Raw genomic sequence first — 140,917 nt, 5'->3', positions numbered from 1 at the left:
GGATCAGGGGCTGAGGGGGAGGGGAGGCAATTGTACCTGAGAGCAAGTGGGAGGGGAGCATGGGAGGGAGGAGAGGGGGAGAGAGAATTAATGCAGGGCTTGGAGCTCACGCTGCTCCACTTAGCACAGAACAAGGAAGCTGTGTCCATGTATGACCTGATATGGTAAGGTTAGTTGGATGCAGATACTGCTCAGCTTCGCACTCGTGGACTGGCCACTAAGACAGACGGCATGGGTGAGGCTTTCAGGATATGCTTTTCTTTGTACCTAAGGTTTACATTTTTTTTACGGTTTTCATGGCTGTCTTGTGGGTTTAATTCTATTTGATACATGTAAAATGCTCTGTACTGTGATGTCTTCACAATTTGTTTTTAGGGAATAACACTTCTAGACTGGGGCAGTACTGTTTTTACTTAGCAAAGAACCACCCCAGCCATCAAATTCCTTTAATAATCAAATTCCTTTAATAACTGCTTCAGTCACTGTGAGCTTTGAAGTCAGCTGAAGGCATATGATTTATGTTTGGGAAAGCTGCCAGGCCTGAACCCCTAATGCACTGTGTCAGGATGCCTTCCCCTTCTCCCTCTCCAATGATATCAGTCCTATTGAAATAGGAAGAGCCTGGCTCTTGATCGGCTACTTTGCTTGTACTTGTCATCTTCTGTTTTGTTTAAAAGTTTGTGTTCCAGAGAAAGAACTGTGTTTCTCTGTTTCTCTGTGTTGTGCACAGAGAAAGAAGACTCTTCATGTTACATAACAAAAATGCTTTCTTGCTGTTAACCTGTCATCTTGCTCGTTTCCCAGTGTTGCATGTTTTCATTTTTCACTTCTTGTTTAGGCGGCATTCAGTTCCTTTTATTCTCTTGTTATTTGTAGGAACAATGCCCCCCGACTTCCTCATGACTCCTGCCTTGTTGTGCTTATTGCTTGTTGTCAGTGGTTTCTAACAGTATTCATGTAACACACCTCATTGTTTATTATTGTGCATCTTCTGTTCCTGGTCCTCCTCTGGCACTTTTCTTTGCATCTACGCTATCTGTATGTGAAGAAATTGTGTTCACTGTGCCTTTTCCACACACACAGGCATCACTCCTACCATATATAATGTCACAACGATGCCTTTGGTGTGTGTGCATGTCACTCTCTTTACCTCAGTATCATATGCAGGTAGAACATGTGTTAATCTGAGGCAGCAATGCTGTCAGACCATGGCTGGGTGCATATGGTTAGCCAAGAAAGACTTCCCTCTGTTCAGCTTCACTTGCATGTTGGTGACTTTGTAGCTGCTGAACTGTCTTAAAAGAGTCACCTCACCTTCTGAAAATATGCTCCTCATTAAAAATTGAGAAGCGGTGAGAAGGCTGCATGGCTTCATTAAGCTGAATGTGATGATAGGGTGGGTGGTATGTGACTAGTTATATTGTGAAGGTTTGGGTCTGTTTGGTTTTTTTTGTTTGTTTGTTTTTTGGTGGAAAAAGCATAGCAACTGCCTTCTGGAAATACAGTCTAAACTGAAAATTCTTTCTATGAACTAGTTACTGTATTCTGTATTGATTCATGCTACACTTTTTTTTTTTCTGCAGAGCAGTATATACAAGGCTTGCTGCTATTATTTTTTTGTTCAAAATACTGAAACAGTTTCATTCATTACAGCATTTTATTTCTGCCTCATAACAGTATCTGCATTGTTCTATATCTCTTTTCGCATTTGTTCTCTGATTGGATAAAACAATCAGCTTTTGCAAAGAGTTCCAACTGGCAAGAATACAGCTGTACACAAAAGATCAAGCTGTGCATGAGACAGTTGCATCCCCAATTAGATGCTAGGCTAGATTAATGAGTTCAGGAAAATGAATCCATTTTACCTCAGGTTTATGAAGAAATAAGCAAACATCAGGTTCTTAAGAGCTTTCTTCAGTTCTTCTTTCTAGTGACATTTAACAGTCATATATATATATCTACATATATATAAGTCAGGAACAAAGCATTTATACTGTACTTGATTCTCCCTGTCTCTTACAGAGAACCAAGCAAGAGTGAGAGAGTCAGATTTGTCAGACACTCTTAGTCCGAGCAAGGAGAAAAGCAGCGACGACACTACAGGTAAACATTGAACTGAAGCCTTGCAAAATCTAAATAGTTTGAATTAAATCACTTAATCATGAGCATTTTTTAAGAGTGGCGAAGGCTTGTGTTATGTATTATGAGACACATACATTTTAAGCAGTATTATCTGCTTTCAAACTTATAAGAAATTGCTGTAAAATGAGAAATATATAAAAGCTTCTTTACTTAAAGAATACAAATATAAAAACTGTCAACAATCTGCCTGTTTTCTTACAGTGTTTTTTTTCCCAGATGCCCAAATGGATGACCAAGATTTGAATGAACCTATTGCTAAAGTAGCTCTTCTGAAAGGTAAATTTATTTTTGTAAGTTTAAATACATGTTCCACATGTAAATACTTAATTTGTATTTATAAGTTAATGTTCCTGTTTTGTTTTTTTTTTAATCAAATGTGTGTTAATATTGAGACTCATGAAATATTTAGGTCGTGTTTGTAAGGAATAATTGAACTTAAATATTAATAATGTTTCCTTTGGGTGGTATAAAAGTGTGCTGCTGAGTGTTAGTATAGGAATAATGTGTGCTTAAAGCTCTACTTACCAATGCTGTTCTATGAACTTATATGTTATAATTTCAAGTACTGTTGAGAAATAGTATTGGCATTTGCTCTAGTTAGGGCTGGTAATCACTGAGAGAAGAGAATGGAGAAGATTCCTCCATTACTGAGAAATGCTTTTGAGCATTGCCAACTTTTACTTCTGTAGCTTCCCTCACTGTCAGAAATGCTCCTGCTAGTTTGACATGGTGGTATAAAAATTCTAAAATCTTTTTTATTGTTAATGCAGTGAAGACTTGAGATCCTCATTTGAACTGTATTGAACCTTGGTATGGTCTTCATACTTCTAAAATGATATTATTTACTGCTGTTTGTACTAAAGCCGTTTGTACTGTAAACTTAATTAGCAAGCTATTTACATGTTCATGGTCTGAATAATGTGGGATATTGTTACATTTAGGGTACTGAAAGTTAACTTGGCTTTATGTACTGTTATATGTTAGAAAATATCTACACAGTGATGCTTACGTTGGTATCACAAGTGAAAAGAAAGTGACAGCTCTTCATATTTTTGAAAGGCAGGAAACCATAGTTCAATTTAGGAGAACTGTAAAAGAGCTTTTTCCTCTATTTGCTTACACTTCCATATTTTCTGATAGAAAGGAATTAAAAGTATATAGTACATGTATATATTTTTTTTCAGACAAGAAACCAAAAATTGAATATGATATTTTCCAGTAAATTTCAGTTCAACATAGCTTAAAATAATTTAAGTGTTCAAGTGACCACTTCCATTTAGGTTTTATGTTAATGTCTCTATGAATAGCAATGAATAATAATGCCTATAACCTTTCTGTAAAGTGTATTTATAAAACAAAAACAGCTCACTATCTTAAACAAATACTGTGGGGAAGAGGACAACAACAAAAGAAAATACATCAGTGGATCTACTGATTTAATGGTATTTCTACCTTTCTGGATTGTAAAAGGAAACAAACAATCTATATAAATATATAGAGAGAGATACATATCTATCTAAATATAAATACGTGTTTTAATCATTGAAAAGGACTGCTCCCATGTAGCCAACTGAAGACTGCTCATGTTTGGCTGGATACCTTATTTGTTCTCTGCTGGCACATTGAAAGTAGGCAGTAGGTAGGCCTACTACTCTTAGGTTGAGAGTCTGTGACTGACTTCTGCCTGAATGCAAATTAAGTCTTCGTAGGCTCTGTCAGGTTGCCTGCAGTAGCCCTAGGATGAGGTGAGGCTGTGAGCGTTCTGTTTCTCAGCGTTGAAGGTTGGCATGTCCTGTCAAGAGTTGGATGTAGTTACACTTGCTCCATCTAGGGAATGTGCCCCAACTCCTGCTAGTTTTATGGTTTTGTTGCCCTCTTATTTTTCTTATGTTTAAATAAAAAATGTGTTTGAAAAACATTTTGTTACAAACATTAGCTATGTTACATATGCAGCCCAAGACTATTCCTCTTCACTCAGTGTGGTCCAGGCAAGCCAAAAGGTTGGACGCCTGTGGTCTAGGGTATGTTAAACTGAGGAGAAAGAGTAACTGAGCTCTTCAAAGACTAAAATTGTCTATAACATGGAAACATTCTTGTGCTCATGTGGATGTTTGGCATTGTTTCATTTGTCTTCATCCAGTTGAAAAATGCCTATTTGCTATTGAATTACATGTTATAATTAACTAGCATAACTCTTCTTCTCTTGAGGCTATTTATGGACATTCCTAGTTTGCTCTCATGAAAACATTTAAAAATATCTGTACAATGAATCATATGCCTGTGTAATTTTTATGAAGAGTCCTTAAGCTCAAAGTTTTATTTGCAGTTTTGTCAGAGCTACTTCATGTGCCTGATTTTGCCCTAAAAAGGATCTTATTTGCTACAGAAAGACTTTCGAGAGGGTTTGTTATGCATTCATATAATTAAGGAAGAGTGAGAACATTTTGGATCTGGCAGCTGTTTGGAATGCGGAAATGGCTGCTGGAGAAGGCAGTGCTCCTTTCTGTTTAACTGCTGGAATGTGGAGCACAAATACACGGAACAAGAAAATGATGAGATGTTAAATTGCTGTAGTTTCCTCCAAGTGTATTTTCCATCAATAAATTCTGAGTGCATTCAGGATTTGTTTCAACTTTATACGAGGCAGAATCTGGCAAAGATGAGGAAGGGGAAAAACTTGCACAGATTAGCAGAGCTGCTTGTTTTTTTCAAGAGGTAAACATCTCTATGGGCCATTTATAAGAGGTCCTTGGACATTTCTATATAGGCTGCCTGTGACTACTTATTACAAAGAAAAATTGCAAAGCTGAAAGCAAGTATATGTTGAACAGATGGTTACAAGCAATAAATGCCATTGGAAGTTCAATGATCTTGTCAACTTCCGTGTGTTTGTCAGTAACTCCAACATTGATCCATGGGATCTTATTATAAATGTTTACTGAATAGTTTAGTTCTCTGAATAGTGTTCTTTTAGTTAATAAACACTGAAAATTAGCAGTGGAAAGCTTAATAACCATTTGTTAATTGTTGCAGTAATAGCCAACTATACGTCTCATGTGTATGACAAATATTCTTAGGTGGCAAAAAAAATCTGATTTAGTACTTAATCTAGCATCTGGCAACCCTGCCTGTGGCAGGGGGGTTGGGACTTGATGGTTCTTGAGGTCCCTTCCACCCCAAGCCATTCAGTATGATAAATTTTCTGTGAATCTTACAAAGCTGAAGATAACTCGTGTTTTTAATTGTCTTACCTGAATCACATGAATGCTCTGAAAATATTCATCTGAGTGACCTCAGGAATCATGTCCTACTCTGAAAGGGAACTGTTGTGAGACTTGGGAGAAATACCAGCCTATTGCTGCCACAGGCTAAGACATGAATGAACATCACAGCCTGTGCGTGCCTCCATAAGCTCTCCTATCAAAACAAAAATAGAAAGACAAACACGCAAACAGAGCTTAGTTAACATCTTCATTCTTGTAAATGTTGATTTAATCTCAGTTTTGCTGGTCTTTTTAACTAAAACCTTATCGGTTCTGAGGTTGCAAAACCCCAGTTTATGTTAGATGGAAAAAATACCTTCAGGCGCTGTCGTAATCTTTAATGATCTGGAAGTAGTTGATTTTCCTCAAAACTGACCTATGGGGTAGAGTTCTTTATGAGGGAGAAAGTGTTGAATGTACTTTGAGAATGATTTGTTACAGACTGCATTAACTATTCTTTTTTATTTTTTTTAATCTACCAGTAGAGGAAAAGTTAAAGATTAACAATCTGGTGTTAAGGAAAACATGAGTGTGTAGGGATAGGCGTGGGAAAAGTGGGGTGACGAATCTCTTACAAGATAGCAAAAAATCTGGTCACAGATGAAAGCTTTCTGTGAGGATGGGTGTTTTTTATTGCTTTTGTTTGTTCATTTGGTGGAGTTTGTTTTTTTCAGTTACCTTAATGGTAGAACTGTGCTTAGATTTCTGAGAACAGTTACTTCGGTATTGAATACATGATGGATTATGTCTAAACCCAATAGTGGTTTTACTGGTTATGAATATAGCAATACCATCAAGATACTGTTTTTCAGATCTCAGTGTTAGCACTGAAGTGATGTTTGCTTTGCACTAGAAGGCATGAAAGAAATTGTCAGTTTGTGAGAGACTGGAAACCTGTTTTTTTTCCCATAGATGTGATTATATTTATTAGCTTTTGGTTTAGAAGCTTGTCAGGTGTATGGAAACTACCCTATTGCATTTGAGTAGGAAGGAGTTCTTACCTTGACATGCTGTCTCTCTGCTAAACTGATTATGCTGTCCCATAAGAATTCTTCATCTCCTTTAAAGCCGTGTTATCTTTCATGATGTGTCCTTTCACTGATTTGAAAATGCTGTCCACTAGGATGTTCATTTAGTGTGCCTATTGTTTGATTCGGGACACTGCTTCTTTATGCTTCTTTAATTTGAATGTAATTTGTCAGCTCCTTCATCCATTTCTTCTGAGCAGTCTCATTAAGGACTGAAAGTCTAATTGCCACAAATCTTTATCCATGAGAAGCTACGAACAAAACATCTCCAGTAAAGAGAAATCTGGGCTAGAAATTATAATAAGCTTATAAAAGAAAGTATTTGGATGAAAAATTGGGTCCTCTTTGTTCTTTCTGCTCACATAATTTTTTCTGAAAAAGCCTAAAAGTGCATGTGTTTCCATATCCCCTTGATCCCTTCAATTCATTACTGTGAGAATGGGAAAGACACAGCCTCTAAGAGGAACACAGTGTGAGAACTTTAGAATAATTTCATTAGTTTCCTTAATGGAGAAAACATAATTTACCTTTTGGGTTTTTGTTCTCTGCAGTCTGACTCCATCTTAAACCTGCAGCAATGGATGTTTATCAACCATAGGGCTGTGTGATGCGTGTACCTTCTTGTTCTGCCTTTCCTGTTTTCCATCATGTCCTGTGAACCGTTTCACTGATTCTCCTCCTTTGCCCTTCTCACCTAGCCTGGGTGCATTAAAAAGATGATGGTCAGCAGGTGAAGGGAAGTGATCCTTCCCCTCTATTTTGCCCTGATGAGACCACATCTGGAGTGCTGTTTCTGGGCTCCTCAGCTCAAGAAAGGCAGAGAACTGCTGGGAGCGTCCAGAGAAGGACCACAGTGAGGGGCATGGAGCATTTCCCTTATGAGGAAAGACTTGAGAGACCTGGGGCTGTTCAGCCTGGAGGAGACTGAAGGGGGATCTTATCAGTGCTTATAAATATCTAAAGAGTAAGAGTCAAATGGATGGGGCCAGCTGCTTTTCAGCAGTGCCCAGAGGTGGAACAAGGGGCTTTGGGCACAAACTGGAACAAGGGAACTTCTGTCTGAACATAAGCAAACCTTTTTTACTTTGAGGGTGACAGTGCACTGGAACTGGCTGCCCAGAGAGGTTGTGGAGACTTTCTTTGGAGATATTCAAGCCCTGTCTGGAAGCCTACCTGTGTGACCTGCTGTAGGGAACATGCTTTAGCAGGGGGTTGGGCTTGACAGTCTCCAAAGGACCCTTCCAACAGCTACGATTCTGTCATTTGTGATATAAAGGTTTATTTCTCTACCTATGTGGTCTATTAGTGCTGCTTATACTTACGACAGATCTTTCTGCACAGGCGCTGCTTAGGGAGAATTTGGTGTGAAAGTGCTTCTTGCCTTCCGTTCCTGATAGTACAGATGCCTGCAGGCTAGGGCGTTGTCTTCCTCTTTATGTTTCCGCATCTAATTCCTAATATGCACCCATTAGATGACAAATACATATTTGTCATCTTCTGTATGATTTAAATTATCCAAAACCTTCAGCTTTAAAAGTATTTGACTTCCATGACTGTACATCATTTCCTGTAATCAATCCCAAGAGGTATTTTGCATGCGTTTTTAATTAATTCAAAGCTTGCAGGGAAGAACATTTTGATGATTTAGTTTCACATGGTTGAATATTTAGATACCTGATTGTATTAAAGATGTGCCTAATAATTTAGTAAAATATTTAAGGGCAAAATCTGGCCCTTAGAGGTCACTGAAGAAAACAAACAGGTCTTCATTGAATCACAGAATCACGAAGGTAGGAGAAGACCCATAGGTCACCAGATTCAACTATCATCTCACACCACAAGTCCACACCAACTCGTGTCACTAAACACCATGTCTGCCTGTCTGAAAGAACACAGGTGGCAATGCCACCACCTACCTGAGCAGCCCATTCCAGTGCACGACTGCACTTTTTGTTAAGTAACTCTTCCTGATACCCAGTTCAAACCCCTGGCACAACTTGAGGCCATGTTCTCATCCTAACCTTTTCTTCATTCTGTTCTAGTGAATTCCCTAAGTTTTCATTTTCTTGTAGCTGAGGTTCACAGAAGGAGAGGAGGGGAGCAAGCAGAGTGGGCTCAGGGGTTGTGTGGCACAGAGTTCTTGCTCAAAGTGTGCTGGGGGAGGAGGTTACAGTAGCTTCCTTCTAAAAGTAGACAAGTAGTTAATGCAGTCAAGGATTGTCTTGCTGACTGTTTCTTCTTTTATGTCAATACAGGCAGCTTTGCTAATCAATACAGTATTTTTAAAAACTCTTGAATTTGTGTGTTCTTTTTATTTTACTGCATGTTTTTATAATTAATATTTTAAAGTATGTATGTTTTCCTCCTTTTAAAATATATTAATATTTTTTCTAATATTTACCTAATCCAATTTTGAGTTTACTTAACTAACTCTGGATTATTTGAATAGAAGATCACCAGACATCACATAATAGTGCAAAATAAACTGTTGTAGAAATGTATGCTTTAAAGGAAATGTTCTTTTGTCAGATGAACTTCAGGGTGCACAATCAGAGACTGAGGCTAAGCAAGAAATTCAGCAGCTGCACAAGGAGCTGATTGAAGCCCAAGAGCTAGCTAGAACAAGTAAACAAAAATGCTTTGAACTTCAAGGTGAGACCCCGATCAACTTGGTTAATAGGGTATCCTTGAAAATTGTATTTATCAGGTAGTCTTAGAAGGGGTTCTGGTTTTGTTGATTGTTAGATTTGGTTCCTAACACTCCCATCTCCAAAAACAGATTCATCTTCAAAACAGAAAGTTTGTTTTGTTTTCTTTTAATATATAATCAGATGGAGCCCCTGACTTTTTCAGTCAAGAATGACCAACTTCTTTTCACAGTACTGAAGTACATGTGAGCTCCATATATTTTATTCTTATCGAACATATTCTAGAATTATTGATTCACCTGTATTTCAGTCAGATAATGCATGTAGTATAATGCATTCAGTGATCATCCTTTTAAATATGGAGCTGCATCTTCGTCATCAACAAAACTGGTTGTTCTTAACAAGTAGTGTAGTCTAGTTTGATTGCACACTGTTCAGTGTTCTAAGAGATATTTACAGCTTTTTTTGCTTCCCACCCCTATGCCAGCTGCCATTTAGCACTCATAGTTTCTGGATCAGACAGATGATTGTATTAGTTTCAAATTAATTGCAATACTACATGATAATGGAATAATATCTCTAATTTGGTGTTTTTGTTAAACTACTTACACAGTTAACTAGCTTTAACCTACTGGAATAATCTGATTGTTTAAATCTTTTTGGATAAGAGGAAGTCATGACTAAAACTAATTACAAAACTGAAATACTTTTTACTTACAAACTTTTGGGCACATTCACTTTCATTTATAGCACTATTGGAAGAAGAGAGAAGAGCATATAGAGTGCAAGTTGAAGAATCTAACAAGCAAATAAATGTTCTGCAAGGTAAGAAATAACTTTTTCACTCCACTTTCCTAGGGAAAATACATAGCTTTAGCTGTTTTCATGTTATTATAAGCACAATTAAGGAAAATGTTAAGTGAATGTGTTTTAATTTTTTTTTTTTTACAATATCTCTGAATTATAGTTTAAAATATTACCTGTCAATTTCTATTTTTAGTTGTAACTTAGAAAATGCAGAAGTTATCTGTAACGTATTCCTCTTCTCCCTCTGTCTTCAGTACTTTTTTGTCAGCTTTGAATGATCCAGGGATTCTTACTATTTTACTATCTTATTTTATACTTTTTATACTGATTACTTAATATTTTATTTTATTTTACAATTCTTAGTGTTTTACCTTCTCCTTAAGCATTCAGAGGCTTTATCCTTTTGTTCTTCTCAGTCTCTTCACTTTATTGATAGAATCCTCTTGAATCATTTTTAATCCCTCCAAATCTCATTTAACCTTAGTATGCTGTACAATTTCTTCAACAGGGACATTGTGCTCTATGAAAAACAGTATGACCACTATCATGCTTCTTTCAGCCCAAAATAATTACACCAGAATTCAAATCCAGATTTATGTAACTCTTATTCATAACACAGAAGCTGTCATTTGCAAACTAGTGAAGCTCTGTATTGACAGAAAGTGTGGAACTAACCAGGTCTGTCTTGATATGGATTTGTTGAATCCCTTAGCTTCTTCTACATCCTTGTGTTGCCTGCTGTTTTAAAAGAATTGTGATAGCTCAAGCTCATTAGTCAACAGGCTGTCATTCCTGCCTTTAAATCAGTAGGGGTTATACTAGGACTCTTCCTTAGAGCAAACAGTAGTGTGAATACCAATTGTGAATTAAGGTGTGGATTGTTAAACGTGTAGAACCTTCATACCTCGTTCAGCTTGAGCAGAATGATGGTTAGAAGACATGAACAGACAGATGTAGTAACACCTATGGTTTTTTTCCACATAGGAAATAAAAATGGTTTGCTAAAGATATTTCAATGTATTGTAGTTTGTTGTGAGATGTGATACTTGATGTATACCAGGTACATTCACTGAGAAGCTTGTGTGATTGCACTATGTCATAGGGATGTCAGCAAAGCATATTTAGTTCTTCTGCTATTGCTCCTCTAAGGAAGAGCTTACATCCCTTCCAACCAGAGAAGTTGTTAGTTTTGAATTTTGTCCTGCTAATAATGAAAATCTTCCAAGAAATGAATGCTGTAGCAGAAGTTAAAAATTACAGTCTGATGGGCAGTTGTATGCAGAGCAAAGAAATATCTATTTATCTATTTAAAACAATTTGTCTCTTAAAAAGAAAAAAAAACCAAATGGTGGAAGCTTGCCAGAGCCACGCTTAACTGTGGCTTTGTCTCTTGGATGCTTTCCAAGTGAGTTTTGCAAGTGTTTTTTGCTCATCTCTCTCCACTGCAGTTTAAGGCATTCTGATGTTAGTCATGGGCTTGCTGCTTCCCAAACTCTCAGGGTGTGGCGTATCTCAAACTTGGGAAAGGTTGCCGTGATGTCATTGCTCTCTCTTGGCAGCCTCTGAACTGTAGTGGAGCAAAAAACCTGGACAGCTTCATACAGTAACATTTCTTGAAGTATTTCCGTGGAATCAGTATTTTAGGTCAGCTACTTGGCTTCTGTGTTCATCATACAGAAGAGAGGGTGCCATAGAAACAACTGAAATCCTGTCTCTACGTGTGGAGCTCCTTAGATGAGCAGATAGGTGAAGCAAGGAACTCCTTGTATCTCAAGTAACTAGCTACTACTTAAAAAAAAAAAAAGTGCAACGTTCAGTTCAGATGAGGTAATGGCTTACATAATTAAGAGACGTAATGGAAGCTTTATTTCTAATCACCCTTCCAAATTACACACAGTGTTTCAGAGACCACTCCAGTATTCTTCCTGTGTAAGGTACTCTTACACCTCATCAAACTTTAGAAACACTTGTATATTTTTGTATGTTTGTTCATGTCCTGCTTGTTTTCATGCCTTACAATTTCAAGGCAGAGATGTTCATAAATAAGACAGAAAGAAGAAAATGAAAATTTCTTTGAAAAACTGCTATTACTGAGGAGCTGGAAGTTGGTTGAGCTTGATAAAGAAGATAATACAAGGAAAATATAGTTGAAAAATCACTCCTTTGCTTTTTGATGGACTCCTGTTATGTTAGCAAGTCTAAATTCTTGGTGCTTTAGAAAAATATTGTTTCCTAGCATAATGGTTTGGGATGTTCAAAGCTTCTAATGAAACAATACGTGGCAAGGCAAAGATTAATGTTCTGCTCTCTTACTGTCAGATTGTTCTCATCTACTAGTTTGATTACTTTTCTATTAGAATAATTGTATAGAAATTGTTTCCAAACTAATGGGATGGTAATAAGCCTCATATTGCTCACATATGCAAAAATGCATTGTGCTGTTGTCTGTTATGGAACAAATGTATTGCTTCACCTGAGACAAGATTGCTGTGAAATCTACTTAGTGTAGTCTGTAATAGCCTGTGTGTATTGCAATAAGTAATAGCTGTCGTGTTTTTTTCCATGCTGTCTTTTCCTTTCAGTTGTTCAGAGATTCTTTAGTTCATCTATGAGATAAGTCTTGATAAAAGCCTTGCTGGAGCCTGTTGAGAGGAGGGGAAAAATGGTTGCCTTTTCTTTACTGTACATCAACTAGCAGCAAAGTTTCTGATTATACCTATATAAAGAATTGTACTTTTATCTCTCTACATTAAATGATGGAAGGACATCAAGCCTCACACATAGCTGTCGTGAAAGTCTCTCTTGAGCAGTTTTTATGCTGTATCAGTTTTCAGCGTGACTCATTTACACTCTGTCATCTTCTATAATGGATTGAAAGAACAAAAATAACTACAAGAAATCTGTGAAAGCTACTCAACCTTGGTTATCTCTCCAGTGCTTTCTGCTGTCCCTGTTTGCCCTTTGCTTCAGAAAACATAACATACAGCTATAGGAATATAATTCTTACCCTCTGGTATTTTGTATTAGGGAAACAAGGAAATTTGATCTCTTCTTCTCAGAGCAGTTCTGAATTAATTTTGGTAATTGCTTTTTCCAATGATTGAAAATCATTGAAATACATACGAACATTGATTGGTGTACTTCAAAAAGATACACAAAAAACACTTGGGAAATTATACTTTTTGCTTCCTTCAGTCAGAGCTTAACTATTTTACCCTTCCTACTGTAAGTATTAAGTATTTGCACAGGATTCTATTCTATTGCATATTTATGAAAAATAGTCATGCTCAGAGGAGATGCTTTTAGTAACCAAACAGTTTTGAATGGGAATAATTTAAAAGGTTTGCTTCATGCTGTTGAGAAATGCTGAATAGCCTAACACTTATGTGACTGCAGCATGTTTACAGCCCGTCATGAACAATAAAGGACCACTTATGGTTCAGTATACTAGGTGCAGCTGTCACTTTTCATCCAAAATTCAGCTTGACCTTTGCAAAATACTTTTTTTGCAAAGAAGTAATTTTAATTCCTTTACTACAAGTTTGGAGAATAAAGCACAAGCTAGACTCTGTGCCTCAAATGTTTAAAGACATCACAAATTAACTCCAACTGCTGAACAGGCAGATGTTTCCAATGTAGCTTTGCGGATCTGTTTGGCTTGTCACAGAAGCTTTCTTTCATTCTGTCTTGTCCCCTAATCCCCTGCATCTTTTTCTATAATCCTTGTTTTGCTTACAACCAAGTTGGATCTAAATCTTGGTTTCAGATTTCAGGAGAGTTGCTTTTATGTTACACAGGAGAACTCTGTCTAAGAATGCTTCGTCTGACCCTAATTCCAGTTTCTTTTAACTCTCTGTCATGCATGACCTCATGTCTTTTTTAAAGGAAAATCATTTGATAAGGTTAACATACTTTTAATTGCATTAGATTTCTTTAGTCCCATTAAATATCAACAAATTGATATTTTCAAAAATATTTTAGTTTTTCTGTAAGCACAGGTTATAAAATCATAACAATGTGTGTTTTCCAGCTCAGCTACGGAGGTTACAAGAAGATATTGAGAATCTTCGTGAGGAGAAGGAGAGTGAAATTTCTAGCACTCGAAATGAACTAGTCAGTGCTCAAAATGAAATACTGTCCCTTCAACAAGTAGCAGAAAAGGCAGCATCAGAACGAGACACAGATATTTCTGCTTTGCAAGATGAACTACAAACTGTGCGAGCAGAATTGGAGCGGTGGCGGAAAGATGCCTCGAATTATGAAAAAGAAATTGTCAGTCTACAAGCCAGTTTTCAGCTTAGATGTCAGCAGTGTGAAGAGCAGCATAAGGAGGAGGCTGCTCATTTGAAAGGTACTTGCTTAATAGGATGTCACAGAACAACACTGACAGCATCATCCTTCCCTTCAATTAGCTTAGATACACCTCTGATGTCAAAAGTAAGCTGAGTATAATGGTGCTTGGTAAACTTGTGCTGTTAGAGGAATTGATACAGCCACAGTTTTCCAAAAGAACTTGCATAAGATTTCCTTTATGAGGAAATATATATAATTTAAGCCTGTAAATGGACAGCTTCTCAACTGTTCTATAGCAAAGCTTCACTTGAGACGGTGCTGTATGGCTCAATAAAATTGTTAATGCAGTCTCCATCTGTGTTACAATACATACAGAATTAAAGTTTTATTCTGGAAGCATGATGTAGAGATACAAAAGCATTTTGTACAGATCTATGAGACTCATTTATTTGTGCTTCACTTTACATGTAGTGCACTCACTAGGACTGGTTGAGAGCCACTCTTCCAGGCCTGTAGCCTCAGGTCTTGAACGATCTGCTAAGGGAGCTGAGGAGCTGAAGCATTGTACACACTGCCAAGAAGCTGGCATATGTAAAATTTGTTTTGAATTCTAGGTCACTCAGTCTTTGTGAAGCTGTCAGAAAAGCTTTTTCCAATTCAGATTATAAAATTGATAATTGATAAAAATCAATTTTGCCATGGATTATTTCAAAGGTCTCATTTTAACCCTTTAGCTATTGTTTTAAATGTTCTGTTCCACATAGCAGAGACATGTATCTCATTATTGTTCATTACTTTCAATTTGTTTCCTATTTTCTGCCAAGAAATGAGCTTCTTCAAATATGCTTTTCTGTCACTTCTTCTAACATACTGGAACAGACCCATAAACGAGACAATTTTCTACTGCTTTGTACCTTAAAGAAGCTCACATTAAGAAGAGCACTAACTTGTATGATGGCACACAAACTATTCCTAACAGCAAGAGATACAGTTGTATGTTTCATAGATCCTTGTGATAGAATTCATGTAATGTGATTATAATCATTTGAGATTTACAGCTAATGGCAGATTTTTCCAACATTTACTAGTGGGTCTGCTTGACATATTAGTGAAATTACTAATTGTTAATTACTTGGATTAAATATTATTAATTACAGGAGAACTTGAAAAGTTGAAGGCAGAGTGGACTGCTCTGGAAGCTGAATGTGTTACGCTAAGGAAGGAAAACACTTCACTTGCATCTGAGCTTCAGCAACAAGAGAAGGAGCTTTCTAGGTAAGGGAACAACAGGCTTGTCCAGGAAAGTATCAGAGAAGCTTAAGAAGATTATTATTCTTTTTTCTTTCCCAAAGTGGTTCTTAAATGTCTGATGGTGTTTGTGCTAAATGGGTTGAAAGTTCCTTAATATCACAATTTTTGGCAGAACGTGCTTTCATATCAATTAGTTATAGCAAGCTTTTTTTTTTCCCCTGCAAATGCTTCTGTATTACTGCTCAGGTATTTTAGAAGGTATCCTGATTTATTTTGCTCTTGTCTTGTGCCACTGAAATAAGCAAAGAAGCATGTGTGCAAGCAACTGAAATGCTTCTAATCACCTTGGATAGGCTTCTTCCTTCAAATCATGAGTTAGTTTCAAAATGCTTTGGAATATATAATAATGAATAATAAAGTAAATAAGAAACTGAAGACATGAGGAAGAAAGTATTTATCATCTGTAATATAACTTAATTTAAACATGCAAAAATAAGTGCATGTGTATTTAAAAGCAAGTCTATGGCCTATCTTTTATAGCAGTACTTTGCGCAGGAAATCAGTGTTGATCTTTTGTTCTGTGACTGCTCCAAGATGATTTCTCCATATCAAATAAAAATAACGTGAAGCTCAGAGAACAAAAACTGTTTTAAACAAATAATTTCTGTTTAAATTGGAGGTAGAAGAGGAACCAATTGAATTTTGTTTTTCAGCTCTCAGAAGCAGAGTTTAGCTCTAACCAGCAATATAAGTGTTCTTGAAATGTCTCGAAAAGAACTTGAAGATCAGATGGGATCTTTGAGAGAAAAACATCAGCAGGACGCAGCCAGTCTAAAAAGCCAGCTCAGTGAAGCTGAGAGTCAAGCAAAGGATGTTCAGAAAGAGGTAACAGAACATTCCTGCTTTGAATTAATCCAGTGCCCTCTGACTTTCCTTTTATTTCAATATAAAACAAGTAAAAACTACAAATTTTTTAGTAATTAAACTTTTTCTTCCTTTAATTGCAAGTACGTTTGTGTTAGCTAACAGTATATAAATTGGGAGTCAGATCTTGAAGGAAGACTTAAAATAAAATGGCTTGTGTATCCATTCTGGGAACTTCCTAAAGTTTACTTTCATGCATCACCTTGGTGAATATACTTATAAGCTGGTCTGTCAGGTGAACCCTTATTCAGAATGTTTCTGATCATCACTGTAATTAAGTCTTGTTATGAGTTATGAGTCAAAATGGATTTTTTTGCCAATGTGATCTTTCTAGTTAGATTTACATTTGATTTCACGACAGACCTTTAAAGAAGCACATTCTTTAGAGGTCTGTTTGTCCTTTCTTCAGAATGGATCATCAGGCTTTTACAGATGATAAAAAGTGCTTAAGGAAAAGCTAGCATTTCAAGCCTGACTTCTGAAAATCATGTCTGGAAGAAGGCTGTCATCTCTATCAATTACTTGTTTATTTTTAGGAGCAGCTTGAGTGAAGTTTCTGCCAGTCACTGCTGTTAGTTTGTGTTTCGCAATCTTTTTCTTTGTTTTGTCATGAACTCATCCCCGTTGCATTCCTTACCATTTTTGGAATTTGAAGGGAGCAGTCTTGCTAATCTTTGTGTTTGCAATCAGATGAGTTTGTAAAGATGCTTATCCTTTCAACTTCTGGTAAATGCCAGTACTGAAGGCCATTGGTTCTGCGCTTTCTAATCCCTATTAACGACAAATACAAATAAACTTGTTTTCAGTAGATAAAATTGAACACAGAGTAAGGTTTTTCTATCTTGCTTTTGTAGAGAGAGTGCATTGATCCAAAGCAAGTTACACTAGGCAGTGTGGGCAGAAAGGAAGCCACACACTAAGCAAATGTAAGCATGTTTTTGGGTGTCCAGAGGTCTGTAGCCTTCTTTCTCTTTGCATTTAGTATGAAAGAACACAGACAGTGCTCTCAGAACTGAAAGCGAAGTATGAGATGGCTGAACAAGAAAAACAGTCAATCACAGAAGAGCTTAAACAGTGTAAAGAGAACCTGAAGCTGCTGCAAGAAAAAGGAAACAACGTAAGTCTGTACAAAGTATTTGGGGAAGTCTGGTTGTGACACTGACAGTTTTCTTGATTAAGAGAACATCTTCAGTATTGAACAGAAAAGGCTGGACTTCAAAAGGAGCTATGTACCATATTGCATGCAAAATTCCATTCTGGTACTACCTATTAAATCTGTAGGTCATTACACGGGTACAATTACATATACCAATTAGATTTGCAGTTGCATGACAGTTTTAAAAACAGCCTTACTGTTGTCTTAGAAAAAAATCTAGCTTAACTACTCATTAAGAACTAGGCAAAACTTCCCAGTTTCAGAGACTGACACATGGGTAGAAGCTGAGAAACCTGGATCCAAATGAGTTAAGCAACTTTCTTCAAGGTGCTTTTATTTTATTAGTGATTATTACGACATGTGTTCCCTCCTCAGTCTTGCTCATGCTTCTTAACAGTGATTATCCCTGGTCAGCTCATGCTTTATACATGCAATTGAACCATCCTTTCTATCCACTCATGGAAGTAATCCTTTTCTGTTACATTTGGATAGGCTGTGTTGTTAGTATTGAGTTTACAGCTAGAGACAACATTTTTTGTTTCTTTTTTAATACTGAGACTTCTGAAATCCTTCAAAAGTTAAGAGTGTGACAAGTGTTATAAAGTAATTACAGCCTTTTTACTACTGGGATGGCTGGTTTCTTCTCTTCCTGTGCTGCTGTTATGAACCCCCCACATGGACAGCACAAAATAAAAGGTTTACAAGTACTGTTCTCTACAGTTATCTGTGTTCTAGGGCACAGAATAAATACTTATTCCATAGCCCACTTATTGAAAGCAAACCTCTGACATAATAGAGTTAACAAAGATGTGAAGAACTCAAAGCCATTCTCATTTTTTTGGCTGTATTTTCATGAATGGGATGTTAATGTTCTCTTGGAACATACTTCTGCTTAGAATTTTCTGTAATGCCTAAATAATGTTGAATTACTGAAATAGGCAGAAGTACAAAAAAAAAAAAAAAAAAAAAAAACTTTCTGAATGGAGAGATCATGCTAAAATAACTGCAGATGTGAGATTTTTCTGCTTTGTTAAAGCATTAATCTCAGTGTTGATTCATGAAAAAGGAGAGCAAGTTGAGGGAAGAAAAACACTGTGGAGGGAATTGGAGAAGCAGGTGAAAACTTGCAAGGTAAGGGAATTTCTAGGAAGAATTTGGGATGATTGTCAAAATGATATAAGGAACCACAGCAGTTGCCAAAACATTTTTAAAGGAAAGGTACAAGATTTGAAGCCTAAAGGTCAGGCTGTGATGCAGAGCATCCAACCATATAAGGACTTGCAGGACGAGCTTGCTATTCAAGCAAGCATTACTCAGTCAGTAATGTGAAATATGTCTGTTTTGTGGAATATTTGAAGCATCTTGAATCCTGGGCTGACTTCCAAGGTCAAATTTTTAAAGTTCTGTTATCCCCTATTTGCTGGAAACCTTATCTGTTACTCTATTTGTGAGGACAGTGTCCTCGAGAGCACAGCTTCCCACTGTGGGATTTATTTATATTTGTGGCCAGTCTCTGAGTTTGCACATCTATGGATTCTAATACCGAACGCATGTTTTTGATGAAGCATCTAATGATGCATTTCTGTGCAATAGGGAGATTTTAAAAATGTATTTTAATAAGCTCATGAGGGGCAAAATATAATCCTTTGAAGGAAACCCCATGAAGTTATCTGGTGGACTAATAAAAACTACAAGAGTGAGGGCTTCTCTGTTCCTTTTAGAACGTCATTAAAATATAAAGTTTTTATGCTTTCCCTGTCAGAAAGATAAAGCTTATTACTCTCCAAAAACCCAACCAAGCAAAAAAGAACCGCAGTTCTGTGTTCTGAATTGCTTAGCAGTGTGGTGTATTGCTTGTGCTTGCATGTTTGTAGTCACTGATTATTTCCTGATGCTCTTTACATGAGGGATTTGTTTATGTGAACAGTTTGAGATCGTGAGCTGCTGTCACGGAGTTGACTGAAGCTTTTGGCGCTTTACTGAACACTGCTGTGATAGTTTCTGCCCATCTGCTTTCTTTGGGGAGATGGCACTGATTTGTGGCACCAATGACAAGAAAAATATGCTGCATGGAAATTAATAGTTGCACATGATTTGTCTGTCTGATATTCACCTTGAGTACAACAAATCTGAATTACTGTAATGGTAAGAATTGAATGGCAAAGATCAGAATACCTACTAAAATAATTCTGAGATTTCTGTGTTCTTAACCATATTGGAGATTCTATGATTGACTTCCTCAAATTCAAAACAGAATGAGATTTTATTTATGGATCACAATATTTTAGGAAGTCTCCAAACATGAATTTATCATGTATTTATTTGGCTGAACAAAATCAAAGTGAGTTCAGCACAAAGAAGTTCTTAAGAAAATATTTAGCATGATTTGAACTTAACCTCTGTGTGTCTGTGTATGTGCACAAAATATATAGGCTAGGATATGGAGAAAGCAGATGTCTTCCTGGGACAGCTTAAAAAGAAATTAGGTCCATTTTTGCTTCTTGTGTATTGTTATGAGGATAAAGGCTCCCTCTCCAGATTGTGAAGCAAAGTAGTTTCCAGTTAATTGAGAAAATGTGCAGATTCTTGTAATGAGGCCATAAGCTAAAGGAACCCCTTCAGTCTTGCTAGCTGGTAGTTTGGCCCAGCTGCATCATTGGATCAGTCTTCAGAACTGCATTTGCTCACAAGGCTGATGCTGTACCAGAGATGCTGATCTTTGTGGTGTCTCTAACAGAAATATACTTCTCTGCTTTATAGTAACTTAGTGCTGATTGTACACTGTGTAATAACCTCACAAAGATCTGAACTACTGGGTTTGCCTGCGGACGTAGTTGTTATTGATTCATTAATGGAGGAAAGAGATTGTTTTTCTTGGAGGCTGATGATGGAAAGTAGGAAAGGCGGAATGAAGAAGCAGCTGAAAAATTCAATCTCTGGTACGAGTCTTTCTGCCTTACGAAATCCAGTTGGGATTTCCAATTACTTGCACTGACAAACTAAAGACAAATAGATATAAAATACAGGCAAATAAGATTCATTTTGTTTCTAAGTGCTAAATTCCAAGTTGAGATGAAGTTTCTTAGAGTATTTTCTTCTTACTTCCCTTTATTTTTGAACGTTCTTGTTCATTTGAGTAGAATGGTGTACTAACTTTGTATACCAGATTAGATAATGCTGTATTATTAGATGTCTTTAATACATTTCAATTAAAACAAAACTCACTGACTTATTTTCCCCTCTCTAAATCATCTTTACCTGATTGATTTATAGCACAAAGTGATTTTTAATATCCCTTCCCTTCTTTAGCCTTCCATATTACAACCCGTCCCAGCCGTATTCATCGGCCTAATCCTGGCTTTCCTGTATTGGTGTTACGGCCCATTGTGGTAGCGAAAGGTACAAGCACTACTGTTCAGTCGATGTATGTTTGTCCCTCTCACCTGTTTGTGCCATTTCTGTATAAAATAGTGCATGGTGAAGTGCTCACAGGTATTTCTTTACCTGAAGCAAACCCTTCATTTAATACGCCATTCTGTTGATACTGACGAGCTGAACGATCAACTAATCATTTAACATCTGTCTGATTCCTTTAATTCTAACAATCAATTTCATTCTAACTGGTTCTGAACGTGCCTCTTCTAACTTGGTCTCAGTTTGTCTTTAGCAAATGGGCTACCTTTTGCACAGTGCTGTGATGCTAGGGCCTGTAAGAAAGCTTATTTGCTTAATTAACTATGAAAAATGAAGAGTTTGCCTCTCAATAACAACAAAAGTCAAGCTTTGGTTCTTATTTATGGACTAAGATATTCCTCTCTGGCTGTAAACACTTTTATTTTTCTCACTTGCTGTGAAGAAGATGGAAAAAAGACGAGAAATAGGTGGTTGGTTTGTATTCTGACCTCTCAGCTTGCATTTTCTCTACCGCCTCCCAGTGTGTTCTTCTCTTACTGTCATCATAAAATGTCGTGACAATCTGCTAGAAATGATTTTGTTAGGATCTGTTATGAACTGATGTCACAGGTCTGGATTTAATCCTTCAAAAGCCAAGTTAAAGATGTCAGTACTGCATAAACCTGTCTGGCAATCTCTGTGCTCAAGTGCTGTTTTAAAGACCTTAAGCCCTCGCAGTTTGAACAGCCAGTTTCTTTGAGGTGCGAATGGTAACGAAGCTGAAATACGGAACTGCCAAAGGTGGTCCTCAGTCATGAGGAGTTCTGTTCTTCCCTGTGTTCACTCCAGGTCAGGGTTAGCCTGTGCTAGGGCTCGTGGGTAACGATGTAGTGATGCCTGTCAACAGGTACTCAGGACTTTGAGGAACCACGGGGTAAAGTGATTAGTATGAATCAGAGCAAATATGATATTGATTTTTTTTTTCTCTCCACACAGAGACAATGGCCTTGGATGCCTGTGATGGCAGCTTTGGTTGCTGTGACAGCCGTGGTGCTGTACCCAGGCCTAACCAGAGCTTCTCCATGAGAACTGTTGTTGAATCCATACACCGTCCTCCCTTTAGAAGCTGGCAACATTCATATACTGAGGGAAAACAGATTAATTCTCTTCCTTTTTTTTTTTTTTTTTTTTTTTTTTTTAACCTCTTAATACAGCACAGCTCTGCGTGAGAACAGCAGTAGGGTCATTTGCTTTAAACTGTATAAAATGTATCTGTCTATAAAGAGGGAATAAAATTGTGATTCATCATACTGTGAGCAATATTTTTGCTTACAATTTCATGCAAGTTTTAAATTAGTTTGTTGGGATTCTGAATACTACAATGGTGGCCTAAAGTAGACTTCTTGGTACCAAATTATTTGTAATGGCTAGGTTTGTGGGCACGTACTTTAGAATCTGATTGCCAGATTTAAAAGGAAAAACACACTTTGGATTTTGGATACCCAAGCCAAGTAACCTTACGGAAGCTTGGCAAACAGATGCAGTGCACTCAGTGCCTTGCAGTGTGATGCTCTTCGAAACCAGTACGCCATTTTACTTGCTGTTAGTCACTGAGCTGTTGGGAACAAGGCTTAAGAAAACTTCCTACTCCTTTTGAAGGAAACATTTTTCTTTGATAAGGATTCTTTTATTAATGATTTTGGGGGGGGGAAAAAACACAATTCATGTCCAGCCTTAAAAGAGATAAATATTGATGGTGGAGACCAGCCTAGAGTATTTAGCGTGCGCGTGTGCGAGTGCAAGCATGTGTGTGTTCCTGAGTGAACTGAGGTATTTCTGGGAGCAAATACTTGGTCATTTGATGGACATAGTGCAGTGATTCAACTTACATTAACTTTACTTTGAATGTAATTTATTAAATTTCATGTATTTAAAGAGGTGCGTTCTTTAAAAGTATGAATACTTTTTCACATATCACATTGTATCATTTTATTTTTTCAGTCATTTGATACTTTCTGACTGAGCTGGGGAAGCTCTTTGAATAAGCTTTTATGATGTAACTTTGTTATGAGAACTGCTACAGTACATCGTGATTAGCTGAAAATATTCTTAAGTTGCATAAAATACTACAAAATTGGAATCATCTCTGGTGACGTATGGGCCAGTTGAAGATGATTTTAATTTGGTAGTAAAACTGTGTGCATCCTCATCACATGGCTGTAAGTATGATGCAGTGGTCCCCATTACAAAGTTTATTTTCCTTATCAAAGTGCTATAACTATTGCTATTTGCTGACTTTTGGTGGGAATCACTGTAGGTAGTGCTGAATTAAACGTAGACTATAGTTACTCTGTTCAGCTCAACAGTTCTGTCAAAAAAGTTTATTAAAGACTTAAACAATATACTGAAGAATGGTAAAGTAAAATGGCTTTGCTAAGGGAAACTTCAAAACAGGGAGGTAATCTCAGCAATTAAATTGGCTTTAAACAATTGTATGGCAATCAACAGGTAGATTAAATATTTAAATAGAAATTTAGTATATAACTTACCTTGTAAGGTTTTGAGGATCATTGTCCTTTAATTAAAGGTTCTGTCTTAAGTTACATGGGATTTTCTATGGGGAGGATTACTAGTATTGGCAAAAATAGTCCACAAGTGACTTGTAGAAAATATTGTCATTTAGTTCATTCATTTCATCACTTTCAGTTGCAGGAAGCCACCCAACCACAGAACACTCGTATGCCAGTGGTACTCAGTACCTCTTGTATATAGGTTATTGCAAATATTGTTCTGAAATGCTTACCTTCAGAATTACATTTTTTTAAAGTAAATAATTGTTTTAAATCTATTTTGTAAAGATATAAAAATACAATAGAATTTCTGGAGTACAGATTAAACTATTTGCACTAACACACGTGATGTGCATGATTTAATAAAATAACTTTACTCTCCCTATGCATGTTTGAGTTGGATCTCATTTGAAAAACAGTAGACTCATGCTAAGTTTATTTTGTGCTAGATACTGCCATAATTACTAGGCACAATGTCTGCAGCATGTTCAGTAATACAAAAAAACTTTTTTTTTTTTTTTACGTTGTGTTTCACATTTGCACTGGTTTAAGTTTTTATCTAACTGATCTCTCTCCTCTCTGTGGCTTTTGGAAAGAGAGGGGGAAGGAGAGGGCCATGAAGAACGTGACTGCTGGGGAGAAACGAACAGTGATTACATCTGAAAGTTGGAGTGTGCCTGAGGCCGAGGTCACGAGCTCGGAGGAGCAGTGGGTTTGGAAAGCCCTTCTAGGGGAGGGGAGCCTGCTGCTGCCTTCTCAGGTCTTAGTACCCCAGCTCCCCGTTGTCCCTCCTGCAGCCACTGTTCCTTTTGCAGCTGGTTCTCTTCCCTCCTCCCTGCTGGTAGCACGTAGACATGGTGTGAGGAGGTGGAGCAGAGGCCAGCAGCACAGCCTGCCGAGCCCTGGGGCTGGTGGTGGGAAGGGCTGTGAGCTCCTTGCGACCAACCTGGGGAGCCCACGGCCGCTGGGTGCCCCACGCTGAGCTGCGCTGCCTGGGACGTAGGATTGAGTTTGTATTAAAGACAAATGCTGCGTTTTGAGAAATCTCTAGTGCATCAGAGAGCTGAAATTTGAGACGTGGATGTATTAAAGGAGAAAGATTTAATTAGGTGCATGTGTGCATATTTATCTTGCATACACAGATGCATAATACACACTGCATGGTGTTCATGCTTATGAGTATTCCTGTGTTGCCCTAATACTGTGCCTTTCCCAGGAGTTATTGACATTTGCATGTTCAAAGTTATCAGGAATCAACTAAAACGCACAGTTCACTCTTTTTGGGAGTCCCTGGATGATGGTTGGAGAACAGGAGGCTCCCATTCTCCAGCGCTTTGACACGGAAGTTCTGTAGGCACTCTGTCCACAGACATCGCAGCTGTTTTTCCTTGTGTTTGTTATGGTAAATATCTGTGCTCTTCGACATTCAGCTTTAGGTTTTCTTTTTAAACTGTGAGGCTGGATGAGCTAAGCCTTGCAGATACTTCAAGAGCAGCTTTTCACAAAGCATTTCAGATGCTCTGAATGTTCTGGTAAAATAAGTGCTCTCAGCTTGCCCTCAGTCTTGAAGTTTTAAGAGCTTTAATAGTAAGAAAGTCTGAGAATTGTTGGTTACTAGCTGAATTTGGAAGATTAATGTAATATCTGAACACTTGTTCTGAAGTCTTGACTGAGGCACTTTTTTTTTTTTCTTTGATTTTCTTTCAATAGAAATTCCACTGACTCTGGGGGACTACTGCAGCAGCAAGCCTCCTATTTATAACGTAAAGAATGCATTGTAACCTTGCTATTCCTTGCAGATGAGCTAAAGATGTTTCCCAAAACCTTGGCCTGATTTTCCTTCCAGTCTGGGTGTTTTGGTGCTAAAAGGAGAATTGTGAACCTGCACAACGCATTGCGAAGTTCTCTTACAAAGCAGCCTTAGTGAGATTTAGTATCAAGTGACTGATGGCTGAGGCAAAAGGAATCATCTGTGCATGCTTTTCTGGGGTATATTCTTAAGTTGTGAGGATTTTTAATCAAGTCTTCCAAAGTAGATTCTGTTCACATTTTCAGCGCACTTTACATAACATCTTGAATGTCTCCTGCCTTAATCTGTGTGGTTCTGCCACTTGCAAGAGCCATTTCTTCAGTTTGAATCTTCTCTGATGAACATGCTGCAGCTGTGCACTGGGGCTGGCCAGATCCCACCTGCGGCCTTTATTCCCTTTGGGCTTTCATGTACCATAGCAACGCATTTCAAGATTTTGAGACTTCATTAATATAGTGATAGGATGTAGGAAGGAATTAGAAGCCATATCCCTCTCTTCTGTCCATGTTCCTCTTCTGTAAGCCTCTGGATTTGTTTGAAAGGCGATTGTTTCCAGCAAACGACTGCACCGAATTCCTCAGTCCAGCTGTTTTACTTCTCCCATTGTGTGTGTGCTTATGGTCACCCAGCTCCTTCCTTCCTCCCGTGGCTGGAATGGGGCTGTGGTGTTTCTGCTCTTCCAGCCTTTCCTGCCTTTTTCCTTTGTGCCAAATACAGATCTGTGAGCAAATGTTTGCCTGCAGAGCCAGGATCTTCTGCTTGGAGAGGGCTGCACCCACTGTTGCTTTAAAAACCAGGTGCTGGCACAATTTGGCCTAAAATGTGGGAGCAAATCAGCAGCTGAAACAAAAGCCTCGGTGGTGGTGGCTCCCTGAGGCTCTGATTGCCATTCATTTGCAAAGGCGGAGGGAACGCGTGTGGCATTTCTGATCTGGGTATCACAGTCATGAAACTTTACTGATTGCTTTTAACATCAGAAAAGCATAATGTTAAATGACAGCGTGTATTTTAGAAGCAAGGAAACCTTTATTTAAGAACTTCAGGAAAAGAACTGTTCGCCTGTCTAGGTAAGTTACCAAGCAGTTACTGGACTCTTGTTTCAAAAATAATAATCATGATTTGCTGATTGAATTCATCTAGTCTTGGCTCCCCTCCATTAGACTGCAGTGCCAATCCTTCTGAAGGATGTCCTGCTACTGCAGGAGTTGCCCCGATCCAGGCATTTTATGCACTGGGATCAAAGTACCTTCTTAATCCTGCTTTATAGGAACGGATTGAGCTGCTTACATTTTTCTTTCATCCCTCTAGCTTTTGCTGACAACTTTCAAATTTTTCTAATTTTGTGAATGTTCTTTTTTGGGAGTGGATGTCAGAACAGAACGTGCTCTTACAGTAGTGACCTTACTGACATCGTGTAAACAACAAGATTTGCGTCCCGCTCTGATGGTCCTGTTTGGCCATCTCACACATCCCCAGGACCTTTCTTGTATTCATGGACTTCCAGCATTTGGATTTTAATCCTGTGAATCAAATCTGCATTCCTCACAGTGGTGTGGCCCTGTGGTATCTGACCTTGAGGTATTGCTCAGCACTTATGGCTGCAGATGGGCAGAACAGGGCAGGAGCCCCATCCCATTATTGCTTATCCCTTCACCCCGTGGGGTTGTTGGTTTTTTTCACCCCTAAGATTTGAACAGCACTGACTGTTGAAGCTTTTCTACATTTTTGATCAAAAACTGTTGAATTTTAGCCAGCCAAAACCAGAACCCTGCAGCACAGACGGGAAAACACTCATAGGATGATTACATTGCTTAAGGCGGTTGTTTTTTTCTTAATGTCTTTCTTAATGGTTTGTTTTTTTTAATGTCAGCTATTTTTAAGTCTGGGTTATTAGCAGCAGTGATAGTGCAGTGATCATTTTGATTGGACTGTGAAATGACTTACAGAAGCTGTGGGACAGGAACACCAACACACTTCTTGAGAAGCTGCCCTTGCCCATTACTGCCACTTTCCTCTCCAAGTCATTTCTAATTCCAAATCAGGTCCCAATTTTTCAGCCCATTGAGTTTTGCTCAACGTTGTTTCCAGTGCTGGAAGTGAAACGTTTCTGCTGCTCAGGTGTGTGTGTGTGTAACTGCTGGTGGAGGCTGTGCTGGTGTGTGCTGGATAGGTGATGGTTGTTTGTAACGGTGAGAAGGAAGGGTAGCTCTGAGATGGGATCATTTGGCTCGTGTTTCTTTCAGTGCCCTTTGTTGGAGATTTCGTCTTTTATGAGCACCACACGTGTACTACGGGTGTTGAAATGGGAGCTTTGGTATGGAATGGAGTTATTTAAATCTTTAAGTTTATATTCTATTTGTATATTTCTTGTTAGGGGTTTTCACTCTGGAAAATACTTCTTTTGGATATGTCATCAGTTTTGATGTGACACAAATACTTGTCTTGAAGGATATAACAGCTCTTATTTAAAATGTTCCAAATATGCAATATGTCTTTTGGGATGAATAAATGGTTAAAAGAATAAATAGACAAGAATAAATCTACAACAGCCCAGCAAGCTGATGTGCATCGTGCATAGTCTTTCATTCAGCCAGACCGCAAAGCGCAGCGCCACGCACTGTCCCAGCCGCGCTGCAGGCCCTGGCTCTGGGGCCGCAGGGAAGGAGCGCTGGGCCCCGCGCTGTCGCCTGGCCCTGGGCCCTGGGCCGTGCTCTGATGCGTCTCCGGGTGACTTCTGCTTATTGAAAGCTAAGCTGAGAGTTAACACTTGCCTGTTGTACCAGGTGTGTTAGTGTTGGCACCACCTGTCCTCGCTGTTCTCACTGCTTGGCCTCCATAAGCGCTCAGCAAGTCAGTGGATGTCTCAGGTGCCACTTGTTCCCACCTGGAAGAATTCGGTTTGACACCTTTCCCACAGATGCTGCAGACTGCTCCTCTGCTGCCCTCTGTCACACAGCAACAGCCTGAAATGACATACTGGTGGGAATGCTCAGCCTCTGCTGCCGTGCCCCTGATATTGTGTGCTAGCACCATAAAACAGGAGGCGCTGCTGTCAGAGCTGCCCTCGGGCACGCAGCAGTGACGGCTGACTGGCACTTTGTGTTGCAGAATGTAACTGTGCAGCTGGGCTTAGCAATAGAAATGCACTGCTCAGGTGTTTCCCCGCTTCGTGGCTTGTTGTACTGGCATGGCAGTGAGTGCAGAGCAGCAGTGCTCACACTCGGTGCACGTGCAGCTCAGGGTGGCCGTGTGCTGCTGCCTTTGCTGCCGTGGCACCGTGTGCTGCAACGGCCCCGAGTCCCTTCTCTGCTTTATCAGACATGTGGGATCTGCACTGCCTGGGCTGTGCTGTGCTGCTGGCTGCCCTTAGCAGGGCACACAGCGTGTGACGGAGCTGCGGTCCGTGTCGGGACGGAGGATGTGGCCACAGTGCCAGCAGAGATCTCTGAGAACCATCTCAATTCTTCTCGTGTAACACGGTGTTAATGTCCTTCATTTAACGTAGATGGGCTCCAGTTGCTATGAAAAACATTTCACACTGAAGATTACTAAAGCATGGTAAGTTCTTGTTCTAACAAATAAAGATTGGTTACTGGGTGGTTAGTTATATTGCAGTTATATTCTGCAATATATGGTTAATGTTGGTTAATGATGGTTAATGTTTCTTCTTTGTTTCACATGCTCCAAGCGGGGCTCAGGGCTGGCTAGATGCTGCTGGCTGGGGTGTTTTGTGGGGAAGCTACTATGCTGGTTTTATTTTTGAGAGTTTGAGCACATGTTGGAAATCTTCTGCCCTTTTGTGGTGCGAAAGTATGAAGTTGCAGCTCTGTAACGGGAAGGTTGCAGTCTGCAGGGCGAACTTGCAGGGCTGCTCATCTTGATGAATAGCAGTGCTGGCGGTGCTGAGCCGTGCCAGCAGCTGTCTCTGATGGGGTGAAAGGGGCCGATGAGTCACGGTGCAGTCACATCCTGTGAACGCTGGTTGGGAACATCACCACCTCACCCTTCCTTCTTCTGAATAACAAAGCTGAAAGAAGGTGAAAAGAGCACTCTTGGAATGTGAAAAACGGAAGTCCAGTCCTTCCACTGTCTGTGGCTGTGCAGAGCGTGCACGCAGGTAGCTCACCCACCCAAAAGCAGCCCAGGCCCAGAGCTCCTGGCAGCCAGAGGAGTGCTTCTCCCTCGGGGCAGCTGTTCCTTCCCCTCCTTTGTGTCACTGCAGCCTGCAGCCATCAAGATGCTGGAGCCTTGCTCGTGTGGCTCGTGCTGCAGGCTGGGGTGAAGTGATGTGCTGCTGGGTCGGAGAAGTGGGAACTGAGGTTGGTTCAGCAAATGCAATGATGCCTGCTCCAGACTATCCAGGTGTGCAGGGTGGGATATCTGAACCTCAGCAGTGAGCTGCCATCATGCTTTGAACATCAGCACATTGATGAAAAGCACAGTTTTACATCCTGCAGTTGGATTTTGGGGTGGGCTTCTGGCAGAGCTCAAGCTATGTGTATGGACACAGCTCCTGGCCTCCAGGAATGCATCTGGGCACATAAGTTGTGTATTCACATGGCTTTTTGAATCGGGTGTGCAGCGTAGCAGCAGCAGCTTGGTGCAGCAGAGCATTGCATGAAATACCCGGGCAGTTGGTCAGAACGAAGCTCTGCTTCTCCATGCTGTTTTAACAGGATGGGTTCAGGCAAAACTAAAAGCATGTCAAGCTTTAATAGTTCCATATGTCGGGAGAGGGATGCTGCAGCTGTGCTGATCTTGGCTAAGGCACCTCTTTGTTTGCAGGGGGCAGCTCAGAGAACATCCCCAAATATATTGGTTGCCTCTCCTCAGTAAGTTTTTCACCAGTACTGAAGCTGGAAAGGATGCTTTTCCTTCTTCTGTTTAGGTGCTGCCCTGCCCATTGTGTGTAAAACTGACTGTTCTGCAAGGAGCTCTCACTGACAGCTTGGGCTGTCAAACGCTGACTTCAAATATGTTTCATCACACATTTCATTGTGGAAAATCCTTCCCCTGCAGCTTTCTGGAGAATCCCTGCCAGATGCTGCTGCTTCTGTTTTTCCTTAAGTGCGTGGGGCTGGTTTTGCTGAACTAAGCTACCTGTCATTGCAGCTCTCTAAAGCCCTCCATGGCTGTGTTGTCTCTGACTGTATCGGCCTGGCAGCCCTGTGCTGTTGGTGTGGTGGTTCCAGAGCTGCAGAGGCTGAGCTGAGGGCCTGGGAACACAGCTTGGCCTCGGTCGCTGCTGGGGCAGCAGATTGCTATAGGAGGAAGCTCCAGGTGTCCTGAGAGAAAGGAAAGGGGAGAGAAACTTCATTTGGGGGAATTCCCACAGAATGCCTGGAGGAGAGGCTTCTGGAAGGGCAGGGTTTGGTGCAGAGGTGGGGATGCTCCTGGGCTTTGCTCCGGAGGAAAGAAGCGCTGTGCAGGGCTCCCAGGAACACTCCTGTTTCCTCAATCCCGTCCTGCTGTTCCCATCTGCGGTGGCAGTGCCAGGTGATGCAGTGCTGCTGCAGCCCCCTGAGGGATGCTGCCAAGGGATGGTGGTAGGGTGCAGTGATCTCTGGGTGGAGACCATCGGGTGCTGGCCGCATCCTCCTTGCAGCACCGCGTCGGCCAACCGCTGTGTGCAGCCAGTCTGCTGCCTCCTCCTGCGTTGCCTCACCCGTGGGGCTTCCCTTCGTCTGTCCCGCAGTCACGACAGACAGAGATTGTTTTGAAAGCTTCAAAGGATCTTTGTTCTCGTTGTGTTTTGTCTCGTTCTCTGGTATATAACAATGTACAGAATGCGTATGGAAAAAATTATCTTCGCTTAAATGGTTTCTCCTCTGTGCACATGGAAAATGCCTTATGGAGACTTCCTGCAGCCCTACAGACTCAGACGATGCAGTTTACAGGGCTGTTGTAATGTAAATCCAATATAAAATGAAATGAGATGGTTTGTTATTTTTACCAGAATCAGATGTCAAGTACTGCAGTCTTAAAGCAAAACCAAACCAACAAACCAAACCACCCCAAAACAAAAGGACAGAGCTTTGGAAAGGCTGTGGGGCCGTGGTGTGTGGCCTAAGCACATTGGTTGTATGGACCGTGCAGCCCTGCTGTGCTGCTAATTGGGCCCCAATTTTTGCCCTCATTAACCCTTAGGGCTGGGTGCACTGCCCAGGAGGAGCCCCATTGACCCCACTGTGACTTCAGCTGTTACAGCAATCTATCTGTGGGAAGACCCACTCAATTCACACCCCGTAAGTCCAAACTATAAGGTAAAAGTAATCCCTTTCTATTCTCTCCTAAACAGAACTGCTCCTGGAAAGCAGAAACAAACCCTAGTAATTGCTCTATGCCCCGGGAGTCCTTAACAGAGCATCTGCAGACATGACAGGACCACGGCTGCTCCGGGATCACTGCAGTGTTCAGCAATGGCAGAGATCAGTTCATGCATTGCTCTTTCAGTGCTGTGTGTGTGCTCGGTGCCGTGGCATTGCAAAGAAGATGACTTTGTTTTCCTGCTGCAAGGAGGGTGAAATCTTAACATCCCGAACGTACGGAAGGAGAGTTTTCTCTGACTGTCCAAACTGGCATACAATGTAAGCTGGGGGGGAGGGGAGGCTGTGTGCATGCTCGGTGTTAGAGAACAAGCTAGTTGTGCTTCGTATAACGGCAATACTTTCCAGTTGCAGCTCTCCTACGCGGAAGTTTAATCTCCCTCGTATGGACAGAGGGAGAGCAATGAGAACTACATCACTTTCAACGTAGCCAGTTTTCTAGGAATGAGAAAAGTATGTGTTAAGTGTGTGTTTTTGGTCACTTTTGCACTTTTTTTTCCCTTGTGTTTCCATTTATAACCCGCTGAGTTCCTATGCTCCTACCTGGTAAGAAAATTAATGTGGTTGCTAAGCTCTAAGAGGGAAGGGACTGCTTCCTTAGGTCTGATCTGAGCAATATTAACTTTATTAATGTAAATAATGACGTCATCATTGCAGCATGGGAATCTTACACGGTTCTGGGAGAACAAATGTTAAGAAGGACGTCCTCATGAGGCATGTGATTCATCTTCACATGTGCATGTTGGAGAGATGCTGTGTCCCGAGCCAGATCAGCTCTGGTCATCGACTTGTAATTTATTAGCAAAACCATTCCCTTTATTTTTAACTTTTTTATTTTATTATTTTTTTTCCAACCACGTGCAAACTGGTGCTTGCAGCCTGCTGGGAAGTGCTGGGCAAAGCACAGCTCTGTTGTCTTTTTCAGCCTTCTTCCAGAAATCTGTTTTTGCACTCCTCCAGAAGCCTTTTGTAAATGATGCCTGAACCATAAAGCCCCAGTAACCGCTGTCTGCCTGCAGTGATTCAGTGTTAGTCATTCGGAGCAGTGCTGCTCGGGGCTCTGATGAGCTGTTGGGGAAGCACTTGGTTTCCTACTGGAGAAAAGTTTGCTGATGTCTATTAGGAAATATCACTGCATTCAGGTTTAGTCTCTTCTGCATAGCTCAGAGTGTAGGAAATATGCATCCTTTCTGGCCAGAGCTTGAAGAGCAAAATGATACGCTGGCTGTAACTGCTGCCAGGGGTGAACATCTGCTCTACAGCTTGTCATTCAATTTCTAAAGCTCTCCGATCCTTCTGTCTGCTGGAGAGAAAAAGCCCTGTTTTCTCCTCACCTGGATTTCCTGTGCCAGAAGGAACACGTATCTAGTGAATTGTCACAAGAAATGTGGGTAATTCTCATTTCCCAGTGCCTGCCTCTGTGCCTGGATGAGCATCACAGAATCATAGAATGGTTTAAGTTGGAAGGAACCCTTAAAGGCCATCTGGTCCCACTGCCTGCAATGAACAGGGCCACCTACGGCTCCATCAGGCGCTCAGAGCCCATCCAGTCTGACACTGAATCAACAAGCAGCTTCACTTGTCCTGCCTGTGGATGGACAGAACATTGTATTGATGTTGCCACTTCTCTCTGCCTTTAAGCCAGCTCTGGCTCGCTCGCTTTTGGGTTGGATTCTTGATTTCTGTCATCTGGTTGTTGCCTTTTCCTTGCTGCCATCAGCTGAGTGGGGAAATGCTGACAGGCTGACCCATGAGCCTGGCACCTGGCCCTGCCGAGGGTTGGGAGCAGGACACAGATTTGCTTTTTATCATTTCTGCCATGTTTCCCTGACTCTGATATCCAAGTTTTAGGCTGAAATCTGAGGAACAACATATGTAAGGAGATTTTGACTAGTTTTGGAGGGCCTGGCCTCATTGTCTTAATGTTTTGGGTGCCACCTTTGTGCAAAGGTGCTCAGAAGCACCTTGAGATGCCATTTACCTAGAAAACTTGCTGTGCCTGTAGCGTTAGGGACGCACGCTTCTCTGCTCTTCCAGAGATCCTGGTTAGCCATCTGGAAATCTCATCCTGTGATTGCTCCAGAATCTGGAAGACCTTTTTTAACTACTAATCCCAGAAACAGATTTTCCCTTCATCCTGTCTGTCAACACAGCCTTTAACTTATTTTTATGGGCTTCAGCACATGTTTGATGCATCACTGCCTTAGGATATGGGCTACGTGTTCCGGACCCCTTCAGTGGTCATTATATCTACATATAGCACTTTCTGGAGAAGCTCTAATTGAGTGGGCATTTAGTAGGATCTTCTGTGTGCCCTTCAAAACACATCTTTTTGCACACCTAGAACAGGAATCAGCGTTGTTTTGAGTATTATGAGTGTGAAATCCTAGGAAATTTTTTTTTGCATTGCATTTTGTTTTGCTTCTGCAGAACTGAGCGATGTTTTCATTGTGATATGATGATAATTGTATTAAAATGTACAGGAGTGTGTCTTGCATTACCAGCTCCTTCCACCTATCATCGCACGCTTGAAGAGCATCACATACAGACACCCTCTGCCAGCTAGGAGCAAAACGAGGAGAAAGCTGCTGCCTGCTCTTTCTTCTTAAGGAAGAAGTCAGATGTAGCAGCATTTCTTGAAAGCTCTAAATATATGCTTATGGGCCCTGCAAGGCCCAGCAGGATACAAAGCCACCAGTTCCAGTTCTCATTTTTGCCAGAACTTCAAAGCGTTTCCTTTTATGCAGTAATCTTAGAAGAAGTCCAAGGAAACACGCACACGATTACTTAGATATTCCAGTTATGCCACCAACATGGAAACCTAGATGATGATATTTTCCACAGGCAAAGCTTCCCTTGTAAGTTCAAGGCAGTAATCTTCTGCCTGCTTGTAGGGAAGATGCAGCCACCATGGTCTGAGCAGTGGCTGCTGCGTCCGTGTTGGTGAGCCGAGAGCGATGGCTGCGATGCACTGAGCAGCGGGGCCACGGCACAGCCACCAAAGTGCTTTTCTGTTTAGGGTCTAAATGGTTTTTAATCATAGTCGGAACCTTCTGAGAGAGAAGCTTTGTATTGACTCCCTGTTTGAGTTGGAAAGGACCCTTAAAGGCCATCTGGCCCAACGCCCCTGCAGTGAACAGAGACACCCACAGCTCCATCAGCGGCTCAGAGCTGGTCCAGCCTGACCTTGCTGTCTCCAGAGATCCTCACTAGGCAGCCTGTGCCGGTGCCTCACCACCTGATTTTAAACTTCCTCCTTATTTCCAGTCTTTCTTGTATCCAGTCTCCCCTCTGTTAGCTTGAATCTGTTTCCCCTTGTCCTCTAACAACAGACCCTGCTAAAGAGTCTGTCCCTTCTTTCTTACAGCTCCCTCTAGTTTCTGACAGGCTGCTCTCAGGTCTCTCTGGAGCCTTCTCTCTGGGCAGAACAGCCCCAGCTCTCAGCCTGTCCTTGTAGGGAGGTGTTCATCCCTTGGAGCATTTCTGTGGCCCTTTTCTGGACGTGCTCCAACAGATCCATGTCTCTCCTGTACCGAGGACTCCAAATGTTAACTAAAAGCTCATGTAATAACTAAGAAAAATTAGTTTGGGCAAGGCATGTTTCCATCCCAGAGACTTAATCTCTTCTTGAAAACGTTCAAAGCTGTAGTTCATCAACTTCTGCCAATATGGCTACGTCATTCAGCAATGAGTTTATTTGGTTTGCAAGGCTATTGCACAGGCTTGTTTTGTGCTTGCTCACTGGGCCGTGGCTGCTCTGCTCCAGAGATTAGAACTATATCATACAAAGGTACAACGAGATGGGCATGTTATGTTTATTACTATTACGGTGTTGTTTGGGTAAGTGCAGCTAAGCAGGCCGAGCCTGAGGTCCTTTTCTGCTGGAATAACCTCATGGTAGCACTTGACCCGGCAGCCCAGGCCAGGTGGGTTTGTCCCGTGGTGCTGCAGCAGATGCTGCAGGTCCTGGTCAGAAGGAATTCCTGGAACGCTGAACAGCAGCCACAAGGGTCAGCAGAGACACATCATCCCATCGTGCTTGAAGTGTGTTCAAGGACTACAGGAAGCGTGGTCAGAAATGAGGAGATCATTCAAGGATCGTTTAGATGTAGAGAATTCCTCCTGGTTAAGCAAATATCCTGCTGAGTTTCTCCTGGAACAGAATTCCATGTCTAACTTTGTATACTTTCCAGATTATTAGGGATGGGATACTAGAGAAACTTCTATTTCTCCAAGCTGAGTCTGTGCTGGGGCCTAAACTCCTTTCCTGGTTGGAAAATTTGCAGTTAAGAAAACGAAATAGGTTTTTATGAGCAGTGTTTAGTTCAAGCGTTTGGCTGATTCTGCTGCTGCAAGCTTTAAGGTCAAAGTTTGATTCGTTGACATGTGGTAGCTTGAGAACTGGAGTGAAAGGGATGGAGGGGAAGTAGTCCCAAAGGTCTCTATTTTCTTGTCCACCAATACTTTTTTCCTACCCATCAAATGTATGTTTGACCTATGTTTCTAAATCAAGTGATACAGAGAGAAACATATTCCTGCAGGTTTTCCTGCCCTCTTTTTCTGCCCATTGTCATCCGTTCTGCCATGGGTGTGTTCGCTTCTGCTCTTTCAGGAAGAGAACCCGATCTTTCCATATTTGGAGACGTGTTCTGTGCACGGCGCTGTGGTGCAGATGCCGTGAACTTATACATGTATTCCGTTAGCTTAGAGAATGGAAAATGGGTGTTTTGTTATTCTTATTACTCATTAGAAATAATTCTAAAGCAAGCGCCCAGCTCCCCATGGGATGTTGTGCAGTGAGGCAGGCGTCGCGGGAAGCCGTAGCCGATACCCTCCTTTAGTTGCTGTGTGTCGGAGTGTTTGCATAGGTGTGTGTTTGTCCAGGGTTCCCACTGGGGTTACTTTAGGGATCCATCTGTAATCTTTTCTCCCCCTCGCTCTGTCTCTCCTCGTTATCTCCCCACTGCTGTGTGATCCTCCAAAAAGCCCTGCCCTCCCCCATGTTGGTGCTTCCACTGCTATTTCCTAGAGACACACTCATGGAATCATTGAATCATTTGAGATGGAAAGGAGCCCTGGCTGCCATCCTGGTCCCACTGCCCTACAATGCACAGGGACACCCACAGCTCCATCAGGTGCTCAGAGCATAACCAGCCTGACCTTGGCTGTCTGCAGGGACTGGGCACCCACCACCTCTCTGGGCAACATGCAGTCATTAATCCATTGCTTACAGCACCTCATAATATCTTGGGTGATGATTCTGAGCACTTCTCCTAGCTGTGTTCACAAAGCAGCTGCAAAACAAGAGGCCAGCAGAGGAGGCAGGTCCATGTCCCGCCCTAGCTCTGCTACTGCAGAGCTGTGATTGATTTACTGCTTCCATAAACGTGGCACTGCCAAACCCAGTGATTTACCTGGGGCCACCCATGGTTACACACACACACACACACAAAAAAAGAAAAAAAAGGAAAAAAAGCTCCTCCTTGGAGGAAAGGATGAGTTGTCTTCTTTTTATCTTTTGGTGTGCGGTAGTTTGGGAGTAATTGTGATGCTCAAAAGACAGCTGCTCTTTCCTGCTTGTGAAAAATGGAGATGAGAATAATGGGAGCTGAGTGCAGGCAGCCCCTGCTGCCCAGTGAGGAGGGGAAGGTGTTTGGTGTCCGCCTTGGGGCAGGATGTTGGCAGCTGGAGTTCTCAGGTGGGCTGAGTAGGGAGACAAATATTTTCTGCAGGGAAAACAGTGGGCTTGGCCACACAGAGCACCTCATCATTTTCCTCCCGGTTTTTACCATGTACTTCATGCTTTGCTCTGTAAAGCACTGTGATATAGTTTGTATACATTCTGTAAAATAAGTTGTATTCTATTCTATTGCAGAAATATGGATATAAAATAAAGTCAAAGGATGGAGTAAAGTAGCTGTGTGGTAACTGGACACCCTGTTCCCGGTCGCGCCGGTTGTCCCATTCCCCAAATCCATCCCCGGCCATCAGCTCTCTGACGCCACGGCCAGCAGGAAAAGCCCCAAATCCCTGCGGCCCTGCAGCACATCCGGGCCATCGGCACAGGGGTTGCTGCACGGCCCCTTCTGCTCTGTGAGAAATTCCCCCGCTGGCAGCTGCTTAACCAGGAGATTGATGGAGCGGGGCCGTGGAAAGGGCCGGCCGTGGGCTCGTCACCCCCAGCCGGCACCCGGTGAGTCACGGCCCCACTTCCCATGCTGACGTCGTGCTTGGAGCTCGCCCAGCACACGGCCCGGCCCCAGCCTGGGAACTTGCAAGGAGATCACCCCATGCTGCGGCTGCGGGCTGGTAACGCCATAAAGTAGGAGCTAATTTAGATTAATTGCACTGCACGTGATGTTCAGCTGTAACCCCGCTCTTGGGCCTCCCTTCAGCACCACTCCCCATGGGGTTCTGTGCCCTCGGCTCTCCTTGGGCTTCTCCAGTTCTTCTGAGGGGTGGGAGGAAGGAGCCCTCGCCCCACGTGGAGCCCAAATTCAGCCACACTCCTTCCCCAGCAGCCGGGCGTTGTGTCAAAGCCGTCGGCTCCCTCCATCCAAACAATGGTGCTCATGAGCTGGGTGAGCACCACTGCTGCTCTGCTCCTGGTGGTGGCACTCAGCGGTGGTAAATGTGTTGTTGCTGTAAGAATCACAGAATCGCAGAATCCTTTGAGTTGGAAGGGACCCTCAAATACCATCTGATCCACCCCCTGCTATGAACAGGCACACCACAGCTCCATCAGGTGCTCAGAGCCCATCCAGCCTGACCTTGCTGTCTGCAGGGATGGACACCACTAGCTCTCTGGGCAGCCTGTGCCAGCACCTCACTATACCTACCGTAAACAACATCTTCTTTATATCCAATCTAAATCTCTGTCTTTTAGTACGAAACCATTTCCCCTTGTCCTGTCACAACAGACCCTTTTAAAGAGCCTGTCCCCTTCTCTCTTATAGACCCCCTTCAGAAACTGAACGGAACCTAAAAGATTTCAGCTGGGTGTGGGATACAGTCTGGCTCCTGTCTGGAGCATGTGGCTGTGTTCCCGCTGAGTGGGAGAAGCTCTGAGCCCCAACGCCTGGAGCTGATGAATGGCCGAGAGCTCTGGGATCAGGACAAAATGAGCTGTGCTTGTTTACCTGTGAGTGCCATCAGGTCCTTGGGAGGACCCTTGTGCCACACACCCACACAGAGTTGTTGTGCTTTGATGTGATGCCAATGGGGCGGCTGTGGTGGGGTCAGGGTGATGTGTCCCACGGCCCGCACAGAGCAGCGGTGGTTACAGGCACCTCCCAAAGAGCTCTGAGCTCTTTCCTGCCATGGCCATCCAGCAGCTGTTTGTCCATGTGGTGGCCATCGCCGCATTGCCATGGTGGGATGAGCCACCATTGCATTTCTCTCTTTTTCATTCCTTTTTATTTCTAAACAGCTCAACCTTACAACTTTCAAAGGGCAATTTATCAGCACAGATCACGTTTCCAGGACGAAGCACCTCGCTCACTTTGCAGTGTTACAAACCAGAGCCCATCCTGCAGCCCCGCAGCATCCCCAGCTGGGATGCAGCCCCACCAGAGGCACAGCTCCGCCTTGGGCAGTGCTGGCAGCCGGCTCCCTGCGAGCCCTCAGCCCAGCATACAAAGAGCAGCATGGAATGGAAGCACTGCACGCGTACGTATGTTGTGTTTTTACTTCAAACAAAACAGAGCAGGCAAATATTTATTTCTGCCTCCACTGCCCCGAACCAAACTTTCCCACCACTCCGGATGGACATAATCTGTTTTTTAGCTGCGATGGTGAGTTTGTGGTGCCAAGCTTTCAGTTAGAGTGTTGCAGAATTTCCTGATGGGTTCTCACGCAATTATTGTGATTAACAAGAAGGTTTTCAGACCGACTTGAAAGGGTCTGCGAGGCTTAGGGGCCCAGCCCTGCTACTTGCTGGCCGTACTTTCTGCAGCTCTCTCACTTTTGAAATAAATTCTTTGGGAATCAAAGAAAATGGCATCTCAGAAATCTGTCCTATCTCTGCCCCTTCTGTGAGGAGTTTCTTTGAGCTGCTGGTTGGGTGGGAAGTCAGAAACATGCCTGTTCCCATATCAAAACAAGAAAAACTTAGGGCTGTAATAAGAGAGAAAAAATGACAGATCTTTTTTAAAATAAAAAAGTGTGTTCTTAACAAAAAATGGGGTGCTTTAGTTGGCTATTCCTGCAAAATGCCAACATGTGAGAGCAGGGTCCGTGAGCCCAAGTGAGAGGCGGGTCAGTGAGATACAGTCCTTGGAGCTGTGCTGCGTCCACCCAGGCTCCAAATTGGCTGCGGCTGCCCCTGTGTGAGTGGAGCTGCTTCGTCTGGGTACAAAGCTGCACAGCCCATATTGGGCAGTGGGCCCCCCAGGGCCAGAACGGGGTTCTGGGTTCTGACCATCATGAACAGAGCTGCCTGCTTGTAGCCAACCAGCAGCGGGTTTTCCTTGGCCCTGCAGGATCTGGGTGCTCCATCCCCGCAGACAGCCCAGGTCAGCCCTGAGCACGTGATGGAGCTGTGGGTGCCCCTGTTCATTGCAGGGAGGTCGGACCAGATGGCCTTTAAGAGTTCAAACGATTCTGTGATTCTGTGTTTTGGAGCTCCCCTCGCAGAGTGGGGTCCCTCCTCTGCCAGGAGCAAATTCCAGCCTTGAAAGACAAAATAAAAACAACGAAAAGTGCTGTAAGAGGTTTTCCTCTGCCTCCCCAGGCATAAGGGGCGGGGAAGGTCTGCCAGTCCCAGAAACGGTGGGAGAACAGCAGGCTGCCCGAAGCACAACCTCCGCGCTCCGCAGCCCCAGGCGCAGCCCGGCCCCCCGAAGGGCGCCCCGGGAGGGGCTGAGCCCGCCCCGCTGCCGGCGTGCGGATCGGCTGTGCTGGGCGGCGGCGGGAGCGAGAGGAGCGGCGGAAGCGGAGCTGCTCGGTAGGTGCGGGGCGGGCAGCGGGGCTCCCCGGGACGGGGCCGCTCCTGGGGCTCGGGGGTCGCGTTGCGGTGCGGTGCGGTGGGAGAATCCGTCGGAGACGGCGAGGGGGGAGGAGCGGGGTTCCTTGGTGCTTTGGAGGAAGGGGAGCTGGATGGGGACTTGAATCTTCCTCGTGTGACGGCCGGCGGTGCACCGGGGAACGGGAAAGGCGCGGGACGTTCGAGCGCGGTTTCTAAACAATGGAAGAACTCCGTAAGAACGGAAGGTGACTTTTGGGGCTGGAATCACACGGTCGGGCTGCGCTGTGCGGGGCTGTGCCGTGGCCGTGGTTCATTGAATGGAGGCAGCGCTGCTGGCTCGGAGACGCGGGGCTGTGGGTTGGACCCCATTTGTTCTGCAGTAGTAAAGCAGTGATGTCTTGCCAAAGGTTTTTGCTTAAACATTCACTGTATCATTTGCACTGTGAAATGCAACGACTGTATAGAATCACAGAACCGTTTGATTTGGAAGGGACCCTTACAGACCATCTGGTCCAGCTGCCCTGTGATGAGCAGGGACACCTACAGCTCCGTCAGGTGCTTAGAGCCCGTCCCAGTAGCAGTTCCTGTCGCTCAGAACTCGGGGCTGAATCAGGGTGGTTATTTCTGCTGAAGAAACAAGCACTGCCCTCAGCCCAAGCAATGCAAGTAGCTCTGCATCCCAGCGGAATTAAACCAGCATATTGTTCCCCCCCACCCTGAAGAGTGTCCTCCAGCTTCTCACCACTGTGTGTTTTTCCTTAAAAAGAAACCAGAAAAATATTTCCCTAAAGTCTGAGCCTCACGGTTTTCATTTTCACAGTGACAGCACTGTCGCTTTGGTGCCTGAAGCCAGGCAGGGCTGCTCAGAGGTAGGTTCTGTGCAGGGTGCAAGGGATTGCAGTCACCACAGTTTGGTCAGAAGAGCTCTGTCTGCCCTTGGCTGGCCTGCAGCTGCCAGACCCCAAAGCCCACACAGTGATTTTTATTATCTTCCTGCTCACAGCCACAGGAACGCGTCTGCAGCGGAGGCACCGCGTCCTCCTGCCTGAGGGCAAAGACCCCAAAACCCAGTGTGCGATGCGGGGTCAGGATGGGGAGGGGAGAGGATGCTGGCTGAGCTGGGAGAAGCCATTGCAGCTTGACATAGGGACACAGGGACCTGAGGGCACCCCAGGACATGGGTTGGGGGAGCCTCTGGTCTGGGTGGCATCATGTGGTCCTAGAGCTCAGCGCCTTGGGGCAGCCGAGCAGGGATGCGGGTGGGCGTGCTGGGTGCTGGGTGTGGGATGGGATCGCTGGGTGCACAGGCTTTGCCATGCGGCCACTGGGCTCGAGGCCATCCCACAGCAGTGGGGTTCACCCTGCAGACATCCCCATCTGCCCCCTGTTGTCTATAAGCCAGGAGAAAGTCCTGCTGTGTGTTTGTAGGCGCTTTGTCCAAGGGGAGCGGAGCCTGCCGAGGGTTTGCTTATCAGGGACTTTACATTGCTCCCATTCAGGAGGATAATAAAACTCCCCCTGATGGTTTCCATTTCCCTATGGCTTTCTATAGCCTCTCAATGAGCCCTGGAATGTGCCCTGAGTGCGGGGGGCTGCGGGGCAGAGGACTCTCCTGCATCCTGTTTTTGCAGAGGGCTTTTCCTCTTAGCACTTGTAGTGAAAACAAACACGTGGGAGAACAATGGGATTTTTTTTTCTCTTTTCCTCTACATTTTAAACACAACAGAAAGGCCTATTAATATTAAATAAAGCGTTTTAACAACAACAAAAAAGGGGATACCTACAGCTCCACGTGCTGGGATCTGGCTCTGGTTCATAGCGACGCTCAATTTGAAGACTCTTCTGAACTGGACCCAACCTTTTTGCTGTTCTGATTATGAAAAGCTGGAGGCTGAAGTGATTATGCTTAGAAAGAGCACTTAGCATAAACACTGAGTGTGTGCTAAATAAACCATGCTCAGCCATCCCACGGCGTTGCTGGTGACAGCTCACACGGCTGTGCCCTGCCCCGTCACACAGCACACATCCCATGGACGTGGCTGGGAAAAGCATCGCTGTCACCGAGCCCAGCTGCTGTCAGCAACACGTGGTGGGAATATGGATCTGGAAGCAAACAGATCATTAGAGGGTGAGTTAAGGTTTTCTGATTTAATTCTAAACATGCTGAGTGAGGGACCCAGAGATGTGTACTTCCAGGAAAGTGGCACCACGAGGCCTTTCTCCTCCAAGGAGCACTGGAATTTATACCGAACACAAAGTGCTTGGGGTGACAAAGACAGTTCATGTGGAAAACATGAAGTTCCATTTCTTCTGGGGGGTTGGGAAGGCCGTTTGATGAGAAGTAACACAGCACTGATGCAAGTTGTACATTATTTCCTTTCTGGGAATCACCCAACAATTAACAACTTCATTAAAAAGTACGACCACGTTCCAATGGGGAAATGGCATGGGGAGACGAGATGGAGCCAAGTTCTGCCTGCACTTGGCCCTTCCTGGTAGCAGGACTGGAACAGAATGCACAGCCTGCAGGGCTGGCAATGGGTCTGGGGCTTGAGGAGGAGAACTGGGTGTGAAATGCTGCACCCACGTGCTGCAGTCAGGCTCCTGCGGCCAGGCCTGTACCTCTGCAGGGTTTTTGCACCAGCTTCTCCCCCTACATCTGTGGACGTGGATGCAGGAAGGATGTCCTGCGCTGCCCTGGCTCTGCAGGGACAGCTATGAGGCAGTGTGTCCCTGGTTATTTTGGCATGGCGGAGCTTCGTGCTCCCAGCAAAATGCTCTTTTGGTTTCTCTCCTCACAGCAGCTACTGTCCCGGCCCCGTGGCCGTGGGATGGTGGTCTGGCCTGCTCAGCTGTGCCGAAGGGGAGTGAGGCAGGGTCTGGTGGCAGCAGGACATCACCCATGGGGACATGGAGGCCTTCAAGGGCCACTCCAGGAAAGCTGGAAGCCCCAGGCGAGAAGCAGGAGGGGTCCAAAGCCGGGCAGCTCTTTCACCCCACCAGGTCTGGGTGCTCACCCTTCCCTGTGCATCACGGCCCTGCTGGGCTGTGGCCCCATGTTCAGCCTCCAAAGCAGACAGCGATGGTATCGCATTCACTTCTCATTTCAGCATGGGCACGGTGCCCATGTAGTTACAGCACAGCTGACTCTGATTTTCGTATAGTTCATTGTTTACTTATGACTTACTATAAAGTTGAGCTCGTCTTATTTATGAGCAGCCATGAAGAGATGGGATTTCATCCACTGGGTGATGACTCATTCATTGGGTTGGACTCTCTAGCTCCTAATACGTGACATATTTTGGACTATTGGATGAACAGGATTTCTCTAAGAGCCCAAATTAAATGAGGTGAATGGAAATAATTATTTGTTTTTAAGGCTGTGTTGTCGTGGGGTCTGTGCTGGGCCGGCTCCCTGCTTGTCCCCCCGTAAATGTGTTTGGGGTCAGCGTTGGGGCTGATGGCCCCGTTCCTGCTGCACAGGGGAGGCCTCAGCAGCACAGCAGCATTCGGTACTTTCTATGAACTTTAATGACTGCAGCATTACTTGTGCTGCTGCAAACAATTTGAGAAGCTAATTTGTAAAATTGCTCATAAAAATCTCATGTGCTTTCTGTAATCATAAAGCTCCTCTGCTAGAAAAGGAGCTACAAATCTCCTGAAACAGCCGCTCCGTGGGAGAGCTGCTCTGCCCTGGCTCTGCTTTGCCTCCCGTGGACGTATTGCTGCCAGGGAACATAGCGGGCAGGGCTCACTCGGACACAGGTATCACTCCCAGCCGTGGCCCTATGGCATGCGGTGGCCGTTCGTTGGGATTTACACCCCGAGCCCCGCCATCAGGATGCTCCCCAGCCCCGGCGCGCTGGCGGATTGCCGCGAGGCAGTGGCAGGGCGTGTGGGGGACTCGCCATGACATAACCGCATTCCTGCGGCATTAGGAGATATTCCCAGGCGCAGCAGGGGCAGCACATCCCCTTCCCTGCCTCCTGCCGAGCCGCTGCCTTTCTCAAGGCATGGGGAGAGCAGCCCAGCTCCCCTCCTGCCTCGGGCTGAGAGCGTTCCCGCTGCGCTGTGCGGGATTTCCACCGAGCCGAGCTGTGTGCGGGTTCCGCCGGGCCTTGCTCGTCCCGTGCTGCAAGGAGCAGCCGTAGGGAGCTTTGGTGTGAGCCCTGCAATGGCCCGGCGGTGCCCGCAGGCGTCCCCGGCCCAGGGCACAGTGGCAGTAGATGGCAGCATTGCAGAATATTTCGCTGGGGGTTTGCGACTCCTGGGGCACCGGCAGGGTGCTGGCCCCTTGCTTCCCACCCAAGCCTCAAGCCGTGCCTGGGCCCCTTTGCACTTTGTTCTTGCTACCTCCGGGTTAGCAGGACCACAAGGGTGATTTCCCTTCCACCAGCTGCTCTGCTGGGGTTTTAGCCAGCAGGGAGCAAGAGAACACACGGTTTATTAAGCAAACATTCCTTGCTGGGAGCACTGTGCCAGATGTCTGCCGAGCAGGACTGTGCCCATTACCCCAGTAAGGCTGAATTGCCCTTTGAGATGCACAGGAGTTTGATTGAAAGGGATCTATTTTTATATTTGGGTCCCTTTCAATCCAACAGCATGTGATCAGGCTCGTTGTTGCCATCATCTCCCCTTTCAGCTCTGCAGGCACAGGAGCAGGAGGCACAGCTGCTGCCTCCACCAGCAGCACCGCCCTGATGCTGCCGTCCCCCAGGAGCTTGCATTGTTCTAAGCTGGTGCCCTTGGAGTTGCTTTGCAAAAGCCAGGCAGCCTCATTATCCCCATTTTACAGCAGGAACCTGAAAGTCATGAGCTTTGCCCTGTGACTGTCCTCCTATCGCAGGGTGCTGCGGGGCAGAGCTGAGCCACAGGACATTGCTGTGATACTGACATTAACATTAACATGGATGGATTACGTGATCTTAGCAGTCTCTTCCAACCTTAATGATTCAATGATTAACACTGGCAGTCACATGGAGGGGGTGCTGGCTTGAGGCTGGCCACTGCACAATCATGTTTTAAAGGTTTGTTCCCTTCTGAGCCGAGCAATGCCCCCAGATACATGGCCTCCCATACATAGAGCCATTTGTGCAGGAAGTCAAACACGCTAATTGCTGGGCTGGATGGAGCCCAGGTGCCAGCACCTCATGGCTGAGCAGCAGAACAATGTGCTGCCATTGTGTCCCCGCACTCCAGCAGAGCCTTATCGGCCCTCTAAGGGGCTCATAAAGCAGCTCACACAGCAGCCAGTGGCTTTCAGGCTTCTTGTTTCTGTCTCAGAAAATGTTTTGTGAGAAATATTAAAAAAAAAAAAAAAGTGACGTCAGCCTTTTGCAGAAAGCAAAACCATTTAAAGTATTCTTTGGGTTGATTATTCATCGTCAGGAGAGCAGCACAGGGATCACTGAATGACCCCCTGCTTTATGCTACACAGAAGGGCTTTGGATTGCTTAGAGATACATTCCCCTGGAAAGCATTCCTCCCTATGCTTCACCCGGCTGAGAATGGCCAAAGGCAGTGTTCATCATGGTCTAGAGCAGTCACAGGCATGGGTCAGAGGTTGGAACAGATGATCTTAGTGGTCTTTCCAGCCTTAATGATTCTATGATTCATCTCTATCCAGGTTAAAGCAACCTGTGGGCCTGGCAGGGGTGAGATGTGTTCTGATTTCACACCGCCCTTCTTAGGAACTCCAACTGATGGAGTGAAAGCACAAGGAGAGCTCAAACTCCAAAAAACATGCATGCCATCTTAGCAAGAGAGCTGTGGTTAATCTGAATGCAAACAGGAGTAGTAGGTAAAGCTGGAGGTAACCACAGCGTCTACAGCAATCTGATAGGGGCAGGAAGCCACGATTAGATGCACACTGGGCCATTGTGCTTCTTGTATCAGCTGTGGCTTCACAGCCCGTGAAATAAGACCCTGAGCTATTTTAAAAATGAGTTACTATTTGAAATTGTTTGTTGACTTGTCGAGGGCTGCTGAGCTGAGGGGGCTGCGCTGTGCTGTGAGTCCAGGAGGGGCCTGGGGGGCTGAAGTGGGCACCTCAGAGGCTCTGCAAAGAGAGGGATGCCCACCCATGGCTCAGGGAGCACATTTCTCACTTCAAACCACAATCACAGAGTAGAAGCAAATGAAACACACTCTTCTTCAGAAGTTAGTTTCCCCTCTGCTCCTTATGCACCCAGAAAAAGGGATGGTCTTGGCAGCACTGCCATAGGGACCGGGAGTGAGCAGGTTTGGGGTAAGAGATGAGGTGAATTCCCGAAGGAGACACACTCCTCAGGAATGCCCATCCCTCCTCGTCCAGCACATGTCAGACGGGTCCCAGTGCGGCTGCCTCCCTGATTTCAGCTGCCACAGGACAGGAAAAAGCAGGAGCAGACTTGCTTTAGGGCCACTTCCAGCCCATGTCAGAAGCGGCCTTAAATCCCAGCTGCGAGGCTCCCTGGGATGCAGCACTGTGAGTTCTGGCACAGCCCCGTGTTTGCCAGATGGATGGCTGCTCCTGGCACCATTTCCAGCTTCTGGATACATACATAATGCAGCGAGACCTCTACATACAGAAGAAAAATCATGTTCTTCCAGGCACGGGGAGATGAAAAAGTGCCCCACACACAACTGCTACTGCAAGCAGCCATTGCCTAAGTAGGCAAATGATAGATTTCCAGGGTAAAGTCTTGCACTTCCCAGCATATTTCTAGAGATCTCTCTTTGATAGACATCCCTGTGCCCCATTTGGATTGAACTGTTGCTGCGTGCTCCCACATTGCTGTCTTCACAATCCCGGATAACAAAGGGAGGAGGAAAAAAAAAAAGCTGGAAAACCTCAGAACAAGTCGTATCAGATGTCCTACCAATATTTGTATAACGCAGAACTTTGCTGCTGAACAAGGAAATGCAGCCCATGACGCAACCCATCGAATTCATGCTTTGACTTGAACGACGTGCCTCGGCTTCGCTCTGCTTAGTAGAGCTCGAGGTAACGAAAGAAGAGGCCTAATGACTGCTTCATCAATAGAGAGAAGTAACGATTCTGTTGTCTTCTGAAACTCAGCAAATAGTGCATGGGGAGGAGGAAAGGTACGGTGCGCCTGGGAAGCTTGGGGTGGGAGGCCAAAGCCCCTGTGGCAGCTGGGTGATGCTGTGGCCACACTGGGGCTCTGGGGTTGTGCTGGTTGTGCTGCCTCAGAAGGAGTTAATTCTGACCCTTGTCCTCCTACCACCAAAGTAAGCTGTTGCTGAGTAAGGCGTGGAGCAGGGGACATGCCCAGTGTCCGAGATGGAGGATATCTCATGGGGAGTTCCATCTCAGAGGAGGCAGCAGCACATTGTCACAAGGCCAGGATGTGCTTGGTTGCTGGGGAGCAGACCCCGTTAGTCACCATGCTCTGTGTCAGCACAGCCATGCCGCCGCTCCCACACCCTTCTGCTTTTGCAAGGGAGGTGCAGAAAGTCCCGTCCTGCACGCACAGCCAGCAGTCAGAGCTGCTGCATCCGCTGCCAGCGTGCTCCAGCAGCACGGTGGGTCCCACGGCACACTGCAGGGCACTGAAACTGCGGATCAGCAGTGAGTGCTGAGGTTCGATGTCCACAAAGGGCTGTCATTGATTCTCCGAGAGCACCAGCAGCCCTGTGAAGGCTGGCCAGATTTTATGCACCTCTCAAGCTTTACTGATGTTCCTGTGAATCCCACTGCCTGCTGCCATGCTCTTTTGGGACAGTCTGCCATTTCTTTTTGCAAAAAGTGAAGACACAAAAAGTGCCACTGCAACTCCTTCTGTTTGTCAGTGCTGCATTTGCAGAATATTCTGAGCAGCCCTCTGGCAGAACAGTAGATACAGAGCAGTGGAGGACCTCTGTTGTTGAACAAATAGGGTCTTTTAAAGCCTATTCTTGCAGTAAATTATCTTAAAGAGGGAGGAAAATATTTTTAAAGCACTGCTGCTTTCCTGAAACCGCTGACGGAGAGCTGAACAAGCCATGACAGTGTTCTTCCTTCCTTATATCTGCATCTAATGAGCAAAGGAAGAGCCGGGATGGAAAGTTCCTTGTCAGACAGGGCAAGAAAAAAGCATTCATTGCAGTGCCTGGTCTTGAAATCACCTCCCCTCTTTCTGCGCACATATGTGCCATCACACAAACATTTGTCTGTACAAATACGCATTCTGCAGGGCATATATTAGTTCATTTGTAAAAATACACAGTGCTGGGATGGTATTCCAGCAAGGACAGATCCACAGGGTAGCTTGTTTTCACTTCTCTGGCTCCTGATAAAACTCAAAACATGTGTTCACTTACGTGAAAATGTTTAATTTCAAACTAAAGCTGGTTTCCAGGCCAGATGTGACCCCAGAACAGCCTGACCTGGCCTCTCCTATGGGCTGCAGAGGACCCAGCTTGCAGCAAGGCCCGGGCACAATGTCATTAGAGTGCATTGCTGGGTGCTGGAGGGGAAAGGAGCTAAAATTAAAGTGCTACAAGCAATCTGCTAGTCCGGATGTGGGGTGGTTGCTAATAGTCCCAGCCCAGGCCAAAGTCAATATGCAATTAGCATCTATCAAGAAACGAAGTGGAGAACAGCCCTTGCAGGAGGCTCACCACCGCTCCCAGCCTGCACCAGCTGGGTTGGACCAGCACTGTGCTGCCATGGGATGTGCCTCGGTGCAGTACATCGGGTCTCTGGTTCTGAGATGTTCCTAGAGCAGGAGGCGGTGCAGCCCGTTGGCTGGGAGCGACGGGAGCTCAGGTGTGCCTCCCACTTCACCCAGCCTTCATCTTCATTCCTTCCCTACGTATCATGATCAGATCTATCAAGTAGAGCTTAGAGTCTGCACAGCGAAACCACAGTGCTGCAGGGTAACAAAGACATTAGAACAGAACTCTCGGGTAGAATAATTGGAAACGTGTCTTCTAATTTTAGTGGAGGGTGGCTACGGTCATTTAATTTAATTAGATTTATTGATTGCATGTTAATGGGTTTGCTCCTCTGGCAGGCTCCCATCCCTCGGAGTGTGAGCGGGGACACGCAGACACCGCGCTCGGAGCCGGCAGAGCTGTGCCAGGAGCAGCCGTAAGTGTGAGGGGTGGGCACGGGGCCGTGGGACACGCGGGGACACCTCCCTGATGGCAGCACCGAGCGGCTCGGGGTCACGGGACGTCCCGGCAGCTCCTGCGGAGTCAGCGCGAAGCACGCAGATGGGATGGTTCTGTTGACTTTTTGCTGTCATCAATGAGTCAGCGGCAAGTCCCAGTCTGTATGTCGGCAGGGAGGGGCAAGCCAGGAAATCAGTCACAAAAATGGAAAAAAAAAAAAAGAGAAACCCCCGAGAATTCGAGCCTTACTTGGTTGCTTTTTGAAGTTTACATTTTGTTTGAGCGGTTGATAAGAGCGCGTTAGTCAGCGCGGGGCGTGCTGCTCCTCGGCGTGCCCGCCCTGCGCCAGCACGGCTCCGCACCGCTGCGACCGGCCCCCCGAAACCCCGCAGCGCTGAGCGCTGCTCCCGCCGGCATCCTCACGAAGGGTCCGCCGTGTGAGGGGCACCGCGCTGCGGGAAACGCCTGGACACCACGGGGCACTGGTGGCCGTGCTGCGGGGTGCCGTGTGCGTGCCCCGAGCCGTAGGGGCTGCACCCCCAGGAACGCAGCGGTGCCACGGGGCCGCGCCCCGGCCATCCCTCAGTACCTTGGGGCCGTACCCCGGCTGTGCATCACCGCCACGGGGGCTGCGCACATGGCCATGCGTTACCGCTATGGGGGCTGCGCCCCTGGCTGCGCGTTAGCGCCGTAGGGCCCGCACCCCCGGGCCTCCATTAGCGCCACAGGGACTGCGCCCCCGGCCATCCGTTCAGTGACACGGGGCCGCACCCCTGGCTCTGCCTCACTATCGTGAGGGCTGCACCGCCCGGCCACGCAGCAGTGCCTGGGGGGCTGCATCCCGGCCCCGCGTTACCGCCCCGGGGTTATTCCGGACTCCCCGCGCACACCAGGTACGGCCCCCCGAAGCCCCGCCACGCCGCAGCCCGGCCCGGCCCGGCCCATCCCAGCCGCGCACAGCCCCTCCGCCCGGCCCGGCGGGGCGCGGGGGGTGATGCAGCCGAGGGCGTGCCGCTCCCGCCGGATAAAGGCCGGGCGGCGGCGCGGGGCCCGCGCAGTGCCGGGCGGGCGGCGGCAGAGAGCGGAGCAGCGCAACACAGCGCAGCGCGACACATTTGGGGCAGGGCAGAGCAGCGGGGCGGCGGCACCGAAAGGCGCGAGGCGGCCGCTGAGCGCCGCGCTCTCCCCGCTCTCCCTCTCTCTGCCCGCAGGCGGCGGGCGGCGCGCAGCCGGGCGGGACCGGGGCGGAGCGGCGGCGGCGGCGGGGGCGGAGCGGGGCAGCGCCATGAGCACGCAGGCGCGGGGCCAGAGCGGGCGCAGAGCGGCCGATCCCGACGGTGAGATGCCGGCCACCGAGAAGGACCTGGCGGAGGATGCGCCCTGGAAGCGAATCCAGCAGAACACCTTCACCCGTTGGTGCAACGAGCACCTGCGCTGCGTCAACAAGCGCATCGGCAACCTGCAGCACGACCTCAGCGACGGGCTGCGGCTGATCGCGCTGCTCGAGGTGCTCAGCCAGAAGCGCATGTACCGCAAGTACCACCAGCGGCCCACCTTCCGCCAGATGCAGCTGGAGAACGTCTCCGTCGCCCTCGAGTTCCTGGAGCGGGAGAGCATCAAGCTGGTCTCCATCGGTGAGTGCCTCCCAGCTCGCTCCGCTCGTTGCTTTTCCTTTAATTTGTTCTCCTTGCGCCGGACCTTTGCCCCTCGGGCCGTGCACACGGGCGCTGTGCGGAGCTGCTGCAGAGCCGTGCGGTGCTGTCCCGCTGCCAGGGCCGCAGCATCGCCCTCCTGCTGTATTCTAAACTGTACTGTTTCTCATGAGACGAGTCCGTGCTTTCTGTAGCTTGCACTCCCGAGGAGCCGCGGCGTGTTCCTTCTGTGCGGCTTTCCCTAATGACCCCCAGGTGCCTCGCAGGGACACCACGCCCCCCAGCCCATCTGCGGTCAGGTTCTAGCGCAGCACTGTGCTGCTGTAGAAGTTGGAGGAACGGAGTGGCTTTTGTTGCTCGCTGGAGCCCAGCAGATGATGCCAGTGCTCAGACTGGTGCAGATTGTCCATGTGCCGCTTTCCGGCGGGGCTGTGCTTAATCCCCGTGCTACGTAGGTTGTGGGTAACAAACATTACCGGAGCTCTGCTGGCTCCCGGGGTGGGTGGTTGGTGCTTGTGGCGCTGGGTCCCTCTGTCTGTACCATGCCACAGCGTGAACCCCTGCGGAACTGCAGTCTCTTCTGGGGGCATGGAGGCTGCCTGAATGCAGTGTCCCTCAGGAATGTGCGGTGGCTGATCGGGGTGGCTCAGGTGTGGCCACAGCATGCTCTGTACAGCCATAATCTGAATGCCTGAGAGGCCTGTGGGAAGGAATGTGAGTGCCTTGTAGTTCTCTCTGCCAGATAACTCTAACTGCTGGCTGCTGATGAGTCTGGCCTCAATGAGTTACACAGCTGAGTTTGGGTGAGTTCAGCTCTGCTCGTGTCCCTGAAACTCTTGGCCAAGGTGAAAGCTGTTTCACTTGAGAGGCTTTAGTAACATTGGTAAGAAAACGTGGACTTGTCTGGGATGGGAACCCTTCTGGAAGCCCATGCCTGGTGCAGGAGGTGGACGCTTGGCAGCTCCTTACACTGGGGCCATTTGGGTGCCCTGCAGCAGCCCTCAGAGGGACAGCAGTTGATGCACTGGGAGCAGGGCTGGTGCTAGTGACTTGCTACACGTGTGCCCTTGACCTGCAGCTGCCCAGCTCCTTGGCTGAGCTCTTCCCTCCTGCTGCATTGTTTGCCCTAGGAAAGTGTAGCTGCTCCAGCTGCTTTCCTATTCCTCTGCAAGGCTTCCTGACAGACTCCAGAGATCAAGGTTGCTCCGTTGGGTCTGGCTCTGCATGGCTTCCTTCCGTAAGGCGCTGCTGTAGCAGCACTGCACTGCCACATAAGGTTTAGCTGTGAGGTGTCTGTAACCACTGAAGGCATTTAGCTGTTTTGTAGATTATTTACGCTATATTGCTTCTTAAAAAACCAGCTCGTAGCTGGAGCTTTGGAGAATGAGGTGACTGTGGCTCTGCATGAAGGGGTTTGCAGCCCATCCATTCTGTGTGGGTGGAGCAGGAGCCAGGTGGTGGGGCAGGCTCTGACTGTGCATATGGCCCTGGATAAACTGTGCTGCTCCTGAAAAAACATCCTGGCTTTCCAGAAATGACATTCCAAACAAACCCTGTGGCATTCTTCTCGATGAGCTGAAGCCCACGCTGCCTCTTCTGCAAGCTGCAAAGTGCTGCTTGCCTGAAGTGCTTGTCTCCCTGTGGCTGTGCATGCTACGGAACTTGGGACTTCATCTTTGGTTTTCAGTCTCTTTTGTGCTGCTGAGCAAACATGAGCTCATGCTGGGGTCTGGAGCTATGTACAAATAAGGGCTTTTAGGTGAAGAACTTTTATGACCAGGTTGGCCTTTGGGGCTTGGGGTGTTTAGGGCCAGCTCTGAGCCAAATCAGCTGGGGAGTCCAGACGGCTGCAGCTGCTGGATTTCTAGCATTAATAATGCCATCAAATCTTTGCTAAATGGATGCAGTGCATGTTCCAGTTATTATTTAACTTCCAGGAATGCTTTGGAAGCCATGCGGTATGACTTAGCTACTGCTGCTGTACTACAACCCACACCTCTGAAACCTTGCTACTGAAGAAGTTTGGTATTCCAACTTTGTCTTATTGATCTGATTATATTCGAAGGAACCAATCGAACTTATGTTTGACCACAGCTTTTAATTCAGTTTGGAGCAGGAGTTAGGTTCAGCCTCTCCTACCCCTTGTTTAGCCAAGTCCACAGGCAGTTCTGAGATGCTTCTCCTTAAGGCACAAGGTGCCCTCGCTACAGTGCAGATCTGTGACTTGTCTGTGTGATCTGTAGTTTAAAAAAAAAAAAAAAAAAAAAAAAAAAACTGTAAAGCAATGCTCTGTGCTGTGCTATCCAGTGACAGTGGGATGGAAGGCCTTAAACTTGTTAGGGCAGGTGATCTGAACATGAGGAGTCTTCGGCTTTGTGCAGGGTAGCACTGAAGTGTTAACAAGCGCTAAGTCTGGCTTTTTTTCTCTGCCAGGCTGAGGATAATTGCAGATTCCTGGGTGCTGAGTGGTGTGCAGGCGCATTGTGGAGTAGGATGCCAGGAATGCAGCGCACAAGGGCTTTGCTCTTGGCCTAAGGAGCTGATCGGCTCTGGAGATTACTTTGTATGGGAACCACACTGTGCCTTGGTAGAAGCCACACGCAGAAAATTGCCGGGAGGAGGTTAAGGTTTAGTTTGGCCCCAAGCTTGCTCCCAGAAACCCTGTTATCAGGTGGTAGGAGTCAACTGATTTTAGCTTAGGAGCAGAGGTTTTCAAGGTCTGGAGCCTGGCAGGCAGTTTCTGTCACCTGCTCTGCTCTCACCCAGTGCTCGCCTGCAGCGTGGTGTCTCCTGCAGCAGCAGGGTGGGTGCTGAGCAGCTGCTTGTTTTTGGTACAACGTAGAGGTGGTAATCCTAGACTGCAGCACTCTGATTGATCAAACCAAAAAACATGTGGTTTCTCTTCTCTGGGTTGCGCTTTCATCAGGTAAGTGAGCTGATCTGACTTGCCTTCCAGCTGCAGGATGCTGGGCAGTAACCCGAGAAAACGGGGGGGAGAGGTTGCGGGGGTTGTGTGACAGTGCTGCTGCCTGCTCCCGTGTCACTGGGATCTAATGTTAGCTGCAATTGAGCATTTGGCTTTAATGTTTGCCTTTGGTTGTTGGTGAACTACAGGATGACAAAACCAGTTGTGAATTCCTAGATTTCTTCTAAAACTTGTTGAATGTATTATCCTGTAATACTCAGAGCTAGGTGCTTGACAGCTGAAAAAAGGAAAATGTATTTTCAGCCTGTATACACTTTGGGTCTCTCTCTGTCTCTCTCTGGTTGCTATTAACACATCATAAGAAGGTAGTCAAAACACACTTGCATTTTGTCTGCCACTTACCTGTGACTTCCCTGGAGGCTGTTTTCTGGAAAACATCCAATGTTTCTTGGAAGCAGGTTTCTGCTTCTTGGAAATGTGACACTTAATCCTTCCACTCTAAAATTATTTTTGATAGACTGATGGTGGACCTTGCTGCTGGAAAGGCCCTGCTTTCTAATAACCACCTGGTTGGGCTCCTCAGGACTCTGTGTTCCAACAATTTGAACTGTTGGTCTAAAGTGTATAAAATCATAGCACATCCTCAGTTGGAAGGGTTCCATAAGAGTCATTGAGTCCAGCACCCGGCCCCATGCAGGAATAAGTGGCTTTACATGAATTGTTTACTCCAAGTTAGTGTAAGGTACCTTAGGTGGACTGTTCTAGTATTCTACATCTGAAAGTAAGCTTACAAAGTGATCAGGCTCTTCTGTAAAGTAATTTGGGACCGGTAAGGGTAATGTGCTAAACATCTTTTTTGTTTAAGGCACTGGAAAACTATACCCTCCACTCAAGAAGGACTGAAGTCTTGACTGTTCTGTAGTCTAATGCTATGCTCTGTATTGGCTTACATGGAGATGTTTAAATCTAAGTGGGGCAGGATAACTATTTTCCTAGCCTACAGTGTAATCTAAGAATGTGGTTAACCTTGTGTGTGGCCATGCTTCTGAATTCCCAGTATTGTTCTGCCCGCTCCTTATAGAGCTGAGTGAAACAATGAATCCCTCAAGCTTTGGAGGAATTTTGTTTTCTCTTTGCCCCTTGGAAATAGACTCTGTGGGACCTGAACAAGAGCCTGTAGGGTTTAGGTTAGAAACAGATGCTGACAAGGACATCAGAGAGAAATGGTATGTTGCAGGTGATGCTGGTGTAAATGGATCTCTACTTCACTATAATGTTCTCTGCCACCAGCATCAGGTGTACCTGTGTGTGGACTTGTCATCCTTCACTGCCCGCTGTGATACACAGCTCACAAGCATGGTATCTGGCCTGTAACTCCTTGCAGTAATGAAGGGAGAATGCAGAGCTCAGAGACATGGGTTTGTCTCTCTTTGAGCTTGGTGCCAGTGTGTGTGAAGAGCCTGGCCCACCAGTTGCTGCTTGCAAAGCATCAAACCTGTCTTTGGCTCTTGAAGAGGCAGCCAAGCTTTCTGTAGAGAAACCTTTAGGCTCCTGAGAAATTTTCTTGCATGTGTGTGTGCCTGCAGTAGTGCTGTGGCTCTGTTCCAGGGCAACTGCCTGTGAGATGGGCTATTCTCTCACAAAGGCAGTGATGGAGGCATATGGCAGGTAGAGGTGGGTGAGGATTTGTCACTGCTGTCTGCTTGGACTTGGCAAGAAAAGCATAAGACTTTCCAAAAGCACCTGTGCTAGAGGAAGGAAACATTGTGTGGCTGGGTGTTAACTGCCGGGGAAAGAATCCTAAACAATCTGTAAAAAATGCTAAGGGAAGGCACTGCTCATCCCTGTAAGGAGATCTGTGTAGTCCTTGTTACAAGCTTCACAGTACTGTACTATTCGCATGGCTGAATTTTTGCTAACAGTAGAGAGGAACAAATACATGTCCTCTCTTATGGTGTTTTGGGAAATGAGTAGCAGTTTTCATGAGAAAAGTACATGTGAAGCCTGCGGTAGATGCTATTTTTTTTTTTCTTGCCTGCTGCAGTTGTGGTAGCAGTGGTAAGGACCCAACCCTGTAACGGTTGCCTGGGTGGGGTGTGTTGGGGTGAGCTGCTCTCGCTCCTCCCAGGACGTTGATGGTGGGTTCAGAGTTGGGTCAACTGAGGTTATAGCTTCAGTGGGCTGAGCAAGTTCTGCCTGTTCATGGGGATTAATGCAATGAAGCTCCAGAGGAATTTCTTCCCCACGTCTTGCTTTTGCTTGGTACAGATTTTATTATTCTCTACCCACAAGGCCAAAAAAAAAAAAAAAAAAAAAAGCCTGTAGTTCACACTCCTGCCTGTTCACATTCCTCCTGAGTATCCTGTAACTTAATAGGGAAGACACTTCCTTCTGCATTGTTAGGAGCTAAATCCAAGATCCTGTAGTTGAAGGCCTTACAGTGAGTTTGTTTTATCATGACCAGATGGTTCTCTGGACTATAATGCTGTCTCTGAGCTTTCTTCAGCTTTGTCACTCTCTACAACTAACCTTGAGTGTCCACATAACATCTGGTACATCATAGTAAGGAATGAATCTGCTGTAGTGGGCTTAATGGCTTACAGTTCCTAATGCAAAACACTGTTGTGCTGTAAGTTGGAAGTTTAACATCTGTAGTATGATGCTAGCAAAGTAGAAGCAAGACACTGCATGTGTGTTTCAGTGGTAGTACTCATGGCCCTTGCAATGTTTTTTTCCTAACAAAGAAATAGCCAAGCGAGGCCACTTCAAACAGCAGCCAGATGTGGTCTTGCCTAAGTTCCTGGGGAAGCCTTGTGCTGACTGATGCAGCAGCAGATGTTCTCCTGCCCTGGAGCTGCCTGGGGTGGGCAGGGGCTGGAGCAGCAGAATCCAGTCCCTGCTGGTGTGGTGGAGTAGAGTAGCTTGGGCTTCCTGCTAGTGCTGCCATTGGAACAAAGCAGCCATAGCTCTTTAGCAAACCAAACCCTCTGAGGAGAATGGTCTTTCGTAACTGTACAGTTCTTGTTGATGGTGTGCTTCCTCTAAATTTGTTGAGTAGCATTCCCTACAGCTTAAGGAAGCAGATAGTGCCACCCCACTAGGTGAGCTAGTCCATGCTGAAGTCAAACTCTTACTTTAAAGCATAAGTTGTTCCGATATATCACTGGCCTACAGAAAATAACTCTGAAGTACAGCAGACTGTGGCAGTTGGCCTGCAGGTTGGTTGTGATGTGGCTTTGAATGCCCAGGCAGGGAGCACTCCTGCAGAGGGACGAACGGTTTCTCCTAACAGCAGTGAGAGGCTGTGCAAGCTCCCCTGACAATACAACTGAATAACAGCATGAAAATGGCTGCAAGCTGTGGTGACATCATGAGTCACCTGCTCCTTTTGCCTTGCTGCATGGCACTGGGCAAACTATGACTTATTTCGTTGTTGGAGCACTGGTGAGCTGGATTGTGCTCCATGGTTGTGCAGCATGGCTCCCAAGGGCTGGCACCTCTGAGGGCTAAGTGGACATGGATGACCCCCAGATCTGATCTCCTCTTGACCCCAGCCTTATGCTCTGCTGGGAGGAGAGCAGCCCACAGTGGCTGACGTGAGACAGTAGGAAACAGAGCAGCTCTGATGCTTAGCACTGGTTTTACTGAAGCGCTTCTGGAACCAGATCTCTTCCACTCAGGCCTTCAGCTCAGGCAAGCTGGGTCAGTGCAGGCACACGCCGCCTTCTGCAGCAATCCTGGGTGTGGTGGAAGCGTTTCTGTGCCTGCAGAGCAGTAACCAAAAGCTGTGAGGCCGCCCTTCCTGCTGGCTCATGGCCGGGCCGTTTCCACTCGCCTCCTGCACTGAGGCCTGCAGGGCGGCTGCATGGCCTGCGCCTGGGGCAGCTGTGACCTGTTCTTGCCTGTGGCCCTGTTGGCCAACCCAGCTGCTCGTGGCTGCTTGCTGTTCTTGATTAGTCTACAGCTGCCCTTGCAAGGTGACAAAAGCAGTGTGTATGCGTTCCTGAGGATGTATGAAAAGGCACTGGTGTGGTTGGTGGGCTTGAAGCACGCTGTAGGTGGCAGCCCATGAAGTGCCGTGTAAATAAGCTTTGAAATGTCTCCTCCTGGGCACAGTGCAAGAAGCTGTGGGAGCAGACTTGCACGCTGAACAAACATCCATGATATGTGAATCTGAAGGTTATTCAAACACAGAAGAGGAAATACTGTTCCCTGTGGCTAGATGCTAACACGCCCTGCTATCCTTCTTTTATTTGGTGTAATTAATTGCTTTACGTTGCCTTTTCAAACAAAAATCTTCTAGCAGTCACTGCAGCATAACTTTGGTGGACTTCTGAGACCAGTCCTTGTGCGTCTGAGAGCCAAAACCCTGCTGTGCACCTTGGAACATATCTTTGGTGCAGCCTTCCCTTTGTCACAAGGCATGTGTGTGGCAGGTCCCTGGGCTCAGGCAGCGTGAGCAAAGTATCCAAGCTGCAGCTACCCCGTCCTGTCCTGCATGTGGCTGTGGTGCATCACCCTGGCTGGGAAGGGGCCTGATGACAAACGTGCCTTGCAGATAGAAGGTAAAAATCTTGTGTTAACTGGACTTATGACCCTTTCTGTGAAATGGGGAACATTGACTTGTTGAACAGCGTTGGTGCCAAACTGTCATCTTGATGGTGCAAGAAGCTGTGAAGTGAAGTAACACTCAGTCTGCAGATCTTTGCAGGGTTTCCTTCTTTGTAAGGCTCTGTAACTGAGTTTATAGATTTCCCACGTAATCTGTGGCACTTGAGGCTGAGTCTGCTCTAAAACACTGAATTAAATGATCTTTGCATTGATCTGAGTTGTTCCAGAAATACTGAAAAGCAAGCTTCTGGACTGCTGTTGGATGTTCAACACAGGTAAACTGTGACTTGAGTGGGCCTGTTTCAACACCTGGATACTTCTGCAAAGGTGCTGCTTGTTGCAGTACCTGTTAGTCACAGTGGTTCTCTGTCACTCTCACAGACATCATTTGTTTTAAAATTTCCCTGTGGGGGGAAGTGTTGGTGTCTGAGCAGACCTAACATACCGACTGTGGGAAGACCGGGATGCTAATTGCATTGTTTCGCCTCTAATCTGGCTGTTGAATAACTGTGGCTGCATGCAAAATGTCTGATAGCTTATGTAACTGCTTGAACAAAATCAATGATCTAATTGAAAGTCAAATAAAAGCAAGTTTGGTTGTATCTGAAGATTACTTCTTTTAGGCTTGTGGTGAAAATGCAGCTATAAAGAAAAACTAGGCTGTTGACTGCTAGGGAAAGTGTGGTGACTCTTACAGGAGTGTGAACATCCAGTGCCATAGCCTGAGCTCAGTGCCACATGCTGTGGCTTCTGAATGCCAGAAAAAAATGCGTGAAAGCTGTTGGTCTGGATCTCAGGGGCTTTAGTTTCTGTAGTAGTGCAGTCAATGTTCCCAACTCATGAGCGGTTGATCTTCTCAGTGTGGGTGTGCAGGCTACCACCAGAATTATATGAAGCTTGCTGGCCATGGACTTGTTGGCTTCTGTAATCTGAGAACTTCTAAAACCTGCCTTGTGGGGATTCTGCTATGCAGAAGTAGCTCAAACTGCCTGGATTAGTTTGGAGGTCTCTGCTGAATGGTTAAAATGGGTCATTTTAAAATGGATGAATCTTGCTGTAGTACTTATAGCCTTGATGAGTGGATGGAGAAGTGACATTCTGTTCCTTATGAGAATCAGGCTAGGTAATGGGAACTATCTGTGCTGCATCTTGCTCTCGGTCAAAACCTGGGTAAGGATAACTGGAGAGCCTGTGACTGGTCTGTGCTGTGCTCGTATTGATGTACGATCCCAAAAGACCAACATGAGCGTCCAAGGATAACTGTACATCTGAGAAAGTGTGCCTGTGTCATCTCTCAAGAATGCAGAGAACTTTTCCCTTCCTACAGACAGAAAACAAAGCCTGGATGTGAAAAGGAAATTGGTGAGAGCTAATGTTGTGCTGGGTATGGGAACCCCTAGCCACTTGTGGGGGTGTGAGCTTTGTGGTCATTGTGCAGCCCTGTGGTGTCTAGTGCTGTTAGAAATGAATAATTAGGCACTCTTAGCTGAGTACACAGTGTGCATGCTGGACAACTGAATGGCTGCGTCAGTTAGGAGTGGTGAAAGAGAAGTCCTACTGCTCATCAGTACAGCTGCTACCCCAGAAGATCCCAGCTGGCACAGGTTGTGTTGCTGACCTTACCTAGCAGTAAGGAAGGGTGAGGATTCCAGTTCAATCCAGCTGCTGAAAGCTGAGTGAGATCTCTGTGGTGGACTACAAAACCAGGCTGTTGAGGATTGCTGTGGTCTTGGCTGCTGTGTGCCCTAGTGCTTCCCAAAGCTGTACAGAAGCAGCACAGCTAACAGCTTGCCGGTAAGAGTTTTTTCCACCCAAAAAGAAGCAGGAAAGGTCTGAGACTTTCATCCAGTGGCCCAGATTCTCCTCTGGTACGTAGGGGTTTAAAAAAAAAAAAAAAAAAAGGCACCTTTTAAGTTTTTCACTCAGCTCACTGCCGCTTTAGAGGCTGGATGGCACAGCCCTGACCTTGGTGCTGTCACAGCCAGATGATTAGTGGCTGCTCAGTGAGCATTAGTGAACAAGCTAACGACTTGCAGACATTTACAGAGACAGGAGCATGTGGGACTCCTGAGGAAGGCTGTTGCAGAGACCTTGTCCCAAAGAATTAACCCTGTCGCTACCAGCATCCTCGCTTTCTGTGAGCTTTGGCATGCAAGGAGTCTGTCGCAAAGAGATGTATGTGTACATATAAACAAAGGCTGTATTCCTAGACTTTTCCCACTGTGTGGCATGTTAACAAAATGCATGGCACTTGTATTTTATAAAATAATAGTTCCCTATCCCTCAATACCTGTGGGATACGATGCCAGGAGGCAGGATGGTGGTGCCCTACTCTGTTAGGGTGAAGGGTGTTTGGCTGCCATGGCTAAGCATCCCCTGGATGCAGCTGTGACATTGCCACTCCCAGTTGAGGGGTTTCTGGATCCCCCACTGCACTGCAGGAGTTGATGGAAACTTAAAAATGACAGTCCTCCAGAAATGAGGATTAGCCTAGAAAGAGCTTTGTGTGAGGAGGTGGTTTGGAGCATCCTGTGAGGTCCCACGGGTGGCTCACTCTGCAATGCAGACAGGCACCAGAGCCCCAGACTTGGTCCTTGTGCCATCCCACAGTTATTTTCTTGCTCTGGAACCAGAGATGTGCCACCTTGAGCTCCTGGCTGCCGAGTCTGCAAGAATGCATGACCCAGGATCAGGGCACAACATGGGGTAAGCTTCTGCGGGACAGACCTTCCCTGCAAGGTGCTTGTGTAAAGCAGTGATAAGCTGTGGCACTGAGGCTTGCCTTATTCTTTGGTGCTGCTGAACAGGTAAAACACCAGTTTGGCAGCTGAGGCTGCAGCACCAGGGGCAGCAAACATGAGTGAGATGCTGCTGGCTCTATCCCAGGGAGCAGCTGAGGTGTGTGGATTTCCGAGTAAAGCTCTGCCCAGCACCTGTGGCTGAGCCAGGGAACCCCCTGGAACCAGCAACAGAAAAATCTGCCTCAATACATCTGCCTTATACGTTGCTATGGTATCACAGCATAGCATAGTGCTGAACTCAGTATTTAAAAATGAAGTGATACCGTTTCTGATAGAACTAAGTAACTGAAGCTAGGCTATGTACAACTAACAGGTTTTTTTTTTTTAATTAGGAGGGAAAAGTGAACTGCTTGACATAAACTGCTGCAGCTATTGGTTGAAAACGCTGCCTAAGGCAGGGGAAGCTTAAATATTTTAATTAACCAACTTTATTACTTAAACATAGGCTACAGAATATTTCGTGTTCTATCTGTAAAGAAAGAGGACTCCTGAAGCAGAAACCTGGGCAGCAGATGTATTCAATCTCAAGCATCAAAATGAAGTCACAGTCCAGCCCAGTCACAGTCTATAAGAGAAATACCCATGGAATTTTTGCTCCATCTAAAGGGAGGTAACAGTGAGGCATGCTGCTAAATGTTTTTATGGTGTAACTGAGGAACTGGTAAGAAGCAAGGTGGCCTAACATGGCACTGAACCTGGTAGGGGTATGGTCATGGGTACCTATGTCTGTGTCAAAAGCACAGACTGGTCTCATGCAGGCTAGGCTGGACTTGCCTGTTTGAATTAGTGTGCCATTAATCTGTTCTTGGATAACATGGAATTGGTTCCTGGGAACTGACGACTGCTTGAATAGCAAAGCTATGGTGTGCATGTGCAGAAATGCAAATGATACGTAGACTCTGGGGTGGAGATGTGCTGTGGGACATGCAGTGACTGTCTCTGGGCATAAATCTTACTCCTGATTGAGCTTGTCTTTAGTGCTCCTGATAGGTGTGAAATGAGGAGGTGGTACAGAAGGAGGCAGAACAGTGTGGCTGTGACTGTTTTGGCTCTAGTGACATTGCCCCTAAAGCCAGTGCTTCATTTTTCTATATTGTGTTAGGAGTCCAAGATGCAGTTGGCTTGCAAATGTGAACGATGTGAGGCTGCAAGTGGAAGAACTAGATCCCGTGGCTGGGTAACTGGCTGCACCCTGTTCAGTATGTGGCAGAGTGCTGTCCCTGGAGGCCACGCAGAGAGCTTGTGAAGGTTGGAAGAGTTTGTGTGAAGTATTTCGTCAAAAGGCTCCAAGTCCAACTTCCAGAGAGGAAAGGTGGTATCCCTGCATGCTGGCTAGGATGTGCTGTTAGCAGTCAGAGCACGTCGTGCCTGAGGAGCTGCCAATAAAGCTGGGTGATGCTGGCTGTGTCAAAGCAGAGATCCTGCTGCCTGCAGGCTGCGGGTGTGCTGCCTGCAGAGGGGGCAGCAGGATGGTCCTGGGTACAGGGTGGGAAGCAGCGCTGTGATGACTGGCTGCTCAGGGTGATGCTTGTGCATCTGTGTGTCCTAAAACTTGGCTGTGCAGTGAGCACAGACGGTGACGGAGTGCTGGGAAGCGTGGGTGAGAGGGTATGCGCTCTGCACAGGCACGTGTCATGCAGCTGTGGTTAATGTGTGCTGAAGCTGTGCCATTAATCCCATCTGGCCCTTCTTAAGGTGCTTAGAGACCACCCGTGTGACTGTGTCTCTCTCTAGGGCTGCCACAGCCCTCCTGCTTCTGAGTGCTCCTCTCACAGGGATGTTGTCCAATAAGCAGCTGCCACTGCTGGGTGAATTATATGGGCCTGCGCCTTGAGTGAGCAGCTTGTCACCAGAATGTCATAACGTGATATTCTCCTGTGTGGGATGATGAGCACTCTCTATAGTGAGGATGTGATTGTGTTAGAGATGAATTAATCTTTCCTATCACTTTTTGAGGAAATGTTAAGGCATAGACAGCTGACTTCCTGGTAAGTTCTGCAGTAAGCTTATCACAAAGCTGCAGACAGCTATAGAGTATCAGTTACAGGGTTTTTGGGCTTAAATACTTTCAAAAAAAAAATAAATCTCAGAGCTATGCTGTTAGGTGCTCAGTATCAGTGAAAAAGACTTGGACAAACCACAAATCCTTCCAAAAGCTGAAATAACTGGTGGAACTGATGTGTTACCCACTCAGGACCTTAAAGCGTGCTCCAATCTCAAGCTGTTTAGTGCTGCAGCATGGTGCAGAGATTGCAGCTCTGCATGGACCAACCATGAATGAGGATTTCCTTCAAGCACTGTGTCCTTACAGTGATTCTGGTTTCAGATGGAAAAATTGAATCTCAATGTGTATTGTGGCCAAGGAGTTCCCCAGACAGTAATCGTTTTCGATAGTTTTCGACGTGTTGGTTTTGGCTTCAGGAACTCCATCCAGGCAGCCTTCATGCCTGATGTCTGCTGCACAGAAGGCATTAGATGCTCTATCTGAACGGGCTCATTTATCTCTAGAGAGCTTTACACTCTGTTTCTTACAGCCATCTTGACCTACTGAGTGTGAGTAAATTTACTCCTCAATAAAGCAGAGGTCACCCTGGCATCTCAAAGTCTCTGCAGCATATGTGACTGCTTGGCCTTACTGGTCTTGGGGATAGTGCCAGAAGTGCTGGCAGTGTGGTACCCAAGGTGTAGAGTGGGAGAAGCAAGGCGAAATGATGCAGGTGGGGTCAATTCCATTTTTGTCTCCAGCGCACTGATGCCTAATGGTGGAGCTGCTGGCTGATTCCCCCTTACGTTGAGCTTTTTTCTTTTTTAACCCCAGTAATTTAAGACATAAGACAGTGCTAAAGACTTGTCATGTGCCTCTGTGTTGGTCCCTGGAAGGTATTTTCAAGAACTGGTACAGTTTGTAGCCGTGCTTCAACCTGCAGTGAACGGTTGAGGTTTAGGACTACCTTAATCCAGAGATGATTACAGTGCTCTCACCCTTCAGTGCTTTTGTTGTGTTACATTTGCAGAAATCTGACTCCACAGCTGCTTTTATCAGTGCATTCTTGCTGATCAAGGCTTGGTTTTCTAGTTGTGTAGGCACAGGATGTATTGCGAGAAGGCACTTTTTTGTTTGCATGCAGCAACATCCTCCAGTTATCAGACTCCTAGATAAGTATTTTTTGCATTTGACTGAAGTTTTTATGCCTCACTTAGGATAGAACCACATTGCTCCGAATTGGGTAGCAGTGTTGCTGACCTGCTGTGCTGGGAATGCAAAGGCTCTCTGTGCTGCAGCAGCATTGCTGACCTGATGAGGGTCATTCCTCTTCGCCATCCTGTGCCAGAGGGTTGCTTAGTTTCAAAAGCAGAGACAAGCATTTCTCATGGCTTTCTCAGCAGGATGTGGCAGAGGCAAGAGAATGCCTTTCTTCTTGCCCCCCTCCTTTCAGGATTTAGCAGAAGTCTACTTTCCAGCATGCTTGTTCCCAAGGCTCAGGGACTTTCCTCTACATGTAATTCCCAAATGAGTAATTATCTTTTGTGGCTTGCTCTCATCATCCTTCCGGCCTCCTAGTGCTTCCCTGCTGGTGTGGGGACGTGATCCTGTGCTTCCCACGCCTTTCCCGGGCCTTTCTCAGGATTGTAGGGGGTCTCATATGAGTCCCAGATCCTTCAGCCTTTCATCATATGGGAGATGGCTCAGTCCCCTCATTTCTGTGGCCCTCCACTGGACTGTCCCAGCAGTTCCCTGTCTTTCTTGACCTGAGGAGCCCAGAACTGCACGCTGTTCCTGATGTGGCCTTGCAAGGGTAGTGCAGAGAGGAGGATCACCTCCCTCATGCTGTTGGCCATGCTGCTCTTAATGCACCACAGGATGCTGCCAGCCTTCTTGCCCACTATAGCACTCTGCTGGCTGTTCGGGTGCAGGTCTTCAGTGGGCTTGGTGTGACCAGTCACTGTGTGAAGCTGCCCTGTGGCTGGGGCCCGCCATATGCAGCCTCACCACGTGCCGGAACTTCCTCAGTGGAAAAAGCCCTTGGCAGCATGAAGGGCTGCTGCATCTGCAGCTGCACTTTGCTTGTTACTTTACCCCGAAAGCAGAGCTCTTCTGTTGAGGGCACACAGCAGTGCGTCCATGTCCCTGTTGAAGGCGAGTGGGAGCTGCGGTGGCCTGGCTGACACCGGATGAGCTCAGCAGAGGGGAATGCGCTTTGTTTGCGTGTGGGGCTGGTTGTCTGGCGGTTTTGGTGGTGATGTCATGGCCTGCAGCAGGCCCGCTTCCCATTGGCAATCCTGGGAGCTGCGGGGGGCTTGCAGGAGCCGGTGTCATCAGGCAGGGGGCTCGCCAGCCTCGCTGGGGCCTGGGGCACGGAGCATGGTGGTGCAGGGGGCTGGGGCTGGTGTGCTGCCTCATGGGGCTGGCAGCAAACAAAATAGTGCTTGTGGAAGCTCACTGAAGCACAGAGGCTGGACACTCACACTGACTTTTTCCTGAAAAGGAAAATAATTAGCGTGGCGTTCTCGTGCATTGTCTGGTGGCTGGGTATCTGCACCTGTGGTTCTGCAGCTGCAAACCAGGACTTGCTTGGCAGAGGCAGCTGAGTCTTAAGCAGCTGGTGTGAATGGTAGCCCTTACCCTTTGCATTGTATCCTTGCTCTTCCCTGAGGCATGCAGGCTCTCCTTGTGCCTGCTTGTCCTTCCCACTCTGGGACGCTCCTGTGGCAATGCTACTGAGCTCAGGTGTCTCTAATGCCCTCTCCTTCTGCAGGAGCTCCCATGGCAGAGTTGTCCCCAGGGAGCACTTGCTGCAAGAGTCAAAAGGGTGTGCATGAGTTTGAGGAAGAGCCACAGGCAACAGCCGCGTGTCAGATCAGCATGTTTTACTTGTCTGTAGCTTAGTGTATGGCTCTTAAGACCACAGGAGCCCTGTATCAGAGTGAGAGTAGGAAGGAATGTGATCTAACTTTTTTCCTCCGCTCCTGCCCTAGGAGTTCCCAACTCTGAAGTTTCTGACTTCTCCTTCCAGCCACATTGGGTTCCCACTTGCTTTTGGAGTAACTGGGCTAGTGGCTGCCAGCTTAAGCTCCCTTCCTGTTGCACCTTACTCTTCTGCATGTGCATTGCTAAGTAGGTGCCCATTAAGAAGTTGGGCAATACTATTTCAGTGTGTGTTTTGCTCCTCAGAGCTCCGTTGGTTTGATTCTTTTTGCATTAAAGGCTTTTTTTTTTTTTTTTTTTTTTTCCCCAAGCTTTCACTGAAGGGGCTGAATTTGACTTTATTTTTACAGTTGCCTGTTGTACCTCCTGAGAGTTCCTTCTCAGAGGCCCAGTAGGCATGCAGTACAGGGGCATGGATGTGATAGCTGCCTAAGGTCTTTGACTATGTTGGATGGTTTCAAATTGAGTTGAAGTTTAAAACGAACAAACAAAAAAAAAACTATTGAACCCCCTGAATTATAGGGTTTAATCTCCTGATTTCTACAATGTCAGATTCCTCTGAGCGGCTCAAGTTTCTTAAGAACTGATCACACGGGTAGTCAGAGAGGAAAATGGTTTCCATCCTCTTGCAAAAAAAAAAAAAAAAAACCCACTACTTTCCCATCCTGCTTGTGTCCAGATCAGACTGTTCATAGTTCTCCAGTGTGATGCCACCCCTTTCAGAAAAATTCTTGTTAGAAAGCAGTTACGGAACTTTTTACAAAGCTTGGTGGAGCTGATGTGTTCAGCTAAACTTCCTCAAGGTGCAGATGATGCTCTGGGGCTCATTGGCAAAGTTGACCTCTGGCAGCATCTGTGCTGCGACTTAGCACAATACAGAGCCTTGGCTGATATTTAGGTGAACTGGGTGTAGAGAAACACTTCTGTGGGTCACAGCACAAGTTGCAAACATGGCTGAGATGCAGTCTGGAGAGTGTTGCCATTAGAGGCTACCAGGTTATGGCTACGAATCCAGGAACCTGGCTGGAATTCAGCTATCCTGGTGCCAACTACGTGCGGGGAGCACAACTTGTGCTTTCCCTGGGTAAGCTGACAGCATGCGTCCAGATGGCAAGCTGTGTGCTGAGCTGTGAGAAGCTGCAAGGTAGACCTAAGCTTAAGGGCTCATTGAAAGAAACAATTGGAGTATGTTCTGAAAGCACAGAGGAACCCATGTAATTGATTTAAAGACATCCTATCCCTACAGAGGATGTTGCTAATGTCTTTAGCAGGCACGGTGAGCCTGTGAACACATACTGTATGCTTTGGTGAAGAATTTCCTTAGACAGCTTGCTCATCTTAGCTCCATCTCATCTGTATACTACTTCTGTTTGGCATGCACAAGCAATGTGGGAAAGGGTTTTGGAAGAGCTCAGTTCAATGTGAGGTTTAGTTGCAGAATATAAACCCTTAATGAGTGCTTCAATTTTGATTCCCCTACAATTACTGTAACTATTCAATGCTAGATGAAAATAATTAGAAAGAATTCATAAGCTGCAAGATAACAGCACTTAGAATAAGTGATGTGTAACTGAGATGAACTTTGCACTGTATGAGTTCCTTCCGTGAAGCAAGTGCTGTTACTGGACCACACCTTCATTTTTTTAAGGACCATGTATTTCAAGTTTGTCATCTTCTTCCACATAGGCATCACATTAAGTAGTAAATGAGACCAACATGAAGATTGGAGAGAGTGAGTGCTTCTTAGAAGAGCTGGATGTGAAGATTAGTCCAAGCTGTGGGAGCTTTCACATGTGAAGGCTGGAGGCAGAATGTATGAGATGGCTTTGCCCACACCGATCAAGCGGCTGTAGCTAAGAAACAGCTTTAAAAAAAATTCAGCACTCAGAAATGCTTTTTCAGTCCTTCGTTTGTTTCACAAGACTTAGCACAGTCTGTATTACAGCTCAGTTTAGTAAGGAAGCTGTCTGCTGCGGCAGCTTATCTTGTTTCCACTAATTGTCCAACAGAAAATGACTTGCAGTCCTGCTGTGGGGCAGAGTTCAAGGAACCTTGCTTGCCACAGCTAGTGTAGTACTAGTGCTTAATCTCAACCTAAGGCAGACTTGCACATAAGCAAAATATGCTATTTCAAGGCTCGCTTATAACACTAGAACTTTTTTGATTTGTGGAATGATTTCTTTTCAGAGAGGCTGTTGAAGGTGATATTCTCCAAGACAAGTACTTATTAGGTTCAGCTCATTCAGATTGCTCAAGGCAGTGTCCTCTTGAGTTTGGACATACCTGATGATGGAAATGTTACAGCCTCTCTGGGCTTCCGCTCCAGTGTGCGACTGCCCTCACGGAGAAGACTTTTTCCCTTTTTCCTGGAAATCTGCTTGGAATTTTCCGTGTTGTTGTGACTTGGAAATTTTTAAATAGAGGAGTGAGGGGCCTCTTGTGCTGCATGTGGGATGATTTATTGTTTTGATTTATTAACACAATTATTATTATTTTTAACTCTGAAAACCATCTTTCTTCTAGTATAAACCTGACTGAAATAATAAATGTGTGCTGGGCTAGGAAAAACCCTGAGATGGGCAAGGGAGGCTGTTGTGAAAGATGCGTAAGAACACAAGAATTTCACTTGAAGGGCTAACTCCTGAAATGAAGCAATAATTATTTTTATAGCTTAGAAGACAATTGTAATTTGTCCAAGGCACTTAATTTAAAGGCAAAAGATGTAGAATGTTCTTAGTCATGGATATCATGACTTAAAAGACTGAAGACAGCTTTTAGTTAGAGAGCCAAGATAAGGTGGGGAATCTTGGTGTCCTGTTTGCTGTGGTGCACAGCTTCAGGTGAAGTTCAGAGGTCTCCACTGGAGTAGGTGAATTTGCAAGCTTCAGATCAAGGTCGGGTTTCAACTTTGACTCTTTCTGTTGGGACAACTGAAAGTACAAACACAGAGCACCAAGCTTTGCAACCTTGGCTGTTTTCCACATGGGAGCTTGGGCTGTGAAGTGTGTTGTTGCCTAAGGTTTACAAATGGCACGTTTATCTTGAGATGGTTGCATTTGAGGCTCAAACAAGTTATGTTAGTTGCTCTAAACTAGGCAATGTAATGTCTTCCTCTGCACTCTAAAGAGTGCAGTGTTAACGTGTCCAAGTGTAACATATCATATTAATATTTAGTATAGAGCAACAATTATAAATCAGCTCAAGCAGTTAAAACTTGGTTCTGTTTCAAGACTGAAATTGGCGTGTACTGCAGTCCTATGGAATCTCCATAATCCATTTTTTGGGCTGGTTGCCACTTAGTTAATAGGATAATAAAAGGGTCAGAATTACAATCTAGACTCTGAGGTGTGATGGGGGAAGCAAACTAGCTCTGGTTCGGTCTGTTTTCCTCTTTATCCTACCAGGCAGCCACTTAAAACCTGATAGCTGACTAAGAAGCAGGATACTCCTACATAAAACTTAATGTTGTAGTCTATATATAGGCTTTTTTCTTTTCTTTAACAGAAGAGTGAGTGCTTGAGCTGTTCTGCAGAACCAACACCGGCACTGAACAAGCAAGTTGTGCTGGCAGCCATCCCACAGCACTCAGCCTTGCCACCGCGCTGAGTGCAGGGCTGGGCTGTTTGCTGGCTGCTGCAGGCTGGCTTCAGTGTGGCAGTTGCAGCTTAGGCCTAAGCTGTATGCTGCTTGGAGGCCACAGGAAAAACAAATAAAAACCGTGCTATAAGCTACTCCTTTGGGTGCTCTGATGACACTTTTGAATTTGCTTGTCTGTTTGCTGCTGGGCTCAAGTCCTCACAAGTGCAAAAGCAGACATCTCCCACCAGCTCGAGTGAGCAAGCTATTGATGCTGTGCATGAGAATGGCCCTTGCAGACGTTTGCTGAGGATTCTTAATGTGAGTTAAGTGCAGACAGGTCTCCTTACTTCAGGCTGTGGGAACGCACCTCTCCATGCCCTGAATGCGCACTTAGACTCATTTGTTGCAACCAGAGCCTGATGTGAGAGTATAACCTAAACTACTAAGCTGTCATCATTAAGATGGGGAAAGGCCTCCAAAATCACCAAGTCCAACAGTGAACCTGTCCCTACTATGTGCATTTATAGAATCATTAAGACTGGGAAGTACCTCCCAAGATCATCAAGTCCAGCCACAATCCATCTCCACCATGTCCACAAAACCATGGCCCTCAGTGTCACACCTCCATGTTTCTTGAACACTTTCAGAGACAGAGACTCTCCCACTTTCCTTCCAATTCCAGAGCCCTGCCACTCTTTCTGAGAATAATTTTTTTTTTTAATATCCAACCTGAACCTCCCCTGGTGCAACTTAAGACCATTAATTGTTGTCTTATCTCTGCTACCTGAGAGCAGAGACTGACCGATGACCTCGTGAACGTGGTGTAAATCTTCCCATTTTTGTTCATCAGACTTTGCTGATGGTGGAAGTGTGTGCTGCAGGGGCTGGGAGGTTGCATTGTGCCCCTGAAGCAGTGACTGCAGTAAATGTGCATCTCCATGCTGTAGACTTACCACAAGCTTCAGAGGAGTAATCAGAAGAACATGGTTTGAAAGGCTCTGTAAGGCTTCAAAGTGTAGACTGTATGAGAAATAAGTATGACTAAAGTAGCGTTCATGGTAGGAAAGCAGTGCTGCAAGATCTGCTGTTCATATCATCCATTTTCCAGTCTGGTACAGCCAGGAAAAGTGTCTTTAGGCAAACCACGGGATGGGTGAATTCCACTGGAAAACTGGCCAAGCTGTGGTACATGACAGTGCCTGGAGTAATAATTGTTGGTGCTTAAGTGTAACTGGAAACATTTTTTTTCTATGTTCCAATCTTGGATGTTTTACACTGGCAGTGTGTGCTTGGTGGAGGTGGTTGCAGGCTTGGTTGTACTGAGTGGGTTAGTACAGGCCCAGCTGGTCTGCTGGTCTGTGTCTGGTGTCTGCATGTTAACATCAAGAGACCTCCAAGAAGAAAGACACTGTATGGTCTCAGTTCGCTATTTAAAAGAGTTCCATCAAAGCAGAGCCTTTTCTGCTTTGTGGAAAACTCAAAGCACTCCAGCAGAGCTGAGCTCTACACTGCTGGTTGGAAATGAAGCTGCTTTGGGCTAGACTCTGATTTCTTTGTGAACCTCAAAGGGTTCTTTTGAATTCTGAGGGATTTCAGAGCCCAGGCAAGCCAGGGCTGAGCTCTGGTGGAAGCTGGAAGGGATCCCTGTGGGTATTCCATAGGGTGCTGATAAAGTCTGACCTGCCTAGAAGTTCTCCCTCCCTTCTCCCCAACCTAAAGGAGAGCAGACAAGCCCTCCTGCAAGCAGGCTTGGAAAAAATTACATCATGAGATCCCTATGCATGTCAGGAAGTGTGGGGACTGTAAGAGCAAACCGACTTTGCTAACAAAGTACCGCTGCAGGGACAGCATCAGCCTCAGGGAGGAAGAGCTGTCCTGCTCCTGCTGTGACCTCTTCCTGCTGCTGGGGCTGGGGGTTCCTGTGCTGCAGGGGAAGCTTTTGAGCGTGGGCTCTTAACCCTGCTCTTGTGTTGTGCCCTCAGAGGTGGTGGGGCTGGAGGAAGCTGCTTGGCTGCTGCAGTGACCACAGTACATCTGCCTGAGACATATTTATGTGGTATAAATATGGAACAGGCTATTTTTTATCCTAAGTAACATGCGTGTAGCAATGTGCTTGAGGTGACTCTGTCCCGCTGGCTTTTATCCCTGGGAATGCTGGATGGCATTCTGAGACAAATTTATTTGTAGCACACTAAATCATTGCTGCATCCATTCTAGTAAAAATGCTGATGTCAGTATAAATCCGGAGCTAAAGCTTGGAGATGTTTCTGGCATGAGGCTGCAGCAGCCTGCACTGTGTTGTGAGGGCTGGTCCTGCTGTGGGATGGGTGTTGGGGCACTTGGTATGCTTCAGCCTTGGTAACTGCTTGTGCATCTTTGCACTGTGCTGAGCCAGCCAGCAAGGCTTTGGGATGCTCCTGTGCTCAGAGAAGTTGTGGATGCCATATCCCTGGAGATGCTCAAGGCCAGGTTAGAAGGGATCCTGGGCAGCCTGATCTGGTGGGAGGCAAGAGATTTGGAGCTCAGTGATTTTTAAAGTCCCTTCTAACCTAAGCTGTTCTATAATATATGAAATGTAGCTGTGCCTTCTGCTGTGGTGCGAAAGCTGCTCAGCAGTGTTTGTGTGATGCTGTCTTTTTCTTCACAGCCGCTCATTAAAAATCCAGCAGGGTTTACTCACTTTCTGGCTGTCTGTTGTACATCTCAGACTGAATGTGAGATCAGCTATGAGCATTCAAGTCCCAGACACTTAGCATTGTTCTGTGAGATTAGTCAAAACTGATGCTTTAAAAAATGTAAATAAAAGCCAAGCAAAATGAAATGTTAGCTATTGAGAAAGATAGCATGCCACTCAAGGTCTGATGTTAGAGTATTATCTGCTCAGGACATACCGTCCTATTGTGAAACCATGTGAATAGTAACAGCTTCCTGTGAACACTGGGATAAAGGAGATGCACTGTTGCTTGCTTTTTTTGGTAGCTGTCCTGTGTAATCACTTTTTTTTTTGAAAGTCAAGACCTCTGTATGTTGATAATATGCTACTGAAGTACTGCTGTGGTACGTGAGGTGAATAGGGGTGAGCAAAGTGTGCTCCGCGCTTGCTGACTTTACCTATAAGCATCCTGAATTTGAACTGTAGGCCATCAAAGCACTGAACACTTTCTGTTTGCTAGCTAGTGCTCACTAAGATCCTAAGATCCCTGTGCAATTATTCTGGTGGCAGTTGCTGCTCTGAATGATAAGATCAGGTGCAAGGGCATCCTGAAAGGTTGCAGGATAGCCCTGTTTTGGTTGAGATCAAACAAACCAGGGTTGTTGCCTGTGCAAGTGCCTGTGGATGACCTAAGTGCTTCTCGCCTGGATTATCTGGGCTCAAGTGAGGAACTTAAAAATGTGCCTCTTATAGAATAGGAAATAATCAGATGTCTGTCTTTTGTCTTCCAGATAGTAAAGCCATAGTTGATGGAAACTTGAAGTTGATCCTTGGTCTGATATGGACCCTTATCCTCCACTACTCGATTTCCATGCCTGTGTGGGAGGATGAGGGTGACGATGATGCAAAGAAGCAGACCCCCAAGCAAAGGCTGCTGGGCTGGATTCAGAACAAAATCCCTTACCTGCCCATCACAAACTTCAATCAGAACTGGCAGGATGGCAAAGCACTTGGGGCTCTCGTTGACAGCTGTGCTCCAGGTAAGCCTTTGATCAATGTTTCCTTGCCCCCTCTTCTTGGGGCTGCTCTGCTGTTCATAGAGGGGGAGGTTTTCAGAGCTGTACTGAAGGCAGAAGTAAGGCTGTCAGGAAAACTGGAGTCCAAAGAGGCCAGCTGTGGAAAGCAGCACGTTGTAAATGATCTGGCAAAGACAAGTACTGGCCTAAAGCAGAATATGCGTTTGCATTGTTGGAGGTGCTGTATCTAAATCTTGTGTTGGATGCAAGGGACAAAGGCACAAGTGCTGGCTCCCACGTGCAAGACAGACTTCTTCCCACAGCGAGTGCCAACAACCTCTCAGCTTCAGGGTGCAGCAGGAGACTCTGTGTGTCCTCCTGAGAGAGGATTGCACAGGAGTGCAGCTCAGTCAGAAGCGGCACGCTGCCTGCAACTTCAGTGTTTAGCAAGTTACAACTGTGCAGCTTAAGGCAAGCAAAGTGATGAAGTGTGAAAAAGGCAGTTTCCTCACTTTCTCATAATACAGCCTTGCTAATGCAATCTGGGGTAGTGTTGCAGGCAGCTGAAATCCCTTCTTGAAATGTGCTGTAGGAGAACCACCAGAATGTAAAGGATCCTTGGGTGTATTTGTGGTGAATTTAGAGCAGCGTCTTCCACAGTTTAAATGTAAAGCTGTGCTCTGTGTGGCTGACCCAGAAGCTGTATGTCTTTTGTGCTGACAGGCAAGGTGGGTGGGAGGCTTTTGGAACGGGCTGTCTAAGACTGAGTTGGAAGAGCCCCTGGAGATGCTGGTTGTTGTCTGAGAAGCATTTCGGCGAGCAGCATGCGCTTCTCCCATTTGGGTTGCTCTTGCCAGGGTCCAAATGTTTTTATGGCAACATCATTACAAGTGGCTGTGGAGCTTGTACCTGGTTTCGTCAGCTAGGGAAGCTTCTCTGCAGGCAGTGCCTAATGATGAAACTTTCTTGCAGGCCTGTGCCCTGACTGGGAGACCTGGGACCCGAGCAAGCCTGTTGACAACGCTCGTGAGGCCATGCAGCAGGCGGATGACTGGCTGGGCGTGCCGCAGGTAAGGCGGTGTGGGAAGCACTGCGTGAGTTGGTTCTTACAGTGTGCTAAGACTGGGGAAAGCAGGTGAAATTGCTTACGCACTTTTTAAGGTCACAGTTTACTTAAGCAAAATTCCCCGAGAAATGTACCATTGTATTTCAGAGCTCTGGTTATGAGTTTTAGTACAGGAGCTTGTGCTAAAGGTTGCCAGTGTTGCAAGTATGTGGAGTAGGGAGATAGTACACTTCTAGTGATGGCTGAGTGGGTTTGTTTTGCTGCACTGGATGTTAGGAAAAATTTGTTCTCCAAAACAGCAGTGAGGCACTGGCGCAGGCTGCCCAGGGATGTGGTGGAGTCACCATGTCTGGAGGTCTTCCAGAACCGTGGCACTGTGGGACGTGATTGGTGGACATGGTGGGGTTGGCCTGGGGGTTGGCCTGGATGGTCTTAGTGGTCTTTTCCAACTTTAATGATTCTGTGAATTAATTATCTGAGATAAAAACACACTGGACTAAGAAATCACTTCCAAAGGTGACTTTTAAACAGAGGACAGTGTATTTACAGATCAGGTTATTTTCATGCTGATAAAACTGAACTGAAGTGCTGGAGTCTCTGGGGCTTTTGGAGCACCTTGTATCCTGGGAGCAGGAAAAGAATGTCCCAAGTCTTACTCTGTAGGCTTTGCACTTCAAGGCCCTAGGACACAGCATTACGAATCCCTCGTTCTTTGGTTTTGGTTATCCCCATGCTGCTTTTGTGAGTGTGGCTGCACTGTCTTGGCTTGCCACCATTTAGCTTTTTGCAGCCTCATGGCAACCCCCTGATAATCCAAGTGCAGGAACCCCTTGCCTCCCAGACTGCAGTGGGACCATAATGAGCTGCTTGATTTTCTTGCCATGAGATGATAAATGAACTAGTTTTTATCACAGAGAAATGAATGTAAGAAATCACGTTAGAGTGTGGGAGTTCTGGAACACAGGAATGTGTGCCGTAGCTCTGTTTCTCTGTTGGCATGCCGTATCCAAGCACTGATAACAATATATTTAATTGTGCTGTCTTTCAGGTTATTACTCCTGAGGAAATTATCCACCCTGATGTGGATGAGCACTCTGTAATGACTTACCTGTCACAGTTCCCTAAAGCCAAGCTGAAGCCAGGAGCTCCTTTAAAACCCAAACTGAATCCAAAGAAAGCAAGAGCTTATGGCCGAGGTAAGGACTCAGTAAGCTTAAGCTGTGCAGAGTGTTCAACTCTTCAGAAAGCTGGGTGGAGTTTTCTGCTTGTGTTGAACTCCAGGCCTACTGTAACAGACTTCAAAGTTTCACTTGTGTACTCTTGGTGTGGTGCCTAGTTTCAGAAATACATGGATGTAGTCCAAAAGACACTCCTAGTTCTAACATGTAAATTCCCCAAGCTCTGAACCTGTTTTGCAAGCTGTTGGTCTTACAGTCTGCAGATGGAAGAAGAAACTAAATGGGGCTGAAACAGCCTTGGTATGAAAAATACGCTAGCAGTATTGCTGCTGACCGTCACTTATACAGTGCTGAGTGCTTCTGACGGTAAAGTACTTCTTTAAAGAGGAAAAACCTCTTTCCATCTATGTGCATCTCTAAGCAGGTGCTGTGTAGAGGAGCAGAAATCAGTTTCTCTGACCGGTGGCAGATACATACTGGGATACATTTGTCCTAAATGGGTTATTTGAATTGGTCGCTTCGTAAGAGTACCTTGTTTGCACATGCAGAAAGGTGCTTTGGTAACCCTTCAAACGCTAAATAGTGCTGAGCTTTTACTCTAAAGACCACATTTGCTAATTGGAATGACTCATCCATGAACATTTGTGCATTTGTAGATTTACATACACATTAATATTACATTTTACATGTACAATTCCTGTTACTTTTGATGTGGTTCCACTCTAGATTGGAATACAATAACAGCTAAATGAGTGACATACTTCTATCTTGAAAGTTGTTGGGATATAGCAAGATGTCATTTATATGGTGCTCTTTATTCTCCCTTCCATATTGTTCCAGCCTGTTGCTGGTCTGTCAAGGTTCTTAGCATTACTGGATTTCAGAATTGGGTGTATAAGAATGTAGCGGAAAGAAAAAAGACTTTCCTTAGTTTTGTTTCTCTTTCTTGGTGGTTTTTTGAACTTGAAATGTAGGTAATTCAATGGACATGGATGCTGTCTGAGCACTGATGAGTGATTAGTGTAGTCACAAGTGAGTTTCCCTTCTTGGGGGTTTATGTTCTTTGTTGGTGACTTCCTCTGCAAACTAGAGTGCATGGAGACATTTGTCAGACTGTGAACGACTGATCAACCTGCATCAGTCTGCCAGGTCTGGCTCCAGTCACGTTCACACTCTTTCAAAGTCTACTTCAGTGCCCAAGAGCTCTGTAGCCATTGAAATGGAAATTACAGTGAATGAGCAGCTATTGAAAGATGAATGTTTTCCCTCTTCAATGCCAAAATTGAGTCACTAAGTATAAATGACAGTTCTGACTGCTGACACACTTCAGGAGTGGAAGGTGAATCCAGCAGCAAGAGATTGCTGCCAAACTGGGCAGCTTCTTTGGGGCAAATAGGTAGCAGTTCTTCGTGCTTCCAGAATAAGGTAATCATCAAGTGTGAAGTTGCTCAGTCTTAATTTTTATTACATTTTTTCAAGTACTGCAGTAAGTTATTCATCACTTTCCAAAGTGAATCGTAGGTGAAGCACCCTGGATACTGCTAATTTCCTTCTGAGGCAGCTGTCTGCAAGCATAACGTGAAGTGAGCCTGCAGAGGTGTTTTGCAGATTGAGTGATGCATGAAGAGTTCTCATTTAACCAGCCAAAGCAGATCTCTGAGAAGAGGGTGATATTTAGATTAAATGTTGGCCAAGAAAGTGCTACGATTAATGCCATCATGTCTGAAACCATCTTCTGGGGATAAGCTGTCCCTGTCTTTGTGCCTGCAGTAGGAGGGGTACTCAAATACCAAGTCCTAATGCCCGTACAATCAACTGAAGATATGCACAGTGAATTTATAGCTGTTTAAACTAGATGATAATCTAAGGGTTAGTTTGAAAGAATGAATATGTCAATTGTTAACACCTTATCAGAATGCTCAGATTTCCTAGTAAAAACATAATCTTCCTTGCATTGCTCTCAAGTTATTGTTTTCTGAAGATAAACAAGCTCAGGAATTCTGTTGTTCACAACCACTTCCTTTATAATCTATCAGACAGTGCACTTTCCACTAATTGTACTCTGGAGTGCCCACGGTTTTATGAATAAGCTGGGGAGTAATACTCTGGGAAGGAAGGTATATATGTTTGGGCTAGTCTGGAACCAGCAACTTTGGGAAGTTCTTCCCACCCAGTCTGACACTACCATGACAGGTGTAACAACCTGGGGCTAAGTGCAGAGATATGATGAAATCCTGATGGTAAATGCATGCTCTAGCAGGCCCTGTGCTAAGAAATAAAGAAACTGATTAAGTTAGGTGGAAGTGGTGCTGAATTGCAGGATTTTAATGGTGTGAAGAGGTTGCTGCATGCCGTTTCTATAGACTTCATTGGCAAAATTGTTTGAGCAGCTTTCGAAGAATGGTGAGTCTGAGCAGCTGGTGGGTAGTCTGCAAGCTGTCTCTTGGGTGTTGTAGCAAACACGCTGCTCTTCATCTGCCTTGCAGGAATTGAACCTCATGGGAACATGGTGAAGCAGCCTGCCATCTTCACAGTAGACACCATCAGTGCTGGGCAGGGAGACCTGATGGTCTTTGTAGAGGATCCAGAAGGAAACAGGGAAGAGGTACGTATGTTAAATATTTTGTGGGGAGAACATAAAGCTAGTCAAAACACCAGTGATTTTGTAGTAACTGTTGTCTTCCACGAGATAAGTAATCTAGAAAAGTTACAAAATACTGTCTATCAGAAATGCAAACTTCAAGCTTTTCTTCCATAATTGCCTTATTGGATGAGCCTGAAATTTTTTTTGCTGTCTGCAACTAAGCAACACAAGTCAAATGTCCAGTAGTTGTAGTGCTTTAGCTTGACTGGCCAAGTACATTCTGATGGGCGTTTAGATAACACACTGCACTAAATCACTATCTGCCCTTACTCATTCTGCAAGAATGGCTAAAGCAGCTATTTAGAAGCCATGAATCATTTTGAGTTAAAATACTGGTTTTAATGTTTATAGAAATTTCTCATCCAAGTACTCCACTTGATCATATTACGACATTCCAGAGAAATACAGCTGTACATTGGACTTAATGTCTCCTCAGTTTTGGCCTGCCTTAGTAGAGCAATTAGCAGCAAGGAGAGGGCAGGGGAGAAGATAGCTTGCTTCACATCTGAAGACAAATCATTTTTTGGTATGTATTGAGGATGTAGAAAGTATACTTGCTCCCACAGAAACATGACACTGATACTGCTGACTGTTCACAGTATTACATGCCAAACAGGAAAGTCTTAGGCTGTTGTGCATAGGCACAGCTCAAAGACAGCTGTGTTTTCTTTCCTAGGCAAAGATAATGCCATCCAGTGACAAAAACAAGACCTATTCAGTTCAGTACATGCCAAAGGTTACTGGACCTCACAAGGTAGGTTGTGTGTCAAATAACCAGAATTCTCTTGCTTAAGGTGAGCCCATGGGGACTGCATGTTTACTACTGGTGTAATAGCCTTTGGGCATCTTGAAGGATTAGTAATCTGATGTAGCCTTATTTCTCTCTGAGCTATTCCCCTCTCAAGGGGAAGGGTGTGCATGTGTTGGGAGAAAGTGTGTGGGTGTTGAGTGAGGTGGGGGCTTGTAGGCAGTACCACAGCTGGCTTTCTCTCACATGGAGCCACTTCTTGCAGCTCATGAAACCCGTTTTGTGGGTTGTCACTGAGGTGTGGAGGAGAGTAACCAGTTGTTTTTGTGAGGTGTTCCCTTGCTGATCACGCTGTCTGCTGTAGGGCTTTTGCAGGAAGGGTCTCCACCCAGCTCTGTCACTAGGGGTCTGTAGAAGCAGGTTTTTGGTGGGTGATACCATTGCTTAGCATTTGCATGAGTGGCTGGTCCATACGGCCAGCCTGAAAAGATGGGTACAGCTCTCTAGGTTATCTGCTGTGTGGTCTCTCTTGCCTCTGAGATATTCAGAGCCTTGGCCTCGGGGCAGCTGAGCCACGCTTTGCCCTGTTGAATATCAAGCTGATGCTGTCTGTCCCTAGGTTTCAGTCCTATTTGCTGGACAACACATCTCAAAGAGCCCTTTTGAAGTGAATGTTGACAAAGCCCAGGGAGATGCAAGCAAAGTAACAGCGAAGGGACCAGGACTGGAGGCAACAGGAAACATTGCCAACAAGCCTACCTACTTTGACCTCTACACAGCAGGTAAGCAGAATGAATGAATGCTGAAATCCTGCAGCTTTCTCAGATGTGAGGAGAACCTGAGTTTTGGAGGAATGAGGATTTTCAACTCATGGAGTTCAGAAGTGAAATAATAGTCAGGCTACTCTGGAGGCTTCAGCTGTATGTGAAGCATTTGGCATGTTGAGCTAAGTTGGGGTGGGAAGATGTGAAATGTTACCCTGAAATTTGTCATGAGCTTGCCACATGGCAGCAGGCAAATTCTTGGGTGTTTTCTTCCCACTACTCCTTTTGAACAGGGAAGTGAAGTACCTACCTCTGAATGATGAACTGTAAATGGACTGTAAAAGCTTAATGTGTTCTGTATTTAGCATTGCAGAAAGAATCTGATCTGGTGCTACACTGAGTTGATGTTTCACTGACAAACTGGTTGAAACTCTCTCCTAATTATTAGTGGGTTACTATCTTCATTAGAACATCTCCATCGTGTTTGTAGCCTGCTGTTAGGGCAATGCTGTAGCCTAGAGGAGTGACTCAATAAGATGTTGCAAATGCTAATTCATTTAGAACAATGCGAAACTACTTGGGGCTGCTACTTGAAGTACTGAAACGCTGAAATATGCTGAGTATCATATCTTAAATTGCATTCTACCCAAGGGTGCTTAGAAGTGAAATTAAATGTGATTATGATGAGGGGAAGTGCTATATTCAGTCTCTAATTGGTGAGGGTGTGGTCTGAATCATGTACGGGCACATCTGGCCTCTGAAAGTGTCTGAAAAACTGTTTTTGTTGTGTAATGAATTAAATAAAAACCAGTAAGGAGCAGGTGTCCAAGCAGAAGTGAGTACGTATACTCCAGCAGAGAAGGAATCCTTGTTCAGACCAAGGGATATGTGCTGTCCAGTATCTTAATCTAAACTGCTGCAAAACATGAGAGATTTGAATTAACTGGGAAAGTCGTGGGCTAGTCTGTGATTGGCTGTAGCAGTGAGATAACCAGGCTGTATGTGTATCCACTGATGGAATGTAGTTGTGAAGCCTTGTGCAGGGGCTGGCAGAGCCCTGTCGGTTTTATGGCTTCATAGAGTGCCACCATGCTGCCTTGTCCCCAGCTCACTTCAGCCTCCAGTTGCTGTCAGCAGAGGCTGAACGCTTACACTGTACAGGGCATAATAGTGGAGCACAGTTGGCTGAGCCCAGTGCTGGACCTTTTCCTGAACACAACACGCAGCTGTGGGGAAGGCCAGGCTCAGCTCAGCTGGTTTCCTTTGCAGGTGCTGGTGTGGGTGACGTGATCGTGGAAGTGGAGGATCCTCAGGGAAGATGCCTTGCTGAAGTTGCAGTAGAAGACAAAGGCAACCAAGTCTATCGTTGTGTCTACAAACCTGTCCAAGCTGGTCCTCACGTTGTCAAAGTGACTTTTGCGGGGGAGGCAATTCCCAAAACTCCTTGCAGTGTTCTCATTGGAGAGGGTATGCTTTTTCAAAATGCGCCTGAATGTAGGCGGACACTTTTCACCTTGAATGGGATCACAGAATTTGCTTGAATCTTGACTTGGGCATTTTCTTTACCTTTCAACACTTTAGACCTGATTCACTGAGTGTTCACCTGGACAAAACACGTGGCTTTTGGTGCAAGAGTTTCCTTTCTGCCTAGACCTCTGAACATTTAGCTGACCCTTAGATATATCTATATATTTTTTTTTGGAGTGTTTTATGCAGCTGTGCAATGTCTTGCTATTTTCCGCCTTTGCTCCTCAAATGACTATATTTACTGTTTTCCTCCTGAACTGACACTTAACTTGCTTTCTGTTCCATCCTTACGTGCTCCTATGCTTTTAGATCTCTGCTCATCTCTCCTGAGCTACCCTCCATTTGTGGAATTTTGGACTTCACTGCTAATGGCTTCATAGTTGGTAAGAGGTGTGCAGGATGCTCTGTCATGTTTGCTGTTTGTAAGCTTCTAGCCTGCCGCTTGCCCCAGCCAAAAGGGTTTTTGTTGGGGATGGGGAAGAAAGTTGCAAGCAGATTGAAACACTGTGTGACCCAGTCAGTGAAACTTGCTTAACCACAGACTGCCTGGCTTAATTGTGTAAGGGCTCTGAGAGCCTTTCTCACTCCAAGGTAGACTTGCTCATGTATGCACCCACCGAGTTCTCAGAGTTAGCAGATGGCATGCAATGTTTGCTTGTACTGTCCAGCATAGGACGTGTAGTGATGTGGCTGCAAAAGGATTGTAAGCTCTTGAAACACACGAAAACCTAATGAGCAGCTTGGCAGACTTGTGTTCTTGCTGTAAGCACGGTGTATCTGGGGGAAGTGCATGTTGGGATTAAACTACTGGGAAGCTGTGATTTCTGAGTCTTTTCAAACCCTTTAGGTCTCTGGAATTGAAGACCACCTGATAGCTGGGAGCGTGTAACAAGAATTGTTCATAAGTGCACGTTAACTTGTTTATGTAGCAACTCAGCAGGCCTGGAGAAGCACTTGAGTGAAAGGTGTCAAGCATAAGCTTAAGCTTAGCCATATGTAACCTTATGTCCCTACCTATGGCTGCTTCCATCAGTGGAGGACTTTATGGCTCTGCTGCTGTGGGTGTGAACTGTGACACACAGGGGGGTTGAAATGACATGTCTTAAAGAAGCACATGCAGAACTTTGCTCTGGTAATAGCTGCTATTCCAGTCATGCTTCTGAAAGAACAGCACAATAATATTGTTCACTAGGGCTTATCTACAAAGGAAAACTTCACCAGTGCTGCAGCATGCCTATAAACCTGAAAAACATCAAGAAGATTATGCCTAGTACAGCAGATATCTGGGTTTGATAGCCAAGTAAAAGCTTTGATCTGAAAATTGGCATCAAGTTGGAAAGCAACATGGCTTCAGAGTTTGCTTTACTTTAAACAGTGGCTCTTGTAGGGGTTCAGTGTTGCCTGGTTGTACTGAATGCTGCTGTCCAAAAGCAGCAGGACATGGACAATGGCTAGGCAGACTCCACATCTGTTTTCCTTCCTACTATAACATTAAGACTTGTGCTGAAAGCTCAGCTGTGGTTGCCCTGAGTCAACATTTAACTAAAGGCTGTTCCAAGCTGGCTAGGCTGCATGTGTTTTGAGAATCAAAGACTGCATTGATGTCTGAAATTCCCTTGCAGCCTGCAATCCGAATGCTTGTCGTGCCACCGGTAGAGGCCTGCAGCCCAAAGGCGTCCGCATCAGAGAAACAGCCGACTTCAAGGTTGATACGAGAGCAGCAGGCAGCGGAGACCTCGGGGTGACTATAAAAGGACCAAGTACGTGTGTTGGGATGAATTTGTGCTCTGACTGTGTCTTGGAGAAGGGGGCAAAGGAGGGGTTGTGAGAAGGAAGAGTAGTGAAGAGGTGGTAGCCGCTGGAACTGGTTGGATTTGTATCACCGTAGCATAACTGAGGAAATTGGCACTACTGTTTGTCTTGGCCTTATGGGTTTGCATGGCATCTTTGATCTCTGGAAGCAAATCACACTAAAGTGACTCTGGCAAGGTGGAAATCCTGCTCTCAAAATGCTAGGAATGCCTTAGAGCGGCATCCTGAATGCACTGAATGCTCAGCTCATGAGCAGGAGGGCAGAGTGTTGAGGCAGGAGAGACCTTTGTGCCAGATCTAGTCCCTAGCCCCTCCCTCTGCCACGGCCCCAGGACTGTGGCACAGCAGGGCAGTGGGCACGCTGGCCGTGGGCTTGGGTCTGCCCAGCCGTGGTTGGCTGTGCTCTGCTCTCCATGCCCTGCGCCAAGTCTGAGTTCCACAAAGGAACTGGCTTTGTTTGTGTTGTGCTCTGAAGCACTCACCTCCCCCCAGGCTGGGTCTGTATTAAAAGGTGCATTGTATTGCCTTCACCTCCTCCACACACACAGTGTTCTGACTGTGTGGCTTTAATGCGGTTACAGGGGGAGAAAGCAGCAGACGTAGGGATGTAAATTTTAGTGTATTAGGCTTTTCTCCCTAGATCCTTCATCTTGAAGAAAATGAAAAGTAGGCATTCCCTGCATACTTGTGGTTGCAAAGTCTGACAAATGTTAAGCTTTTTTGTTTTAACATATGACATGCATCATACTGCAGACTAAGAAAATAAAACACAAGGGAACCTATTAAGTCTGGTAACTTAAAATACTTTCTGCTGTATTTCTTCTGGAAGTGTTTGCTGTCTTTGTCCTAGAGGGCAACTAGAACTAACTTCCCTTATAACCTGACCTTTTTTTTTTTTTTTCTTTTCTGTTGGAAGATTTTTTTTTTCTTCCAAGCTAAAATAAATACTAGAAAACATGAATGTGCCTGCGTAATTGACGGCAGGATGGAAGCTGTTAAGTTTAATGCTGAACTGATCTTTCAACAGAGGGCTTGGAGGAGCTTGTGAAACAGAAAGGCTTTATGGATGGTGTATATGCATTCGAATATTATCCAGCTACCCCAGGGAAGTACATTGTCACGATTACGTGGGGTGGGCACAACATCCCAAAAAGGTGAGTGAAGAGTAGTTTTGTTTGAGCTTTTTGTGTCCTTTGGGGGTTTGCATGGCTGGCTGGCTTTTTATCTAACAGCGTGTTTTAGGGCTGCAGAGGCTTTGGGAAAACTTGGGAGATTGATTTGCATTAGTCTTACTAAACCCAAAATGATGAGTACGAAAAAAATAATAAACTTTGGTAGCTCATGCAGCTTGGACTTGACTCTGAGTTTTTGAAGAGGTCTGTTGTTTTATTGTCAGGGACTACAGCAAGCAGAGCAAACCAAATATTTGACACTTAGGATCTGTTGTGCAAAGTGTAAGTATGTGATAGGTTAGATGACCTCTTTGCTAGAGGGCCTGCTGGGCGCTGTGCCACCACAAGATAGCATCTGTTAATTTGGGAAGTCCAGTGTAAAGCCTCATTAAAATGCCTGGGGAGAAAAGCATGCAGTCTGTATGTTTCTAATTGTGCTTCTTTTTCTTGTAGCCCCTTTGAAGTTCACATAGGTCATGAAGCAGGCCCTCAGAAAGTACGAGCCTGGGGGCCAGGACTGCATGAAGGGATTGTGGGCAGGTCGGCTGACTTCGTGGTGGAGTCCATTGGCACAGAAGTTGGTTCTCTTGGTATGTTACTTTGCTTAGCTCGCCTGAAATACTTAGATATTGCAGTGCTGGTAACAAACTCCTGAGAAACAACAGCTATCACAGCATGGGATGGGGACTGTGGTTTTGTGGGATGTGGTTTTGTGGGATGAGATACAGAAGGAAGTGATAGATTATTGCACATGGTGCTGAAGAAGAGAGATAGCAAGCATCAGTTATGGATACAGCTTAAAAAAGCAGTTTGTGGGAACAGTGTTAGATTAGCAGCCGTCACAGCTGTAGCACAATTGGTAAGTAAGCATTTCTTTTTCAGGCTTTGCAATAGAAGGTCCTTCTCAGGCTAAAATAGAGTGTGATGACAAGAACGATGGCTCATGTGATGTGAAGTATTGGCCCAAAGAGCCTGGTGAATACGCTGTGCACATCATGTGTGATGATGAAGACATAAAGGACAGCCCCTACATGGCCTTCATCCGACCGGCGTCGGGAGACTTCAACCCGGATAAGGTGGTGTAAACTGCTCACTGGAGCATAATGTGGTTTGGTAGAACTCTTACAGAGGTGCTTCTAAAGGCTGCTGGTAACACGTTTGACTCTTAAGCTGCCTCTATTTAAAGCTCTGTGTTTGTATGCTCCAGCCAGATATTACTCAGCTTTTTCTAATAACACTGCTGTGGTTTCAATTTAATGTAATGCAAACTTGCTGAAGTAGTCAAAATTCTCAGCTTTCACACTAGCCTCTACTTGTATCCCATGCTTTTTGAGGTCTGTAGGAAGAGGAGGTTTGTAGAAATAAATCACTTTACCTCTTTCTGAATTGCAAGCTAAGACTACTGGTTTTGTTTTCAGGTGAGGGCTTATGGTCCAGGCTTGGAGAGAAGTGGCTGCATAGTGAACAATCCTGCTGAGTTCACAGTTGAAACCAAGGATGGTGGGAAAGCACCTCTGAAGATATATGCACAGGTAAAAAGCCAAAGGCAGCTCCAGCAAAAGGGCTTTAATGTCATTGAGAAAAATGCCCTGAGTATTTCTGCTGGATTACACACTGCTTATTTCTGAACATTTGCAATTCTGTTGCAGCTCTGTGCTTTGATCCATATAATGTAGTCAGACAGCAAATCTAACTTGAGACAGGGTGACTTCTCCCCTTGAGTCTGAAGTGTGTGGCTTTGCTTTCGCACTCAGAGCCTCCTCAGAAAGGCAGACTATAATTTTCTCAAGATGTCATTCAAAAGGACCTGAAGTATTTAGGGCTTGTGAATCTCAGGTGAACTTGTTAAAGTGTTGTGAGATGGTGTGAGAAATAAGCCATTTAGATGAAAAAGGCTTACAGGAGTGCAATCTGCATGTTCCTTCAATGTTTCTGAGCTGTACTTCTGAGGAAAGAACAAGATTTTGGAGCAGTCTCTTGAGATGTTTGAATTATACAAATACTTGTAAGATGCCTGAACCTTCTGCTTGTACTCTCTGCCACTTGTGCTCACTGCTGCTTGTACTGATCACTCTTTAGGATGGAGAAGGAAACCCTATTGATATCCAGATGAAGAGCAAGCCTGACGGTGTGTTTGCCTGTTCCTATGTGCCAGTTAAACCAATCAAACATACTATTTCTATTGTCTGGGGAGGAGCCAACGTGCCTAATAGCCCATTTAGGGTAAGTAGAACATTATTGTAACAACTGCTTGTTGTTACAAGGGTGATAAAACCTTTTTGGGAACTTGAAAGCGGTGTGCCCTTCTGCTGTCTTTTATGGGCATGTTTCCTGTTGAAAAGAGCTTTCTGATTTTACAATCTCGCATGCTGGATGTCTTGTATCAGTCCAGCTGCAGCCTGGAGCAATCAGGGCAGTTTGTTCTTAACTTGGTGCTATTTTCATGTAGCTTCTGCCCAAGCAATGCTTCAGTTTGACTGTGATCTTGGGCATGAATCAGGAGTGTAATTCTGACACTTGTGAATCCATTCAGGTCCTGATAGGTCAGGGGAGCCATCCTCAGAAGGTGAAAGTGTTTGGGCCTGGCGTGGAGAGAACTGGCCTGAAAGCGAGTGAGCCAACTCACTTCACTGTTGACTGTACAGATGCTGGAGAAGGTAAAGGCAGATTGGGTTATTGCTGTGGTATCCTGCAGGTTATGCATGGTTGGGTTTTATGTTCTGGTTGTTTTTTTTATGCTTTTTTTTTTTCTTAATAAAAAAACTTTGGGAAGTAGAATGTGAAAATGAGTTGTGATATGATCAATTTTATCAGTTGGTAGGAATGTGCTGGTTATTTGGCTAGCAGCATCTGTACCATCCAGTGAAACTTCTGTTGGCTTTTCCTAGGTGATGTCAGTGTTGGAATTAAGTGTGATGCTCGTGTGGTCAGCGACGAAGAGGAGGACATAGATTTTGACATTATCCACAATGCTAATGATACATTCACAGTGAAGTATGCACCACCTGCTGCAGGACGCTACACTATTAAGGTGCTTTTTGCAGGAGAGGTATGTAATCTTCATTTTACAGGCTGATATTTTCAGAGTCTGTTTATCTGTTCCGCCCCACACACCACCTGCCACTTAATGGTTGAGTGTGGCAGTGTACAGGTGACTCCCTTCACTCCAGCCCACATGCACCTTGTCTGGTTGCTGTTTTTAAAACTCTTCTCTAGTACTTGAATGTACACAAACAAGACAAACGTTGACTATCAGAGTCAAGCCATGTGATGCATTTGGCTGGCATAATCAGTGTGGTATCGGTGCTAGCTTACCTACTGGCTGTAGAGGCAAGGCAATGCTAGTTTCTACATGGTAGAAAACTTAAATTACTATCCAAGGAATAGGCATGAAAATAAGTTGTTAAAGAAATAAGTAGGAAAAGCCCATGCAAGCAGACCAGCTGTTAACTTTGAGTGCTGCCACCAGTAAGGTGGAGCATTTAAGTGAGAGGCTGCTGGAGCCAACTGTTTTAAGATGCTTCTGCTTCAATTTTATCTGTCTAGTTTGAGTAATGAGAAGTGACCTGGTTTTATTTAGAGCTGTATTTCTGTTGCAGGAAATTCCTGCCAGTCCTTTCAGAGTTAAAGTGGACCCCTCTCACGATGCCAGCAAAGTGAAAGCTGAAGGACCTGGGCTGAGCAAAACTGGTGAGATCTAGGTGGAGGTGTTGTCAGCCAATGCTGTGGGCAGCCACTGCGTGACTGGGCACTGCTGGGGTTCAGCAGTGTGGTGCTGGCTGCAGCTGGTAGGGGTGGGAGGCGACTGGAAAGGACTCTGTTCTCTTGGCTTTCTACTTGAGTGGGATTTATAGGTACTGAGTGCTTCTTGGGAAGAGTTTCTGTGTGCGAGCTCTGCATGAATTAACATTTTTCTTCAGGTGTGGAAAATGGCAAGCCAACCCACTTCACTGTGTTCACGAAAGGAGCTGGGAAGGCGCCCCTGGATGTGCAGTTCAGCAGCCCTGTGCCAGGAGAGGTGGTGGCAGATGTGGACATCATTGACAACTACGACTATTCCCACACTGTCCGGTACACTCCAATACAGCAGGTAGGTCTGGGCACTCCAAAATACAAAAGGGAGCAGCTCATGTTGCTGTAGCACTGTGACCTGGTGCTGTGCACAGGAGGACTTCTAGTTAAAACCTGGTGTCCTGTTCCCCTAACACAAAGCCTGTGGGACAGTGGGGATTGGAAAGCAGAGGCACGGATTTCTGGTTTAGTTATTGTCGGCTTGTCACTGTTTTCTTTTCTGGGACCAAGCGAGGTATTGAAGTAGCAGCACGTGGCTCATATTGCCATTGCACAATGGTGGTATCTTTTTGCTGCCTTATCAGTTGAAAGGGAAAGGTGGCAATTCTGGGATCTGAATTGAGGCCAGCTGCTGCATGGCCAGCCTGCGCTGCCACCCCTTGCTTTGCTGGGCTGTGGGGTGTGGCTGTCAGCCTGCTGCTGCTCAGCTGCAGACTGGAGTGTGGTTAAAAAAAAAAAGTACAGTGTTTGAGTAACTTCCAAACAGAGAAGTGAAAGAATTGGGCAGGGAAGTTGGGCCACAGATTAAACAGGCCGGAGTATTTTGCCTGTATTTGAGGTTTGCCCATGGGTTGAAAAAACTTTAGTTGAACTTGTTTTGGTTCAGACAGATACTTCCTAGCAACACCATTAAAGTGGAAGCTGCTAATAACTGGAAATAGTTTTCCTTATGCTATGCTCAATTCATGTGTATTTTTAAAGACTTAGGCACTGTAGTGGTGAGATGAAAGTGTTTTGATGACTATACTCCGCTGAGCAAACAAGTGAGCTACTTAGTCAACCACGCTGACTTCCTTGAATGTAGCTGTGTAAAAATGAACTGACACAGAAGCCTGCAGCACTGTTTGTCTGATAGTGCTGGATTAGCATTCTTGGACACATCACAGAGCTAGCATTTGTTTTTGGATAAAGCAGTTGCATGGTCTGAGGATGTGGTTGGTGTGTCTGTTTGGAGAGGCTTTTGCTTTTTCAGTCAGGGTTGGTGTGCAGAAGAGAGCAACTCTGCGGCTGTGCAAGAGCAGTAAATGCTTCATGCAGAAAGCAAATGCTTCAAGCTACGGCAGGGGAGATTCAGGCTGGACATGAGGAAGTATTACTTTTCAGAAAGGGTGGTCAGGCACTGGAACGGACTGCCCAGGGAGGTGGTGGAGTCACCAACCCTAGGGGTGTTCAAGGAAAGACTGGATGTTGTGTTGAGGGACATGGTTTAGTAGGAGCTATTGGGAATAGGTGAACGGTTGGACTGGGTGATCTTGTAGGTCTTTTCCAACCTTGGTGATTCTATGATTCTATGATTCTATGATTCAAAGGTGAGACAGGGCACGTACCACAACCTGGTATCCCCTGCAGGGGTTGTGCTCAGGATTACTGCACCCCTTTGCCAGATTTAGAAACCCTCTGGCTCATTACCTCTTCAGGAGAGATAGTTTCATTAGTGAATGAGTTTGGATTTCACTAAGCCATGGGCAGGCCTGGCTGCTTTTCATGTCTGTAAGAACAGAGCTTTGGACTGTGGCAGTTTGGATGCTGTAGGGATAGCTCTGCAGTGCTATAGGGGGCATCTCAGCTGGTAGTGTTTGTATAGTGAGTCAGAACAAGTTCCCTGGCTTTGGACTGTGAGCATGTAGCTGTGTGTGCGTGCTGGAATCTCACATCTGAGGGAGCACCTTGGGTCACAGAGGAGCTGTAGCCCTACAGGAGATGCTCACAGGTAGTGGTGGCAGGAGAACAGTGGTTAGTAAAAAGTGAAATTAAGCTGCGTGGTAAATAGTATCCTTGCTTTCCCTCCAGGCTGCAAACACGTAGATCAGTCCTGAACCCTGCCTTCCTAGGGTTTGTCAGCAGGAACTTATCTAAGAGCAGATCGATGAGACTCTGGACTCTATGGAGTGCTTGGAGGCCTGGCTAGGTAGTTAAGTTCCTGAGGGGCCGTGTCAGCAGTGAAGGAACCTTGGTTTAATGCTGTTTGCTCAGGCTTATCTCTCTCACGTGTGATGTTGCTACAGCTACCCGTGTGTGTGTTTTCCAAAAACAGCTAAGAATAATCATGGAAGCTATTCACAAACTTGTGTGAAATATCCGTGATTATTTCACTTGGGAGCTGTACTGGCCAAGAATGAAAAGTAAGCAAACAGTGAGTATAGCTAAAATATGGACTGTGGTAGAAGAGAATAAAAGGAACACACATCTTGGGCTGAAACTTGCCGTAGCTGTGCAGTATTTCAGCCAAAATACACAAGAGCATTAATCTTTCTGACTTGTACAGCTTAAAGCCCTGGTATTTGAAATGCCATAATAAAGCAGCTTCGGCGCAGGCTGGGCTGTGGTGTGGCTGTGGTGCAGTGGGGCAGAATACCTGTCTGCAGCACCCAGCCAAAATGGATTAGGTGATGAAATGGTTATGTATTATGCATCTGTGTGAAGTGAGACACTGAGCTAACTCATCAATTCTCCAACTAGGGACCAATGAAGGTTCTGGTAACGTACGGTGGAGATCCTATCCCTAAAAGCCCTTTCACTGTGGGAGTTGCTGCTCCACTAGACTTGAGCAAAGTTAAAGTTAACGGACTTGAAAACAGTAAGTACAACATGGGCTTGGGAGCCCCATGGCCTACTTCTGAAGTGTTTTCTTGTTCAGTATGTCAGCTGATGTGTACCACTGAAACGTATGGGGGCAAAACACATTTTCTTTAACTTGTTGTATTAAGGGGAAAAACCAGCTGTGTGTACAGTGTGGGCAAGGTTAGTGTTGGGGTAAATTCTCTGGTGATGAATGAGGCTGGACTCCTCACCAGACCAGCAACTTGCTGATATAATTTGGTTTCTCTGGAGCTAGATCACTGTTCAAGGAGATGTAACATCTTAAGTGTGGAATTTCATTCATACAGTCGCGTTTTCTGAAAGCAGAACAAGGGCTGTAAAATGTTGTGTTCGTTACTGTCTGGCCATGCCTTACAGCCTTGTTTAGCACTGTCTCTTTGTTGCTGCTGATTAACCAAGGCATTTTGTTTCTTTTTCTTTTTCATGTGGAAGGATGTAGACTGAGTAGCGTTCTGGCAGTGCTTGCTCCCTTGCTAATATTGCATAAGAGATTTCTTGGAGTGTTGTCAACTACTCGATACTTCGTGTAGTAATATAGGTATTTTTTTCTGTCTTTTTTTCAGGAGTGGAAGTAGGGAAGGATCAAGAATTTGTAATTGACACGAGAGGAGCTGGTGGACAAGGTAAACTGGATGTTAACATTTCCAGTCCTATGAGGAAAGCTGTACCATGTCTGGTGGAGCCAGTTCTGGGTAAGGAGTGCAGTACAGCAAAATACATCCCAAGAGAGGAAGGATTGTATGTGGTGGATGTGAGCTACGATGGCAATCCAATCCCAGGCAGCCCCTATACCGTGGAGGCCACTCTGCCTCCAGATCCCTCCAAGGTAAGTAAATGGTAATGGCTGTAACAACAGCTAGTAACCGAAATGTGAATTGGGCTGTCACATGATGCCCAACTTACATTTGGCCAAACTAGACCCTGGAACATCCTTTCTCAGAGCTTGTTTCATTTCAGTTTCATTCGCAGACTCCATGACTCATGGAAGTCAATTGTTAAGAATTGGAATACTTGGAATAACTTTGAACTAATACTGCAAGCATTCTGCACGGTGTGGCATATGCATGTGTTCTAACTTAATAGAAGTTGGTTTCATGACCAACGTAATACATATCAAATGTATTAATTGAGATGCTTCTTTGCAGAGAAATAAATTTCAAGAGTAGTTCCATACAGCTATCCATTATTCAGCATGCCTACTCCTTACGTTCAGTGTCACATAAAAACAGCTGTGGCAAGGGTATGAATATCTGCCTAGAAACTTCTTTGGAGAAAGAGATACCAGCTTTATGTTAAGACTGGGAGGAGTGGCAAAGGAAACTTTGCTTTATATGTATTTTTAAGAGTTTATTAGTCAAGTCTTACGTATTAACTAGTCTGTCTAAGGTCATCTGTGGTACAGCAGTATGAAAGAATTAGTATCTGAGCTGCATATTCTCTCCTAGGTAAAAGCTCACGGGCCAGGTCTTCGAGGAGGCCTCGTTGGAAAACCAGCTCAATTCACAATAGATACCAAAGGGGCAGGAACTGGAGGTTTGGGTTTAACGGTGGAAGGTCCATGTGAAGCTAAGATTGAATGCTCAGACAATGGTGATGGAACCTGCTCTGTCTCCTATCTGCCTACCAAGCCTGGAGAGTACTTCGTAAACATTCTCTTTGAAGAAGTTCACATTCCTGGCTCGCCGTTCAAAGCAGACATAGAAATGCCGTTTGATGTCTCTAAAGTCATTGCCACAGGACCAGGTCTTGAACGTGGCAAAGTAGGTGAGGCAGGGCTGCTGAATGTTGACTGTACAGAAGCAGGTCCTGGTAACCTGCGGGTGGACATAGTGTCAGATACTGGTTCCAAAGCTGAGATCCAGATCGATGATAACAAGGATGGGACCTACGTTGTGACGTATGTGCCGCTCTCAGCTGGCATGTACACCATCAAGATGAAATATGGAGGAGAGCAAGTGCCTAAATTCCCTGCCCGGGTCAAAGTGGAGCCAGCTGTGGACACAAGCAGAGTTAAAGTGTTTGGGCCGGGAGTGGAAGGGAAAGGTAAGAGCAACCCTGTTCCTGTTACCAGAGTTCGTAGGACTTAAGATCCTTTACCCGGCACCAACAATTCTGAGCAATGCAAGTTGTAATAGCTTTGCATGTTCCCATGGCGACCCTTGAAGGGGATGTTTCATTATGTTCCCAAATGTTGTTTATCTTGCTGGTTCACAGAATGTTCTGCTGTCTGAAATGCGTGTGCTTCTTGAAATGACTCTTCAAAACATTATCCTGCAGATGTCTTCCGAGAAGCTACAACAGAGTTCACTGTGGATGCCCGACCTCTAACGAAAGCTGGTGGTGACCACATCAGGACACAGATCACCAGCCCATCCGGCTCCCCCACAGACTGTCAGATCCAAGACAATGCTGATGGGACGTACGCAGTGGAGTACACACCATTTGAAAAGGGTAACCTCTGTGGTTGTTTGTTGTCCTTTTTTTTTTTAAAAAAAAAAAGAAAACTCAAGAGGGGAAAACCAGCAGCAAGCAACGCTTCTGATACTTTCATTTGGCAAACTGCTGAGGTCTGCCAGTAACTCCTTGGCGTTCTCAGCGGGATTTTTGCAAGTGGGGGAGCTAATTCTGCAGGAAATACCTACTGTTTTAACTTGAAGAAATGACTTACAGTAGCTTATCTTCAAAACAGCACATAGATGGCTTCTCAGTTACGAAACGTTGCTAAGGTCTTGTGAAATGCAGGAGGAAGGTCTTATCTACCTCCTGACATCCAAATCTGTAGAATCATGTAGGAGTGATGCAAACAGAATATTTAGGGAGTTCAGATCATGTTTTCCTCCTCTAACAGGTCCACACACAGTCAGTGTAACATATGATGGCGTGCCTGTGCCAAACAGTCCCTTCAGAGTGAATGTGACAGAGGGCTGCCATCCATCACGTGTTAAGGCACAAGGACCTGGACTCAAAGAAGCTTTCACAAATCAGCCTAATGCCTTTTCGGTTGTCACCAGGTAACCAGGCCAACTTGATCTTTCGAGAATATCTGAGGGAGGGAGGTGCATAGAGGGCTGTGCAGCATAAGATCCTAAAACCAGTACAAATATTTATAAAATAACCAAACTATGTCCTCTTGATTAATGTGTTTGCTATCTGATAGGTTACTGAGCTCTCTGCTCTGCAGAGGTTATGAGCTGATAATGGTTGGGGATACAATTCTGGGAAATGTCAGTGAGGTTATGCTGAACTGCTTTGCATTCCAGAGCACACTAAAGGCAGGGCATCAGAAGTCAGGTTGCTGCTTTTCCAGTAAGGGCAGAAATGTAGCGTGAGTGCTGTGAAGCTGCTGCTGCAAAGGGGTAATTCTAACAATGTGCCTTTCTCATCTGCAGGGGGGCAGGAATCGGTGGCCTTGGAATAACTGTTGAGGGACCTTCAGAGTCTAAAATCAGCTGTAAAGACAACAAGGATGGGAGCTGCAGTGCTGAGTACGTTCCTTATGTTCCAGGAGACTACGATGTCAATATTACATATGGGGGAGAGCATATTCCTGGTAAGAGCACTTGTGCAGTGATTTCCAAAGGAAAGAAAGTGTTGAGTTGGTGCCTTTGCTGTGTCTTATTTTCGCTTGGGGGGTGTTGAGGTTTTGATGTTCTGCTTTTCCTGAAAATAAAGGCAGAAATTGTAGCATCTGGGTGAGAGGAGCAAAGAAGTGCATCCAGATGGGTGGAGTAAGAAAAAGGGATACTAGCTTTGACAGACAACTGATGCAGCCCATTCTGTTGTGTTGGGGCAGGGGATACATGATTTTAGTAATGCGCAACTTGTTGGGTTAAGAAAATAATCCCTTTCATCTGTGTGTCTTCAAGGCTGTTCTGCAGTGAAATAGTCTAATGGAGATTACATTTAAATATTGTCATGGGAACTGACAGTATATTAAGCATATATTGCCAAAGGGATTATATTAAATGCTGCAAGTTTTGATCACTGCAGAAGGCAGTGACTGTTCTGAAAACAAGCATTTGTCTGTGTGTTTGCTGTGGATGTAAAACTGAAGTGGTTTAAGCAGTGTGCCAGATACATCTGGCAGCCAGCAGCTTACAATTAGAAGAAGGATGTTTTTCTCAAGACCAATAATTAATGCTCCTAAATGCCAGGCACGTTTTGCTGCAGTGTGTGCTTACACACTGTCATATAGCATTCATCTAGGTGTCCTTTCCCAGATGTTCAGAGGGAGCTGGTTCTGTCCTGTTGGCCCTCTTTTGTTCATCAACGTATTGAAATGGATAAGATGTGAAGGAAACGAGAGCCTGTGTTTTGATCAGTTGCTTGTGCCCTGGAAACTTTATTCTTTGTTGATTTAGTGCGTAGTGTAGGCTGAGCTGGTGCTGTCTTTTATCTGTCTTTGTCACTTGTCTTTGAGTGCTATGGAAGTGCCTGTGCTATGAAAGAGGCCCGCTCCCAAAGCGATAGCCAACCGTTTGCATTCGTGTGGGCATTTTCCTGAAACTGTTCGATCTGTGTTGTTCAACACCAGCTGTGTTAACTTCCAGGCAGTCCTTTCAAGGTTCCTGTGAAGGATGTTGTGGATCCCAGCAAGGTGAAGATTGCAGGACCAGGACTGGGAACAGCTGTTCGAGCCAAAATCCCACAGTCCTTTACTGTGGACACCAGCAAGGCAGGAGCAGCACCCCTGGAGGTGGTGGTGGCAGGACCCAGAGGTGAGAACCAGAGCGCTCCATCTGGCTGTGCCCGTCTGCATTGGGGTGGGGATGCACTGGGGTCCTGGCCCTGCTCGCAGGGGTGGTCGTGCCACTTGATGACTTTCCCTCTGCCCCTTGCTAGCAGGCAGGAGCCAATTCAATGTCCTAGGGTCAGGTCACCCTGTGTGAGTGCCGTCCAGGTAACAGTTCTTTGATTTTAGTGGATGAGACGGATTCCCAGGGATGGCGCTCTCCACTGAAAAGCATTTCGGATTTTCTTAAGGGTGGTCCAAAGGGTGACACTGTGACAGGTTTGAACTCTCACTAACTAATGGCAGCTTTGGCGCTCAGAAATCTAACTGGCAACAGCAAGAATCACCTGAGGGAAGGAGTGGGAGCAAACTGTGCTTCTTTCATGGCTTTCCATGACAGCTAGATATTTCTTTTGCATTTGCTACACTGCTAATCCTTCCTGTGTTTTCAAGCCAACTTGTAATTGCAGGCTGCTCTGTGTGATCTGTGCTGATATGTCACATAATTCGCAGTAGATTTGGCTTGATGGAAATTGAAATAATTGATCCTGCTTTCTTAGAACTTTGGCAGCTTGCAGGGTTCTCCTGTCTAGGCAGTGAGCCTACCTTTCTTAATACCTGATTGTGAAAGACTCAAATTGGTGAATGCTATGCACTAACTGGCTTTAAGGCTCAACTCTGTGCAGTGAATCTCGGTGTGTAATCTTGTAAATGGCTGTTCAGGCAGTTATAACCATTACCTACTCATTTTCTTTCTGGAAGGACCTTTAATGTATTTTGAGCAATTGCTCTTGACCTGGCTACAGAAAAGCAGATTTTTCTCCAGTATGTTCATGCTAGCTATTGTTCACAATAAGATCAAAATCCAAAGAGCAGTGAATGACAGATCTGTGTTAAACCAATGGCTCTCGAATACAAAATAAGGGAAACTGATCCATGCTGACTGCATTCATTTAATTAAAAAAAAAGAAAAAAAAAAAAACACCCTAGGTTTTTGTAAACTGTAAATCAGCAGAACATCTTGGAGCTTCATACAGCAAATGGCTGATGAGGAACTGAATTTTAGTAGTGCAGCTGAGAAAGTTATCTGTTGCTTTTTTAGGAATCGTGGAGCCTGTTAATGTAGTAGACAATGGAGATGGCACCCACACGGTGGTGTACACCCCTACACAGGAGGGACCGTACATGATCTCTGTCAAATATGCAGACGAAGAGATTCCTCGCAGGTAAGGTGCTAAGGATAAACGTCGGTGATCTGAGGAGTTCCTGACTGATTGTGTTCCAGGGATTGGCTGGGCGAATACTAAAGGCTGGTAAAGCTGGTAGCTGCCAGTGCCTGTCGTGCTGTCCACTGTGTACTGCAGTAATCAGCCTTGGTTTTAGGAGTAGGAAGCAGTAATGGGTTTCTCTTTCAGCCCCTTCAAGGTGAAGGTGCTTCCTACATATGATGCCAGTAAAGTGACAGCGAGTGGACCAGGTCTCAGTTCCTATGGCATACCAGCCAGCCTGCCTGTGGAGTTTGCTGTGGATGCTAAAGATGCCGGGCAGGGACTTCTCACTGTGCAGATAACTGTGAGTAACTGCAAAGCCATGCAGGACACCTCTGCCTTAGTCATCCTCTGTACTATATGTGGCTTACAATTAACCTTACACTCTGCAAATTACCCAAATGAGATAAGTACAGCTTCTTACAAGATCACAGAAATGATGGAATTTGGGATGGAGACAGCCTTCTATCAGTGTGGTTCAGCAAGGCCACACTGTAACTTCCACACTGAGCACTGTGTGCTGAGAAATTAAAAAACAAGTTTCCCTCAAGGTTACCCAAAGTCATAAGCCACTTAAAGAGATACTACAGGAATGTTTTTGCTTGACGTAGTTTTTGCTTTCCCTGAAGTTTCTGGTGCTTGGTCTCTGTGGCCTCTGCAGAAAGGTCTCTGTTTAGTGGGCCATAAAGCATGTTTCTCAGCCCTGGCATGCCTAGGTCATGGCACGGCGGCTGTACTTGCTGTTCTGCATTCTTGCTCCCATGCTATCCCATCTGCTCAGGGTGCTGCCAAGTGATTGGCTTTATTCTGGAATGCAAGTGTGCCTTTGAAGGATCTGTATTACTTATCAGAGCTCCCAGCATGGCTACAGCTTTGAAGATCAAGTTCTACAAGCCCTATGTGGTGGGAATGCATTTGTTTGCTACAATTTCTTGTTCTGAACTGTTGAATGTCAAATGTTTCTCTGGAAAGAGGGAGCTCTTTCACACTGTACATGAAATCTCAAGTCCTTTGCAGCTTGTACTCTACTCTTGTCAGTTAAAGTCATTACAGGAAGGTGTCAACATGTAGCCCTCTGTGTCAACAACTCTGGAGGGCTTTCCAAAGTGCTTCATGCTTTGCAGCTAAATTGCTCTGAAAGCTGGGGGTTCTTCAGAAGCGTTTTGCAGGGTGCTAACTGTGGTTTTAGATAAGAAAGCTCAGTGCTAAAGCACAGATCCTTATATATCCTTATATAGTGTAAAAGTGGTAGTTGAAGGGACTGCGAGGGCCTGTTCTTAAGTGCAGGCCTTGCAAGCTCTCAGGAGCTGAGTTTCTCACTAAGGAGCATTGCTCAGTATCACGTAGAGGACTGTTGCTGATCGCCCTGACTGTTTTACAGTAATCTGACATGTCCTTGCTTCTGGAAGTCCATTCCTAGCGATTCACTTCTGATCCCCTTTGAGACTTCCTAAGTATCACTGTGAACAGGTTTGCTGTCCTGCTGAAGAGAATCCTAACTGACTTCAGAACACCCAATCTTCTGCTTTGCTTTCCTCAGGACCAGGAGGGCAAGCCCAAGAGAGTGGACATTCACGACAACAAGGATGGCACATACACAGTGACCTACGTCCCTGACAAGACGGGCCGCTATACGATTGGTGTGAAGTACGGAGGGGATGACATCCCATCCTCTCCCTACCGAATCCGGGCGTCTCCAGCGGGGGATGCCAGCAAGTGTTTGGCCACAGGTGTGTGCTAGGGTCTACTGCTGTTGTTACCCATCAGAGGGTTGTGCAGTTGGTGTGACAGGCTGCACGTGCTCCCTGTGCACCGTCTAATGAGAGGGAATTCTTAAAAAGTGCTAATTTGAAGGGAGAAAAAGCACAAGGGATTTGCTGTGGTAGAACACATGAGAGTCTTGTGTAATCTGGCTGCTCTTACAAGAGGGGTTTTCATAAAGATAAAGAACCCTCCACCCCATGGGTGAACAGGAATCTCTTGTAGTCTCCAGCAAAATCTTTCAGACTGCCTGGGGTGTTGTTATAAAGAGCCAGATGCAACTGAAGTTTGATGCTTGTTTTGGCCTAGGTAAATTCTGTTGAGAATTGCAGTGAGGTTGATTTAAAAATAACACATCTGCACATGTTCCCTGTGTTCAGGCTCCTTGCACTGCTAGCATTGCAAGAAGCTTTTCATTCTGAACAAAAGCAGAATTAATGCTGGGGGGTGTAAGTAGTTGGCTGTGTGCTTCAAGGCTAGCAATCCTGTTCAAACTAGGTATTACTGATAGTGTTCTTTGCTGCCTTTCCGTCTGATCAAGAGTGAAGGTGGAATTTTGGAAAAGGGGTTTAAAAAAAAAAAGGGGATCTTCAAGGTTAAGAAGTTACTATGCTCAAAAATCAGTGCCTCGACATAAGGGAGGGATTTCAAATTTGTTGCCATTGGAGCTCATTTATAGCTACAGCCCTTACCCATTCTCAGGTCAGATGGTCACCATGCAGCTTTGAGCCACCTCCCAGCCAGCCAGAGACTATGGGGAGGAGCAGGATGGGTAGGAACTAGTTATGGTATCATCACTGAATGTTAGGTCCAGGATTTATAAATAAATTGAGCAAGGCCAGATTGAACAGGGGAAACTTAATCTATGGTTGTAGACGTGTGAGAGTGTCTGAGCATTGTGCTGACCTGAATTGTGCATGAGAGCGTAGCCAGTGTCAGGCCAGCAGCTGGCTGCTCTCAGGCCTGTTTAAACCAGAAATATGTTCCTGCCACAATGGAAAAAACAGAGTGGCAGGTATCCCCTTTGCTTCAAAATTTGTTTAAAAGAGGCCTTAATGGCTCAATCTGATGCTGTTCCAAGTAACTCAAGTTGCTAACTATTCATAATAGCGCTAATGGCAGTTCTTCTTAGATGCCAGTTTAAATTTCCCATTTCCAAGAAGTGCCTTTGACTCTCTGCTGCAAAGCTGAAATGCAATCACTGTAGGAGTGGATGCTGGAATACTGCTCAGGTATTAAAATGACAGGTTTGTTGCCATTTGAAAGCGAGCCATGTACCCGGTAACAAGCGGCGGTCAAAAACACAAGTCTCAAATACACACTGCAAGCACGAGTTAATAGCTCTCATTTAAACACAGCGTTCCTCAGGCTGGATCTGCTCGATTTGGGCATTGTTTCATGATTTTTTTGGATGTGTGGCAAAACAGCGGAAAATGGTTTGCTGGTAACGTAAAAGGAGACGTGGCCCTGGCTGCTACTGTGCCCACTGCGAGTGTCCCTGCAGTACATCTGCTCCCCAGAGCATCTGTGGGGTGCTTGGTGCCAGGCTGCCTGCCTTGAGGCAGCCCTCTGCATGATTTCTGCCCAAAACTTGCCTTGCAGGTCCTGGAATTGCACCCACAGTGAGGACTGGTGAGGAGGTTGGTTTTGTGGTGGACGCCAAATCAGCAGGGAAGGGAAAAGTGACGTGCACCGTCCTGACGCCAGATGGGACAGAAGCTGAGGCAGATGTTGTTGAAAACGAGGACGGGACTTATGATATCTTCTACACGGCTGCCAAACCAGGAACCTACGTGATTTACGTCCGCTTCGGTGGGGTAGACATTCCCAACAGTCCTTTCACTGTGATGGTAAGCCAGCTCTGCTCACAGATACCTCCCACTCAGATTCCTGCTTCCACGTTTTATTCAGTGATAGGTTAAGTCTGCGTGCATGTAAATTTTTGTAGGCATTTATTAGACCAGCAGGAGCTAATGGGTCCTTGTTCCTTGTTATTTGGAGCAGTTAGGTGAGCCATCAGAGGGTGAAAGCTTAGCTGCTCTGGTCAGAATGTTTCATTTCCTGACTACGTAGTTCTTTTTCTAAACGATGTAAGAGTGGTTGTAATCAGCCTCTAAGACCAATTATTTCAGCTCTTGTCAGCTACAGTGCTCTGGCTGTCCGTCTTTCACTCTATAACATTGACCCCAAAGTAAGAAACTGTGCTGACAGATCCCAAGGAAGCGGGCTGTTAGCTCACACTTAAAAATGATTTGCAAATGCTTGCTAAAGTGTTACAGCCAAATTCCCCTCGTAATTATATCCTTTCCCACGTACAATCCTTCAGCATGCTTAGGTTCAAAAAGCAAACAAAACCCCTGTGTGTTGCTGGGAGCAAACTAGGTGCCTCTGAGGACTCACAGAAGCCCTTTGAGCAAAAGCTTGGAAACAAAGTGCAGAAGGGTAGCAGGGGCCATGGCTGAGCATGGGCTGGGTTGTGCACAGAGTCTCAGGCCTTAGCCTTTCACCTCCCTTCCTATGCCAGTCCCATAAAGAAGCATCTCTGAAACTCAGTTCCAACTAAGCATAGGTGCTGCTCTCCAGCTTCCCTCCAAGCCTCCCAGAGGTGGCTTTGTCCCTTGGCTGTATGGGTGACTGTCTCCCGCATCTCCGTGGTGGGTGTGGGTGGTGGGAGGAAGGTGCCCAGCAGCAGGCAGGTCATGTTGTGTGAAACACGAGGAGTGCTGACACAGGAGCGATGCTAACCTGCCTTTACCACCAACCAGGCTGTAGATGCAGATGATGCTGCTGTGCGGTCGCAGGAGACAGTGGGTGCATCCCCCCCCCGGATTCCGCCCTTGGGTACACAATTTTTACTTTTTTTTTGGTTGTTTTCCCCCATCTGTGTTCCATTTCAGATGACAGCCTGCTTCTTGGGACTGCTTGATTCTTTCTGGTCATTGTATTCATTCTTTCTATTTGATCAATTGTTCTCGGAATCCAGACCTGTTTTTTCCATGCTGCTTGAAGGGAGTCTCCAAGTAAACTCTCAGTAACATCCTAAAAACGAAGAGGATCATTACATCTACAGCTTCTACTTCTGCAATGTCTCCTGTTGGCAAAAGCAACCTGACCGCATTGCTCTGTTTTCCCAGTGAAATAGCACCGTGTCTTGAGTCCAGAGTCGCATTGTGAAACTTGTTTCTGTCGTCAATTTTGTGTTGCAATCACTCTGCCACATTCAAATCACTTTCTCTTCCAGGCCTTAAGCAACTAAATCCTTTCCGATGGAGCCACTCTGGGTCTTGTGTGCGCTGCGTTGCCTCCCACGCTCTTGCATTCCATGTTGACCGCTCACTTTTTTCCAGCATGCCTTCCATCCGCACCGTGTTTGATTTGCTCTGCTCTGCGATGTGGTGTTATGGAGGAAAGCTTGACGGGATGCTCTAGTTGGGCCCCAGCCCGTGGCTGCTGACCGCCATAATCACCGCGCCTTGTCCTGCTTCTGCTCACAGCGGAGTGGCTCAGTGCTCAGCTCCCTTGTGCTGCCTTTGGTTGTGATGTGATTGAGCCTTTTGCTTCCCACAGGTCACAGAAGAGGCTTACGTACCAGTTGGCGACATGAACGGCATGGGATTCCGGCCCTTCGATATGGTTATCCCCTTTGCTGTGAGGAAAGGAGAAATAACAGGTACCAAAGGATGTGGAGATTGTTGGGAATGCTTTGCCCTTTGTGAGCGCGTTTGTGCATTTGCAGCTAGCAGTCTGTGTGGTCGAGACCATAGCATGTGGAGGAGAATTGTATTACGCCAGGAACTCAGTTGCTTAATTTCACATCAAGTGGCACCCGTTGGGGTTTGACTGGGATACGCCTGTGATGCTCTGAATTCTTGGTGCTGCTGCAGCCCTCGGGGCTGGGCTGGGAAGTACTGCACTGCAGGACCAGCTGCTGATTTTTACCCTCCAGAGCAACTGTACATTCTTGATTGGCCCCTGCCCCACCATGTCCCTTCTCCAAAACAGTCAAGCCTTCTCAACAGTTGAACTAAAGAACCTTAGTGGTCTTTTCCAACCATAAGGATTCTATGATTCTTCTGCACAAGCATCACTTGGCAGCACCCTCTTGTGCTGAGCTTCATGTGTGGGCTGGGTGCTCTTGCTCTGGCTCAGCCATCCCTCCCCAGGCCATGCTCTGTCCCTGTTTGCAGAGGGAGAGCATCTTGCAGTGAAGCACATCGGTGCCTTTCCTGGGCTCTCCATGCAAATGTCAGAGGCTGCAGCCAGCAGCCCTGCCTGTGGAGTTTGTAAGGTCACAGAACTGCCTTCCAGATGTCTACTGCTGTGCTGTATTCATGTAGCTTTAGTAAAAAACATGTCTGTTTAGTGTTCCCATTAGTCTCCTGTTTGTGCCTGTGGGTAAGTAGTTTAACAATTGCTTGCTTAAAATGGCTAGACAATTCTTTGTGGGTGGGAGAGGGGAAGCAGGCAGTTTCTCCTCCTGTGGCTCACGTGGTGCCTTTTCATAGGTGAAGTACACATGCCCTCCGGAAAGACCGATACACCAGACATTGTGGATAACAAGGATGGCACTGTAACAGTGAGATACGCTCCTACAGAGGTGGGGCTGCATGAGATGCACATAAAATACATGGGAAATCACATCCCAGGTGAGTCTGACGAAGCAGGTGGCTGATGGAGCTGAGCACAGCGTCCTGTTGACACATCATTTCCCTGCTAAGGTTTCTGTAGCCTCATTGTAGCACTGCTGCAAGAGCTGCTTGGGACTTCTTAGCACTCAGCAGTTCATCTGCATGCAGTCCGATGAAAAACTAAAGCAAAGAAGTAAGTGCAGGCACATGTGAGCTTCCATTGTGGTTTCATAGTACCAGCCAGGCTTAAAATGGGTTTTGGTTTTGGAAGCTAGCTTTTGTGGCATTTTACTATGGAGAAGAAACATACAATTTTCTAAATACCATTTTTGGGTGCTTGAAATTTACTGCCTTGTTGCTCTGCAAAACTAATAGTTACAGTACATGTATATCCTTAAAACTGCATTGGCATAAAAGCTACAATCTGTGCAGAGGACCAAGTGGCTAAAACACTATATTTACTCTTTCCATCTCAGTGCAATAAAATAAAGCACACATGCACGCTATGCTGTAATCTTTCTTTCTTCTTGGCTGCTTCTATACAAAAAGAAACCACTGCCTTTCATTCTCTCTTCTCTTCTTTTGTCCTTAGTTCCCCAGCTCCCGCAGCTCCCCACTGGCGCTCTGCCCCCCTGGCAGCTCGGGCTGCCTACAGGCACTGGGGAAACAGGGCAGCTCTGCGGCACGGTGTGCAGATATGGGGCAGAGAACTGCCAGCACTGCCTCGACTGGGTTGCTGGTTCTGCTGGGGCATGGAAACTGGCTGAGGCAAGGAGCTCGTATGACGCGATGCACAGAGCTGCTTCAGTACCGTGTTTGTGTATAGCGCTTCTGAGTTCCAAACTGGCTGACGTACTGGCTCCATGAGACCATTGTCCTGTGCCTGGCCAGGGGGATGCTGTGCCTCAGCACTTCCTTCTTGAAGGCTGTCGTGAATCAAGCTTGCTTCTGTCTCACTGCAGAATCTAGCTTTGGACTTGGAAGCTGTCTGTGCCTTTTTTTGAAACTCTTTCTGGCTGTTGGTGACTGTACTTCTTGTTCTTGCACACCAGCTTTACTAATCTCAGGCTGGCAAATGCGTTTCTGGATACCCTTCAAATTTGCTAGTTCAGGTTCATTGAGTCAGGCAATGTGCAGTGCTTGTTCCTAATTCTGAGCTGCCCAAATTCATGATTAGTATCTGAATTGAAAGACTGCTTCTCTGAGTCATGCTCTGATTTAATGTGCTAAATATAAACTGCTGATGAGTAAGATCCTTTACAGCATCATTTAAGCTTATCTGTGGTAATTGAAGTAGCGTTTTGTCATGACTAAACTGTGGAGCAGTATCTTTTGAAGATGAAAGGAGTGGCATATTCATTTTAAAGTGCACTGGAGTGGGGTAAAGGTTCTTCAAATATCAACTGGAGAGAGTAGCACTGAAGAATGCGGTAGTGAATAAGCATAAGGTCCCACTGGGTTAGAGCAACTTGATGCCTATTTCATTCTTGTAGCCCAGGCCACTAATCCTTGAAGTGATTATTGTTTTCTTTTTCTTTAGAGAGCCCTCTACAGTTCTATGTGAATTATCCAAACAGCGGCAGCGTGTCTGCTTATGGGCCTGGCCTCATTTATGGGGTTGCCAATAAACCAGCGACCTTTACCATTGTCACAGAAGATGCAGAGGAGGGTAAGTCTGTTCTTTAAGCCCACCTTTCTCTCTGCTTTGAACTCCTAAGAAGTGTGATGTGGGTCAGCATTAATTTGAAGCGTAATTTGCGTTTGTTTGTTCAAATATGAATCTGTGGCATGATGTAAACAATGACTTGTGCAAATATAATGCAAAAATGGCCTCCGTCGAGCTGTGTCATATGTGCAGTAAAAACTGTTTTATTACTTCTTCCTGAGAGCAGTACATTCAGATGTGGTATAGAGTGCAAATGATTCACTTGATTAAAAATAAACTGGCCTGAGCTCTTTGCTGCTCTCCTTTGAAAAGGTAAATCTGAGCTGTATTTCCAGCACCATGTTCAAATCTTCCTCTTTAAATATCCTCGGTCTTGGTGTTCATGAAGACTTAGAGAAATGCTGTTCTTTGTGTTTCCTAGGTGGACTGGACTTGGCTATTGAAGGACCTTCCAAAGCGGAGATCAGCTGCATTGATAACAAGGACGGGACGTGCACCGTCACCTACCTGCCCACTCTACCTGGGAACTACAGCATACTGGTCAAGTACAATGACAAGCACATCCCAGGCAGTCCATTCACAGCCAAGATTACAGGTATAAAGTTTAGACTTTTGGGGGAAGCAACTAAGAATGTAAGTTGACCTCTGGTAGCATGGAGGGCCTGGTTTGTGTCAGGAAAGTGAAGTCCTCCAACTTGTTCTGCGTTTAACGTCCTAATTTCTGTTACTCGTTTCTCTGTATTTCCACAGATGATAACAGAAGAAGGTCCCAAGTTAAGCTTGGATCTGCTGCTGAGTTTTTGTTGGATATCAACGAGACTGATCTCAGTCTCCTGACAGCTAGCATTAAAGCCCCATCAGGTCGTGATGAGCCTTGTCTTCTGAAGAGGCTGCCCAACAACCACATTGGTAAGCCCTAACAGCTGTCACCTGAGAGCAGCATAGCAGCCTCTCCTCCAGTTTTCTTTCCTGCTTAAGATGACTTAATGTTTTACCACACTTTCCTGAAGGAGTGTTGTCAAACCAAATGGTGCAGCTGGTGAGGTAGGCTGATCTTTTCTGTTAACATTCCAGGCTGTGGCCAAAGTGCTATTTGCTTATATGAATGGTTCAGTGGCCACTTGAGAACAACACTTTGATATGTGTAGAGTGTTCCTTTAATATTTCATTTCTTGGTGTGATTAAGGCTTTATAATCAAGTGTAACGTGCATAAAAATTGACTAAGCTTGTTGCATTTCTCTGCTTTGTAGGTATCTCATTCATTCCACGGGAAGTAGGAGAACATCTGGTTAGCATCAAGAAGAATGGGAACCATGTACCAAACAGCCCTGTAACAATCATGGTGGTCCAGTCTGAGATAGGAGATGCCAGACGAGCAAGAGTTTATGGACGTGGTTTGGTAGAAGGGCGAACCTTTGAAATGTGTGACTTTATTGTAGACACAAGAGATGCAGGTTAGTTTGATTGCAAAGGAACTCTCTAAAGCACAGTGTTGTCTTCCTCTGCAAGGGATCTCCAGGTCACAGGCTGCAAAGCATTCTGCTTATAATGCACTGTTGTTGTTCTCAGTTATTAACTCTAGGCAATGCTATTAGTTTCTAAAAAGCTTTTCGTTATCTTAGCTAATGTCTTACTTTACAACAACAAGGGCTATCACTAACAAAGGATTTCTTTCATTTGTTGGAGCTGGATCTAGAATCGTTGTGTACAGCAAGAAGGAAATGAGGAACATACAATTTTTTTGTGTTTGTTTAATGTGGAGCCTTGACCAGTCTGAAGTTAACATTTCAGTGTCAGTGAAATAAAAGGGATATGGTCAGAACGTCTTAGGAGCTGAATGTATGCTTAAATATATTCTGGCCTTCTAAAACATCATGCTGTGCCCACATAGTCTTTTTAAAACTAGCTGGCTACTGACTAGCTGCTGTTTTGGATTTCAGTCATATTTATATCACTATGGAAATGTAAGGTTACTTATCTGTGTTGCAGGTTATGGTGGGATCTCGCTGGCAGTTGAAGGACCCAGCAAGGTAGATATCCAAACTGAAGACCTAGAAGATGGAACTTGCAAAGTATCCTATTTTCCAACTGTACCTGGCGTGTACATTGTGTCCACTAAATTTGCAGATGAACATATTCCAGGTAAGTGGGAGTGTTTGGCAACTTAGTTTAATACAGCAGAGGTCTTGCCTAGCTGTCCAGTGCTGGAATTGCAGGTGGGTTGGCTGATCTGGTACAGACCTTAAGTCCCAAAGATTCTAGGAGGCTTTGCCAGTACCCTCCATGCAACAATCCAGAACTATTTTGGTTACATGGTTGTATTTCACCTGGACTTTTCTGTAAACTTGGCTGCAAGACCCTCACTTCGATAAGCTACAAGTTAGAAGATACTTTCACTCTTCTCCTTGATGCAATATATGCAGCATACAGTGAGCAGAGAAGGAATGACTTGCTGTGCTACTTGCAGGCAGCCCATTTACTGTGAAGATAAGTGGTGAGGGAAGAGTTAAGGAGAGCATCACACGAACGAGACGGGCTCCCTCTGTTGCAACAGTTGGAAGCATATGTGATCTGAACCTAAAAATCCCAGGTAAGCAGCATCCTTTTCCCTATAATCATAGCTTACACTTGCATAGTGCAGGTGTACTTGAAGCAGTGGGAATAAGAACTTCCGTGTTGAGTTATCCACATGTTAAGACAGCTCAGGGAAGAAACATTGGTAGTGTGGTCTTTTTGAACTGCTAAAGATAAACATATCCATGATCACTGTACGGAGATAGAAAAACCAGGGAGGCCCTCATCTGTTCTGTGTACAGCAACCTGGAAAAATGGGCTGCACAGCTCAGCCTCTCTCTGGGGTTGGCTCTTAAGTGTTTGTACTGCTGTCTGGCACAGGTGAATCACATAGGGCAGTTCTAGCTGGCTGCACTTATCCAACCTTCTCATCCGCCTCCATAGGACCTGGTGAGCTGTAACTGGTTGGGCTGGCTGCTCTGCTGGGATACGACCTAGCACCTGCCTGCCCCTTCTGTCATCTGTGCTGCGTAATCTGCTGAGCTCCGTTGAAAAAAGAAGTACCCAACCACTCTGTCACTCCTGTTCTTCATTTTGTATTCTTTCCTTGTTAGAAATTGACTGTGGGGACATGACAGCCCAGGTAACTAGTCCCTCTGGAAGAAACTCCGATGCAGAAATAGTGGAAGTCGACAAGAACACCTACTGTGTCCGCTTTGTGCCACAAGAAATGGGGGTCCACACAGTGGATGTCAAATACAGAGGGCAGCCCGTGCCAGGCAGCCCCTTCCAGTTCACTGTGGGGCCGCTCGGCGAGGGAGGAGCCCATAAAGTGAGAGCTGGAGGCCCAGGGCTGGAGCGTGGAGAGACAGGTGTCCCAGGTGAGTCCTGTGCCCTCAACTTCTGCCCACTGCGCACAGATGAAATGATTTCTGTTGGTCCCTATAGGAGCCTCTCTTCAGAGAGCTCGAGTAGAGCTTGATGTAACAGCACAGGGTTACCCCAGTAACCAGGGGTGTTCAGCAGAGAAACACATACAAGGGAATAGCATTGCTGTGTCATGCAGGTGGAGAAACTCATGTTTAGGAAACTGCTCTGCAGGATGTGGCATGATGTACCATTTCTCATACACGTAACTGTGAATGCCGCAGGTCTGTTAAAAAGAAGCTGGAGCCCAGCTGCAGCAAGCTTACACTTGTTTGTTTTCTCATGTGCTTCAACAGCTGAGTTCAGCATATGGACACGGGAGGCTGGAGCTGGAGGACTGTCCATTGCTGTAGAAGGTCCAAGTAAAGCAGAAATTGCCTTTGAAGACCATAAAGATGGATCTTGTGGTGTATCTTACATAGTTCAAGAGCCAGGTACACACCAAGACCAAAATGTTCTGAAATAAAACTGGAGGCTACTTCCAAATACACTGAAGAAACTCTCTGCATCTTTTCTCCCCACAGGCAACTATGAGGTGTCCATAAAGTTCAATGATGAGCACATTCCTGAAAGCCCCTACCTGGTTCCCATCATCGCCCCGTCTGATGATGCTCGCAGGCTCACTGTCACTAGCCTTCAGGTGAGACATAAGGAAACATCCCCCAACTTGCCACAGAGACTGATTTCGTCCTTGTTCTCTGAGACCAAAGTGGTTGTCCTTTCTTCTTAGTGATAACCTTGCCTTGGTTAGTGCTTCATTTCAAGTTCAGCTTGCAGACAGAGAGAGGTTTTTGGGAGCTTGGTAGCATTGGCCGGTAGAGTTGGCCCTGCTCTAGCTAGCTAGGATTTGAAGGCAGAAGGCTAGAATACATATACTGCAGGTGCTAATGTCTGATAATGAAAAAGAAGAGGAGGAGGTAAAACTTGCTTTCCCCCCTGATTTAGCTTGGGGAGGCCCAGTCAAACCTGAAACATGAATACAAACAAGCAATGATCACGCTGATAACTGAGCTGCTGTACCAGCATGTGGGCTGAAAGCTGCATTTCTGTGGGCAAGAGGGTGTAGGCCATGTAGGAACATTACTGCAGCCTTGTTTGAAGCAGATGGACAGGGCCCCACACTGGAGTCAGAGCACAAATTCACTCTGGCTGACGTCATGAAACCACACAGTCACAGCTCAGAACATCCATGAATGGTAGCAAATCTGTATGAGTGAATTCCAGCTTTGTAGTTGGTCTGGGTTCATCTGTTAACCTTACCATTATTTTTATGTGTGTGTGTGGTTACTTGCATTAAAGTACAAGTAACATTAAAGGTCTGACTTAAACCTCCAAAGCCAGAAACTTGGCAGTGAGACTGAGAACGTGTGTCTAAACATACTGTACCTCAGTCCTCACCGAGTGGCGGTTAGCAGTTAAGACTTCAGTTGAGGTTTTTTGAAGTGCTCAGCCTGGACTTTGCCTGAACATTCACTGTGTAAATGGACCATGACAGCCTGTTCCAGAAGTGTCTCTTCTAACAAGGAGTTACAAGGGCGTTAATTAGTCACTGTGGTATTGATGTTTCTCTTGTGTTTCATTTAAAGACTTTTGACAGGAATACCCACTTCAGTTATGTCCTGGAGAGGCAGATAAAGCTGAGTGTTCTGTAAAGGAGCTCAGTGTGCAGCTAAACCTGCATCAGGGATTTGCTTTCTACAGATCGTACCTCAGTTCTACTCAGTTGCATTTATTTACCTCTCCAGGATTTAATTGAAAATGAAATCAGGTAAAGTATGTTCAGCATAAAATATTGCTTCTCATAGCTGCATGAGCTCTGCTGTGGCTGTGACGAGCAGTGCCACACGGATGCAGAACTGAGTTGCCTTCAGCAAGCAGCACTGTACAGTGCCAATGTTCTGCAGCACATCTGATTCTGTGTCTTAAATTGCTTTCTCATTTTAAGATGTCTTGTGGCAGCTATCTAAATGTAGCTTCTTGTGGCAAAAATAAACATGCCTATTACTCTTACAGACAACAGGATTATCAGAGGCTTTTCCTCTGAATGAATCTGGAATGAATGAACGAGCTGATAATGGAGCTATCACTTAAACATCCTTTAAATCAAGTGCCTGAGTACAGGGGCCTGACCTCAGTGATAACGGGTGGCTGGGCTTGTAAACATGCCTTTGCCTGATCTGGCAAAGCCTTGTCTGGCTTCCAAAACAGTCTGGGACTGTTTAGCATCTAGCGGATGTAGGTGACTTAAATCGGTCACTGTGTAAGAGTGAAAAGCCTTCTGATCTGAGAATTACTGTAAGTCACAACGCTGTCCTTTGTTGAAATCTGAAAAACTGTGCTAAAGCGGTTATTTCCCTTCCTCGCATCTTGTGCTGTCTGAAACAAAATTTTAAGTTTGGTAATCTGACTGTTGCATTCTCAGGAGTCTGGATTAAAAGTTAATCAGCCGGCATCCTTTGCTATAAGGCTGAACGGGGCAAAGGGCAAGATTGATGCTAAAGTCCACAGCCCCTCCGGAGCTGTAGAAGAGTGCCACGTGTCTGAGCTGGAGCCAGGTGAGAACAGCTTTATGTTTATCAGAACACACTGGGTGACTTACACAAATGCTCCCTGCTACTTGGCGAGTGAGTTGAATCCCTTGGTTTGCGAACAGCCCACCAAGGAGTGAGCTCCATGCTTTTGGAGAATGGCATTTGGTTGTCAGCAACTCTGGTAGGAATTGTTCCATCAATGTTTTTCCTGGAGAGCTGATGGAGCCCTAACTTCTGTAAGGTACTGATATTAAAGGGCAAACTCTGAAGGGTTTTCACATGAAGTCTTGGCTTGCAGTGAAGGTACAGCAACATTATTCATAAGGGAAGGGGCTGAAATATGATGTGATTGTTGTATTTAGCCAATGAAGTTTATTTTTCAAAGCTACGCTTCCATCTTTGACAAATAGTTTATTTTTAACTTGCACCCACTCCTTCATATAGAATGTCAAGGAAACTGAACGTAAGCAAACACTACAGAAAGCTCAACACCTGTTTCAGCAGTGAGCTTTTCTTTTTTGGTTGAAGTCTGTATGAATTATGGTCTGTGCTCTGCCAGTCTTGCTGCAGCCTGGCTGGGGAAGGTCAGTTGTTCCTCTGGGCGAGCGTGCAATTGAAAATGTTAAATATCAGCAAGTTGCTGAATGACTCTTGAATAGAGGTGCCGTCTCTATGGTGTTGGTGCAGCACACTCAGCCTGCTGGTACAGCTTGGCTTGCCTTCCCCAGCTGCTCTGTCTCCCACTGTCAGGCTGGGCTGTGGCTCAGCAGTCGTTCTAGCTCCAGGTCAGGCAATAGCTCTAAGCCTGGGCTGCGGGCTGGGTGACAACCATCAGTTCCTTGCAGACAAGGTGAAAATGCAATCCGTGACACCTCCTGTGATAAACACTTCATTTTCCTACTTAAATAGGGGCGTAGCAGTTAGCGTGGTTGGGTTTGCTTATGCTGGAACCAGAAGATGTTGAAATGGTGTGGAAGCCTTGCTCAGCCTGCTAACTAATGTTGAGTTTAGCTTCTGCTGATGTCATCTCGCAATGTTGGAACGGCCTCTTTTCTCTGCAGACAAATATGCCGTTCGGTTTATCCCCCACGAAAATGGCATCCACTCCATCGACGTGAAGTTCAACGGGAGCCACGTGGTGGGCAGCCCCTTCAAGGTGCGTGTTGGTGAGCCCGGCCAGGCGGGCAACCCCACGCTCGTCACAGCGTATGGACCAGGCCTGGAGAGCGGCACCACGGGTAACCCTTCTTGTACAGCTCCCTCGCTGGCCTTTGGCTTTCTGGAAAGAGCTAGAAGCTGTTTTTAGGCATATTTTTACATGACTGCCATTGCTGAGACAGCTGAACTGACACACATGCTCTACTGACCTGGGTGCAGACTAATTTTGCTTTCTCGCATGCTCCTGAAGTCTTACAACCATCGACTAACAGGTCTGCATGCTACACTGTGCCTCAGTGAACTTAACGCCTCTGTTAACCAGCAACTGCAGCAGAAGCTGACTGGTCTGTGTGGCTGCTCTGCAGTGATGGGCGGCTGAGCTCCTCGTAGGTGGTCTCCCGCAGCTCTGGGGATGCTTTGGCTCAGTTCCACGTGAGAACTGCGCACGTGAGGTCTGCAAAGCTTTTGCAGAGTTCTGCAGCCGTCAGAAAGCAGTCAGCGACTGCACTGCATGTGTGCTCCAGAGTGGGTGAAAGGCCGAGGGGGAACGAATGCGATGGATAGATTTGTTTTGCTTTGTCCTGAAACTTGGTAATGGGCAGAAGTAGTAAAGCAGGGTTTCCAGCAGCTTGTAGTGAATGCAGTCGTTCAGCTGGCTGTCTAGTCTGAGGAGTCTCCTTTAACTTGCATTTCCCTGTTAATCCACTGGTTGCAGGGTGCACCCAATTAGCTTTCCTTCAGCGCTTGCACCCCTGAGAGGTTTCAAGTTAATGGTAACATGATGTGCAAAATGCAGGCAATGTGATGGGTTGTGTTGTTTGTAGTATTCCGTACTGCTTCAGGTGCAGCATGAATACTGACCCTATTTATCTCCTTCGGCTGCCCCAGCTGACAGTTCTCAACTCAAGAATGTAGATTATTTTTATTCATTTATGTGATTTTGGTCTTTTTGAGAAAATATGAAAGCATTCCAGGATCTGTGCTTTGATCTGTTAAACTGTGTGCTTCTGTGGGCCACACGCACTGGTGAACGGCAGAGCAGAACTGTTCTTTTTTCCCCTTTGATGTGCAGGGTGACAACAAGTTCCCTTTATCTTATCTACTTCTGTCTTTTTTGGATTCTATTTCATATATTTTTTTTCTCCCTAGAAAAAAAAAAGTTGCAGTTATTCAGCCAAAGCTTGTGCTGCTCTGCAGAACCAAGCAGTTGATTTTGGAAGCGTGTGGCTATACTGTGTAAAATAAAGATGTTGCTGCCTTCACTTCTCTAATAGGTGGAAACAAAAGCACTCGTTAATACTAGCCACTGATACTGCAGGGACAGGGGGATTTTTTCTCCACCTGTAAAGGTGCTTGGGGTTGTTTTCAATCTAAGTAGGCTGTTCAGCTGCAGTGCTGTTGCTCTGTGCCCCCTTGTTGGCTCCTGGCTGCTGCTCGTGGCGCGCTGCCCTGGGAGCTGCCAAGCAGCAGTTCTGCACAATGACCCACTGTGAGACAGCGGTGGCTGAGCACTGAGCACCTGAACTGTGCGCCTGCAGCCTCCAACAAGGCCAGCCTTCATCTGCACAGCCTGCCTGTGCGGCTTCCTGCTGGAACAGCAGAGCACGGTGCTGTGCTGTGCCGGCTCTCCAGGCACTGCAACACAACCAGCTCTTGTGCAGAGAGGCCAGAAGTTTCTCCCAGCTTTGCCGTTGCACTCAGCGTGCTTCAGCCTCGCTGTAGTGAACTTTCCCATAGCTGTCTCGGTTTGGTCGTGCCCGAGCCCTTTATTCCTCGTCAGCAGCATCTGATACAACAACCCAAAGGTCATAAATATTTGAAGCCGGGGTTTGACAGTAAGTTATGTGGGGGGACTAAGAGCCTCACTTAAATTCTTCTCGTGCTGCTGGCGTTGTGTCATTGGCTTAGTATTAGCACCAGTAATTCGGTTCTGTGAACCAGATGCTGTAATTAAACAAGCTTTTGTTTCCACACACTGCTCAGAGTGTTGTTGCAGCGCAGTTCAAACAGCCGTCTCCTCCAGGAGACCTCTCAGCCCTTGTCTCTCTTGGTTTCTTGTGGGCCCTTCACCGCTGATTTATGGCCCGTGTGGTGAGAGGGCTCCCAACTGGCCTGAGCTCAGGCATGAAGGAGCCCCCAGCAGAAGGGGCTCTGTTCTGAGTCATGCCTTTCCCCTTTGAGCTGGCATTTTGAAGCTGAAATACTTCCCTTTTGGTCCTGAAGGGATCTCCTGACCCTTGCACCAAGTCACTGGTTCCTGTTTTATAACTGAGGCTGCTTTTGTAACAATGGTGTAAGGAAGAGTGTGTCTTACTGTGCTACATCTTTCTAGGATTGCAGTCGGAGTTTTTCATTAACACGACCAAGGCTGGTCCAGGTACCCTCTCTGTTACAATTGAAGGGCCATCAAAGGTGAAAATGGACTGCCAGGAAACTCCAGAAGGTTACAAAGTCATGTACACACCCATGGCTCCAGGAAACTATTTAATTGGAGTTAAATATGGTGGACCTAACCACATAGTGGGCAGCCCCTTCAAGGCAAAGGTTACAGGTAAAAAGCTAACCAGTATTTGCAGTGGGCCCAACGTACTTTGTGTCACTCAGCAAGTATATCCCTCAGAGTCAGCAGTCAGTGGAGATGCCTGGTGCCCAAAGACATGAGAAGCAAAATGCTTCTCTCCATTACTGCTAAACCCTGGGGTAGGAGCATCTGGGAGAGGCTGTGAGTGGGTCTCAGAGCTTGTCAGCTAGACTCTGTGAAACAGAATCATGGGGGGATGCTAGACCTCGACCTAGCTTTAGGGTGTTGCATCAGCAGTGGGGATGGATGGCTTATTACCCATTTTCCTCCCTGAAGCCTGTAAGCTGCGCACTTAGAGCACCAGCGATGGCCATCTTGGTCTCATTTTGGTGCATCTCTGGCCTGACTGAAGGCTGTTGTGTCTGGGAGCTTGCAGGTGATGTGAGGAAGGCTGGTCTTACATCAGAGGGCTCTTTCTTTTCAGTGCTGTGTTGAAGCACTGTTGCTTCCCCAAGCCAGAGGAAGCTGGTGGTGGTGGTGGTCTTGGGATGGGCAGCAGGGACCGCACTCCCCTGGCTGGGACACGCTCTGCTTTCAAAATGGATTGTTGCAAAATTGCACCTGCTTTTCTGCCAACTTGAGCCATTTTTGGCATTTGGTGATTGGAGCACAATTAACTCTTCTCCAGCAGCAAGCTTTGCTTACTGAATCCTGAAGTTCCTGTGGTCCTTCTGCCACTTAAGGGCTCTGGGATGGGATTGTTGGCAGTGTTACTGGACAGTGTCGGTTTAAATACCAAAGAAGGAAATTGCTCCTCTCTGATAATGCATTTTGGATGCAGAATGCATGCTAGTCACTAGGAGGGTTTCAAAACCTCCTTCTAACTGCCTTTCAGACGGGGTGAATCTGAGCGTCAGAAGCTTTTTCTGTTTCCAGGACAGCGGCTGGTCACCCTGGGCAGCGCAAACGAAACCTCTTCCATCATGGTGGAGTCGGTGACGAGGTCATCGACCGAAACTTGCTACAGTGCCATTCCCAAATCCACCTCGGATGCCAGCAAAGTGGTTTCCCGGGGAGCAGGACTCTCAAAGGCTTTTGTGGGTCAGAAAAGCTCCTTCTCTGTGGACTGCAGCAAAGCAGGTAAGGGAGCAGGAGCCAGCTGCATGGTTTAGCTGGATGTCTTTTGCACTGAAACAGCTTTTGGTTAATTGCAAGCTCTGCATTAGGAAAGAGGAGAAGCGTGACTCTGTGAGCTGGCAGCTAAGAATTAATGAGAACTCTTGGCAGCGCTCTGAGACCTGATCTGCTTTAGCTGCAAATCTGCATTTTGCAGAGTTAAAATTCAGAGCTTGAGGTGATGATCTGGCTGTAAAAACATCATGGTTGGTTGTTTAAGTGCATGAGCGCTAACTCTTATTTTGCTGTAGGTTCAAACATGCTGTTAGTCGGCGTCCACGGGCCTACAATCCCGTGTGAAGAGGTGTCCATCAAGCATCTGGGCAACCACCAGTACAACGTGACGTATGTGGTCAAGGAGAGGGGTGACTACGTCCTGGCAGTGAAGTGGGGTGACGAGCACATCCCTGGGAGCCCCTTCCATGTCACGGTTCCCTAAACCCACCCGTGTCCGTCGGTCTGTTCGCAGCTCGGCCGTAGAGTTCTACTGGGTGCAGTCCTGTTGCCAATTGCAGTATCTAGATACCCACGGCTCACATTTCAATACACTCAGAAGTAACTTCTGTAACGTTTTTACAAGCATTTCACTTCTATCCTACTTATCAACATAACACGAATCTATTTAATGTCCTCCTCAAATTGTACCTTTGCAGTGCTGTCCAGGTCACTGTTGATGTTTGGAGAATCAGATGGATAACTAGACACTAATTTCCCTTGTGGATGTTAAAGACTTTAGATGTTAATTGAAAACTGGAATTTGTCTTTGTGATTGGGTATCTTAACTACTGATTTTATTTGACTGGAGACTTTACATTTTAGTTATGGAATATGACTTGGGCTGTCCCCAGTTCAAATTCTTTTCTGTAAAGAAATGAGATGAAACTGGTACTATGATGGGTGCCTTTGTATACTTGATCCATTTTAATGCTTAACATTATAGAAGGCTACTAAAAGTGGCTGTACCACTCAAATTTGAAACCTTTTTGAAAATGCTTTGCTAAAGGTTTACACTTAGGAAAGGTTTATCTTTTATAGCAGACCAAAAGTAGACTGAAAATTGCTTCCTGGGCGCTTTCAGCCTTTATGTTAATGCTTTGTAAATCCGTACCAGGAGCTTTTTGGCCACGATGCTAGCAATGCATTTTTAATTAGCTCGGGATTCTGGAGAAATTCCCCAAGCTCTGTTTTACAGGTAACTCCCAACTGATTTATTGTCTTCTTAAGAACAACCCCAGTTTGGCTGGATTAAATAGAGCCCTTAGCTTGCCATGTCAGTCCTGTTCTCATCTGAGCAATCCGTGCGGGTCGGAGCATGGCAGCATATGGCATACTGGAGGCTGCTGGCTGTTAAGCAAGATGGTGCAAAGCCAGCCTGGGGATGGACCCACGTTGTACTCGGGTATTGGGATGGGGGAAGGGTGGGTGTGTAAATCTGATAGCAGCAAAATGAACCAACAAACCTTGTTTGCTGCAGCCATTTTTATTCTGTCTCAGTCCAAGGATGTGCCCAAGTCATGCTCATCTCCTCTGAAATTCTCTTCCGTGCTGTGGAGGGGGTTCCTGCCTGGGGTCAAGGAGTGAAAACTTCTGTTGTGACTCGTGTGTTTGTCCTGGGTTACTCAGTACTGCTTTCCAAGTGCGTATCTCAATTGCTGTCAGCTGCTGGGGCTTTAGTACAGCTCTCCACATGAGCTTTAGCTCTGCAATTAGGAGAAGGTAGGATTTGTTGAGAGCCTGTTGAAACGTCACTGTCTGTCCCTATGGAGAACTTCACACTTACGGTTCTGTAGTTATGTTGGATGCACTACCCTCGAGCACAGTTGATTGGGGAAATAAAGGAAGGTTGGGTTTTTTTTTTTACCGTGCTTTTTTGTGCCTTAATGTGAAATGCTCACTATGTTGTAAACTAGGAAGTGAAAACAAAATAAACTGGAATAAAATGCAGGATTGTAAAATTGTATCTTATAACTTATTACATAGAAATGTTTGCTTCATTAAAATGTGCATGTTAAAACCAACATTGGGTTCTTTTCCTATGTAGTCCATCACCTCCCACCAGGCTGCAGCCTGGCTGTGGCTCAGGGCCCAGCAGCACGGTGCATAGGGTGGCACTGTGTGCAGGAGCTGGATCCCAGCAGCACCTCAGCTCCAGGGCCTGGCCATGGCAACCAGCAGCTGTTTTCCCAAACACTGCTGCTGCTGAAAGCACTGCTGAGACCTGAGCCGCAGCGGGCTGCTGGTGGCTGCCAAGGACTTTCCTGCCCCAGGTTTATCAGATTGTTTCCTTGTTGTAGCTTTGTGCTATGTCAGCTCAAAGTTCCTGTTTAAAGTTCGGGGGAAAAAACACACCGGAACACTGAGAAAACCTGAGAGCCAGCATAGCTGTGCAGGTACACGGCGTGCCTGGCTGTTGCTCAGCCCAACTGCGCATACTGTTCATTTCCACATGTGCAAATCTGTATCGTGTGCTCAGAGAAAACCTGTGGGCAGTCACCACATCTGCCTGGATTTGCAGCTTGTATCACCATTAATTTGGACCAGATTTTAAGCGCCCTCTTCCCCGTAACACGGAAGAAAGGCTCATTTATGTAAGTTAAAACAAGAAAAAGTGAGCCTGGGGGGCTGCCGGGTTCCCGGTGGCGCTCCTGTAGTGCTGCAGGGCTCCTTGCAGGCACGGCCAGCAAGGCGGGGGAGCTCTCAATGGAGGCGCAGAGCTCAGAGCAGCGTCCTTCCCCACATCGGTTTGGCTGCGGTGCGTGGGCCCGAGCAACGCGCGGACGTTTACGGCCGTGCCACCAGGGGGGGCCCGAATAATATTTATTGCGTGCGCTGCAACCGCGCCACGAGTGGGGCTGCGCTGGGGCTGCAGCGCGGTGGTGCCGCATGCGGTGCGCGCCCGTCGGGAGCCGAGTGCTCTGTGCGCGCTTGGCCGGGGCCGCTGTAGGGGAAGCGTGGAGCTTGGCACTGCAGAAAAGCCCTTTGTTGGTGCCCCAGGCCCAGACCTGGCTCAACCAGACGAAGTCTCTCTGGGCTGCTTCTGGTTTCTAGCACAAAACTCCTGCCCGGTCGTAAATAAGGCTCGGCAGCCAGCTAAAGAGGGCTTTGTTCTGCTGTGGACCATCCCGTGCTGTGGCTGCGGTTATTTAAAGCCCTCTGCAAAGGGGAGAGCTGGGCGATGGTCCCCTGGTGCAGAACTCAGGAACTGCCGAACACGTGGGAATATATTTGCAATGCTGTCTGATGAACGCATGGAATAAACAGAGGGATATCTCCTGAGACCTCTCCTGCTGATGGTGCAAATGTTGGACGCTTCCCAGCCGCTCTCCAATGCTGCAAATGGAGCACGGATGCCGTCTGCCCGGTAGAGGGGCATCTCTGCCCCTCTGTGTGGGGATGTTCTCTGCAGCTCAGTCTCCTCCCCTGTGCCACAGCGGCCGCAGAGTGGCAGCTGCTGACATGGTGCCCCAGGCTGCAGCAGTTAATTAGGTTCTGAGCATGCCTCCTGTTTCCAAAGGCTGCGTAAGGCACTGTATGTGCTGTCGCAAATAAGGATGAACTTTTTCAGCATGGCTGAGTCATATTCACATATTTTTCATGATTGAATATCTCCATTACAGCTCCCGGGGAGGGAGCGTTCCTCCTTTGTGTGTTGCCTCTCTCTGAGAGGCAGAAGGAGGCTGCTGTGTGCGCTGAGATGTGGGGCCGGAGGCCCAGGTTGATTTCAGCCTTCTCATGAAACATTGCTGCTGTCAGCCAGACAGTGGCATTTCCATAAAAATCCCAATGTAAATATTTGTTCTAAATCAGGGCTCTTTCTTTCCTATTGCCTCGGCTGGAGCATTAATCAAGGCAGCTTTTGAGACGCTGTATCGCTTTCAGATTAATTGCTGCTGAAAGTCAGGGCGCTTGCTGTCCCCCATTGGCACGATCTGCTCCAGATTTATTTTCTCTCTCCCCAGACAGACCCTTTGCACAAAGGCTGAACTGTTTCCTCCCCCACAGGAGTATCTGTTTGCCAGCAGATAAAACAAGGGGCGTGCATTCAGGTGAATATTCACCTTTATGAACCTCTGGATTATTTGCACATTGCTGGTGTGTTCCCTGTGACAAGGCACGCACTAAATACAGTGATCTGAGAAAGCAGATCCCTGTACCATGAGGTTAAATAAACAATATTCAATGATGTCTGGTTTACTGCCGAATTTTCAGCAGCCCACGGGGAGGTGCAGAGCCCCTCTGTGTGCTGCAGGCACGGTGTGAAGCCTTTTGTCTGTGTTACCGCTTCACGTTCGTGAGCAGTGCAGGACGCTCAGCACGCTGCTTCTAGCTGATTTATTTGCACTGAGCTTACAATCAAGAAGGCCCCATTCACCTTTGGACCCAAAACGTTTGAAGTGTGACAAAATCTTTGCTTTCCTGCTAAATACTGCACTGGCTGTGAGCACGTCAGCACTGCTCAGCTGTAAGACCCGCTGGCATCCTTGCGTTCTTGCTGTGTGAGCGGACCTGGCATGCTCATGAGCCCGAGCGGAGGTTCTTTCTTGTTCTCCCCTTCTTTGAGAACTTGGATTTTATCCAGTCGAAAAAGCCGCCGCGTGCCTTCAGCTCAAACTCCACCGGGAAGTGGTCGCTCACCCCCAGAGCCTGCGGGAGATGGGGATGGGGTGGTGGGGAGGGGATGCACCGCTCTGCTCTGGGTGGGTGCAGCTCTGCACATGTGCATCTCCTGCTGCAAGGCTGGGCACTGCTGGCCCTGCTTTGGCCAAGGGTCTGGTGCTGGGGGGAGCCCCGCCGCACGGGATGGGCTGTGCCTACCTGCTCCTCACTCATCTGAAAAGCCATCTGGAAATCAAAGATGTTAGCGGAGTGTGGCACGACGGCCTGGCTGAGCTGCTCCCCACTGACCACGATCCTGCAGGAAAGGGAATGGGGCGCTGGTAAGGGCTGCGATGAGTCGATGCCCTCCACACGGTCACAGCCACAAATGGTGCATCCTACACATGGGTGGCTGGAGGATGCTTTCGGCATCCTGACACAGCCAGCTCGTCACCTCCTTTGGCAGTGAGACACCCAAATACCTCAGCCTTCAAATTAGGAACACAAGAGCAAGAACCGTGGCCAAGGCAGCCCCATGCACACGTGGCTGCAGCGCTCCCTGACACCGGGAAGATTCCACAGCAGCTCTGAAGGATGTGTGCCTTTGGCACCTTTCTGTGTGCTGCTTTGCCATAAGGTGTTACAAGCAGGGGAAGGTTAGGCTGGGAACCTGTCATAGGGGCAGCTGGTGCTCCTCCTGACTGTTGTGTCATTCGTGTCACCGATGAGCCAGGCAAACTCCGAGCTCGCTCTCAGGCGGATGTTCTTCCAGTGCTTCCGTGGAACATAGCTGCACCCCGCGTTGAAGTCCCCCATGAAGATAAAGTTCTGCAAGGCAGAAGGGGGTTCAAAGGCACTTATGAGGATGGCTCTTCAAAATGAGACCAGCAGGAACCTCCATAGTCCCCAAGGTGACCAACCTTGGTGTCCCAGTGCTGCTTTATGTCTAAATACACATCATAGAGCTCATCAATCTCCCGTACTGCCATCTCCGGCGCAGTGTGCAGAGGGACTATAGCAAACTCTTTGACAGCTTGAAAACAAGACAAAAAACAAACAAAAAACAAAACAACAACAACAAAAGGTTAATCATGCAGTGAATCACAAAGAAAAACAGACTGGTTGGGAAGACAGGTTTCCTAAAGAAGAAACAGCTGAGACTGGGCTGAGGACGTGGGACGTGCTGTGCTGCTGGCACCTGCCCCAGCCCTGCTGCCAGCACAGGCACAGCCGTGAGGCCCGGGCTGCTGAAGTGTGGGCAGTGCAATGGAAGGATGACGTGTTGCTGAGAGCATCTCACCGGTTTTTGGTGACTGGAACCAAACGACAAAGGGCTCTCGGGAGAAGGCGTCCTCGTCCCCAGGCTGGGTGTCAGGGTACTGGTAGGTTTGCTTCACTGACACCAGGTCTCTCCTGCAACAGAACGGTGGAGATCCCACTGGTGATGGCTGTGCTGTGACACTCAGAGCAGCTGCCCCAGCCCTGCTGTGCATCCTGACCCCACAGGGTGATGTGCTGGAAGGGGATGCCACCCACCTTACCTGTAGAGGAAGGCGTACTGCTCCTTGTAGCTCTTCCTGCCCAGCCGCCCGCTGACCACGCAGCTGTACTCCTCCCTTTTTCCTTTTGTCTGGCTGGAAGGAGAGGGGCTGCTTAGTGAATTCCCCAATGTGAAAGGGGGATACACTGACCACACTACTCCAAAAACGCATCCCCTGCATTAGCCTGAGCTGGCTTTGCCCTGCCCAGCCCAGCTCTCTCCCCACCACTGTCCCTGCAGCACAGAGGAGCAGAGCTGAGCATAGGCTGAGCCTCCTTCCCAGTAACTGAACTCCTGCAAGATTTGTTGTCTTTAGAAACACCCAGCCCAGGCCATGGCAAAAGCAGATTGTGTGCCACAGGGCTGCCTGCCTGCCCCAGCAGCCTCCTGCCCATACACAACACACCACCTTACCCAGCCAGCTGCTGTACGAGCAGGGGACACGTCCTGTTCTTGTTCTCCTTTATCTCCATCAGCAGCATGATGTCACAGCGAGAGACGATCTGCAATGGGAAAGAGCAGAGGCAAGCCTGTGCTTGGGTGTGTTTGGGGGCGTTAGGGAGGAGTGGGAAAGAAGTGGCTGCTGCTGTGCAGCTGGTGGAAGGGCCCCAGCCGTGGGCAGCAGTGCGAGCAAAGCCCTTCTCCTTTCAGCGCTGGGAGAGGGAACTGGGAGCAGAGCGGTTTCAGCTCCGCAGAGAAGGGCCGGCGTGGGCTGGTTTTGTTTCTCTTCAAATCTTGTGGGTGACATTTGAGGGGAAAACAAAACCCTTTCTGCCCCTGCAACTGTAAATACGCTGCCCCTCCTGTATTTATCCCACTCATAGTTCTGACTGCAGTACAGCCAGTCCAGAAGTGCGGGTCTGGCCTCTCCGCAGTGCAGAACAGCTGCTTGCACGAAAAGGATCGCAGCACAAAGAGCAGCAGCAGCCCCAGAGCTGCAGCGTGGCACAGCGTGCTGCCCCACGTCCCTGCTGCTGTGTTGTGGGTGGCACTGCTGAGCTGTGATGCCCGAGCGCAGCTCCTTCTGTCTTAAACCAAGTTATCTCCAGCTCCACAGAGCCAGCAAGATGGTGAGGCTTTGTCTAAAGAAATTAGCAATCAGGCTTTGCAGTTCCGTGCTGCTCCCCAAGATGATACTCTGCTAACTTGAGAATACATTTAATTAGGCTAGAACATTTCAGAATAATTAGCACTTAAGCAAGGTAAATAGCATATCACAAAGCAAAGCTCTGTGGGTTCCAAGCAAAAGCTGCTTTTACTGTGCAGAAAGGTTTTCATCTGTTCCTAATACAAATTCCAAAGGAAACAGCGAGTGCTGTCTGCGCTGCACTCTCACACAAGCTGAAAGCACTGTAAGTGCCCTTGATTCCACTGCAGCCTTGATTCTCACTTTAACAGCATGAATTGTTTCAATTATTTACTCATTCTTCTACTTGAAATTCAAGTATGAACACAGGGATGAAGCACAAGATAATACAGATGAGAAGCCCATGCTGAGCTCCACATCTGTCCCACCCAGCCACAGACGTACCTTTACCACAGCATCCAGCACCTCGGCTCTGGCTATTTTGGCTGCTCCAAAAGACCTCACGTTGAAGGAGCAGATCCTCAGGCTCAGAGATGGGTTGAAACAGAGGAGCGAAAACAAGACCAAGAACAACATCTTGGAGACTTAGACAAAATGAGCAGCTGTGAGCGTGCCTATTAATATGTGCAGATGTGTTTGTGCATTCGTCCCTCTGCGGCCAGCTGAGAGGTCAGAATGCTCAGCTGTGTCAATCAAGAACAGGAATTGCCATTTCCTCCTTTCCCTCACTTCCATCTTCCAAAGAAGTTCTGGGACGCTGACGCTGCTCTGAGGACGGCTCACTTTTCTGAGCCAAGTGCTGTGCCCAGGAGGGGCCATGGCTCTGCCAGACCCGCAGAGAGAGGCAAAGAGCCTGGGAGTGGGGGGTGCTGGAGGGGGGCTGATGGGCACTGATGGTGGGCACCAAGGATCTGGTAAAAGGCAGTGGCACACCCTGAACATGGGCAGGACAAGATCTGGAAGAAAGGGGCCTTTCTGTACGCTTACCATCTCAGTGTCTAAAAGCAAATGTTTGCTGCAGGGCCCTGGGGGCTGTAGCCCTGAGCTCCATGCCCTGCCTCTCTGCTCAAGGGCAGCTTCTATGTCAGGCTGACTCAGCTCCCATCTCATGAAGGCAGTAACAGGAGGCGGCCTTGCTGGGGATCCAGCTCCTCCCTGCACTGCTTTATCTCCTTCTACCCTTTGTACCACATTGTATGCAGAGGTGGTGCAGCTCGGGCTGTCCTGTTGTTGCACAAGAGCACAGGAGGTGCTGGCTGCTGGGCTGGGCACATCCCCACCCATCCCTGCCATGTGTGGCTGTGGCATCCCCCATGCCGGCCATGGGCACACCTTCTGCTTTGCTGCAGGCTGGTTTTTCCTTCGTTTTTGCCTCCGAGCAACAACTGCAGGCTGTTCTCCCAGTCACCCCATAAAGCCCATCCACGAGGTCCATTCTCTGGCTAGAGGTGTCGGTGGTGAGGCTCTGGGCTCACAGCAACACCATGTAGATACTGGAGTTCTGCAATTTCTGGAGCAGTGCTTAGCTCTCCATCCTCCTCCCCTCTCAGGAAGATTCTGAGGAATAGGCAAGGCAGGATGTGTCCCTTATCATGTGTCTACATGTGCCCTGTGGCAAAGTAGGGGCACAGGATGTCTGGAGCAATCCTCCACCCGCCGGCTGGGCCGCTTCCTGTCATAGAGTCATAGAATCATTAAGATTGGAAAAGACCTCTAAGACCACCTTGCCCTGTTCTCCAGACTGAACAATCCCAGATCCCTCAGCTACTCCTCATAAGACTTGTGCTCCAGACCCCTCAACAGCTCCATTACCCTTCTCCACACATACTCCAGGGCCTCCATGTCTTTCTCATAGCAAGGTGCTCAAAACTGAGCACAGCACCGGAGGTGCAGCTTCACCAGAACTGAATATAGGGATGATTGCCTCCCGCTCCCTCTGGCTGCACTATTGCTGGTGCCACCTGGGCACACTGCTGGCCATGTTCAGCTGAGTGTTGACCATCAACACCCCAGGCCCTTTTCCTCCACGCAGCTTTCCAGCCACTCCGGACCAAACCTGTAGCACTGCATGGAGTTGTGACTCGAATGCAGGACCCAGCACTTGGTCTTGTTGAACTTCATTGTTCAACATTGGCTTCAGCCCGGTAATTCATCATGTTTAGGTCCTCTGCAGGGCCTTCCTACCCCCAGGCAGATTGTCAGTTCTCCCCATCTTGGTGTCATTTGCAAACTTACTCAATCCCCTCACCCAGATCATCAGTAGAGATAACAAACAGGACGGGCCCCAGTACCAATCCCTGGGGAGCACCGCTTGTGACCCACCGCCAGCTGGATGTAGCTCCATTCACCACCACTCTCTAGGCCTGGCTCTCCAGCCAGTTCTTTACCCAACAAAGAGCACATCTGTCCAAGCCATGGGCTGTCAGCTTCTCCAGGAGAATACTGTGGGACAGAGGCTTTGTTGAAGTCCAAGCAGACCATGCCAACAGCCTTTCCCTTATCCACCACGTGGGTGGCCTGGTCATAGAAGGAGATGAGGTTGGTCAAGCAGGATCTGCCTTTTGTGAACCCAAGCTTCCTGGACCTGATCCCTCGTAATCCCTCTCACTGCTGCCTGGCTGCCAAGTGGGGCACCACTGAAAATGATGGCTGCTGCACAGGCTGTGGGGCAGAATGAGGCAGGGCAGCATGACCGCATGCCTGCTGCTGGTCAGGGTGGTACCAGGCACACACAAGGACCTTTGGGCTCTGGCAGACTTGGGCAGACATCCGACACTGTTTATTTGTCCTATCTTGGAGTTTCAGGTTAATAAATGACAAAGTGCTCAGGCTGCTGAAGTTTGAAACCAGGCTACAAATATGACCAAACATGGCCATTTGGGAAGGGAGGCTCCAACAGCAGTTGTCCTCACATCACCCTGAGGTTATTTGGAGTTATTTGGAGGTAAAAAGGCGGTGTGCAGGACAAAGGGTACATGTTTGGAATCAGTAGAGTCTTGTCAATACAAAGCCTATGTTTGCAGCCCTGCCTTGAGCAAGGCTACATAGCTGAGGTGCAAAACTTGGGGTACTCATCTCTCACGTGTGAGATTAAGAGGTTATCCGAGACATCCAGCATGGCTTCACCAAGGACAGATCGTGCATGACCCATCTGTTGGCCTTCTGTGATGGAGAGACAGCACTGGTGGACAAAAGAAGGGCAACTGATTGCATCTACCTGGACTTCTGCAAAGCCTCTGACATGGTCCCACATCACATTCTTATCTGTAAATTGAAGAAACGTGGATTCGAAGGCTGGACTATTTGGTGGATAAAGAATTGTTTGGATGATTGTAGCCGGAGTTGTTGTCAGTGGCTTTATGTCCAGGTAGAGTCCAGTCACAAGTGGTGTCCCCCAGGGGTTGCCTAGGGACCAGAGCTCTTCCTCATCTCTAATAATGATGTAGACAGTGGGATCGAGTGTATCCTCAGCAAGTTTGCTGATGACACCAAGCTGAGGGGTGCAGCTGACCAAACAGAAGGGAGGACAGAAGGGAAGGATGCCATCCAGAGGAACCTGGACACACTTGAAGAGTAGGCACATGAGAATCTAAGTACGTTTAACAAGGTGAAGTCCAAAGTGTTGTACCTGAGTTGAGGCAATCCCAGATAGGAGTACAGGCTGTGAGAACTCCTTGAGAGCAGCCATGTGAATGACTTGGGGGTTCTCGGAGACAAAAAGCTGTACATGAGCCAGCAGTGTGCTCTTGCAGCCCAGAAGTCGTCCTCTAGGCTGCATCAACAGAGGTGTGGCAGCAGGGTAATGGAGGGGACTGCCCCCTGTACTCTGCCCTCATGAAGCCCCACCTGAAGTACACTGTCTCCTCCAACCTAAGCCATTCTGTGATTCTATGAAATGAAAGGAAACACACGGCACACGCTGATTACTTCAGGACTACAGGTCCATAAAGGCATTCCAGCCACCAAATCACCAAGCTTTTGTGACAATTAGTGCACAGCCATTGTTAGCACTGAAGGATATAATTACAACACGCATAATGCATGCGAGGCCTTTGAGCAGAGTTAAAAAAATATTATTCAAAGCTGCTAATAGGCAATGGGAATTCTCGCTGGGTAACATTTCAGAAGCCAGGAGCTGTTTGTGGCTGCACTCCCAGGTTGTGCAATGGGAAGTGCACAGGGGCGACTGCCTGGGGCTGTGCTGGGAGCTGCCCTGGGGCTGAGCAGGGACCGTAATCCCAGCAGCTGGCTGCTGGCCGTGTGCCACAGGGCAAGGTGCTCCTTGCAGCTGGCCTGAATGTGCCAGGGGCATCTGCTGCCCCGGGCTGCTCACAGCGTTGCACCAGGAGTGGGAACAGTTGGGGCTGTCATCCCAGCATGGTGATTCATGGTAGCAGAGCGGCGTGCTGCCACTTGTGGGTGCGAATCATCTCGCTCTCTGTGTGACCCAGTGGTGGGAAATAGCATGGAAGCTTTTGGTCTGGTGAAGCAACGCTGCCCTCCAGCTTGGGGAAGCCAAAGCCTTGGTTCTCCTGGCCTGGGTACAGCAGAGTTTTCACATTCCTATGGGAAACAAGGCAGTTTGTGACAGTCTTTCTGCCCCCTTTCTGAGGACTAAGGCTGCATCCCCATGCTGTGCCCATCCCCAAGTGGTGGCTCAGGGGGGCCGAAGATCTCCCTTTTCTCATTGCGACTGAAGCAGGCACCCAGTGACGTCTTTCCCTGGGCCGTGGCCACGCACTGATGTTAGGATTGCAGAGCAGATTAGCACGGGATGTGGGAGCTCCTCAGTTATCTCACACCATGGTTCAACACAAACCCACTCTGCTCTGGCTTCCCTGCTCTAAGTGTGGTGGTTCATCACAGGGTGTTCCTTCTGGGTGATCTGTACTGACGCCTGTTGCATTGCTCACATCTGCACATGTCCCACAGGATATGTCCTGGGCTGCTCCCAGCCCTGCGCCTGGCACAGGAGGGCTGTGCAAACAAACAGGGCCACAAACAGTGCTTAGAAAAGTGTGGAATGCCTCACGTTCTGCTTAGGGCACCTTAGCCAAAGCTCTTTGCTCAGTCTAACTTTGCTGGGAATCCCTTTAGATAAAAGCTCTACAAAACCTACCCAAAGCATCATCAGCCCTATTAGCAAACACAGGTTTGGTTTATGACACTTACTGAACGGGTGCCACAGCTGGGTTGACTGCTTAACTCACCTGTGTGTGGTCTCGTGAATGTCTTCTGGCAGCTCATGTTATCAAACACTTGGTGTTACTGCCAGAAACCCCAACCTGTAAAGCCCTTTGCACAGCACCTCTTGCAGCTCTCGTAGCCAGCCAGGCCAAAGGGATGTGCTTTTCCGTAGCACAGATATGGTGAGGATTCATTGCAATTTACTCATATTTATTCAGGAGATTATGTTATTTCCAATTTAACTACATTTTCTCCTGGTGCAAGAGGGCTGTGCAATCTGTTTCAGGTGCAGCACTCCCCTCTTCACCCTGATGTAATCACAGTTGCACCCATCCTTGTATATTTCTAATGCAGCCATACCACATCCTCTCTTAAGCCTAGTTGCATCACCTTCCTTTCACTGCTTCATCCCCTTTATATATAAAATATCCCAATTATATTTTTTCTCTATGCTCCCTTACATCCCCAGTGCACCCCACTGTATCCTACCTGCTGCAGCCCCATCCCATGCACCCACCTTGCAGCCCCTTTGCAGCCTGTTTTAACCCCACCACCTTCTTGTTGCATCCCCCTTGCACACCCCCATTGGTACACTCCTTGTACCCCCATGGAAGCCCCACTATGTCCCCAGCTTTCTACCTTGTTGTATCCCCACTGCAGACCTATTGCATACCCCGCTTGCACCCCCACTGCTGCTCTGTTGTATCCTCCTTTTGCACCCCTATTGCATCCCTCCCTTGTACTCCTTCTGCAGCCCTATTACACCTCAGATGAAGTCCCATTACACCCCTGTCATGCCCCTCCTTACAATCTCACCGAAGCCCCACTACATTTCCCTATTTCCCCCATTCCCCCCGCCCCCCCCCCCCCCAACCCCCAGACCAACCCCCACAGCCCCCCCGGGGCCCCCGCCCCCCCCCCTTCCCCCCCCCTCCCCCCCCATCCTCGCACCCCCTTTTCAACCTCCTCCCACCTCCCATTTCACCCCCACTGCAGCTCCCTTCGCACCGCCCCTTCCATCACCGCCCGTGCGCTCCGCTGCGCCCCCGCGGATCCTTCCCGGTACCGGCGCGGGGAGGCGGGCGCAACGGAGCCGCCGCGTTTCTCTCGGCGCTGCCATCGCTGCTCGGCCCGGTAAGCGACGGGGGCGAGGAGCTGCGGTGGGGGGGCGGTGCTGGGGCCGAGGGGCACCGGAGGGGTTTACCCGGATACCGAACCGCTGCCCCGCGGGCCCTGAAATGGATGGAGGGAGGAGGAGACTGAAAGGCCTTAGCGGAACGCAAGGAGTAATTTGTAAAGATACGCTTAAAAACTGTCGTTAATTTTCCTTCCAATTTAAAAGATAAAATCGGGGCACAAAGAGGAGGAGAGCGGTGATGCTGCTGTGCTATCTGAAGGATGCCATCATTTTGCAGGAGCAGGTTTTGGGGAGGGATATATAGATGAGGGGAGAGGGAGGGGGTGGCCTCAGCACCGCGAGCCCGTCCTCTGGAGGGGGCTGAGGCCGGGTGCACTCGTGACATCTGCATTGGGGTGGGGGTGGCGTGGCGGTGGGGTCTGGCTCGTGGCCCCGGGCCGTGCTGTGCAGCTGCAAGTGGGTCAGAGATGGGTGTTTTGTGAACTGGCGCTGTAGAAATAATGATCTCATTTCTGCCGTCTATAAATAAATGAAGGTGAAAGGGCACATTTCCTACTTCCAGCCTTTCGGAGACTGGATTAAGACAGAGAGCTGGCTGACGGACAGAGATCGTCCAAATACAAATAGATCTTAAATTATTACTTCGCTGCGACTGGTGTCTGAAAGGTCACCCCGTGAAACATACCTCTGAGGAATCGTAATGTTAGTTATGTCATTGATGACAGTCAGTAGTGTTTTTCTGGCTGTTAGGGATGGCAGGGGAGGCAGTTGTGAGGGAGATGTTTATTTGCACGGCGCCGGTTCTCCTTACACCATGAGCTGGGACTCTTGGGGGCTCTGTTTGTGCTGCTGAAGCCCACTGGAGCCCCCTGGTTTTGCTGTGGGATCTTAAAATCGCTTTCATGCAACCATTAGAGTATGCTTAAAAGTGTTTCTTTGCATTTGGATGTTCGGAGATGTACAATCTGTTGGGCTGCTGGGGAGAGACAGGGAACCGTGGGCGCAGGGAGCGGTGTGCAGGAGGCAGCCCTGCCTGCCCAGCCCTGCCCGGCACAGACCCGTAACCTTTCTACTTGAGTTTTGACACACCTGATGAGCAGAACGGCGTGCACTGGGGATTTCTTGGTGTGAAAATGCTCCCTTGAGGAGCCGTGCACACAGCTGCAGGCAGCATCGCTTCTCAGCTGGTGCATCACAAGGGCTCTGTGGCCATAGACCCCCCTGTTCCCCTGCACCTCCTGCAGCCCTGCCAGTGCACATCCCATCGCAGGGGCTCGCCCCGTGCCTGCTGCAGCATCCTCAGAAGCTGCTCTATGAGAGGCACTGCTCAGTGCAAAGCCTCACCGTCTCCCTGGGAAACGATGTGAGCTGCTTTCACATCCGTGGGCTTGGGTTTTGTTTTTGAGCTAAATGTAGGTTTCTGATCCCACACACTGCTGTGTGCTGCTGCTCCTGCTGCATCTTGCATGAGGTTTGGAAAAAAAAAATCACCATGTATACTTGGGCTGGATCTCTGGATCTTCTCCGGCCTCCCTGGGGTGCCCCAATAAGCTTGGAAGAGAACAAATATTAATGAGGATTCCAGCCTGGCTATCAGCCACTTGTCCCTTTGGCCTGTGACTCTGGGGACTCTTTGACATGTTGTCCTTGCAGCGCTCTGCAGCCCCCTCCCATCTCCTGGCCTCTCTGGCACATGTCAGTGCCTGCTTGGGCTGCCTGGACCCCAGCTCTGGGCTGTCTCCCAGCCCTCTCCCAGCAGCCATGGGACGCAGAGGCCAAACCGGTGTTCCTGGTTCAGCATCCCATGCCCTGCCAGCTACACAGCCTTACTGCTGTCATCATCACAAGGCATTTATCGGACTTGCCTAATGGATGTTTGTGAGTTAATTGATGAGGGCAGGAGCCTTGCTTTGCGCTGTTTGCAACAACCCTTGCAGCCTCGTGCTGAGTAATAGGTGGCAGTCACAAGGCTCCTGGCTGTTCCCATTTACTTTCACTGTTCAGCCTGAGCTGTCCCTCCAGCAGGCAGCCAAGGGCTCCCAGGCAACCCTCCATGACATTGGGGTGCCTGGGGCCACGCTTGCTTTTCCCATTATCTGCACCTGTAGTGCACACTTTGATTCCAGTTGGAATGAGTGCCCTGCTGGCACAACATTGAACAAAGTTCTGCATTTATACAAGCAGGGGAAAGGTTAGTCAGAAGTCATCAATGATGAGTTTGGAAGGGGAGCTGGTGCCTTAAATATCTCCGACTCGCTGCTTCCCTTGCTGCAGGTCAGCAAGGAGAAGGAAAGCAGCAGGGTGATCCTAACCTTGTTTTCCTCTTTCAACAGCGAGCCACAGCACCCACAGCAAGCAGGACCTGTGCCAAGAGGAGGAGAAGGAGGAGGTGATCTCCAGAGAGTAAGCCAGGCTTTGAATGCCTCTTCCCTTTTTGCTTTGCTTTCCAGGAGTGGTGAAGGCAGAGGAGCTGAGGCAGTGGCTCCATCCCACTGCATCCCTGTGCTGTCCTTGCTGCTCACTTGTCTTCCTCATGGGCTGCAGTGCCTGCGCTCTGTGCTTCATTTCTTCCCTGTCTTAGCAGCACAGCCGAACCTGCTGGCAGGTGGGTTGGGCTGTGCAGCCCTGCTGAGGTGTTGCTGCTGCTCCAAGGACTTGTTTATAGGCAGGGAGCACAGGGAGCAAAGATCTTCCTGCAAAATGACAATGAAATGAAATGAAATGAAATGAAATACTGTGTCATTCAGGCTTGAGGAAGTAGCTGATGTTTGGCTCTGCTAAGGAGGGATCTGGTGCAAACATCTCCTGCATTCCTTGAATTACAGTTACTCCTTTTTTTTCCCTGGGGAAGGTGGGAAGCTGGATTTTGCTGTGGACTTTTTGTGAACTCTTCATCTTGGTCACATACAGCATGTGTTTGTAATGTGATTCAGTATTGCAGCATCAGTGTGGGAGAGGATATCGCCGCGGTGCTTTGGTTCCTGTTTCACAGCACAGCATGCCAGCCTGGCTGCTAAAGGAAGCAGAAATACATCTGCATGTGCTGACATGGGGAAATTTGGGGCAGGAGGAGACATGGGTGAGAGGACACCAGGCACTGGAAGTGTTTTGTTTTATAACCAAGTGTGACAAAAGAGCTAGTGCTGAGGAAAGGGGCATGACATAGGTGAGCATGGTGAGCAGCAGGAATTAAAGGCTGTCTGTGGCAGGGTTTAATCCCTTAATGAGAAAAATAGATCTTTGCTGCTGGCAGCTGGGAGAGCAGAAAGGGCTGTGGGCACTTGTCCTGGTGATACCTGGGGGGACGTTGATGGAAGTTGTTTGGGAGGTGTGCTGGATCCAGAGAAATGCAGCAAGCACAAAATGGCTCCTGGGCATTTGGAGTACGGGGATGTTTTGGTGCCATATCAGGAACAGGGATGAATATGTCTCGGATAAGGGCTGGTGGCCAAAGAGCACCCTGCCAGGTTCCTTCCATCCCTCCCCAAGACCACTAATAGGCTCTGCTCCCTTGATTAGTCAGTGCCTGTGCAGAGCAGTAATGAGCCTGGAGCCGGGCTCAGGCTGTGGATTCTAGGTCAGCAGCTGTGTGCTGGGGATTTGGGAACAGGCAGGGCCTGTGTGGGGCCTGCATGTGAGCTGCAGGGCCATGAGCACCTCATGGGTGGGCATCGCAGCAGCTGGGCTGGCTGGGAGCTGCCTGCATCACTGTGCCTTGGTCTGTGCCCACCTGGAGCTTAATGCCCTTAAGGATCTGCACCGTAGGGAACATTGTAATAATTAGTCATACTGAGCTTTAAACTTTATTGCCCTCCTGATTGCTGTCCTTTGCCTTGCACCCTGCCATTTTCCTCTTCTCCTGGCTGCCAAGATTTCATTTAGCCTTGTCTAGTTTCTGGTGTTTAACCCCTGATCCCTCCATGCACCCAGGTAGGGCCAGGCCGGAGGAGCAGCATGGACCTCGATGTGCTCAACATGTTCGTCATCGCTGGCGGCACCCTGGCCATCCCCATCCTGGCCTTTGTGGCCTCCTTCCTGCTGTGGCCCTCTGCGCTCATCCGCATCTACTACTGGTGAGTGCTCCCCTCTGAAAGTAGGGCTCAGCTTCCAGGGCAGGGGCTGTCCTTGTGCTGGCAGTTACAGAAAGGACTCTCCCCATTCTCTTCCTCTCCTGTGGGTGTAGGGGGGGTTTTCCTTAGCTACGTGCATCCTGTCCTTCCTGATAGCAGCAGGCCGGCGCTATGTCCTTCATCCCATTTGTCCCTGGAAATTAGCAATAAACATGCTGTCGGCTTTCATTTCTGGGCTTGTAGCAGAGGAAAGCTCCTGCAGGGAGCTGGGCAGCATCTCACTGGCCTCCCACATGGCTGCTATCACGTGCTGGTGGCAGATGGTGGCTCCCACAGCCTGGCTCAGGGGTGTTCCCCATCAAAGTGACCTCTTGTAAGTGAAGGATGTTATCCCGCCCTGCCGCTCAGCCACACAGCATGATTAAATCTGTCCTTCTGATGGAGTATATAATAGCAACCCTCTGATCAAAGCATCTGGGAGCTGGTGGGAGGGTCGAGGTAATGCAAACCTCAGCAAACCAACCCAACAGCAGCTCCCTGCTGGGCATCACGGGGCAAAGCATCACCTCGTGGTGTTGGGGGGGAGACAGAGAAGAGCCCGCCGCAATGTCCTTCAGGGCTGTGAATTATGAGCTGAATGAGAGCAGAAAGGTGGTGGCACATCCCCGGACACCCCTCCCTTCTCCCATCGCTCATTTCCCTCCTCACCATCACTGAGATGCCACAGCACAAGGACCTGGAAGACCAATCATGCTTCTCTGTTAGTGTCCACAGGGGCTGAGGGGTACTTGGGGCCAGCCCAGCAGGGTCAGCCGCTGCTGCCCATGGGTTAAGCGGTTTAACTGTGGCTGCTGATCCTGTTAACACCTTGTGGGAGATCAGTTCAGCTTTGCACAGATTATTTTGTCTTCTGCTGAATTGATCCATCAGGATCAGTTGCTAAAAATGTTATCAACTTGCCCATCAGCAGTTTACACCGGTGCCTTTGAGGCGAGCACTCTTAAGACACTTATTCAGGGAGAAATTCGCCTCTCCTTGTAGGACCCACACGCGGCCATGATATCACTTAAGTTCCACTAACTCCCTCAAAAAAGGGATTATGGTAAAAGAGGATTGTGCTATGCATAAGCTTTGAGTGGGCAGAGAGCTAGGACAGCCCAGCATAGTGTTGGTGACCTTGATTCTGTGTCTCAAGTAAATTCTGACATTGTGTATGGAGGTATTTGGAAGCACCTTGGCTGCAGGAGGATCCCAGCAGTTGTTCTGACTTTTGACTGTAGGGGAAATGCAGGCAAACCGTGCCTACTCCATGGCCTTTGACTGCACGCACACAGCATCTGTCCAAACTGTCACAGATAATCTCTGCCCAGGTCCCCTCTGGCTGGTAGTTTTACTGCAGCATCTTTAGCCAGGCTGCAGGCCTGCTCTGGTGGGAGCTGTCTGCTTCCTGAGGAATAGTTTTCTGTGGGGGTCAGGCTGGTATCTTCTGGGCAGGGGACAGTCACCAACAGAGTGCTGGTGTGTGTATCTGAACACATTTTCAAAGGCCCTTGAGGTGGCATATGGGAAAAGGGTCCCGCTGTGCCCTGGTCTTGCTCCTGGAGTTATTTTCTCCTTGTTTCCAGGTACTGGCGTCGAGCCCTGGGCATGCAGGTCAAATACATAAACTATGACGACAGCTATCAGTTTTGTTATTCCTATAGAGGAAGACCTGGTTACCGGCCATCTATCCTGATGCTACATGGCTTCTCAGGCCACAAAGACATGTGGCTGTCCATAGTCAAGGTGGGACTCCAGTTTTCTTGTAGCTGTTTAGTGAGTCAATAGTCTGGGGCTCAAGGGTGGTGTGGGGGCATATGGGCTATGATAATCATTATAACGTACTAGGAATACCCTCTGCTCTGTGGCTGTTATTCATTGGAACCTTTTCATCCCTATGAGTGCAAATCTGCCTTCCTATTGGTATGATCACCCCATTTTGTTTTGGCAGTTCCTCCCCAAGAACCTGCACTTGGTGTGTGTTGACTTGCCTGGGCACGAGGGCACAACACGCTCAGCCTTGGATGATTACTCCATTATGGGACAAGCAAAGAGGATCCACCAGGTAAAGTTTCTTGGTGCTTTGCTGCCACTCCTGCTGCATGAGGGATATAAGGGATGCTGGTACCCACGTGGCCCCACTCCCTCCCCAGTTGTGCCCAGGCTGCCGGGTCAGTCCACTGGCCTCATGGTTTTGGTGTGAATTTCTCTAAGGACACCACACCTTTGCTTCCTCTGCCCTAACAATGCTCCTTCTGCTCCTGTGCAGTTTGTGGAGTGCATCAAGCTTAACAAGAGGCCCTTCCACCTCGTCGGCACCTCCATGGGTGGGAATGTTGCTGGGGTTTATGCCGCGCAGTACCCAGAGGATGTGTGCAGCCTGACTCTGATTTGTCCTGCAGGTGAGTAACATGGGGCAGGCAGAACATGGAGGAGAGTGAGCAGGAGCTGCTGCAAGAACCTTGAGTAGTGCTGGTGCTAAAGTGTCCTTGCACATCACATGGTACAAAATTTGTTGAAACAGTTCATATACATAGTCTGAAATTCTCTGGCAAGGCACAGAGCTCACGGTAGGAATTAAAAGCCCTGCCCTGATCGGTGTTCTCCAGAGCTCTGCAGTTTGCCCAGCTGGAGCTAAAGCCTCGGGCAGATGGGTGCAGGAGCCCATGCAGGACAGGGGGCTTCTCCTGGGGGCTGTGCTGCGTTGCACTGTGCTCACTGCTGCTTCTTTGCCCCAGGGTTGCCGAGCTTCAACGAGAGCAAGTTTGTCAAGATGCTCCGGGAGCTGAAGGAGTCCGAGCGCACCGACAGGATCCCATTGATTCCCTCCACACCCGAGGAGATGGCCGACATGCTGAAGCTCTGCTCCTACGTTCGCTTCAAGGTGCCACAGCAGGTGAGAACCAGGGGCGGGATTTTGGGGCGGCCCGGATCTGCCTGCTGACAACTTCCCTGTGCGCCTCCCTGCTGCCCTCTGCCAGTGCCGGCTGGAATAACCCTGCGTGAGGCTCAAGAGTTCCAGCAGCAGGCCGTGAAACAGAAGTGTTTCTCAATAAATATGGCTGTCAGGAAGCACTAAATAAATAAAGAAGGCTATTGTCTGGCCTGGAGGGGAACTGTTTGTTGCTTTTTTAGCAGAAGCTATGGAAATGTTAATCACGGCATTGTGAGGTGAGAGGAACTTGGCAAGGAGCTCGCTATTTAGCCAGGTTTTCCTTAGGAAGTCTGGGATGAGTAGATTGGAGAATAAGAAAAAAATGTGAAGTCATGCCAAGACCAATTTTTTTGGCAAAAGAACAAAAGAAGGAAGAAAAGCAGAGTCATGGCTGAAACAGACAGCCTGCCAGCCATGGGAGAAAAATGTGGTTTAGCATTACAAAAGGCTGAAATAGTTTCTGGTGAAATGCTGGTTACCCAAGTGCTGATGTGACAGCCAGACATGCAGTGGGCCAGCTGGTGGTGGGGCAGGCACACCGCTGGCCCCATACGAGGTGCAGCCCCCCAGCATGTCCCTGTTCTTCCCCTGCAGATCCTTCAGGGCCTGGTGGACGTCCGCATCCCACACAATGATTTCTACCGAAAATGTAAGTGTGTCCTGTGTCCCTGGGCTGCCCCCTGTTGAGAGCCCGAAGGGCAGTGGGGTGGATGGATTTAGGGGTGCATAGGCAATGGGGCTGCTGCTTTGTCCTCATCCTCCTAGCTGGTCCAATGCATACTAATGTCTATGCGGAGGTGGGGTTGAAAAATGCCTCTGTTGCGGTTTGGTAGAGGTGCTGAATGCCACCACCACCCCTGCCTGTGAGCTGGTTCTCCATGTCACGGGGCTGCATGCAAAGCATCCTTCTCCATAGGCTTACCCTCTCCCTGTTCACCCCAGTATTTTTAGAAATTGTGGATGAGAAGTCCCGACACTCTCTCCATGAGAACATGAACAAGATCAAAGCACCGACGCAGGTCATCTGGGGAAAGCAGGACCAGGTATGTGACTGCCTCTTGGCTTCAGACTTTTGGGTGCTGCCAAGTCTGACATAATCTGGGAAGAGGAATAAGAGGAATAAATTGCCAGTAGAGTTGTGCTGGCAACCAGAGAGAGATGTGCTCTTCTGTGTGCAGGTGGCAAGGAGAAAGCATCGTTCCATGTGGTTGCAAGGGGAGGAACAGGAAGATCTGGAGGGTGGGGAAGGGACAAAGTGCAGGCATAGGCTGGCACCCAGTGCAGAGCCTGGGGAGATGGTACAGCACGGCCTCAGCCCTCCCCCACCAGCACTGCAAAGGCCATGTCTGCATCCCTGCTCAGCATCTGTTTTGATGCTCAGCATCAGCATTTGTTGGGTTGATAAATGCAACGTGCCATGTGGTGCACTGCTGCACAGTCTATTTCTGTTTGAGGCACCAAAGGAGCCCTTTTGGCAGGCGTGGTGGGCACTGTCCTGTGCTGTTGATTAACAGTGGCCAAGCACTGGAACAGGGAAGTGGTGGAGGCACTGTCACTGGAGGTGTTCAAGAAACATGCAGATATGGCACTGAGGGACAAGGTTTAGTGGGCATGGTGGTGATGGGTGACGGGTTGATGGTTGGACTAGATAGTCTTAGAGGCCTTTTCCAACCTTAGTGATTCTATGATCTCGACTGAGCCTGCAGAGGCATCTCCCATGGGGTTTTTGCCATGGCCAGTAAAGCCCAGTGCTATGGCAATGACTTTTCTCTCCAACGTCCAGGTCCTGGATGTTTCTGGTGCTGACATCTTAGCAAGTGCCATCCCAGACTGCCGCGTGTCCATCCTGGAGAACTGTGGCCACTCGGTGGTGGTGGAGCGGCCGCGCAAGACAGCAAACCTCATCCTGGAGTTCCTGGCAATGCTGCACAGCACAGGCAACAGCAAGAAGCAGGCGTGATGGGGCTGGAGCCGTGCCGAGGCCGTGTCTCGGAGCTGTAACACATCGAAGCATTGATGAGTTCTCAGGGATTTGTACAAACCGTGGTGAACGTGCCAAAGTCCCTGAGGCAGGCAGAAGTCACTGACACACCGACCTAGAGCACTGCTGACACAGCGACCCAGGACCTCTGAGCAGCCCACATAGATGCAGGAACAGGACCTGAACCTTTTCTGCTCCTAGGTTACAGCAGAAATGAGCAGAAACCACAACCCGCTAGCCACGCAGTGTGCTGAAGCTCCCAATGCAGCCCACGTTGCCCACATCACTGGCACTCAGTTGTGAATGACATCATCTGGACTCTCTGACAAACGCAGGGGACTGGAGGTGTCCCAGAGCAGGACTCGCCGTGTTCCCAGCCCTGACCGCCGCGTTGCATGCTGCCGTGCTGTGCGAACCCCGCGCTCTGGGCACGGCTCTCCTTTCCTTGCTCGGATGATGAGAGAGAACACGTGGAAGTCACACGGCTATGAGTGTGAATGCCTTCACACGTCGGCTGTGCAGATTTCCTCAGACCCCTGAGCAGCTCCTGTGCATGTGTGATGCCTTAACAGCCTGTGAGCAGCCCACGGGAGAGGGCGAGCGCGGGGCGAGCGCGTCTTGCCTCTTCTCTGTCCCCTTGTGCTGCAGAATGCTCCGATGTAAAGAACACATTTGTAATGAATTCCGTGAATTCTGTGAACGGTGACGGTGCTGAAAACGTGTGGAAGAGGGGAACCGGCCGGTGCGTGATGGCCATCGTGCCCAGGTACCTGTACATATATTTGGGAATCCCCAGTGGTTTCTCTGCTCTTTTTGAGAGAAGAAACATTTGTTCTTTTGGAAAATGAGCAATTTCCTGTTAATCGCTTGTTATGGTTTCTACTAAAGGAGTTGATTTAAAAAAACGTAATTAAAAAAAAAAATCACTGATAGTTTTATGTGGTAAATGCCAGAAAAGAAATGTTTGGGTATAGTATAGTTTCTCATATGCCACAGATTGCTGTCTGCAGAGGATTTCTATGGCAATTAAAATCTAGGACTTTAAAGAGCACTCCATGTGGTGATTTCTTTCCTTTGGGACAGACAGAGCTGTATGGAATGGCAGTGTTGGGGCTCTCTTCTTTCATCTCACATTTCTATGAGTTCCAGGTTTTGCCATGAGGAACACTTGGTATTACTGAGAGAGATCGTGATGAGAAGGAAGGTTCCATGCTCACCTCCTCTAAGATAAAAGGTGAAATTGCTGTTTTTTTCCTTTTTAAGAGGAAGTAGCCCTGAACAGTCAAAAAGCACAATAAAATCTTGGGGGCCATGCAGCTTGAGCCGAGTCTTTGCACTTAAAAACTAAAACATGGTAAAAGTAGGCAATGGGCACCTCCTGGCTGCAGCTGGACATCACTGCAGGAGCAGGGGCAGCTCCTGCCTGGTGACAGAACCCCCCAGCCCTTTGCCCGGGGGCTGGTAGCAGCTGAGAGCACTGACGGGCATAGGGAGCACCTGGAAGTGGGCACTGACACCTCACCCCTTATTCCCTGCTGGGAGCTGGCAAAGCCCCACGCTGCTGCGTGCCAAGGGCTGCCCCTGGGAACCAGAACCATCACCCGAAGGTAAGGCCGTGGCCCTGGGAAGCGGGCAGTGGGGCTCCTATCTGGGATCTGGTTCAGCTATGGGGAAAGCGGGGTGTTGTGCTGCTGTGGGGCTGAGCAGTGCAGGGTGTCACGTGGGAGCTGCCCCCCTGTCCTTCTCCCACTGTCTGAACCTTCCCCTGACTCATGGCATTTCACAACCCTCCTGGCAGCAGAACATGTTTATCTTGGGGAAGCCAGGTCGGGAGCACTCAGGGACATAAGATTCTCCGACATGTTCCTGTTGCCTGTGTGGGACGGGACACCCACAGAGCGGCACAGCGCCCCTCCAGCCCTGCGTGTGCTGCTGCAACCAGCGTGGGGAAGGCAAGGAAGGGTCAGCGTTTCAGTGGGCTGCTTTTTTGCACAGCAGACAGTTGTGAGAATGCGCTGCTAAGGTAGGGGCACTGCAT

General features: G+C 46.9%; 4 protein-coding genes across 22 annotated transcripts in view; 3 read left to right on the top strand and 1 right to left on the bottom strand.

Moving 5' to 3' along the window:
- LOC122162915 (sarcolemma associated protein) overlaps positions 1 to 22,106 on the top strand; it is a 76,003-nt gene extending 53,897 nt beyond the window's left edge. For 13 of the 19 annotated variants that reach the window (XM_042823683.1, XM_042823691.1, XM_042823685.1 and 10 more), the window contains 9 exons: positions 2,023 to 2,103; positions 2,359 to 2,418; positions 8,963 to 9,085; positions 9,832 to 9,906; positions 13,919 to 14,239; positions 15,339 to 15,456; positions 16,146 to 16,317; positions 17,339 to 17,473; positions 21,902 to 22,106. In XM_042823683.1, the coding sequence (XP_042679617.1) occupies positions 2,023 to 2,103; positions 2,359 to 2,418; positions 8,963 to 9,085; positions 9,832 to 9,906; positions 13,919 to 14,239; positions 15,339 to 15,456; positions 16,146 to 16,317; positions 17,339 to 17,473; positions 21,902 to 21,991 (1,175 nt within the window). In that variant the 3' untranslated portion in view covers positions 21,992 to 22,106. Of the gene's footprint in view, positions 1 to 117; positions 236 to 2,022; positions 2,104 to 2,358; positions 2,419 to 8,962; positions 9,086 to 9,831; positions 9,907 to 13,918; positions 14,240 to 15,338; positions 15,457 to 16,145; positions 16,318 to 17,338; positions 17,474 to 20,821; positions 20,912 to 21,901 lie in introns of those variants that run through there. The other 6 variants (XM_042823684.1, XM_042823686.1, XM_042823689.1 and 3 more) reach the window with 2 other exon arrangements.
- Positions 22,107 to 50,976: 28,870 nt separating this feature from the next.
- Positions 50,977 to 118,324, top strand: FLNB (filamin B). The gene is given in 47 exon segments (XM_042823876.1): positions 50,977 to 51,309; positions 73,616 to 73,864; positions 74,813 to 74,910; positions 75,955 to 76,102; positions 78,571 to 78,689; positions 79,405 to 79,482; positions 80,096 to 80,258; positions 81,510 to 81,707; positions 83,390 to 83,527; positions 84,607 to 84,733; positions 85,205 to 85,341; positions 85,634 to 85,827; positions 86,170 to 86,283; positions 86,831 to 86,974; positions 87,285 to 87,408; positions 87,640 to 87,800; positions 88,351 to 88,441; positions 88,672 to 88,841; positions 91,283 to 91,400; positions 91,987 to 92,249; positions 92,869 to 93,466; positions 93,701 to 93,874; positions 94,272 to 94,434; positions 94,813 to 94,973; positions 95,974 to 96,141; positions 97,258 to 97,381; positions 97,571 to 97,727; positions 98,964 to 99,153; positions 100,787 to 101,034; positions 101,950 to 102,003; positions 102,005 to 102,025; positions 102,752 to 102,854; positions 103,690 to 103,830; positions 105,353 to 105,481; positions 105,900 to 106,073; positions 106,229 to 106,387; positions 106,730 to 106,933; positions 107,469 to 107,621; positions 107,947 to 108,069; positions 108,608 to 108,874; positions 109,217 to 109,354; positions 109,445 to 109,560; positions 111,343 to 111,475; positions 112,513 to 112,689; positions 114,942 to 115,160; positions 116,067 to 116,270; positions 116,558 to 118,324. Coding segments are annotated over 47 exon segments (7,812 nt in total). The 5' UTR covers positions 50,977 to 51,017; the 3' UTR covers positions 116,746 to 118,324.
- A 2,299-nt stretch (positions 118,325 to 120,623) lies between these two features.
- On the bottom strand, positions 120,624 to 124,785 carry DNASE1L3 (deoxyribonuclease 1 like 3). The gene is made up of 8 exons (XM_042823869.1): positions 123,974 to 124,785; positions 122,857 to 122,945; positions 122,444 to 122,536; positions 122,203 to 122,315; positions 121,823 to 121,935; positions 121,573 to 121,730; positions 121,122 to 121,218; positions 120,624 to 120,950 (listed from the first exon to the last, which is right to left on the bottom strand). The coding sequence occupies exons 1-8, from the start codon at positions 124,103 to 124,105 to the stop codon at positions 120,822 to 120,824; spliced, it is 924 nt and encodes a 307-aa protein (XP_042679803.1). The 5' UTR covers positions 124,106 to 124,785; the 3' UTR covers positions 120,624 to 120,821.
- A 7,281-nt stretch (positions 124,786 to 132,066) lies between these two features.
- ABHD6 (abhydrolase domain containing 6, acylglycerol lipase) lies at positions 132,067 to 139,930 on the top strand. The gene is made up of 9 exons (XM_042823755.1): positions 132,067 to 132,257; positions 133,785 to 133,927; positions 135,550 to 135,709; positions 135,915 to 136,028; positions 136,233 to 136,365; positions 136,702 to 136,859; positions 137,493 to 137,547; positions 137,841 to 137,941; positions 138,682 to 139,930. The coding sequence occupies exons 2-9, from the start codon at positions 133,809 to 133,811 to the stop codon at positions 138,856 to 138,858; spliced, it is 1,017 nt and encodes a 338-aa protein (XP_042679689.1). The 5' UTR covers positions 132,067 to 132,257; positions 133,785 to 133,808; the 3' UTR covers positions 138,859 to 139,930.
- The last annotated feature ends 987 nt before the right edge of the window (positions 139,931 to 140,917 follow it).

Source organism: Centrocercus urophasianus, unplaced genomic scaffold (assembly GCF_019232065.1).
Source record: "Centrocercus urophasianus isolate 14NV4802_14NV808 unplaced genomic scaffold, USGS_Curo_1.0 seq_22, whole genome shotgun sequence".
Lineage (NCBI taxonomy): Eukaryota > Metazoa > Chordata > Aves > Galliformes > Phasianidae > Centrocercus > Centrocercus urophasianus.
Note: the sequence above shows the minus strand (reverse complement) of the source record. Positions and strands in the feature narration are given on the sequence as shown.

Excerpts from the sequence above, each read along its gene's own strand:
- ABHD6 (XM_042823755.1), top strand. The coding sequence starts at position 133,809 with ATGGACCTCGATGTGCTCAACATGTTCGTCATCGCTGGCGGCACCCTG. Across the intron at positions 136,366-136,701 it reads GACTCTGATTTGTCCTGCAG|GGTTGCCGAGCTTCAACGAG; the intron begins GTGAGTAACATG and ends TCTTTGCCCCAG. Across the intron at positions 137,548-137,840 it reads CAATGATTTCTACCGAAAAT|TATTTTTAGAAATTGTGGAT; the intron begins GTAAGTGTGTCC and ends TGTTCACCCCAG.
- DNASE1L3 (XM_042823869.1), bottom strand. The coding sequence starts at position 124,105 with ATGTTGTTCTTGGTCTTGTTTTCGCTCCTCTGTTTCAACCCATCTCTG. Across the intron at positions 121,731-121,822 it reads AGCAGCACTGGGACACCAAG|AACTTTATCTTCATGGGGGA; the intron begins GTTGGTCACCTT and ends TCTGCCTTGCAG. Across the intron at positions 121,219-121,572 it reads ACCAGCTGCCCCTATGACAG|GATCGTGGTCAGTGGGGAGC; the intron begins GTTCCCAGCCTA and ends CCTTTCCTGCAG.